General features: G+C 38.8%; 1 protein-coding gene across 4 annotated transcripts; it reads right to left on the reverse strand.

Annotated features, from left to right (window-relative positions):
- Window positions 1–2,289: 2,289 nt before the first annotated feature.
- On the reverse strand, window positions 2,290–88,634 carry GALNT1 (polypeptide N-acetylgalactosaminyltransferase 1). Of its 4 annotated transcripts, none has more exons than XM_033061616.2 (13): window positions 88,527–88,634; window positions 63,289–63,456; window positions 45,297–45,525; window positions 38,539–38,707; window positions 25,156–25,322; window positions 19,237–19,444; window positions 17,546–17,716; window positions 15,996–16,113; window positions 14,855–15,035; window positions 7,695–7,834; window positions 6,599–6,697; window positions 5,678–5,812; window positions 2,290–3,908 (listed from the first exon to the last, which is right to left on the reverse strand). In XM_033061616.2, the coding sequence occupies exons 3-13, from the start codon at window positions 45,433–45,435 to the stop codon at window positions 3,762–3,764; spliced, it is 1,674 nt and encodes a 557-aa protein (XP_032917507.1). In that variant the 5' UTR covers window positions 45,436–45,525; window positions 63,289–63,456; window positions 88,527–88,634; the 3' UTR covers window positions 2,290–3,761. The 4 variants fall into 4 exon arrangements, with proteins under 4 accessions (XP_032917507.1, XP_032917498.1, XP_032917477.1 ...); XM_033061607.2 differs by having other exon boundaries at window positions 38,539–38,713; window positions 63,289–63,451; window positions 88,527–88,631; XM_033061586.2 differs by having other exon boundaries at window positions 38,539–38,713; window positions 88,527–88,631.
- Between the last annotated feature and the right edge of the window lie 15,574 nt (window positions 88,635–104,208).

The following is a 104,208-nucleotide window of genomic DNA, read 5'->3' on the forward strand; positions in this document are numbered from 1 at the left end:
GAACTGCAAGCAAGAATTAAAAAGGATCATCTTAATTTTGTTTCTAACTTGTAACACAGATTCTCTCTTTTGCTTACAGTACATGTCTCCGATGAGAACCATTGCTATGATAAAATTAAATGTGACTGCCAAGCCCCTTTGAATGGAACTACAATAAAAATAATGCTACTAAAATACAACTTAATACTGATAAAACAAACTGGGAATTTGAGACAACAGCCATAGTCATATGTACACACAGATAACTTTTGTGACTTTCAGTATCTGAAGAGACTCAAGATGACCTAATTAGAACTGGCACAGGCACAGTTAGTTATCTAAAGTTTGTATCATAATGTGCAATTTACTTCAACTCAGTTAAAAGCCACTGGTGTTTCTCAATAAATGTCTTCAGACAGGCAAATGAAACGAGATGGAGAACAGAACACTGCCTTCAGAGCATGCATAGAAAATTTATGTTAAATACACTGAGCACAGGACAGACAAAGAACAAGAGAGCTTACCCATTCTCTTCAAAATATAGCTACTGATTTTTTTTCACTACCATGCAACTATTTGCAATCAAGGTCAAATAAGACAGCACTAGTCTTTTTTTTCTCCCCCCTCCTACATCTGATCTGAACAGCAATCAATGCTGAGGAAAGTGGGATTTTTACTGGAAACTATTCATACATCCCATAACAGGTGTGTTACACAATAAGGAAAAGGCAAAGTTATGGCTTTTTTCAGAAGGGATTAAACAAAAATACATACAGAGCTTCTTAAAATTCTATCTGAAGACTCAAGTACAAGAAGACAGACTAGATGCAAAGGAATTATGTCTGTAACTGATAGAGCCAACTCAAAGCTAGTATTCAGAAGCACTATGCCTGTAAGTGCAGGACCACTGCTGGGTGACTGCAGCTGAGCAGAGTTCTAAGGAAGATCACTTGCAGCAGGGAGCTCTGGTAACCTGAGCTTCTGTGGCAAGAGAAGTTCTAAGATATCTCTGGGAAGCTGAGTGTGGGAAGCTGCCCTGTGGCTATGTTTGAAAAGCGCTTGATACGACAGAATATTTGAAATACACATGGGTGCAGGGAATTTTTGCAGAAGTCCAGTGCTGTCCACCAACACAGCACAGCTGCTGGGCACGTGCCATGGAGACATGGACAGGCTAAGCACAGCCTACTGCCCCTAAGCAGCTCCAGTTATCCACCATGGGACTGGCTGGGATGAGGGGTTTGGAGCCAAACACTTCAGGGCTGCAGCCACTCTTGGGTCTGCTGCTTCCCCTCCACATACTCAGCGGGTAAGAACTGGCAACATATAGGCTGGAAATCTAATTGCTCCTTCAGCTTGCTGACAACTTGATACGTGCATTTTAAGTTGTGCAATTATTTGTACTGCAGTTCTATGTGACCAACATGTAAAGTGACTTGTTGAACTAAGAGGGGTAGAATCACAGAAACACTGAGGCCTGCCTACAAGTTTACTTACCTCCCAAGCCATGGCACTTCAGTTTTGTTAGCAGGATATCACAACAAGGATCATAAGAGTTGCAAATACAAAGTGAAAATGTGTTTTGTGTGTTCAGTGATTTGCTGTGTGCATATGAAATCTGAAACAAATTAAGAAATTTTTAAAACTTACAGGACTTAACTCTGCATTTCTGATGCCCCTGTTTCTCATTCCATGAGCTTAGCTTACCCAACTCTGATTTAGAGCCTCTTTGCTGGAAATGTTTTGAAAAGGATGTTTTGTGTTTGGGAAATTGTTTCTGAAGTAGAAGATAGCACATTCTTAGGCACCACCACCACACACAAGCCCTAAAAATTTCAAGTTGGCTAAGATTAAAAAAAAAAAAAAAAAAAAGACACTGTCACCTACCTTGTCCGCTTCACTGACCATAAGAAAGGAATATGTCTTTTCACATTTCTCACATAACCATTAAGATGGACTTTCTCTTTTTTTTTTATTTTTTTTTTTTTAAGTCATCTTGGCACTTCAATCTATTTCTCATAAATTACTTTCATAAATCCACTTCAATCTCATAAGATTTGCAGGGCATACAAAGGGGTTAATAAAACATAGTTAGGTATTTGGTTGTTTATTTAATATTAAACCCATGTTGTGTCATCCTATGTATTTTTAAAGTAGCCATGTAATAGTACAATTTGTTAACCTTTCCCCTGCTTTCTGTATGGAAACTCTTGTGTACTGCTGCAGAAATAACGGAGATAACACTGACAACAGCAGCTTGGGATAGTAAGTCTAAAATGGCCTTAAGAGCCAAATATAATTTCACACAACTTTTGCATGAGTCTAGGTTTAATTTGCTTTACAGGACAGTTGGCCAAACAATGACATTTATCATAAAAATATCCTCTCCATTAAGCAAATCTCATTTTTCTTTCCAAAAGAAAATTCAATGTATACTCTGAGCATTCAGTGGCTCATTTTCAAAATCAGCCCACACAGATTTTTCTTAACAAAACAAAGCAATCCAGTTAAAAAATGCAGACCAATGTAATGACATAGTCATATTGCTTTTGGCTATGTTTACTTTAAAAACCATGCCAATTTCACTATTTTTCTTTAGGTTTTATTAGAAAAAAGCAGCAGATCAACATTACAATTCAGAATCTAATCTAAATATGCACTTGACAATGAAGCACATCTGAATATGAAGTGAAAAAGGATTCCAGAAAACCTCCAGTTTTGCCAATCTTCTTCTACCCAAATCATGTATCATTTCTTCTGGCTTTCTGATGACTGAAATCAAACAAGGAACAAAAGATTTATTGCTATGAAAACAAAATTGTAGTACAGTAGTACAAGTCTTGGGCGCTAAAGCATACTGAAGTTAACTTAATTCAGAGTGTACTTAAATCTTTTGTTTGGCCATGAAAGTCCATTAGCTGACTAAATTGAAATGGCAGGTCTGGAAAAAAAAAGTTAGACAGCATGTTAACCTCCAGTTTTCAGACAGCAATGAAAAGATACAATTCCAACAGCCAAGAAATTAAAAGAAAAGTGGATCTGACATTCAAGAGCTCAGTTTATTCTTACGCTCATTTTGTTTGCGCCCAAAATAACTTTAGACTCACCAGGAAAAAAAAAGTATTTATGGACTATCACACAATTGAAAAAGAGAAACAATTGCCTTTTGACTTGGTTATTTTCCCCCACTGAGGTATAAAATCTACATATAAATTTGATACTTCACTATAACAAATTGTACTTTTCATAGTTCTGATTTAGTTTCATTAAACCCTGTTTACTTTTTGCTTTTAAACCACAGAATTCTTATGTCATGATACTGAATCTGGTTTCCAGCTCTCTCATTTATTTGTGGATCTATATGTAGTAGTCTGGTTACCACTGCTAACCAGGAAAAAAAGAATTCTTGAAACTTTCTTCATTACAACAGCACTTTCAGCAAAGGTTACTGATGTGCAAGCAAACTAAAACGATATGTAGCTCTTCAGAGAGACTATTTCATTGATTATGTTTCCACTGTCCAAAGGTTCTCTAAATTATTTGCTGGAAGAAACTCTTTCAATCTTGTAAACATCAGTGGGCACAGTTTCACTGCTTTGTGTGGTAGTTTCACATCCTTGTACAGGAAGGCTGGTTCACAGATACTGAGAAGCTGCAGGAGTTCTAACAGCTGAGGAGCTGTGGATTCTGCCGAGCAGAAGTTTCTTCTGTTGCTACTTAACAGCGTAGCCAAAGTATCAGCCGAGGTAGCCCAGTCAATGTTTGCTTTTCTTTAGAACCTCTCAGAATATTTCTGGAAGGGTGACGTTGCGGAGCAGCCACTGCTGGGAGCGGCTGCCAGTGCAGTCTCTGATGCTGAGTACCTGGCTGTCTTCTTCAGTGGCTTTGTCCAGGCACTGGTTACTGTTCACATGCAACAGGGTTAATTTCTTGAAGACAAAAGAAAAAGAAATTAGCTTTATAAAAATCACCAGGCATAAGGCAACAAAAAAATTTCTAGTTGGCATCAAAACTTTTCCATAGGTAAGTAGGAGTTAGAGAAGACCCTGTGGTTACTGACTGCAGATCTCAATCCTAAAAAACACTTAAATATGACACTGTAGACACTAAAAGCAGTGCTTTATGAACAACAAAACAGTCTTAACTTGTAAATTATGTTCTTTGTCAAGCAATATCCACCATTCTTTAAGTAGGGCTATACAGCTAGGGATCCATGAAGAGTTAGAAATTGCAGGTTACAGGTAAGATATAACTAATGACTGAAGTTGTATAATAGTAGCTTTTATCAGATCAGAATGAACACATTGAATATGTTCTCAAAAGTACTTTTTTTCCCTCAGTTGGGAACACAATAGTCACCTTACACAATGTTCTTTCAGCATTTTTTGGGCTCTTTTTAAAAAGTATGTTCTTTTACAAAAAGTATGTGCAACTTTTGCGATACCTACTTAACTCATTTTTGCAAGCTTTTGGTAAACCACTATCTACACCTCAGCACTATCCTCATGGAGAAGAGATCCTCAGAAGCTGCATTTCCTGCCACTGTACTACAGATACTCCTCAGTGCACCAACCTGCCTATGGTACCACACGCATTACTACCCACATTTCTTCTCTCATGCAGCACATCCAGCACACTGGAATGATGGAAAAGTCATGGCCTTATGTGCACAAGCAGCAAAGGGTAATAAAAAAAAATCTAATTCAAAAACCTGAGCATGTCAATCTGCACTCATAGTGGTGCTGAAGAATGAAGGAGGGAGTTGAACAGAGACAGAAAGGAAAAAAAAACACTGGGAAAAAAAAAAGTCATTCAACTATGTGGGCAGGAGTTCTGTCTTCCACATTAACTGCCATCCTAACCACAGAATCATCATTCACACATATTGCTCATGGTCTAAAAGGCTGCAGGCTTTGTTAACCCTTCAGACACTGAAGTCTACAGCAAGTGTATTCAGTCAGAAATAACCCCCACTTTGCTTTTTAATTAGTGGAATTACTTTTTAGTAGCTAAATATCTTAAAGTCCTTTTTAAAAATAAGTCATTGTAAGTACTGGCAAGATTCTTCATCCACAAATTGTAGTTCTTGACTGCATTACTCAATGACGAAATAATTTCTAGAGCTTGCAAATCAAATTAACGATTAATTGATCAGTTGACAATGATTTCTAGATCTGGTAGTTCAACATATGAACTTCAAAGTAAATTTGAACATTACGTAACAGAGCATGATTTAAATAAAGGTGTTTTAAGCATTTATACCTTAGACATACCATGATTAGAAATGTAAAGTCATCTCTGTAAGTTTGCAATGCTCATTTTTTAATTAGAGAAGTATTTCCTTTTAACTTTGTGCAAGCCAAGACACCAAGTGCTAAATTTGTCACCACATCATTACTCTTATCTTTTAGTGGTCCAATAGATACCTGGAATACTTCTCCATTTTTGTTCTAACACAACACTACACTGTCAGACAATATTTCTCCAGAGGGTGCCAAAGCACAAGCAAAAGCTCCCCCAAAACTCACCAGGTAATGACATCAACGTAGTGAATTAGTAACAGAGGGAACACAACCCTGACTTTGTTTCCTGATCTGTCTGTCCAATAGTGGTCCCACACTGGAATACGTTGTTCTGCAGGCTCGTGTAAAAGCCAAAGTTGCCTCATTTTGGAGTCAAAAGACATTAGAAGACTTACCACTGGATCATATTCCCAAAGCTGGTTTCCTTTTAGATGGTGGCACTTGAGCATTGTTACTGGGCCGTTAAGTTTGGATACATCTAAACACAAATCATCTGTTCGAATTTCTTTGTTGGCAGTATATGAGAAAACCTACACAGAAAAAGAATAAGAGGAACTGAAAAAGAACTGCTTCCAAAAGATTCATGAAGTGAAGGGAAAGGGGAACATTTGTGCATTACTTAATTTATTCCCACAATTTTTTAATTATTTTGCTTTCTGTTCCTTTCATAATAGTGAGGCATGAAAAGATTTTTAATTTTTAAATTTTTTTTTTTGGGGGTGGGGAGGAACAAATATAAACACAATCACAAGCTGTTCAGTAAAAACAGACTTTTTTTGAATTTAAGATTGCTTGCTGTGAAGGAATAGGAGAATCCCCAAACACAGGTAATCTCTGTTTATGTGAATTCATCAAGAATTATTAAGAAAGTAGAATTAAAAAAAAAGATGAAAATTAAATCCCACAACTGATAACCAGAAAAAGATATATTAAAAATGTATTTCAGGCACAGGTATGTTTGGTTTTGGGATTTTTTTAAAGTAATGATGCCAATCAGAGGAGTTCTAACCAGAATGCATTTCCAAAGAACCTACTGGAGATAAAGACTAGCTCCGAGCAATATTTTCCTCCCATGATTTTGTTTTTGACTTTAAAATTTATCTAAAATGTATTGCAATCAGGCCTGAAAAACATACAAGGAGAAACCACCACCAAATCTTCTCTTGCATTTCCCTCTTACAGGCACTTTCTTTAATGAGGGTTTCCTAAGTCTGTTTTGAAGATAACTACTGAAAACATCCAAGAATTGTCCCAATGAATAGCAGTGTCTCAAACAGCTCAACAAATTAAGAAAATTCCTTTTTATAAATTATCACCTGATTGCCCCCCATTCCATGGCAGTTAAAGATTCCAACTTTCTCATTTTCTTTTCTTGCCATGTTATCCAGACATTGGTTAGTCTCCACATTTCTTATCTAGGAGGGAAAAAGAGCACATCACCAAAGGCTGATATTTTTAGAAGTGAATTGGGTCCATATCAAATCACTGTGGCACCAGTCCTCTCCATTCACCAGAGCTTATGTGAAATAAATGACCCATATTAGCAATAAGACACCACTGCCCAAGACTCAAACTCTCAAGTAACGTTCACACTAACAGGTTACAGAACCATGTTTGTTTCTTTGCTTTCTTTGGGGGATCTTTCTACCTTGGGGACACTTTTTGCTCAAAGACTCAGTAACAACAGAATGGACACAATGGAATGTGGACCAAAACGTTCAAATGTATTAATCCCTATATCACAATACAGTAAACAGGTGTGACTACAAAGTCTTTTGATAGTCATGAAGAAGCACACTCTGCTATAAGTGTTTCTTTTAAAATCTACAGTACAAAATCACTCTACAGAAAACTTGATATTTAGTTCAACATGACTTGTAGAGGAGAGGGTGCCTACTTATTTAGGACAGCATCATCTGTACTATTTCTACAGTTAAAAAGGTTAAAGAAAAAAAGAGAAATGCCCAGCAAGGCTTAGGGGTCACTAGAATTTGCTGTTCATGGGTGAGGGTTCTGGGGGTAAAGTCCAGAACAGCTTCTAGGCAAAGACCTTTCTTGACCTAGTATAGCTTTCATGCAAAACTTCACTTGTACTCTGTAGAGAGCATTATACAGAAAGTTATGCACAACTACATTGCTGAAGGAATATTTCTAAAGCCATTTATATGACATTTTGTACTGTAGTAGAAAAAAGGAGAACATTTAAATTACAGTTGTTCACAAGTTGTTACAAAGTTCATTTGTCTGCCCCACTGAGAAGCCAGATTTGTCGTTCTACGTGCGACAGAAACAAAGGTGCAAGATACTTGAACTTTTCTGAAGACAATTTGCTTGCACTACTCAGTTCAAAACACAACTTACTGCACAATGTACTTTACATAGGGAAGACGAATATAAAAGACAAAATCTTACCTCTCCCAGAGAAAAGTAATGGCGTGGAATTTGGGAATCAGGATAAACATTTTCCAGGTACCAGGAGAAAGGCTTGCACTGGAGCTTGCGCCTTAGCCCAAGTCGTGATGATATGTCCCCATAATCAACTTTAGTAACTCCTGAAAAAAAACGAAGTTGCATTCAACGGCTGCCAATAAATAACATTTAATTCCACTTCATAAGAAAATCCATCAGTATAATTTACTACTTCCATGAAAGGCTTTCTCTTCAAAAAGTCACCTCTCTACAAAGAGGTTTTTGCTTAATATAGCCTTGAGTTGTTTAAACTCAGAACATGTCTGTCGTGACTTCTTTTTCCACAACAGACAGAATCACTACACCTGGTCTGTGCATGACAATTTCTTACCTGCAGTTTGTGGAACAATTTGAATGTAGTTTCTTACTAAGCTAATAGAGGAGAAAGGCTGAACCTTTTTAGTCACTGATGCCATTCTATCCCCAGTGGTAACTGGAGTGCCTATCTATGCAGCATAACACAGCAGTCTCCTTCTGTGGAGCAAGCAGAATTCCAATTTAATTTATTTCTGTAAGCCAGGTACCACCCGCTGGACTCTTCATCATCTATCTAACTGCACAAAGAAGCACGCAGAAAGCAGCCTTCATACAGAGCACTAAAACTTAAATAATTCAGCATTTGTTCAATATAACCACAGCATTCACAGGAAGTATGTTCACCATTATGACTGTTATAATTTTTTCATGGTAGTTTGCTTGCCTTTTTATTCCTTTGCTCCTCATTTATCAAAGTGCTACTTCTTCTTGTATCTTTCCACTCCTTTATGGTTGCTTTAATTCCTTCTGGAAATTAATTTGTGCAAGTCCCATCTGCAGATGGGTTGAGGATGGTGTGCATGAACAATAGATATTTTTGCTTCACCAGAATTCAGCATTATTGTAATTAATATTCCAGTAACAATAATAATAATTAATGATAGTAGGATAATTTCTACTTTTCAAGCATCATGTCTTTTTTCTATTTCCCACACCACACTCCATATCACACAGGTCAAATGCAGTACACTACCAAAAAAACCAAAAAATAAATTAAAAAAAAAAAACCTGCTCCAGCAATTTAAATTCCCCTAACAGACTACACATATGGCTCAGCTGGCCACCACACCACAGATCTCCAGCTGCACACATTTTTCAGAAATCTCTCCACTTGGAGGACTGCGAGTTACCTCTAAAAATTCTTGACCTTGGAAAGAGTTTGAGGCATGTCTGAGCTGGCATACTGTGTCATTAAAAGGACTTGCCAGCAGATGGTGTCTTTCTACTCAATTGAGACAGATAATTGGCTCAAACTTTAGCTAACTGTCTGTAAATGCCAATGAAAAATACATTTTCAATATTCCAGAAACAAAAAAAATGTTAGCCAGGTTCTTAGACTTTTTTTTTTTTAATTAAGGACTTTATTTTAATAAGTATATTGGAAAGCTATACTGGTAAGAGAATGAAAGCAAAGGAAATCTTGTTTGTATAGAATCCCAGAAAACTTCTGTCTGGGCTTTCAAGTCGCAAAAGAAGTCCCAGAACCAAGAAATACAAGACAAATTAAAAAAAAAACAACAAAAACAACACAGCCACAGAATGCTGCTCCATCTTCATGAAAGCAAATATTTGCTCTACAAGAAAAGTAACATTCTCTCAACAGCTAATGCAAGAACAGAAAGGTTCTAACCACTGCTAAGTACTAGATTCTTCATTTTTCAGTGATGAGAAAGCAGCTGATGAATGAAACAGTTATCATGCCACTCTTGCAGTAACCTTACAACACTCAAAACATACTCGGGTTGCTACACTGACCTCCCAAAAACAGCACTGTTAAGGCTTCATCACATCACTGAATGGCAATAAGAATTAAATTCACATCCATTAATAATTAAATGTAAAATGAGACTTAATAGCATACAAGCAAGCAGTTTCTTAAAATAGTTTTAAATGTCACCACACATGCAAAAAAAAAGTGCCAGCTGATTTTTCTCTGTTTTGTTGTACTCCATTAAAGCATTTTTATTCAGAAAGGTTTTTTAAAAATCCCCTCCAAAGTCAGGTCTGCACCAAACCATACACAAATACTACAGTCAGCAGCAGGTTAGCAGATGGACAGAAGAGCAGAACAGGTAGAGTTGCCTTAGGGGTGTCCTCTAGTAAGGCTGAATTATTCTGTTTCCAAGACTTCTGATACCTTACCAATATTACTCTAAACCAGCTTGAGTATTTCTACCCAGTGCACTGCCAGTTACTTATGGGGAATTTCTTTTGAGGAAGAAAGAACAGAAGAAAATAAGGAAAACTGCAGCAAAGTATAAAACATCCCAAAAATTAAGTATGGGTTTAAATCATTATTTCTTCCGTAGACCAGTAAAATTTATAGGTACACCTACAACAGTGACATATAAGCTTCTAGGGGTTTTGGACATTCTTTTCTAAATGGTTAATTAAAGGCAAAACAAAAACCAAACTGCAAAACATAAATTAGATCAGATTTCCTCCGAGGAGACAATCATGCCAGATTCCAAAGGTATGTGCATCGTGAGGAAGACAGTCATGTCGACTTGCTTTTTCAAACCTTCAGTCCATTAAAAAATAAAGAATAGGAAAGAATCATATAACCACAGAATGGGTTGGGTTCTAAGGTACTTCAGGATCATCTCATTCCAACCCCTCTGCCATGGGCAGGGACAGCTTTCTCTATACCAGGCTGCTCAAGATACATCTAACCTGACCTTGAACATTCTCAGGGATGGAGCATCTGCATCACAGAAATCAGAAATGGTATTTAAGAAATCTTGCTACTGTTGTCTTTATTTGACCAAAATTATATTTTTCCTAAACCTCCCTGCCCCCAACCCTAATTACATTTAAAAGCTTTGGCTTCCCTGGTGATTATATTTGTCACTCAGCTTGCTGTTAGCTGTGAGACAATCACATACTTTTTCCCCACACACATACTTAGACATACTCAAAATATAAATATTAGTAATGCAAAAAACATCTACTTCAAATCAGAGCCACACCAGCACCAGCCATGTTGCAACAGCTGTGCCATTCCCAGAACTTCCAGAGCTGAAGATTTCCTTTCCCAAGTTGAGTTTGTGGCAATAGATTTATGCTAAGCACCTTTGAAAAAAAATTTCATGTTGTTATCATCCTGATTATAAATTGCTCAGTCATTTTAAAAAGCAAAGTATGAAAACTATTTCATCTAAATCTAGTCTTCTGATAAAAATAATATTACTTATTTTTACTTACTATTATGAAACTCTATAAGCAATAATAATTTAAAACCAATTTGAATAGCTACATTCGTTGCATTCCCAATTAATGCTAATAGGGACTAGTAGCTGAACACAAAACCACGTGGAAACATTTAATATGGACTTTGGACACAGGCTTAGCTACACTGCAAGATATGGACTCAGTTCCTCCTCTGTCCTCCCTATCAATCATATATAATGCTTTCCATTTCCAGTCTTTACATACTGAACCTTGACCTACTGTGCCTGGCTAGAGACCAAGGCATGCAGTGATTATAAACGAGGTCTATGGATCCAGTTTTAGGATAACACTCCCCTGTCTCTGTCTAGATGACTCCTGCGTAGGTAATTCCACAGCGCTGTCTTTTCAGACTTTCTGCCTGCCCATTTAGTTTCTGGGTACATCCCAAAATATATCTCAGTATACGCCCTTTAGGACAAAGCTGACCAGCCTAATGCTTTGCAGCAGCTGCTGCCAAAGGGGCAGCTTTCCCTTGTTCACCTTCAGATTCCTGCTGTACCTCCTGTGCTGACACAGATTCTAACTTAACCCCCAAGAGAAACGACCCTGGCAAATCCAGCTAGTCAGAGAAGCAGCATGAAGGATCCTGCAGATGAAGGATCAGCAAGTGAGGGGAGGTGAAGCCCTTTGCTTGTCATACCAAAACACCTGCCATGAAAAGCAGGGCACTCCCCTCACAGCAAGCTGTGAGACAGGCATCACCATCTCATGAAGCCTCCTCATCTTGGACAACAGAGTCCTAATCTTTTAGCCTGGAGAAAGTGATGAATGACCAGCACTAGGAATAAGGAAGTGACAGAGTCCACAGAAAGAATGTCTCGAGCCAGGAAACAGATTATTCACATGTTGGATTTGTTTTCTGACAGCCAAAGAGAAAATGGTTTGGGAAACAGGGCCCTGATGTAACACATGACTGCAAGGAAAGATACCAGCTAATGAGAAATGCCTGCAGCCAGCTCCTGTACTGCTGGGGAGAAGGGCTGCTGCCTGCAAAGAGACAGGTTTTATTCTGGCTGAGCAGCTGCAACAAGTTCCTGCCCAACCTCCACCTGTACCTAGCCACTCCTAAGTGGAGGGATGGCTTTTAAAATTCACACAAGCTTAAAACACACAAGTAGCAGTTTCTGCTGGGCTATACTTATAAAAGAAGGAAAGGATTACAGGCTTACTTTCCAAGAGGGCAGCTTTTCATTTAACTACATTACATCAATAGTAAAAAGTCTCTTGAGTTCCTATCATTCAAGCAGCAAGACTTTTTTTCCCAGACAACACAGATTACATGAAGTGAGAAAGCTATCTGAGAATTTTAGATTTGCTTTCTTGGATGAATCCCTCTGTTTTTCAGTATCCTAGGGGAACAAAAAAGAAAATATAAAGGAGGAAAAAAGTGTCTTGTTTGTTAGGCTCAGTGACAGTTGTCAGTATATTATCTCCTTCAAAATCCAATTTTTTACATCCATATCAACTAGTGAGAAAAATCCTGGGTGCACAGAGGATTGCTTGTTTTCCTTATTCATCTGCACCCAAGGCTTGCAAACCAGCATCAGCCTCAGAATCCTCACCTCGCTCCTTGTGACACTGTCACAGTAATACTGAAAGTACACATTTGTACTAACAAACAGTTTCACAGGCTGCACTCTGTACTCTGCCTGAGGATTATTACACCAGCATTCTGTAAGAACTATACATTTGGATTTTTATATTGGAAGGATACGTGGAAAAGCTAAGCGAGCCAAGCTAGCAGAGATTCACTGAGTTCCTTAACAACCAACGTCCACAAGAGATTTTCTGAAACCTGTACTGATGCTATTTATTGTCAATGGGCAAAATCACAGTCTGCAACACTCAGCTAAGATTGGAGATAGCAGAATTACAAGAATAAGGTGTTTGTGAATTTCCCAAAACAGTAATCCTTGTTAGTTAATATCTACTGGCTCTCACAACTTAGGTGGATTCGGGAGGGTGAGAGTTATGAGTGGCTCTGAGCAGGTTTGTGTGTTCATTCTCTGAACAACAGGTTTTCATCAGAGCTAAAGAATGACCCACAGTACTGGGCATTCTCCTCATAGCCCCAGGCAAAATCAATTTCAGAATAACCCAACTCATTCAGATACAATATTCCCCTATTCTTGAGCCACTTGAAAATTCTGGCATCGAACTTCAGTGCGCAGTCAGTACAGTCATGGGGACACAAACGAGAGCGTGTGACAGGCGGCAGGTGCAGATGCTCCACGAGCAGCTTGGCTAGAGCACAAACCTATCCAACAATCACTCGGGCATTACCATACAAATTATGCAGACATGCATCTTTTGAAAGGAAAGGAAAGAAGAGACAGAGCAGTTACAGATGATTTCTTGACTTAATTCCACCATTTCAGAATTTTTACTGTCTTTGGAGGATGCATGCATATTCTACAATACTGCAGTCCTATCAAAAAACCCCAATCCTACCAAATTCAAAGAGTTTAAGTCCTTTGTAGCTTACGCCTACTGCACAAAATGGAAGGAAAATAGAGGTAACATATAAAGTAGCAGAGCCTTATCATGGCTTATCAGTAATTTACATTTTAAAACGCATTTGGTTATTTTTTATAATTATGTCTTCCTGCAACTTTGTACATTTTAAAATCCAGCTTGACATGGATAAATAAGAGTCATCTTTACCAAAAAAGACTGCACCTATTTATATACAACTTTTCTGAATATTTATACATCTTCATGTTTGAATTCATAATGCTGCATTAATCACACAACAATGCAAAATTACAATAACAATAAGCTGTTAGCTCCTGATTTAATCTGAAAAGCTTTGAATAGTACCAAGACTTCTTTAAAGTAGAAGTCTTACACAGTCTCATTTGAGTAAAACTTTCTTTTAAGACAAAACCACCATAAATCTGCACTGTCAGTTGCTCTCACAAGCATCTGTAAAACCCATAATCTAAATTTGATACTGTTCAGACTCATACTACATTGTATTACAGCTTTTAAACGTCAATAGTAATGTAGGTTTAATAAGCAGGTCATAAGGAAATACTAGTTTTAAAGAAATTTCTTTGGAAAAACAGATGTGGCATATAAAACCCCCACTTAGTACATGAAGTCTAATGTCTCAAGTATTTAGAAAGGTTGGCTGTTGCTACCTGTAATATCTTTGCCTTTTTATATAACAGTAAAATAACCTGTACTTGAAAGTGATATTTCAATATTTCCCAGGCTTCCTTTCTTCTCCTATTTTTTTCAGAAAATCTGAGTTCATGGGAAATTTTCTCTCATATATTACATCATCTTGTTTTGCCAACATTCACATAACGAAACATAATAAATATCTTCCCAGTCAATTATATTGGCAACTTTCCCCTATACTCTAGATAGTGAAGTACAAATTCTATCAAGACAGAATATATTAACTTCTTTGCCACTCTACTTCTGCATTTCACTTCAATAATTTCTGATGTATTCAACATGAAATGCTTACAACATGAAACCAGACCCCAAAATTCAGCACATTACAATACGACTTTGGATGGCTAATTTTCAGTACTACAGCTGAGCTCTTTGATGTTCCACTGAGCTTCAATTCTACTGCACAGGAAGCTCATTCATAAACCATGCTCTTGTTAAGAAGCAAGCAAACAAAAACCCCTTCAGGGCACATCTCTGGCTAACAAAATTATTTTTCAATTAAGACCTTACTTTTTGTACACCTTTAAAAGAGTTCTGTCTTAACAAACTTCAAAGCAATAACATTTTTATATAAATACTCACGTCATTTCCCAGTAGTAGCAACATTTTAATTCTTAATAAGTATTTCTCATAACCAAAGATCTGCTCACCTGGGGAAATAATGTAGAAAAAGTTTTTGAATTCATCCATCCAGACTTCTGCGAGCCGCCTGTTATTTTTGTTGATTATCTGCCCTGTACCTCCTGGGAAAGTGTACGGTGTTGCTTTTCTGAACACATGCCCAACATGTGAACAAGTTACAATTTCCAAAGTGCCACCACACTGCCAGATCTGGAAGCAATAGAACAATTATTGCATAGTTACAAGCTGCTAAAAAAAGTTCCAAGACAATAATCATTTGCTTCAGTTCAAGGTGGGGAAACAACATTAGCTGAGGCCTAGAACAAATGCATACTGCATGGAAGAGAACTGCACGTTTTTTCCTGCTAAACAGCTAAAGATGCTCACAAGCCCAAGCAAGGCAGCATATGAAAGTATTTCAGCTCCTGGAGCAATACCACATCAGCCAGAGATTACTTTAAAGAACGGAGCAAGCTGACCACAAAGGAAGGAAAAGGCTTGCATGAATCACAGGAACTAACAGGTGTCTAAAATAGTCCATTATAAAACAGAACCACCATGTAAAGAACCCATACACTTCCCAAGTCTCTGAAAATACTTTCAGTTTTATCTTAGACCTTGAAAAATGGAAGAATCAGAAAGCTGAAGTACTTCAGAAGAATCCCCACCTACATACTTTTTGCTAATAAGTAGTAAAAATGAAAGGAAATGGTGCTATTCGGTAGGAACAAAAATGAGAACACTGGTTAGGTCCACAACCAAATGAGCACAGGAAATCATGAAGTTAGTAAAGAGCAAGAGCGGGTTTGTAACAGAGGTGCTCACATTCCACTGGCACATTAAACGTTGCACTGGTGACATCACCTATATCTGATGCTTCCTCCACAGCTTTTCTACCTGAATTTCTTTCAACACACAAACACTTATTTTCAGAATAACCATCCTGATCTTTAAATCACAAAGCTCTATCAACAGTTCATCATTCACTTTTTATTGACAGACACAGTCTTTGTGTATCTCTGCTGGAGGAACTTAACAAGGAAAGGAAGTGCCAGCTGCAACAGAAGAGGACACTGGTGCAGGTGGTAGATCTGTGTTTTACAGGACTCCAGATGCACTGTCCTGATTAATAAATTAATGGTTAATAAAGCACTGTAGATTTTTACCTACCCTGAAGGAAATTTCTAAGTTTTCTCCACCCCAAATATCCATTCCAGCATCATATGTTCCAATTTCCTGAAAGTAATCTCTGTCTATTGAAAAAAGGCCTCCTGCCATTGTAGGTGTCCTGGGGGGAGGGGAAAAAAAAATCACATCAGTCACTATAAACACATACTTAGATACATTTCACACTTACACTGACAAAATAGCTGTTTATTTCCCAAGTTCCTAACACATTCCTTCTCAGTAAGCTTCCCTTCAAACTCTGTTACTGTTGGTGTACTTGCTAGCTCAAATTTTTCCAGAGATGGAATTAGGTAGTTAGCAGTTCTCCTTATTTTCTCACTTCAAAGTGTTGTCTGGGTAGAGTAACAGTCCCTAGAAAGCTGCTGTCATTCCTGAGAAAGACTTCTGCCTCCAATGCTGGTAACTCATAAAAAAGAAACTAGTTCCACACAGAAAAATTATACTTCAGGCTACTGTTCTTGAAACAGTTTTGGGAAGTCATTAAGCAGCCTGCTTGCTTTCACTTTTATTGCTTCATACAAGAAAATTGTACAGTCAGGGTTACATCTAGATTTTCCTTACAGATTCTTTATTGGTACGAAAAAATAAAACTTGGCTAGTAGTTTCTCAGAGCTTTAGAAACATCTCCCGTTGAACATTCCAACTTTTTTAGACAAGTATGCAATAAGTAAATTACATGTTAGGCCAATGACATAACTTTGTAGTTCAATTATTTACACTTTTAGAATACATGATTTTATACCACTAGCTGTTTTCTTGAAATGTTTAGGGTTTTTTCTGAAAGACACATAAAATGCAACCTAGGTCACAAGCTAACTAAAAACTTATATATCTTTTCCCCCACTAAAAGGAAACAGGGGGAAGAGAGGATTACCATTACCCATATCCTGAGAAGACCTGTTAATTTCTTGAACTAAAGACAAACAAAAACCAGCAAAGGCCAGATTCTGAGCTTTACTGTAAGTAAACAACGCCCAGTTTTCAGAAAAGTAAGGACAGAAAATGTACGTTTGCAATTGTTAAAAGGTAGACATTACACACAAGCTATCTTCCCCATTACCCTTCCCATAAACCTACGTGACATCCAACCATAAATTCATCTCCCTTCCCCCTTTTTAAGACTTAAAGTTTGCATATAAATGCACATAGACAAACATATATGTACATGTATATACCAAAAATGAATGCATATTTATGAAATACAGTTTAATTTGTTATAATAAAAGATAAAAATAAGGTTCAATTAAAAAATAAGAAAAAGCTTTGTTAAAAACTTGTGCATGGTTGTAAGTGCTATCTGAAAATTAGTAATTCTGCAGTAATTAACATAGAACTGAAAAATATTTCCAAAGTGACAAAGTGATTGATTCTTTTATTGTTGCCAAAAGTTACCAACAACCAATCCATTGAAAAACTTTTATGTTGGTCCTTCGACCAGACAAAAAATATGCTACTAAGGACTTACTTTCAAGTTTATCATAAAAAGCAAGTATCAGACAAAGATTGCAACCAATTTAATAATTTCTGATTACCTAACAGGGAGGGTTCGGTCTCCTTTCCGTCGATCCATCTCTCTCTGAGGAACAGGGTACCAGCGAAAATTCAGCTTCCAGTTGAATCCACCATAGGTCATGTCAGAACCTGCCATGTATTCGAAGGTGTCATCACTGATTACATCAATGATGGGACACACTACTGTCCTCCTATAAAAAGAAAAGAGCAAAATTATTAAATTTTAAGTTAATAAAATATATTAATCAAAAGGATAAAAAAGATGTTTTGTTTTTTATTTTTTTTAATATTGTTTTTATCACATACAGTTGAAATTTTTGTAATACCATCTCTTAACAACATTATTCAATAATTTATTAACAGGACACATACTAAAATTCTGTCTTCCTAATTGTAAATCTGATACAATTTTAGCAATGTCAGATCTTTTTTCAAATCATATTTGCATTATTACCAGTAATAAATATTCATCCCTTTGCAGACAGAAATAACTATCCCAACTTTATCATTGCTACATAGTGAGTAGCTAGAAAATAAGAGGTTCTTGTTTCCAGTTGAATGGTCAAAGTAACTTGCAGGTTTTCAAATTAAAACTTGGATATTAACCCTGAATAAGTGTTTTTATACATCCTCGGGACTAAGAGGTGATAGGTAATTGTTAACAATGTACAACTTCTGCATCACAGTTGAGACAAAGTGGCCTCCTTGTCCACTGTCCTGTCATTATCAATACATATATTCACAGAAACCAATTCTAATCATCTTAAAGATGCTTAAGTAACCATGCTCAAAGTAGGCTTCCTCTCATGGGAAGCTCTGTAAAAAGATTCAGAGATTGCTTGCAACTTAATTCAGAGGATTTAAACCAGGTATTTGCACAAATTGTAACAATGTATGTATTGTAGTCTCAAAAACCCCTATTAACGATAACAAAATTTACTTTGTCTTTGCACAGTGCTGAACAAAGTTTCTTCATTAAATTGCAGCTTATTCATCATGCAACACTATATTTTGTAACATCAAATTTTAAGCATGATTTTTATCTGTAACAATAAAAAACCTAGCGATCTCTGACACCATATTTTATTCTATTTAATATGTTGTCTACTAACAGACTAGTGCACAACTGTAGCTCCTGTTCAGATGTATGAATATTTTATAAAGCAGACAATTCTCTCAGTTTCATACCTAATACAATTTCCATCGCATATAAAAGTGTAGGTCAGCATGATTCCAGTAATTATTCTAACTTTAGAAAATACATCCCAGAAGACCAAGACACAGCCCAGATTTCCGTAATCAAAACCATTATGTAATAAAGAAATCACAATGAGAGCCTGAACACAGTTCTTGTTCACAACGCTGGTGCTACATCAGATCAGGGTTTGACTTTTTTCCCAAGAATATCTTTCCAAAGTCATGAAGGAATAGGCCAAGCTGCAGACTGAAGGCCTCAACTTTCCCTAATTCCTCAGTTTAATTCATTGCGCCTGTTATTTAACACATTATTCCATTCATCCCAATATAGACTTCACTTGAAACAGAGTTTTACTTTTAAAAGTTTAACTAAATCAGCCTTTTATCCTTACACCAATGAGAATTTATTCAGCTCTTCAGAAAGTAGATATTTGCTTGTAGGCTATCTTGTAATACTTGGAAAATTTCTTAATAACTGAAAAAACCCAGCCTGGGAGAATAGATGGATAATTACCTGTCAGCTTTGATCCTTGCCAGCAGAGGTTCGAGCCAGCCTACTGTACATTCACAATGAGCATCCAAGAAGGTGATGACCTGGCCTTTAGAAGCTGCAGCCCCCTTTAATCTTGCTCTAATCAATCCAGAACGCTGTTCCATTCGAATGACATGAACAGGTACTTTTAATTTTTTCACATAACTCTCCAGTGGTCTTTTCAAGAAGTCTGTAAAGGATGATCAAAACAATCAAAACTTTAAGCTACACAGTTCAGCTTTTTTTTTTTTTTTTTTTTTTAAATGAAGAGACTTGAATTAAGACTCCTCTCCCCTGCTCTTGTCTATCCTTTTTCTACTTTCTCAGCTAGTTTCCTCTACACTTCACAATACTCCTTTCCACATCTCCCAACTGTTTCCCTGAATAGCACAGAAAGTTCTTCCTCCTCTTTATTTCTTCATTATGGAAAACACAAAAGGGAAGAGAGGGTAGTATGCTTACCCTAAACTCAGATGGGATTCACAAGTTTTTGCGGCAGAGAAGATTTGATACTTATTTTCAAAAACATGCATAAGTTCTCTTGAACATTACACTTCTCTACCAAGGAAATACAGAAATGGTTTGACTTGCTGAATATAATGAATTGCCTCCTACAGTAATGCAACTTCCAGATAATTTCTTTGTGAGAAGTTTAAAACACAATCGAACTGATTTTTTAATTGTACTTTCTCTAGGGTTTTCTGGCTAATATTTTCTTTATTAGATTATCACTATAACTCCTAAAAATATATAATAAACTATACATAAATGAGAATCTATAACACCAACAAATCTCAACATAGCATGAATTATGAAGAAAAAGGTATTCAAAATACAACAGTCAATTACCATACACCAGAAACTCAAAATTATTTGTACTGCAAAGAGCTATTGGGTTGGGATGATTGATGCCAAAGGAAGAACAAAGATGTGAGAAACAATGCAATGGACAGTCATAGAAACAGACTTCTGCAATAACTCACAGTCTCTAAATGTGTAAAAAAGGCCAAATAGTCTTATTGCACAGCTACAGAATATTAGATTGTACACTCCAAGCACATGGGAGTTCAAAGTTGTACTACAACAGTGCATGGTCTGTAGTAGGATTTCACATAAGGTAGAAAGTAACTCATACAAAAATACAAAAATAAGTGTGACACTGGAGGGGTGGTGGGGAAAGCTTGGCATGAACTTTTAGTGACTCTTTTGTAAACCTCAAGAGGCAGGGATGACCTGAAGGTGTTTACCATTCCTTACCACTTCTCCAGATGAATGAGTTCTAATTGCCTTCTCAATTTTTCTGTGCACCGTTGGGCTGCCACTAAAACCCACAGAAATAAGTTGACATATCTTGAAAGCTAAACTGTGCTGCAAGTACATAAGAGTTTGATACATCTAAATACTTATCTCCAGAGAAACTCAAAGTTAATTCTTGTTTTGCATATGAACAGAGACTCAAATTAATACATGTTTCTTGGTACTAGCCAAGTGTACACGTCTGAACATTGCAAGGCTTTTGGGGTTGAGCACAGAGATCATGACTGAGTCATGAGTAGCAAATATAGTCTAATCTCTTTACAGCGTAGCTTTTCAAAACCACTAATTTAAAAGAACTAGCATAATGGCAATGTTTATAGTTTTAATGTATACATGATACACAGAGAGAGAGAGTGCAGCATTTCTCTCTATGCTCACCATCTGACGAGCAAGTCACACAAATTAACATGTTTCTCTGCACATTTCAGGTGGAGTACTGATAAGCTTTTAAAGTAGCTCTATCCACTTTAAATTTAAATGAATGAATATAGTATGTGACATTGGTTCTTGAATGTAGTTGCATTAACAGAATGGTGAAATTCTGGCAGGGGGAAGAGAGAAAGATTGTAATAATACAACTGCAAGTAGTCAAGAATTTACAAACTTACATTACAGAAAGTCATGCTCAATATATTGTATATGAAAATCTTGAGTCCTACCTACATTTTCTCAGTAAAGTACTTAAAATTTCAATTTATCAAGTACTTTAATTTTTTTTTTCTCTGAGAAAGAATCAGAGATGTGTGCGGTGTTTTCACTACAGAGGGAAAAAGGTTAAGAACAGTCCATCTCCCGTGTTTAACCATGTCCATAAGAACACTGTTATGAACTATCACCTTGTTCAAAACTTCAGAAGGGACTATTCCCAGAAACAAAACATCATGACAGACCTCCAGTAACTGTGTCCTTAAAATACCACTAGAGCTTCAGCATAACATGCAGAAAAGATAAAGTTTGATATCTCATCCCTATAAAAGCATAGTAAATAATTCAGGCATCAAGATTTCTGAAGTTACTTTCTTACCAGCAGTTAGGGTAAAATGCTCAAATCTAAGCAGTTATTTTTCCCTCCAGAACACACTCTCTAAGAGCAATACACATCCCTTACAAATTGCTTCTTTTGTTCAAGTAGCAGGAATCTAGCTTTTTTTCATTAGTCATGCATCCAGAAACTAGTAATTGTTTCTTATAAGGTAAGGCTTGATTTTTTTGCCTTGAAGAAAAAAAACAAATACTTGAATAATATTTTAATGAATGTAATACATTTTGGCCTACAAGAAGCATCAGGATAAAGCCATGGAGATAATTTTTTTATATAAACCTACTGGTCATACTAAACACTATATCGAACACTGAGATGAGAAGTTTTATGCATTAGAGAGTCAACTGCTTATAAGTGACCCAGGATTAGAGTTGACTAATTTTTCACCATTGCTTCATATACTTCCAACAGAGTGAGGTTTGATAATATTAAAAAAACCCAAAAATCTCCACGGTACTTCTAATTTGGAACAATAAGAATTCATGTTGTTTCATAGGTATAACTCTTTGTGGAGGATATTCTTTTCAAGCCTTTTCTCTGTCAAAAGGGTGCATAGTTTTACCTAGGACTGAGCATCTTCTGTGGAAGTAGCAGAACTAAGGAAGCCAAATGAGGAAATACATTCAGTTCAAGTCAACTAAGTGCATTAGTTGAAAAATACCTTGCAAATTCTATTACCAAGTCACACTGATATGAATATGAGTGAAAAATTAGGTTTCAAAACTTTCTTCTTACAATTAAACTACAATAAAATACAGGTTTATCATTTCAATAAGCATGCAAACATTTTTTTTTAAGAAGCATGAATATTTTTGTAAGTATTGTTGGCAGGATTTAGTTGCAGTCACATTGCTTTGACCTGTATCTCTGTAGCTAAATTCTGTGGATGTGGTCTATCCTGATGCAATCTGCCCATCACACTTGGCTATTGGGTGCTGACCTAATCTGAGGTACCAGCTAATTATGACTTCAGTTAACTGTTTTGAACTAGTTGCCAAAGATCAATACTTAAAAAGTAAAGTTGCACTGCTGATCAGTAACTAGAGAATGATGATACAGATCTGCCTTGTTTCTCTCCAATGCTTTTCTTTTGGGTGTAAATAAAAGCATGCTATTATGCAAATTCATTCTTCTGAGACTCTGATGTTAGAATTCAATATACAATACTCAGGCTGAACATTGTCCTTTCTGGAAAAGCATGCTGTTTTAATTCAACACAAACGGAATGCTTAAGTAGCAAACACAAACCCTTCACATCTTCAGGCATCATATCCTTCTGTTTTGTTTAATGTAAAAGCATGCTTGATGGAACCATAACAAGTTCTTGGAAAACAGAACAAAAAATCCCCTCTCAGTAATTGCTGAAAAGAACAACAAATAAAAGATGCCTAAGTGATCTGAAATGAAGATCACAGGCTTCAAAAAGGAATACTGGAACAGGTTCAGTAACACCACCAAAGAAAGTATGAAATGCTCTATCTTTCAGCCTGGAATTAAGTTAATTTGTTTTTATTACCAAGCCCAGAAACAGAAAATTTATCTAGAGAAAGCCACATGCTTTTAAGTGGACTATAATTCTATGATTCATAGTGAGAACAACTTATTGCTACATTGAAATTGATTTTTTTCTAAAACAGAAATTGAAGAGGCAAAACATAAGTAATATGATGTCTAAATATTCTAATATTAGCTTGTTCTTTATTTCTAGGTCATACTGAAAGCTGACTGGTCACAAATAATAATTAGCATAGATTTGAATTAGTGCCAAGAACTGTTTTGATAAATAAAATGTAGATTTTTCTTTTTTTTTACATAAAAGTGAAAAAACAGCAACAAATCAAGGAGTATAATTACAAATTACACACAAGTGCAAAAAGCAAAAATTTGATAGCCTGCCATTGTAAAGGAGAAGTTAATCATGCCTCTCATTTAATCTGAAGCATGTTTCTGTGGCACTTTGCATAGGCATCTCTCCTCTGCTGCTGGAATGTAATTGTATTTAATGCTTCTGTTCTTTCTTCCAAATTGTACTGGAATTAGCTGAAGCACTTAGAGTTAGCTAAGAAAAGAAAAGCAAACCAAGTGAGCGTGGCCCAGAGAGGAAAGGAGTAGAGACAAGTGCAAACACAACCCTAGTGAGGGAAGCAGAGCGGTGAGAGCGCAGTTGGCTGATGGGATCTGTCCTTAGCTGTGATCCACACCCACCCAGCGTGGGACAGGCCAGGCATCGTGCACAGACACATAACCTGAAGGAGCAACTCAGTGTGTCTGCTACCACCCTAGTGCTGGAGCAAAAATCCACTTCTAATGCTCTTCAGCTACAAAAGCTCCTGCTAACATGGTGGGTTCCTAACTGTCCTAAAAGCTCCCGTTAGCCACTGTAACCAGTCTATCATGGGGCTACTTAGGGCAAATCCAGCACCTCTCTTCATACATGCAGATCTTGGGCAGATCCTGTCATCTGGACAACAGTCAAACATCTTACTCTGAAGCTGGAATTACCATTGGCAACAAAACATGAATTTCACATCACTGGAATGAGAAGCAACAGGCTGAGATATCAGCATGCTGTGAAACCCTTCTATGTCTGACATATGGGAATTCCTTCTGATACAGGCAATAGCCTTCAACTGGTGACTGTCAAGACTTCTTCTGTAGTGGTCTACTAGCCATTGGTTCTAGTAAAAAACTTTCAAAATAGAAATAGAAGGGAAAAAAAGGTGGATCAATATAAAAACATAGACATGTTTTATTTAGTAAACCTCTACTACCCACTCACCTCCATTCGCCAACGCAAGGAAAAAACCACTTCATAACCCATAACAACAAGAAATATTAAGGAAAGAACAAGCCCAATATAAACTATTAGCTAAATTAAATGTTAAGTATTATATAGAATAATATAATATTTTATATTATATATTTTCATTATATTATTTTATTAATAGACTACAATTTAAAAATACTATGAAGATTAGAATCTAATATTATTATATATTTACAAAAACATTCAGCTTCAAATTCAGCTAATTACACATGGCAAGTTTCACTCTGTAGTGTGGAGTTTTCATCTGGAGCACTATTTATCAAGAAATGGAACATCTAGCAGCACAGAAACTGAATTTTAACTTCCCATGAACTGAATAATCAAAATTGATCCCTCTGAACACCAAGCCAAACAGTGGCAGTGATAGTAAATTTAAATGTGTGCAACAGAGTTGCCTTTGTTATTATTTACCAGGTGATTCAAGTATAAAACACCCTCAAGCTGTATGAATGTGCTAAAATGCTAAATGCAAAACACTAAAACTGTAATAGAATAAACCCTCTAGCAAACACAAAGTCCACGCTGCCAACAGAAAAGTAACCGGACAGATGAAGCCCCACCAGCTTTCCATACAGAATGATCCCTCTGTATTTCCAAATGGGCATTGCTCCCTCTGCCTTTCCCTGCCCCGGCTGCTGTGTTTGCTCAACAGCCCACATCAGGTCATTTTCTGAAATACAAAGAGCAGCAAGCTCAGCACGGACACTCTCCTCACCTCTCTCGCTGGCGTCGTCGACGAGGACGATCTCCTCCAGCATGTGCCGCGGGGAGCGGTTGATGACGCTGTGCACCGTCCGCAGCAGCGTGCTCCAGGCCTCGTTGTGGAACACGATGACAACGCTCGTCGTGGGAAGGTTGTCTGCGTACACCTTCGTCTTGCACCTACAAACCAAATCAAAGCAAAGGTTTGTAAAGGTCAAGCTTTCAGTTAGAGCTGCAAGGCTGAGCTTTCTCTTGAGTACCGCCTCTAACATCCCCGATACATCAATTGTATGCAGAGTGTGACAAAGGACTGCACAGTGCACATTTTATCCATGCTCAAAGTGCTATAAACTTCATCAAATTACAAGAGAATTATACTCACTTTTCAAAGTCAGCATGGAAAACCATAAGTTTTATGATAGCTCTCCTAACAGCATATATAGGGCATTTATGCAAACTATGACATACGGTTCAAGTAACCCCACATGCAGCCAAAATTTTTACATTCTGCAATGCTATTTTAAAACAAATTACATTTTCATTATCTTCTATAAAAATCAATACACCATACACAAAGTACTGATCACAAGTCTGAAAAAAATCCAATTCTGCTCTAAAACACAACCACACAAATGTAAGTGTTCTCTGCATAGATTTACCCCTCCTGCACATTTAAAAATGACACAGTTACTTATGTAAGATTTGATGTTATTAATCCTTTAAGAATCAAAATTAAAGCCATATATGCAGATCTAACAAAAAGAAAACACAGAGGTGGAAAAAGAAATGTATTCAACAGAACTCCATTCCAAGAAAAAAGCTTTTATTAGATCCCAAATTGTTGAGTCAGTTCACTGTACTGTAACCTGATCTAAATGTTACAAAAACACATTAACAAGTATTCATGACTATCATTCTAATAGCAGCACTGTCCAAAAGCTTGAGAAGCACAGAGTGCATATCCTCTATCCTAAATATACAAAAGTAGTGCTTAAGGAACAGCCTGCCAATACAACAGGATCACAGTGTCAGCATCCAACACCATGCCAAACAGTTACACCAGGAATGTCAGCCAGAATTAGGCTCCCAACATCAATATTTTATTTGCTGGATAAACTCGTTTAGCCAAAGCTCTTCTCAGAACAGCTCTCACAGTAAACCAGCATTTCAGCCCTGAGGTGGGGACAAAAGCTCAGCATGCACAGACATCTCAGAAAAGATCAGTAAGTCCAGGTGCAAATGAAGAAATACGTAGAAGGGCTTCTGTGAAATAATTTCTGAGAATTGAAGCAGTTGGATCAGGCACTATCTGCCTTCAATGTTTTACCTACTTATTATACAAATATACCTAATTTTAATTATTCATCACACTGAACTGAACATTATAAAATCTTTATGGAAAGCTTGTTCTCCCTATGTTATCCTGATTTATTTCACATGTAAAAAACGTTGCAAAGTATGCCAACTGAAAAAGCTAGTTCTTTGTATTCCTTGAAAAATAAAATAGTTTTTCACAAAAACACTATGAATTTCAGATGAAAAATTCAATCATAAGCCAAATAATTTTATTCCCATGTTTGCCACTTGTTCAGTCTACTTTGCTACTTAAAACCCAAAATGTTTTATTCCTTCTGCTGCACTGCTCCCTAGACCAGAAAATAAGTCTCTGATTGTAGACCCTGAGCTACAATAGTAATACAAATCCTCACCAATTGCTCCTCTACTTTTTGGAAGAATATTTGTAAAAAAAGTTGAGAGAAGCCAGTTCTCTATGAAAAGCAGTAACAATGTGCCATTCACCAGGAATATCATGCTGGGATAGCCACAGGATCTACCATTGTAGTATGAAATCTCTCATCTTCAGCCTTGCCTTTTATCATGGTTTTACAGAAGATTTTATTTTACTAAGCTCAAATCAATGAACTGGTATAAACGTCAGCCAAGTGATCAGCGACTACAATGTTTATACAACATTACACTGTTAGAAGTATAAATATATCAAAACATTTGAGATCTGTTGTTGAGGGGGAATTTACAGCACTAACAGAAGAAGGCTTACAGGAATATTTGGGGACCCCCCCTCCTCACTGCAAGGCATTCCTCCTGCTCTGTCCTGCAGAAGGTGAATCTCCACCTTGCCATAATGGAACGTGGCTATTCTCACCCCCAGAGATCAGCCTTTCCTGGGGTAGCAGTTTAGGAGTGACCCTCCACTGGCACTTGGCTGCTGGCTGGGTTTAACCCATGGCACTTGTTTAATAACACGTAAAAGGCTGCCAGGTGTAACACAGGGGTGGTTTCATAAAAAAACTGGCTTGGCATTTTTGAATGCTATTCTTAATAAAGTGCTTGGTATGAAATTATTCTGGAAAGATTAACTGATGCAGGCAAGACAAATGAAAGGGTTGAAAGTATGAGACCTGGTTTTTAATATTCCTTTTACCTGCCCTTCTACACATATCTTGTAGCTATATCTGTACAAATTGCTATGAATACATACAAATAAAACCTCCTGTTTTTAATTTTGAAAACACTGGTAACTCCTTCCCCTCCAGGAATATAATGCTGCAGAACATAAGACAAATAGAACGCTTGATGCCCATGATTAGACATTAGCCTTCTAAAGAAACCTCATGTTTTATTCTATTAACAAACATTTAAATTAAGAATTCTTTTTGTCTTTCATTTAAAAACAAATTACCCCAGAAAGGAGTACTATAGAATTTAAAATAAAGCACTAGCTTCAACCAAGTTATGCAACATTAGAAGCAGAATAAAGCCATGAGGGGTATGACACACAGACTATGAATTAAGGACAATTTGAATTTTAATGAGCTACTAATACATTATGTTCCTTTTGTTGGATCATGCCTCAAACAGTTTTAAAATTGAGTGCATAACATTAGGAAGGCATACCATCTCCAGTAATTTAATGAAGACTCCAAACAGCAGCTGAGAACGTCTACTCCTCATACAATGAATGCATCATTCTTTCCTTAATCTACAGCATTCACTATGCAAACTCTCAGCTAATGCAACTCAATATATTATTTAGCCCGTGAGAACTCCCCAAAAACATCATATATTTTAAATACAAACAGAGACTTCTGTCCTATTACCGAAAGACACAGAAAAAGCATAGGCCAGACTGTTAAAATACAATCAGAGTGATGATGTTTGTCTTCCCAACTCGCCTTAAAGGTGATGGAGCCCTGCTTTCCTGGAGATGGCTGACACCTGCCTGCCCATTAATTCCTTGTGTGCATGGCTTTTGCTTTCCTGATTAAACTGAATATCTCAACCCATAAGTTTTTTCCCCCTCTACCCTTGTGACTATCTCCCCCAGCTCACTGTGGGGACAGTGAGCAAGTGGTTGCATGGGGTTAGTTGCTGGCAGGGGTCAAACCACAATAGAAATAAAGTGGAAAATATACATAAAGTAGAAAATTACATAGGACATGGAATTTAAAGTATCTAATACTTTTAATATCCCATCAAAATCAGATGTGAGAAAAAATAACTAAGTTTAGCACCTAGGTTTTTTTAAGCTGTTTTACAATCATGGTTATAAAGCCATGACTCTGCTCTGACCTTTGTAAGATGCTCTCACTTTCTCTTCACAGAATTTAATCTTTTTGCAATCTTGCATCATATATTAGTAATATTGAATACTGCATTCTGGTCTGGGGCCTTCAACACACGAAGGACATGCACCTGTTGGAGCAAGTCCAGAAGAAAGCCACAAAGATTATCTGAGGGCACCTCTCCTGTGCAGACAGGCTGAGAGAGCTGGGGTGTTCAGCCTGGAGAAATCTTATAGCACCTTCCAGGACCTAAAGGGAGTATAAATGATCTGGAGAGGGACTTTTTACAAGGGTCTGTAATGACAGGACAAGGGAGACTGCCTTTAAGGATTCAAATGGCTAAAATAGGGTCAGTTTAGACTAGATAATTAGGAATAAATCCTTTACTGTAAGGGTGATGAGATACTGGAACAGGTTGCCCAGGTTGTGGATGACCCTGGAAGCGTTCACAGCCAGCCTGGATGGGACTTTCAGTAGCCTGAAGTGAGAGAAGAAAGTGTCCCTGTCCACAGCAGTGGGGTTGGAACTAGATGATTTTTAAGGTTCCTTCCAACCCAAACTGTACCATCCCATGATTCTCTGATTCTGTGATGCTATGAGAATAGCTTGGCCCAGTTCATTACAACTACACAGTTAGTCCATATCTCCTCAAGAACACAGGGCAGTGTTAGAAGCCAGAATACTTTATAACTTGAAATCAAGTTTAATGGACAAAAAGCAAAGAAAGGTGGGCAGATCCTAATATTTATCTGTCACACTGCTAAAGAAGAACAATGACAGCAAAATAAATACATGTTGTTGTCCCTCACACTCTGTAGCCAGAATTCAAAGTTTCAAATCCATTACAAAAGCTTTTTAAATGAAAGGTTAAAAGCTTCTATGAATTTTGTTTTGCGTGTCCATTATTTGTGACTCTTTGTGAAGGTATAAGTTGAATCTTACATAGAAGCTCTGCAGGTTTTACTCAGGGAGATGCTCAGAAAAAAAAATCCTGAGAGAATTTTATTCAATGTATAAACACTTGAAAACTACCTGATGCTACTTCAAATGCATCTGAAGAGCCTCTGAATAAACTGTTTTCCTACATTCTCTTTCAGACCAGAGTACAAATAGTCCACAGGAGACATTACAAAAATAACCAGAAGAGACAACAACTAAGGCAATTATGTCCAAATAAAATTAAGCCATTAAATCTCAGAGTTTAATTGTTGCTTCCACATGAACTTGCAGGCAAAGAAGACAACTATTCATTTTGCACTTTCTACAACATCACAACCATACACTCTCAATCCTTCTCCACATCTGACAGAACTGGAAGCCTCTCTTCTCTCACACCAGTGAGGGAGTAAGGGAACAAATGTACTTTGCCCCTGCAAGGGCAGAAGAAATCTACCACATGATCCTACAAGATGCTTCAATGGAATTCATCAGAAGGTGAAATTATTCTAATACCTATCTGATCTCCTCAGTGTCCAACTCATGGATAAAAAAGCTACCGACTCTAGTGACAGCCAGGCATGCAGAGACTCCAGAAACTTAGGACATCCCCTGTGCTGTCCTCATGCTGCCTCTCTCAGTTTACTGTTAGGTCTTTGACAAATATTCCAAATATTACATTAGAAAGACTCTGCAACTGTGCAGCCATCTTATTATAGAACAGCACTTGACATTTTATCAATATTATAAAATTGCATTCATGGATCAATTTACTTAGAAATTATTTCTGATACCCAAGATTGAGTGCTACGTGTGTAATGTTGGCAAATCTTGAAAGACATATATTTACAATGTTAGTAGTGATCTCTGCACACCCTTCAAAGGCATGCTAAATCATTTGTGAAAGTAAAAAACAAGGATTTACTATTTGGATAACTCTTAAATACCTTTTCATAGGCTAAAAAAATCACACCCCAAACAAAGCTACAAGCAAGGAAGAGGTCTTGTAGGAATGCAGTTATACACTACCATAATGCTTATGAGATACAATGAGGAAAATCTCATTCACTGAGGCAAAACATGAAATAAATTTTAGGTCATTTTCTAGAAAGACGAAGCCATAATTATAATCTGCATTAGAAATAAATGCTAAATTTCTAAAGTAATACAGGGCAGACTTCTACCTTTTCTGATGCTGCCAACATGTTATTCTCCACAGAGGAGAAGTAGGAGAACAAGACACACATTGAAACTTTTTTTTAATATGGATTGTGCAAAACAAGGCCACTGATACTTATCTAATCATGAAAATTAAAAGTCAGATACTACTTGAGCCATGATTTGCTCCACTTGTTTCCAGTTTTATTCCCATATTCCACCAGCCTTTCAAAGGAACAAGTCATGAGCAATAATTTACAATGGCTCAAAAACATTAACAACAGTAAAACATGTATGCAATCCTTGTTTTCTAGCCCAGTGCACACAGCCCAGAGCACTCTGATAAAGGACAGAGATGGAGCACAAGTGTCTCCTGTGCACTGAGCAGCTCAGTTGGGAAATCCCAGTGGAGCTCAGATTGGTGCTTGTATGTGCAGTATGATAACACAGTGCCAATGCATTTTTGAAAGCTGAACTAGCAACAGATCGAGACAGGAAGGGAAGCACGTTTAGTCATCTTACAAATTTAGTACAATCTTTTATCTTGCTTACTACAAACAACAGTTATAAATAAAAACTGCAGTTATAAATAAACTGCATCTCAGGACTTAAATTTGACAATGACACATAGGAGTAATCCAAGTCTTGCTGAAAATCAGGTTAGAGCTGAAGTATTGAGGAAATACTACACAGCACAGCCTCTGTAATAAATTTGTTTAATATTACTGATGCAGTACAAACACACACATTTCAGTATTAAAATATATTGAGAGTCTCTGGAAAGTAGCATCACTATCCTTTGACTTGAAAATATACATTTATTTTCCTTTGAGGTTACAAAAGTTAATTCCAGATCGATAGAAAACAAAATCAGAAAATCTGAACTCCCCTCATGAAGCCTCAGGTTTAATTACTGGTGCCTGATGAATATCACTGCTGTGCTATAAAATGTCAGTATTCCATTGCTTACCTGTTCATATGTCTTAAGTTATAGCCTGCAATAAAGTTAATGTTACAGAGCTGAGGCACAGCTATGCCCAGCAAAAACCTCCTCTCTATTTAAATCACAGGTGAAAACAAGTTTTGAAATAAGGCTCCGAGAGCCACCCTGAAGCTGCTGAGACTGACCTACATTTCCATCAAGGGAAAACGCCCTGTAGCAGGGTGTCAGAGAAAATGTCAAAACACTGCATCAAGAACCACCAGGACTCAAGTCATGTGGTGTTTTTCTGGTAAACACAGACTTAGTCTTTCCTGGATCACAGAATCACAGAATATGCTGAGTTGGAAGGGACCCACAAAGATCATTGAGTATAAGCAGCACCCCCATAATATCATTTAAGAAGGGGTGCTAACGAATCTGCTTGTTACATAAATTTTAAGAACATACCAAGCTCCTAAATTGAAGACAATCAAGCTCGATAAAGATCTGATTTTCATATAGAAGCAATACAGCTAAAAAGACTAACAGCAATTCTGAGATATATGGGTTCACTAGCTACTGTAACATGCCAAATCACATTTCACTACTCAGATTTTGCATACAGCCACAACTTTAACTTGCAACTGAACAAAAAGAAAGCACTGCAGATAAGGTTGCAACAAAACTTCACACTACCCTGAATCTGCTTCTTCCAATCAAATCAGAACAATTCATTTTAGGAAGAGGCCTTCTTTTCTGTAATTCATATCACAGCTTCAATTATTCTTTCTGAACAGGTGTCCTGGATGCAGGCAAATCCCTTATCCTTATTTAAACATTTCAATGCAGCCTGCTTAATATCTGCCTTCAATAGTATTACATAATTTACCTGACATCAAGAGTATGAAATTTTCCTTTCTTCTGATCTCAAAGATTTGGATATAAGAAAGGTCGCATTATCTCATGAGTCAAGTAGAAATCTTCTTAAACCCTGAAAACAAAATCCAAAATGGTTCTTAAAACCATTGTGGTTACAAAATTCAAGCAGAACTTCACAGAAATAATAGTAGCTGCAATTGACTATTTTCCTTATCCTGAAAGCAATCAGAGAAAAGCATCTCTTGACAGAAGCAAAGCCAATTCTGTCCTCAGAGACTGAAATTGAACTTTAAGATCTCTAGACCAATTATCTTCCATACCTGACCTAACAATCTGAATAAATTTCAGGATATGGCAGCTCATCCAAAATGGATGAGCACGAATAAGAAGAATGCAACTAAGAATGAGATTGCCAAGTGTTTGTGCACATATACATCTGGGTGTATATATATATACGTGTGGGTGTGTGTGTAGTGTAACCTCCATCCCCACAAGAAAACAGTTTACAGAAAGTAAGCCGATTTTTAATGCTCTTTTTTTCCCCTCTAAGCTTTCTCTAGGGAAAAAGTTTATAGGGAATTTATTTCAGCTAACTCACTAAATCAATGCGAATGAGAACAATTCCAAACATTGATCCTACAAGGGGCCAGTAACAAGCTATAGGCACCACAAAAGCCAGATGAAAATACATTCCTGCTTGAAAGAACAGTAAAGTCTTTAATACCTCACATGCTTTCAGACTTCCACGACATTGCTGAAAGTTACATTGCTGGTGATGAGGTCAGCAGATTTTCTTTACAGATGTGAGTTAATTAACAGCCTGGATTTCTATTGTGAGACAAAAGCTCCTGAGTATTCCACCACTTATGTTGACGACTTTGCCCTTTTTTTATTGTTTTTACATTACTATGACCTGAGCTAAATGAATACCCAAAGTTCACAAAATATATCACAATTTATGGAGATATTTAAGAACCTATGGCCTCATGGGGATTTTAATGCTCAGGTTCTCTAAGAAAGCTTTTCTCCCCACCACATTCCACATTATCCAGCGTGATTGTGGGCTGCTGCCAAAAGCAATAAACTCACCTTTCCTCACTGCAGTTTTGCCCCATCCCCTTCTTTCCACCAGATCTGGTAGTCATAAGGATGCTGTGCATGTTGCTTCAGTTTGATGAATCAACAAATCAACAAACTATACTCTTTTGTGTCCATCCAGGCCACATAATCATCAGATTAGTATCAATAGAAGTGATAAGAAAACTTCTTTCATCTGCAGTCCATATTTATACCAAATTATATGTAGCGTAAAATTACCCCTTAGCTATTCTCCTGAATTAAAATAGCTAAGTAGAGAACACACCTTGACAAGCCACATACAGAAGCAAATACCTTGAGTCTTTTAAAAAACCCATTGAAATATCACACTTGAGTTCTAAGAGCATGCTCTTGCATGTGTGCCTTCATTTGTTCTACTATGAATAGTTCTACTCAAGCTATTTTCCTCACATTGAGATTGTGTTGATTTTATGGATGTGTTATATTTTGATTCAACTATAATATCCTAAAGCATAGAGCAAATAAATTTGCTTTGAGAAGCAAAAAATCCAAATTCCAGTGTATTGTCATGTGCATGTCATACTTAAAATCAACATTACATTTTTTAAGCACAGATATGAAAACCATATTGTGGTAATTGAAAAACATTATATTGTATCATCTAATTAACAGTGCCTAAATCTAAATTCTGCTGTTTCTAACCAAAGACATGACAATCAGTCAGAATTACTATTTTACTAGATTTACTCAGAAAGAAGATCAGTAAAATTGCCATAAACTCCACAACATACATGTAACTTAGAAGAATGGCTTTGAATCTGGTATATTGTCTACTTCCTCCCAGTTGTTGAAGTAAGCTTAGCAGCAGGAACTCAGCAGCGTACTTTGATCCAGGAAAAAAACCTTCAATAATAACAATCTGATATTATTAATGAAGATCTCAGAGATATACACCTTTCTTTTTTACATGAAGTGGTTGAAGTTGCAATTTGTATGGATTTAAACAGAATTGACTCAAAATATGTATGGTCATTTGGCTAAAAACTCTGACTACCCCTTAACATTATTTATAGCACTCAAAATGCTAGCACACCTACCTTCCTGAGTACAGACAGATTGAGAAAATTATCATTAAAAGACCACAGACACTATGCAGAACTAACTAAGGTATAATAAAATGCCCAATACCTTTAATTCTGGTAAAATTGTACCAACTGGAAAAAAGGAAAAGGAAGATCTTTTATGCCAAATTGTATAGAACCTGTAAGCCTTGGAGAGCCTTGGAGAAAGTGTTGCTGAGGGATCAGCAAGGAGTGTGGATGCTCCTGCCTGTTGCAGGTCTGCTTCATCTTTCCAAGAAATCCCAACCTGCTAGCACTGCATCTCCAGCTCCAGTGGTGACCAGAGCCTACATCAACACAAAATCTTTTTTTTTGCAGCTATGCCTTCATTGTTTGAAGACTTGATTGCTTGTGTCTGAAAAAACAGAGTTTTTTAAGCAGCCCTTTCCAAGTGAAAAAAAACAAATCTCAGAATTTGGTTTAAATTCTCACAACAGAAAACAAATGTCTACTTAAAAGTTTAATATATTCCACAAATTGTTAACTAATGAGTTCAGGCTGGAAAGCTCAGTCTTAGAACACAATACTCATTCTTCATTTTGCAAAGCAGTTTCTGAAGTCACCTCCAACAGTACTGAAAGCCAAACTAAGTCATACTACATGTGCAAATTTCCTGCTTTCAAACTCCTACTTTCTAGCCTGAACAGCAATCTAAGGCACACAGGCACATCTGAACATGTACTTTACTCACTGGTACCTATTTTATTCATTGCCTCCCTCATCTTCAGCAAAATCAAGGCAAGACTCTAGTGTTCCTGATCATCCATCTTTTACTCTTTGCTGTCATGTCAAGCCCACAGCTGCATATTTTCCTGGCAACTGTGAATCAACTCCCACTTTGATGATTGATTCACAGGCTAGAATAAGACATGCTTGCAAGAATAATTCTATTAACAACTTAAAACCAATCTGGTATGCACAGCTACTTCTTCCCCTGCAACCGCTTTCCTCCAGAGGTTGTGGCTTGTAGCTTTGTCCACTATATCAGTTTGTTACACTAATGTGTCCCAGTCCATATTCAGGGAAGTATCCAGGCTAAAAAATTTATTCTGGTTTAGCTCTTTCTGTTGAGCAAATCATTCTCAGCTGGGATAAAGAGAAGTAGAGCAACATTCCTGGTTACAGACACAAAGTGACCAGCAATTCAGCACATGTCAGTGACTTTATAGGTGTCTGTGTGCACTGGTAATTTTGTGCCAAATAATAAAAATTTTAAAAAACTGTAAATACAACTGGGGCACACTTGGCAGAACAGAGATGCCAGCTTCTGTAGATGTCTTGTACTGAGGAGTTCCCTTAGCTGGAGAAGTGCCCAGAAGTTATTAAAGATGATCACATTTTTCTTCTTCTAGTAAGGAAACTAAATTTCTTGGCCAAAACAGAAACAGGATTCCCGGAGTGGATCATCTGCAGAGATTAACCTGTGAGCACTCCAGGACCAGCATACTTGTCTTTGCACAGGTGATTGAGGTTTGGCAGAACTAGAAATTAATTGAACAATAAAGCAGTCTACTTCAAAAACTGCTCTCCAGCTGACGCGTCATGCCATTCCCATTAAATAAATGTGGCAAATTGGTCCTGGCACTCTTAATTCCACCAGCTTTCTGATGATTAACTGTTAGGCAAAACCTCTGCAGGCTGCTGCACTTCAGAAAAACTGACATGCTGGTGAATTAGAGGACTTGAAATAATCACTTCTTCCCGCCACACCACATTAAAGGAAGCAACCCACAAAACTTGTGAAGAAAATAATTACATGGTTGAACAGCTAAGCGTGCCTTTGAACATATCCTGCTTTTTCAAAACCTTGATTGAAAGTGCTACTGGCAGCTGTGCTGTAGACACATAAATGTGGTAAGGAATGATTAAAAATTGCCCATTCTCCTTTCTCCACAAACTATTTCCATATTACCAGGGACATAGATAGAACAAGTTATAACAGAAGTAATTCCACTAATGCAGCCCAGAGTGTTTCTGATTTTGGAGTATTTTGACTAATCAGATAAATAGTTTCATCAGACACACACAACACCAGAGTATATTTATAGTGTTCACAACTTTGAAAGTGGTTACAGTGTTCTGGAAGAGTAATACTGATCCGCACAGAGAGATTAAGATATCCTTGAATTGTAAACACAGTATTGTTCTCAAATTTGCCAGAGAAATGTTAACATAGTCCATGACTTCTTAATTAGCATGACCTTATAAAGTACACATTGAAAAGATGACAAGCTGAAGAGATTTTTGGAAAGCTTTTTTTTTCCTCTCAAAAACTATTGAAAATAGATACACACATAAATGTTAAAATTTTGGCAGGAATTCACAAGAACAGAAAATCCAACTCTGTCCTGAGACTATACTTAAATTTTATACTAAGATTTCACTTTCACACACAGTATAGTATAATATATATATTTCCAGACAAAATGGAAAAGAGAAGCAAATGCAGCATTACAAAACTTATAGCACATGTCTGACTGTGGAGCATAGCCAAATGGGAAAGACAAATTCTTGTTTAGCTAAACTGGATTTTGAAACTGCAATTTCAATTGCCTGCAAACTTGAGTGATGCGTAGGTAATAATTTTTAATAGTTTATACCAATTTCTTTTTCCATTTTTGTGTAATTCAAAGTCTAGATCTCACAAAGATTACAATTAAGTCAATATTTTAGATCCTCAAATGTATGCTTTTATATTTGAAAATCGATTAAAAACCTACATTATTTCAATCTTGTGAAATCATATTTTGAAAAATATGCCTCCATTACTAAAAACACCAGCAACGCATCGAGAACATCAGCACTACCAGGAACTCGCAGAATCACTTTCATCACAACAGATAAAGGCACCTACAAACCAGTTCTTTATCACTCATTAAAAATGAAAAGCAGCAAGAGCTTCATCTCACTCTGTTAATATTATCTTCTGAGGTAGAAGATGAAAACAAATTCATCTAGGAGTAGGTCTTGTATGTAAAGCAGCAAAGCAGAGCTTCTAAAGAAATGGGGTTTCTATAGCATATGATTCTTGCAAGAGAATGTAGATAATGTGGGAAATTTTGTTTCATAAGTTTTATTCAACCTGAATGTCCCTTTCATAAAGATGAAGGGTTGAGGAGGGGGAGTCATCAGCTATCCTGTCAGAGTAGTCCCAGGAGTGCAAAGCAATCTTATTTTTTGTTAAAACAAGGTTGCAATTTTCTTTTTAATTACTTATGACTCAAATAACTCTGAAAGGATCAATATTCTAGAGGCAAGATCAAAAACAAACCAGATGGATATTAGAAAACATTATAATCCAATCTAAATGAAGCTTTGCACATTTCATTAGGTAAGAAAATTTTTGAAGCATTTCTCTCATCACCCAAGCTCTTTTATTTTATATAATGCAGAATTTTAGTCTGCCTCATTACAAGCAGGGCATGAGACTTTTAAACAAGTGATTTTTTCCTGACATGCCAACGCTTAACTTTCCTTCAACCAAATTTATTTCTATTCCCTGAACAGACTTCATACTTGTAATCAGATTCAAAGTTAAATAACACTGAAGAAAACTGGTTTCTGCTGGTCCATCTTATTTTACAAATAAGTATCTTATATACAGGAAATTCTCCAACTGTTTGCTTGAACAGTAATATCCTAGAGACCTGTACTGTTGTTTTGGATTAGTCCAAAACATTCTTCGCACATTGTTCATTTAAAGAGAGTACATTTTTAATAGAATGCAAAGTACTTACCCTTCTAACCTGACATCAGGTAAAGATCTGTTGAGTGCAATCAATTCACTTGCCATTAAATTAAATTGATTTATTTTAAACATTTCTTTCATTTTCTCTTGCTCCTCTTTTGGAATGACCACAGGCTTCCCCATCTCTCCAGGTCCTTCATGCGGTTTTTGTATGGGTTCTGGAACTTAGAAAAAATAAAATGTTACTAATTCCTTTTAAACTTGTTTTTTTTTTTTTTTTTCGCTTATACATTAATTTACATTGTAGGAGTGCTCACATTTAGAACAGTCCTAAACCCACCAAGTTTTGAAAGTGAAAACCAATTTTCACATTTGAGTTTAACAGAAATAGTTAAGTGCTTTTCTTACACACCACAATACACATAAAAAACCAATAAGGACTTATTTCTATCCATCATTACATCATAACTGACTTTTTGGAGTTCCTGTAATGGAAAGTTATTGAATTATAATGGAAAATTGACTTATTTAAGGTTTTCAACCAAAAATGCAAAAAAATTCAGAACAGGTTCTAAAAAGCTACACTTCTCTTTGCAAGTACCATTCACTTTACTCCCGAACAGAAATTTTAAAATACTGAATTTTGAGGTCTATTACTGCTTTACAAATTCAACAAAAGTTTTAATTTTAAAAAATAGTAATTTAAGATCTCAATAGACGAACAGAAAGTATATTAAAAAAAGACACCAAATCCCTGAGAAACAGGCCTAGCTTCAAATTATCTTTAATTTGCATCTAGGATAGCAGAGTGTAATTAAACCTTAGGCAGAAAATAAACAGACATGTAAAGAATAAATTTTTTTTTTTTAAAAAAAAAAAAAGGTCTGAGTCTTCCATCCTTGCTGAAACACTAGGACTTACATACATATTACTAATAAATGAAGCTTTTTGCTGGTCTACATTGAGTGTTGGCTGGTAACAAGCACAACATGCTCCTTGAGAAACTTTCATTTCCAAGTACCTGAAGCGATTGTATTAGTTGCATTCACGCAGGAGTATTTAGCTGAGAAAATTCTCACATCACAAGGGTGCTTTCTTTTTACCAAACTCTCCTTGATTTCCAGTTGAGCAATAAAACCTCAGAAGTAGCCAGCCAGCCACTCATCCACTGAAAATGGATGGAGTAAGTGTGTTCAAGCAAATCCTGAGCAGATGTGCCGAGGCGCTCGTTTCAGTCAAGCAGTTTGCTTTACATCTTTGCCTCTTCACAAGGTATGGTTGCAACCTGCACCAAAATCTGCTGACTTGCAATTGCATAACCTTTTAAACTAGAATTTGTGCCTTCTGGGGGGTAATTAACTTAAAATTATGGTATACAATAAAGTAATTATTTGGGCTTGGTGTTATTATGTGAGCTATCACAACAATTTTTCTTAAGTGTATAACAACGAGTACATAGGTTCACTTAGACAGAAAACGATTAAGCAGTGGGTGTCCACATACCTAAATCAATTTTAAAAACCCTATCTGAATATAGTTGTATGCAGTATGTAGCTCAGAGTTCTGAAGAGTGAATGTCTTATTCTACCAAATTACCTATTTAGAAGAGAAAAATAATTTCCTGTTTCATTTACACTTGCAGTTCTTTCTTAACTTTCACTAAGCCACTTAAACTGAATAATCAGCCAAAACCTCATGTCTCACATTTGCAGATCTTCCTGCTAAGATTAGAGTTTAGCACATGATTGTCTTGGATACCAGTGCATATACCACAAATTCATCAGATGAATTTTTAAATTTCATTAATAAATACACACTGCTTTATTACACATTTTACCTCAGTACCCCATTCTCCTCACAGAAAAATCCAGCAATAACTAACTAGATCCAGATATTTTGTGCAACTCACTAAATGCAGAGTCGAGCTGGGCACAGGCAGGGCAATGACTTTTCAAGAAAAGTTAACCATCTTCTCTCAAGTTTCTGAGAACTGTCTTCTCTTTGGTTTTTTTTATGGTTATCTGTTTCCCCACAAAAGCATGTAGTTCTCACATAAACTCAAATCAACAACGTTCCCCCAAAATGACTAACAAGTGCATTGTTAAGAATTCAAACCACAGTGCTCTTTTGTCAGTTAAATTAAAAAAAAAATTTCCTTTGAAGGACTATATGTATTGATGGCATTGTTCTAACAAACAGAAACTTAATTTATAGCTACAGGTCTCATAACTAAATGAATGACTGAATCACCGCCTGATTAAATAAAAATCTAGTAATGCATTTCCAGATATTTCTGATTTGTATTGGTAAACCATCAGTTTCAAAGAAGGCTTGATCTCTTCCAGATCTTCATTAAAAAATCAGGAACCCTTTACACGTCTGTAGACTACAAATTTCTTTTTACCAGGCAATATGCCTGATGAAAAGCAGACACTTCAAAATCCAAGACCATCTAAAGCAGGAAAAAGGGGTGGATTTTTCTGGTGAGATGTCTTTAATGTAAACTGACCAATGCAAAGTCCAGTCACCTTTGGAGGCATCACCATAAATACAAGAAAGCCGCTTGGATGGGTTAAAGTTCAGAGCAGTTCTGCTTCCTTATACACACACCTCCACCTTAATAGAACAAGATTCATTTATGAGAAATAGTTCACATTTTCAATAATTAAATCTTGAAATTGCTCATTTTTCTTCTCAGGATTCTTTCATGAAGATGATATTTTTTCAGAACCAAGTCACAATTCAGAGCTTCCATCTTTACCAAAGCTCAAAATTCAGAATGCAAGGTCTTGACTCGCAATTGATAAAAATGGCTGGTCCTAGTTTGTCATTGCTCCAGGAAAAAGAGTGTAAATAGCAAGGAGCTGAGATTACATGACTCTTGCAATTCAACAGTATTAATTCTGAAAGATTCCCCAGGGCCCAGGGCTTCTAATCACTACACGAGGGGAATGCACCTCAAGGTAGGAAAAAAAAGGGGGAAAGAGGATGAATCTGAAAGTTTATTTAGAAACCACATCAAGTGCCAAAGCTGGAAGTTCTTTTGTAATCAGATCTTTAAAAAGTCTATAACTGGGGGTAAAGAATTACTCATTTCATCTTCATTTAAGTCAAGACCTCAGAGATGACATACAGAGTTCTTACAGAAACAAGACAGAGCTACACACACAAAAAAAATCCTTATTACTTAATTACTAAAACCACAATACTACCTAGGCATGTTTTGTTTACAAGAATGATCCCTAATTGAACCCTCTCTAAGTCTGAAACTTATTTACATTTATTAAGTAAGCTCTGTTCCAGGCTGTGAAATCTAAATTGTAATGCCTATCCCCATATGAAAACAATAATGCCCAAGTAACTATCCTATGAATTTTAGATTTGGAAAAAAATACTACATAACAGGGATGATGCTTACTAAGGTAAAGTGATTTTCTTTCCAATTCATAGCAACATTTAAACTTACAGCAACAGCCTTCCATAGACAACAAATAACTGCTCTTTGTGAATTTTACTGAGTAATAATTACAAAAAGGGAGCCACCACCCAGATGATGTGGCAATAGGGAGAACATAAGTGGCATTTCGGATAAGGGGTGTGCACCATCCACGTCAGAGTAGGTAAGGCAACGTCAGAGCTGAGCACTGGGACAGAGCTTCCCCCAGTTTTCTTCCAACTCCTCTGGGGTGGTCATGTCAGGGAGAAGAAAGAGCATCAATATCAGTCAGCACAGGCTCCCCCACAGCTGATGGGCTGTTGCTGCAAGCAGCACTGTCGGGTGTCCTGATTGCCCAGATTACCCCGTGCAGCTTCTGCCATGGTGGAGGGGCTGGGCAAAAGCTGAAGTCCACAGCCAAGCCATCCCACACAACTACAGTCATTAGGTTCCAACTATCCCTCCCCTCCGGTATAATCTTAGTTACTCAGTCTTGTACTTGCCAGGCCCCTTTTCCCAAGGCATCTCCATCTCAGCTGTCTTCCTGCCCAGCGAGTGGTCTGCCCCTTTTCTACCTCACCTTTTGTCCCCTCAACTCCACACTTGTGTCATTTGAACTCCCATCCCTCAAACTCTGTCACAGCAGAAACCAAGGGTTTATCTCACTCATCTTACAGTTCCCCATAACCACCTACACTGAGTTCTCCACAGTTGCACATTCCTTTACTATTCCTTATTTTGAGAAATTTTTAAAATATTACAGAAGTATAACTAAAATCCAGTATTAAACACATAACCTGAAGCTCCTGATTTATGATGGTAGTGTCATATGACATCAATGACAAGGATAAAAATTTTTCCCAAAGGAAATTTTGGCTATGGCTCTTGCTTAATTCCATAAAAAGAAAATCCTTCAATTTTCTGCATTAAAGACCTAAGGAAAACATCCTTCTAACTTCATGAAAGTCCAAACTGTCCAAAGTTGTTGTCAAAATCCTTTGCTCCCACTGAAATAGCTAAAGACTGATTTTTCCAATTAGACAAGCAAACCTAAAATAAACATAAAATCTTCAGTAAAACTTGCTCCTTTGTTGAGTAAGTTCATTAAATGCCATGGAATTTTTCCATGAATTGCAAAGAGAAGTTATATACCAGAGTGACATGGACAAGAGGTTATTAAATTCAGAACACTAGCATAATTTATGCTGAATCAAGAAAACTAATTCAATTATGGAAATTAAAAGCAGAGAAAAAAACAGATTTTGATAAAAGCTTCACAGACAAAATAGCCTCAATGTCATCTGAGAAGAGTTCAGGCCCTCTGAGCAGGAGTTAATCCACTACAGATTGCAAGTCGGTAAACAACTGGAACAAGTAAAAATGTCTATGATCAGGCATGCAGCTTGGTTAAAAGGAAATGTCACAGGGTCAACCAAGGTTTCTAGCAGACATGTTCCTGCACATACCTTACTACAAATCAGCTGTTTAAAACAAACAAACAAACAAACAAGAAAATGTAGTATAGACAAAGTTTAGTTTGCATGGTTTTTCATTTGATTGTTTACCAGCCAACTGTAAGATATTAAAAATATATCAAGAATTTTACAACACACACAGGTTTGGATAAAGGTCAGAATGAAGACTCTATTCAACTAAGTAAAACTAGTGTTGCACAGAGAAATTCATAATACTAATCTGTCAAAACTGAAGACTTTCCCTCACCTGAAGGATCCCCCAAATGACTTCATGTGTAAACTCATCTGAAATTTCAACATTATCAATACATCACACTAAGCTGATAGATATTGACTTCACCTGCTATTTGCTGGCATAAGTTATCGGCTTTATAGGGAGCCAGAAAGTGGATCTATTCCTACATAACAACACATCAGTCATTGTCTTACTAGATAAGAATTTCCAAACTTTTCGAGGAAAAAAAAAAGGACAAAAAAAGACTGAGTTCCTTTAGAAGACATACTTTCCACATGAGCCTGATTAATTTTCTTGCCATTTTCCTTTCTGCTTACTGAACAAGAAACCCAAAAAATGCAATGCAAGCAACAGAAAATTTAAGTTAATTCTGCAAAATTCAGGTGGATTAGAACCCCTGTAAAATGTTCATATGCAGTTGTGAAAACAGCAGCCCAGAGGTGCTGAGCACAGAAATTCTACATTCTATACAGTGCTCTCTGCGGAGATTTATTGGCTTGTTTTCATCACAGGGAAAGAAAACAAGTAAACCAAATCTGACATTTCCTAAACATCTCCCCAGTGTTATTTTGTAACAGAGCAACATTATTCTTAAAATACTTCTGAAAATTTCCCAGGAAAGTCAAGGTTCATACCAGATGCCAACAGGTGAAAAAGTTTTTTGTGATGGAAAGCAATAACCTTGAGCGCAATTAACTGATTGGACTTCACAATTATCATCACTGAATAGGTGTCCAATATCAGCAGTGAAACAGACACAGCCTTTTCAGTGGGAGAGACACCAAACTACAAAATTAGATGTTTCACAAACAAACTGGAGGTGGCAGCTGCCCGCAGTTCTAAATGCATATGCTGAGACATTGCAGGGATGAGAAATCTCCCTGCACCAATCCTTTCTCCCACGTGACCAACCATGCTGACTTCCCAAAAATAAAGTTGGCAACATCAATAGTAGTGCTGTCAAAAAACTCAAAACAAAACAACCCCACACTCAGCTCATCTAATTGGTATTCAAAAACTAAGATGGCAATAACAAAACTGAAAGCTTATCTGAAAACCTTTAGAATTGAATAATACAGCACTCACTTAAAAGTTATGTACACATGTGCTCCTATTTGTCACTTTTACATCCAAGTTCATTCTATTATCATAAACATTTTCATTACAATATTTACTGTGTCTTATTGCTATAGCCTTTGTCCACATTTTGGGTTAGGTGTGTTGTGGGGCAGGGGATGCTTCTCAGTTTGGTTGGTTGAAGCCTTTTTTTGCAGGGGCAGGCAGACAAGTGAGCTTGGTTTTTGGTTTGGCTTGTTTTACTAGCAGGCCTAATGAAGTTAGGCTTCCTCACTCATGGAAATTTAAAAAATGCTTTAGACTGCATTAACATGGCTTACATTTCTTCACTTCTTGTTGCACAGGTTTTTATGGTTATTTCATACACATTAGTGCTTAAAATTCCTCATCTTAAGTGTTTTAAGTCTGCAACATACATCTCAGGCAACCTGGCTATTCCCTAGTTATTCAAAGAAACACAGAACATTCTATGACACCTAAATGCTGAAACAATGCTACATTGTTGAGAAAAAAACCTCAAATCTTTTAAAAGAACGAAATTTTAAAGGAGCATAATTTAAAGAAGACTCAAGCAGAAAACTTACCATCTCCAGCTGGCAGGCCTCGTTCCTTTTTCTCATCACATTTATTGCATTCACTGAAGTACAGCAACAGAAACATATCCAGAAGGACCCAAACCAAAGAGGTGGCAAGGACCACCTTGCAATATGCAAATTTTTTCATGGCACTTTAAGTCAAATACAAAAATAAAAAAGTATAAATAAAAATATCAACACGCTTTTTTAATCCAGTTTGAGAGACCACGTTCTATAGCTGGAAAAAAAAAAAAAAAAGAAAAAGAAGTCACAAAATTTACCTTAGGACAGATGCTATAAGCAGAAATCTTAACTCCATTTAAAAGTAACAAATTAGTTACATTATGATGTATGCAAGAAAATGAATGCCCTATGCCTTTCAGCGAGATAAGGGAATGGGGTCAATTATAGCAGACTATTCTAGTCCTGAATCACCTGAAACATTAAAATGACTGACCAAAACAGACTCCTCTGCTGAGCCACTGGAAAAGAAGGTAGGAACGTCTAATGACATTAGAAGAAAGTCTCAGGATCCTCTGGAAACCAGGACAGTCTAAATGAATGAAAACCAGGAACATATTGGGAAATAGGATATCAGTCTCTACGCTGTGAATCCCATGGCTAATACTTCTCATGCTTCTCCCATGTAGCACACACTGACATTCTGGGTCCATCACTAGGAATGCTGGCCTACAAAGGCCAGGATTTTACACAGGGTCTAATGGCATATTACACATTCATCACAAAGACAAAGGCTTGACTTTCAGCAAACAAAAAATAAACACCCTTTTGGTAAAATTAAACAGTAGGCAAGGTCAACAAAGTACCCATAAGCCACCATGACAATTTACTAGGTATTCAAAGCTTAAGCTGGCAATTCTGACATTTAAACTGCCTTTACTGGCTTAATGTTTTACTACAGAGCAAACCTTTATACATTTTTCAATGTGTATACATTACAATTTTAGAATGCCAACCTTTGAAATTCTCTTTTGCCCTACTGAAATTACAGATTTTGTTACAAAGACTGCATATTTTCACGACTGGTAGGACAGAATCAAGAACAGCTTTGAGCTTCTTCAAACTAGAAAATATGGAGGGGTTTAATTTTTAATTATTTTTTAACCACCACTGACATATTTCAAGTCAATACTCCTGAAATGTTTACCAGTGGTAACACCTTACCTGTTAAAACCAGAATTGTAGACACTCTTCACATAGAAAATGAAGGGAATACAATAAGGAGACTTCAAAGACATGTTAGGATTTTAAAAATTACATACACTAAGTTTTTCTTGCATACTTTCAGTGCAAACTGAGGAATTTATTGAAAGGAGAAGTTTAATCACAAGTCTTTGTGCTGGTTTGGACTGAGGTAATTTCCTTCACTAGAACCATTGGAGGCCGTGTTTTGGACTTGTACTGGAAACAGCGCTGATAAATCAGGGATGTTTTTGTCACTGCTGATCAGTGCTTACACACAGTTGAGGCTTTTTCTACTCTTCACCCCACCCCACCAGTGAGAAGGCACAGCAGGGACAGATGATCTCAACTGCCTCAAAAAATATTCCCTACCATATGGAATCATATAAAGCTTAACATATAAAGCTGGGGCAAGAAAAAAGGAGGGGATGTGGAGTGCTGGCTTTTGTCTTCCCAAGCAATAGTTGCATGTGATGGAGACCTGCTTTCCTGGGGATGGCTGAACATCTGCTTGTACATGGGAAATGGTGAATGAACTCCTAGTTTTGTTTTACTTGTTTGTGCAGTTTTTGCTTGAACTCATTTTTCATTTTTATTCCTCCCATTCTCTCCTCCATCCCTTTTGGGTGGTGGGGAGTGAGTGAGTGGCTGCTGCACGGGATTTGGATGCCAGCTGGGGTTAAAGCACATCAGCTGTGACTATGCAAAAACCTCATTAAAAGCCTGCATCACTAAGACTGCACTTCCTTTAGTATTTCATTGCTACAATTTGACCCCTGCCTCCCACAACCCTTCTTAAGGGAAAATAGCATGGCATCCCTTTTCTAAATACAGTTTATTTTTTCTTATTGATAGCAGACACATTCTAACTCCCTGCACCCCTTTACACTGAAGTCACATAGGTTTGGATGGTACAGCAACATAGGAGCCTGTGGCCTTCCACTTGCACAAAGCTAGAAGGGTGTACAACTCTCTGCTTCCTGCACAGGTGCACATCGAATGCCAAGAATGAATTTTGTTTGGGATCCCAACTTGCATCTCTATAGTTTTGGTGTACAGGGATGACTGTAACAAATTGGGAACTGCAGAAGTATCTGCAACTAACAACTTGATCATAAAGTAACAGATTAAATTACCACAGTGAAACATTAAGTGACATACATTATTAAAAAAATCCCAGGAGTTGTTTGGTTGGGGTTATTTTTGGTTGATTTTTGTTGGTCTTTTTTTTTAAGTAGATGGGAGGACTCTGGATCTTGAGAGTTGTGCTATGAAGTTCTGTAAAACCATCAGCAGCAGTTAAAGAAAAATAAATCTGTTACAGACTACTAGGTAGAAAACAGAAACCAAACCACCCCTATTCCATTACACAGTATCTGCTTTCTCATCTTGAGTGCTGTGTGAACATCCAGTCTTGTCGCTTCAAAAAGGATATAGAAGGATTAGAAGGAACAAGTGAGAAGTGCAAAAGAATGAATACAACAAAGAACAGCTTCATTATAAAATGAAAGCAGCATTTCTCCTGGCTGGAAACGATGTAACCTAAATCAAGTGGCAGGTCTATAAAATCAAAAGCTGTATGGAGATGGTAAATAGAGATTGACTGTTGCCTTTTACTCCTTCTTCTTGTATTGGCAGAAATCAAGCAAATTTAGCAGCAAAAGGTTAAAACCCAGAAAAGGAACATATTCTCTACAGCAAGTACTCCTCCAGGGGAGCTGCCTGCCACCACCCCTGCCAGTGCTGCAAGTCTCTTCATCAGCTATTAAATACCAAGTCCTCGCCCCTACTTTGGGCAGTCCCTGACTGAAATTCAAGTCACTGCATTCCAGGAGAGTACAGCAAGGAAGTATCACTCCTGTTTCCCCTATTCTCTGCCCTAGATATGCATATCAACCACTGGCAGAAACAAATACTGTATACAGACAAAATTTGTCTGGCATAGTGCATGACTGCCCTTAAACTCTTCATACAATAGGTTTCTTTTGGTCCAAACTGGGACACCATAGAAATTATTTGGCAAAGAATCAAGTCACACTTTCAACACCCTGCTTGTACTTGAAGAACACAAATGCTAATAAAATACGTGTTTTGAAAACTCTAGCAATTCTTTTAATTCACACTTCTTGAAGTTCAGACTTGTGAGACATTAGGCTGTAAAACAGTGTAAACCACACAGGAGCACAGTGCTTTGGGGTGCTCAAATTAGCAAGACACCAAGAGAACCATAATCTAGACCTGCTGTCCATAAAAATACCAGCTAAATCAAGTTCTTTAGAATGTGTAGCCTGGAAGTACATCTGCCTCTAACAAAAGAAAATTCCTTTTTCAGTTCAGTGAAATGTCAAAAAGACACTTTGTGAACTCTTTTAATCCTTTGAGGGTTTAGGAAAGTGATGAAAAGACAGTGATGTGAAAGTTCAACACACACTTTTTTCCATCGATAAGGCCCTTCCCTGTACCTTTAGATGAAGGCTTTCATTCCCTTGGGCAGCCTACCATCTCAAGAATTACACTGCATTTTTATCACTGCATTTATGACAGCACTTCTTCTCTCTGCTTTCCCAGTGCAGCAGTGAAGCAGAGGAGCTCAGAAACTCTGATGAAGCAACTGCTCTTAGCATACCAGAGCCTTGACCCAGAGCTCTGGGAAGAGGACTCTGCCATCCAGTCTTGGGATGTGTGCTTGGTTCCCCTCTCTGCTGCTGGAGAGATGGTGGTGGCCTCAACCATGGGAGGAATGCTCTGCCTGAGTGCTGCTTCCTCAGTGGAAGCAGCTATGAAGCAAAGTGAGCAAGGACAAACAGCAGGTGGATGCATCTCCACTGAGACCTTGAAGTGCCACCAGTCTGAGCCCCATGATGCAAAAATAGAAGACACAGCTAAACATTGCACTCAAAGGATAAGTGGATGGAGACTCCCAAGATGGAGAAAGACAAATCCAGGAAATTAGCAAGGAAAGCCTGCAGATGTGCCCTTCCAGAACAATGATACTGTCTGGGATGCTACTGAAATACTGATGGAAGCACCTGAGCTAAATTTCCTGAGCATGCGAGGATTTTCTTGATTTTCTCAGATAATCTAGGAGTACAAGTCGGAACAAAGCAAAAGCAGCAACAAGAACAGCACCTTAAAGATAGAAAAAAAAGAAAAAAAAATAGGCTGAGAAAAATGAAGATTCAGTGCTCAGCACAGCAAAGGCTAAGATACTCAGTGCCTTTTTCACCTCCTTTGTTATTGGAGCCTAGTGGCAGAGTCTGCAAGAGTGAAACTTCAGGACACACAGATTGGGTCAGGGATCTCTGAAACCACTTGGACATATGCAACTCCAAGGCACCAGAAAGGCGGCATCTGAGGGTGTTGAAGGAACAGGCTGATCTTACTGCAGGGCCATTCTCTGTCATCTGTGAAAGGTCTGAAATGGTGATCCAGAGTTTCCCAATCCTCAAGATTAAGAAAAAAGCTATCCTCTTTTTATCCTCCAGAATCTGGAGAACCATATGCTAAATTAGTCTCACTTCAATCCTTGCAGAGATTATGTAAGAAATCTTACATACAAACACACAAAACCCCAAACCAAACCAAAAAACAAACAAAATAAAGAAAACTCAACCAGATCACCACAACACAAAAAAGGGAACAGTACAGAGACACCAAAGCCATACCATAGTCGAATAATTTGGCAGTTCACTTCAAGGAGAGCATTGGTTTGGTGAACAAGGGAAGAGTAGTGAATGGTATTTGCATTAACTTCAACAGGGACTGTGACAGTCTTCCAGAGCACTTTTTCAGAACTTAATGAGATTTAATCTAAAGAAGTAGGCTACCAGGGGGCTGGATTCTAGCTGGACCACCAGGCTTTGTAGGTTCTGACCAGTCATACAAAGTCCAGCTGACAATCACTGGTGGCAGTTGTCTGAGGACAAAACTGGAGCTGATACTTGTTAGTATCTTTACTGAGAAGCTGAAGGATAAGACTGAAAGCATGCTCAGCAAGGTTGTTGGTGACACCCAGGGGGGCTGGAGCCTGCAGACAATACCCTGGAACAACATACAGGAATGGATCTGGGTAGCCAGTTCAAGGGAGACCCAAAAGCTAGAAAAACAGGCAGGTTAAAACCTCAAAAATTCAGTAAGCAAAAAGTACAAATTCCTGTTCTTAAAGGCCAGGTTGGATGAGGCCCTGAGCAACTTGATCAAGCTGGTGGCATCCCTGCCTGTAGCAGGGGCTCAGAACTAGAATATGACCTTTGAAATTCATTCCAACCCAAGCAATTTTATGATTCTACTCTTATTGTCTGTATAGGCTGGGTACCACCATGCTAGGAAGCTGCCCTGCTGGAAGAAACCTTTGGAGCCTGAGAACAAATTCAAAATGAATCAGTAATGTGTTCTTATCAGAAAGAAAGTCAACTGCATCTATAAACCAGCCTAGCAACTACAGAAATAAACCTCCAAATGCAGAGGCCTAATAATTGCATTTACCTACAGAGAAATGCAATAGAATTGAAGATTTTTGCAAAACCAAGTATTTTTCATCCCTTCAAAATACTGGATTCTAGATTTCAAAACCCTCATACTGTGGAAGAAATAGGAATATTGAAAACACCTTGGAAATGGTAGGAACAAAGGCTGTACTTTATCAACAATAAAGTGAAAAGAGGAAAAATGGGTACATTCAAGTCTTGTTACTTCTGAAGGTCAAGTGAATTTTTCTTCCCTGTGACAAAATCAGTGATACATTTGACACCATAGGAAAAGGTCATCTTTAAAATTACTGCTCATATAAAGAGCATTGTTTCACTTAACAACCTCTTTTACAAACACAGTTGGCATGGAAAAGAAAACTTGCTCTTTTTCAATACAGGATACAAATACTCAGTCATTTTCATCTTTGGATCAACTTTATCTCTGTTTATACCAGTGATCAGTCTTCAATATGACTTTGTAGCAGACTTGACAAAGGACTTCATTGCCATTATTCAGTTAAATCAGGATTCTACACTGGGTGCAGCACGTAACCAGACAAAGCTGATGTAAAGTTTGTTTTCCAGAATTTCAGTTATGAATAAACAGAAGCTGGCACAAAATAAGGGCTCGTCAAAATCCTGACATAACATTTGTTATGTTTAAACTATTAATATAAATTTAAACCAAATGGAAAATTGTTAATTGAACAGCATCTAAGGAAAGATTGATGGCTTACAAAAACTGAATTTTCAGCTTCTTAGTCTACTTAGAAACGAGGGAGAAAAACTGGTGTATTGTAAGGTAACATAAAAGGCATGTGTACAGATTTTTGAGTAAACTTCTAAAAAACGGAGCCAATGCAAATTGTTGTCAGCATTGTCTACAAGACTGTATATCTGAACAATTAATGAGTCCAATCCCATTGGTTACATCTATATTTGAAATTAGAAGTGATGTCAACACTACAGTCAGGTTTCAGAACTACTTTTTCTACTGGGCTAATGTGTTTTGTTTTATTTTTCTTTTTTACTTGCCCATGCTCTAAATTGGTTCTAGTACTTGTTTGCAGAGAGCTCATTATCATCAGAACATCAGTAAACAGGTCAGTTTGAGGATAAACAAAGCACTACCTTTCAATGCCATGAAAAGCAAGTGATAAAAAGCCATTTAAATTAGGTCAGCCATCATCTGTGGAAAACAGGTTATTCTTCATCTTTTTCCAAGTACACAAAGTAAATTTCAACAGGCAAAAATAATACTAAAGAGTTTGAGGATGCCAGTACTCTTCTTCGCAGAAGTTAATATAAGAGAAGAATACTTCATGGAGTTATGCTCATTTAATGGATTTTGAAAGGTTTTAGTATTCATCTGCTCAGTACAATTCAGCAGGTAAGTTCTGAGGAGGTGATGAGAGAAAGCAGATCATACTAGTCTGAACAGTATGAAAACAATTCATTAAAAGCAAGCCTGAACTTCAGAAAAATCTGAGAAATGTAGGTCAGTAAAATAAATTTCTATTCTTCTCACTCTGTGTAGGAAGACTACACTTTTAACGCAAAAGCAACTTTCAAATTCCTAACTCAGTTTTTTAATTGACCATTTGAAGAAAGACTTCAATTATGTTTCTTAAGACATAAAATAATTTTATTTATTTATTATTAAATAAATTATTATTTATTTAAATTATTATTTATTTATTTTTAAATTATTTTAAAATTATTTCATAAAGCACTAAAATTATGTTTCTTGGAATAAAGGGTGAATAACAAGAAGTAGCTGGCTACAGTTGAAAACAAAGGATGAACTTCATACACAGAGGCAGAACTCTATTGCTTCATACCTCCTTTCCTACAAATTAATAGAATGCATCATTATGCTTACAAAAGTAAAAGCTCTTGTGAGATTAAAATCTTTCATCACATAGCAAAACAATACCAAAAATGGAACAACAGTTTTGCACTCCAACCACAATTCTGTCAAACTGTTTACAGCTGTGTTTACAGCTATTTGACTGTGTACCTGAACCTCTGATTCTCTCTATTTGCAATCACAGAATCATAGAATACGTCAGGTTGGAAGGTACCTTCTCACCCAAGTAGTCTTTACTTAACTTTTATGATTAGTTCTAAATATTTCTGCATAGTAAGGAAATAGCATTTCTGAATTGAAAAAAAAAATGGTTTTAAAAAGTTTAGCTTTTAAAACAAATTATTTAGTTAATGCAAAAAAGTTAATTGAATATACAATGCTATTTTGGTACCTATAGTTTTCAGAAACAACTATAGTCACTGAACTTCTGAAAATAATTTATAATTTCGCAAATCAGTGCTTAATGATTTCTCAAATGAGTTTGTAAATATACCAAATTCCCTCAATACAGCATTTTTGAGACTGGAACAAAAGATTATTCACACAATTGCTCAAATGAAAGCCTTTGAAATCACTTAATTTACACTTTTTCTAAGCCATAGTCAAACCTCTTTAGTTTGACTTTAAGAAAACCCTGTCTTGCTTGCAGGAAACAACTGCAGTGGCCAAGGTTTCAAAAGACCAGATGAACAATATTTTAATCAAATAATAGAAGTTCAAACCAATCCAACGCACAGATTTTGGATTACATTCTTTTTTCACAGCAATTTTTGCTATGCAAGAAAAGGTATCAATTGATCCAGGAGGGAAATGAAATATTCCCTATCAGAATATCACTATAAATATTGAAAGAGCTCAAGAGGATAGCTAAAATTTGGAAATTAAGAACACAATAAAAGTACAAAGCCTACTGCTGTCATATAATCAGCTGAGATTCACTAGATGTCTATTCCATGACTTTGAAGTAGATTTCAAATGTCTGAGGCAACAACTTCATTTCTCTGTTGTTCTACAGGTTGAATAAAAATTATCTAAAAGCAGACATCTCATTCAAGGATTCTTCCCACATTCCCATTCCCTCAACTACTCTAAAATTTAAAATATACTTCCATTATGTCCAGTGAGAAATCAGACCATATTACTTAATATTGCCAATCCGATAACAAAAAAACAACTAGAAATCTTTTTACAGAACTGCTTCAAATATTTGGATTACACCATTAGCCCAGGTTAACTGCAACTTTCATAAGAAAATGAATGCACAGATACATAACACCCTGAAGCAAAGAGAAGCAGGTGTCTGCATGGGCATTAAGTTACTGGCTGTTACAGTCCTGGCAAGTAAGTTCAAATCACTACCATTCAAATCTTTTACCTCTTAGACTGAACAGCAGAATTGCCTCTTGTGACAGGTGCAGAATAGACAATCCTTTTTGGAAAGCAGACTTATAAACCAAAAGACAGTTATTTCTTTTCCTGAAACAACTGCAGTCTTAAATTGGGTTACTGACACCTCAGATGCTGACACAGAGCAAACATTCCTCTTCCAAGCCATAGCTACTAAGCATGCACACTCTGGGAGGGCTAGGAGGGTGCTTGACTAAGAGAAACAGTCAGCTTGAGAATACAGGCAGTATTTTCATCACTGAGTATCAGAGGCAGAATGAAGACAATGAGCAATTCATGAGTGAAAAGCTTTTGTTGTTAACAGCAGCAAGAGGTGATTTAAACACTGAGCTCATAAACCCTTGACATGCAATAATTAATGGCTGAAGATGCATCAGTAAGACCTATTTGAGCCTTCTGCTACCCTTCACAGCAGCCTAGAAGCCTGAAGTGGACTAGAACCACTGGAATAGTTTTTCTTTTTGGAAGATTCACAGATGGTGACCCAGCACTTAGCTTTTTCAGCACAGCAACACTCTTGCCGATCAGCATCCCAGAGCTATAAACTGACTCCAGTCTTTAATAACTCCCTGAAGAGCTGTGTTAGCTGGTCTTTCAACCCCAACACTACAGGACTTTTAGAGAAAAATTGAGGTCACATCAACACAGGCGTTCTAGGTGAGGACCTCCATTTCCTCAAGAAAAACAATTTGTCATGCGAGGTACAGACTGTGCAAGTTTACCATTACTCAGAAGTAACAGCTTAAAACGAAGTAATTTGAAGCTCCCTATTGGATCTAAACAGTCTTTTAGGAAATTAAAAGATGAACTATCCAAAATCTATAATGCAGTGGAGTAGTGTCACAGTAGCAGAGATCAGGCTATTAGTACACTATTAGCTGTCTGCAAGGGAAAGCTGTAAACACCTCCACATGTCCTCCACGTTTTAGGTACTCAGTCTTATGACAGGATGCAACACAGCATGAAGGCTTCTAGCCAAAAGCAGCATCACGTGGCCTTACAAGGCATAGGTTGCCTAAGAAACAAAGCATGCAAGCAGGCAAGAATTTCTAATAATCAAGAATTCATACATTTCCAAAATTTATTTTAAATAACTTGGCAAGTGATGTAAGTAGTAAGATGAGCTGTAAGTAGAATAGGTTACCTGACAGGACTTCTTCTAAAGTTAAAATTCAATCTGAAAAAAATGTCATAGTGTGAGAAAGTGTCTTTAAGAAATAATATGCACTAGATTAGATTATGTGGAAGTAAAACTACAGTAAGCTGTTTCATATTCTCAATACTCATATTTTCCATCTTCCCTTACAATGTTTCTGCATGGTTCAGAAAATCAAATTGACTTCCAAAATGTTTTAAAAGTTCTACATTGAATGTCTAAGAGCAAACTCTGAATTTACCAGGTGAGACTGAACTAAAATGGATAGTATCCTTATCAATAGGTCACTCTTCAAACGAATGTGTCAAATAACAGAATTTTCTGCAGATTATACTCTCTTCAGTCTGCACATGTCAACACTCAAAAATGTCAGGTAGAATTTCCTTTTGAAGTATTTCGAGGAAATAAGCAAAAGGGTTTCAAATTTACTTCCTATTCTGCTATTAATTTAGAAGAGAAGAAAACTAGAAACTCAGGCGTCAGTATGAAAGAATTACAGTAATTTCACGACTATAAGGCGGACCCTTTTGACTAAAATTTTGATCGAAACCAGGAAGTGCGTCTATAATCCGGTGCGCCTTATATATGGACAAAGTTCAGAAATTTGCCAACCCGGAAGTGCGAGCTGCGAGCCAAGCCGTGCCAGCTGCGAGAGCTGCGTCAGCCGGCGCCGGGGACGAGCAGGAGTGCCAGGGCCTACACACAGGGAGGGTGCCTGGGGCTGTGTTTAAAGGCTATGCCAATCTGTGAAAAATGTTTGCAAATTGAGCACCTGCCAGTAAACCCCACAATAGTGAGACTCCATTACTAATTTGTTACTTTGTTGCACACGGATCCCCACTGCAAAAAAAAAGGTGAGCCTTATACACCGGTGCGTCTTATATATGGACAAAGTTCGGCAACTTGCCAACCTGGACGCGCGCCTTATAATCCGGTGTGCCTTATAGTAGTGAAATTACTGTACAAAGTTCAAGGAGAAATCTTTCACTACTTGAAGGTCAGGTGAGTTCACCATCACTAGTTAAAAAACTGGCTACATATTTTTCACAGACAAAAACCTATGCAGGCTTTGAACAACCAAGTGACTAAATCTCATATAAGACATCCTTGACACCTTCCTTGTAGGTTGTAAGAAATTATTTTTTTCAAGTAAAGTCTCAAATGTTCAAAAATATGAAATCTCCATAAAGATTCTGATTATTTTTTATGTATGTATCAAAGTCACAAGCTAGAGTGGAATAAAATTGTTCATTAATTCTTCAAACACTTTTAAAGATGGCAGAAAATTGCACAGGCAAATAGCCATCATTAAAGATGAATCACTAATGGGCAATAATTTGATTTAAAGAAAAGCAGAGTCAGCTAACTAGAGGAAAAAAGTATTATATAAGAGACTTCTGGAAACATTGGGTAAATTGCAGTCAATAGATTCAATCAGCCTTATGTAAGTGCAAGAAACATCTAATTCTGAAAACTTTCTAGTGTAGGTTAAAAATCCAGCAGGGAAAATTGAAGAAATACCAAATGACTTTGAGGAACATTCTTTCTCTGCCTTCAGTATATGTAGAAAATATTCAAAATAGTGTTTTAGAAGAAAAGCTTTGAAAAAAAGCACAGGTAAAGAAAAATTCATCATACATGCTGGGGCTATAAGGTATTTATCACAGAGAAGCTGGTTGAATTCTGCCTAGAGTAACAGCAGAACTTGACAAAAAAAATCAAATACAGGCAGATATCAAGTTAAAAACTGCTGCAAGGATAACACATGTGACTACTGTGAAGACCTGAAGAATTGGGATATATAATTTGAAAACATACTGGTGACAACCACCTAACACACGGTGTGTTCTACTACAGCAGGTAAATGAAGAATGGCAAAGAATTCAAACAAGTTAACAAGTCTTACTCCCCATTCCTTTAAAAGTGGCACTGCAGATAGTTTAAAATAAAAATCAAAAAGTACCACACCTCATCATGTCTAGGGAAACACCCAAATTCTAATCAAAATAAGTCAGCAGTTTTGCAGGGCTAAACAGTTTTGGCAATACAGAGAAAACATCAGATCTCCAACCACAAAAGTCTAGCAACAACAAAAAAACCCCAAAACCCAAAAACAAAACAAAAAAATCAGAACATATGCGTATTTCTCTTTCTCTAGAAAGAAAAGATCAGATAGAGATTAAAAAAAAGAAAAGCTAGCATTGTCATATTTTGGGATACATGAAATCTTTGCAATGTTTCTCCCAAAAACTTGTGCTCCTTTGATTTATATCTGTAGGCAAATAAAACGTCTACCCAGAGAGGAAAAAAGGCTGCGTTTATAGAGAAAGGCCATACAGTTCTTAAGCATACATTCCCGGATGAGCCTGTTCTCACATCACAAAGCTGTGTGCTCAGCAGGTAACTTCTGCTGCTAACAACTGTTTTGTACTTAATTAACGCACACAGTATTGCACTAAAGAGAAAATTCTTCACATCCATCCTTCCCTTTCCCCCTTAGACTTGTTTTAGATGCAGTTTTTCTTAATTCTGTCTTTTCAGAGATCACTGGCAACACAAATTTGAGAAATACCACACTAATAAGTCCTTTATTTCAGTTGTTAATCCATGCAAATGTACACACAGTATAAAAAGAACAACCATGAGATATTTTTCAACCACGAGATTCAAATTTTTCCATGTAAAGTTCATTTCTGAAGTAGGCAATATCCATATTTTGGGTTCTACACTAATGAGGTGAACAAGAAGAAAAGAACTCTTAGATAAAAGGCTAAAAAGACAGAATAATAAATGCAGTGTTCTGGAAGTCCTTTAGAATTTGATAACATTTTCAAGACTGGACAAGGCAAGAAGAAACCGATAGGGAGAAGTTGCTAGAACAGTTTGCAAGCAGATATAACAATGGCTCTTCTTCAGGACTAGAGTCCTGGATCTTTGCCCATGTGGCACCTTGGTATTCAGCACTGGTACTGATATCTCCACAGGAACCAAGTCTAAACTCTAGAATTCAGTCTTCAGGTGAGCTATAGAGGTTTGTATGCTGGCCTGTGATGCCTGACATCACAAGAGAATTCACAGAGATGTCAGTACTGCCCATTTTGAACAAAGGCTTGTTAAGGGTTGGTTTCACACTGATATATTCTCCCTTTCCTTTTCAGGGCCTTTTCCCCTTTGCTATTCAAGCAAACAAACTATCCCTTAATCTGACAGGAAGGCGAGTTATGACCAATTCAGGTCCCTGCAAGCAGATGCCCCTCCCTACCCCATTGCTCCTACCTCTGCATCTCCTAGTTTGCTACCATACCAATCAAATATAAGATAACAGTAATTTCATGATTATAAGCCGCATGATTTTGACTAAAATTTTGGTCCGAACCCAAAGTGCAGCTTATAATCAGGTGAGGCTTATATACAGACAAAGAACGAAAAGTTGCTGTTTTATTTTGGAGGACAGGTGTCTGCTGAGAAAGGCAGGAGCTTCTCTTTGAAATGGAGAATGTAAACCCCCTCCCTCCAAATTATTAGAATTTTGAAATCAAGAGGCTTTCATGCAAAAATACGGGAATTAGGAATAACAGTTCTTTAGTAGGGAAATTAAAATAGAAATACAGTACTACAAAGAAACAAACTCCAAACCCTGACAAAGTCAGAGTACAACCTGGCACCCCATCAGGCAGGGCGTTGGTAGCAGTCCCATTAAATGGTGGCTGCATCCTCCTGCAGTGACAGATGTGATTCAGTTGGAGCAGTGCTCCTGTAGAAGGTGCAGTTTCCCTCTGGAGGTCCAGTGGTGATGTGGAGAAATCCGGTTTTCTTCTGGAGTCCAGTGGAGAAAGGGGCTCCCTTAGTATCCCAAAACTTCTGTTTTTATCTTGGTAAGAAATGTTGGGCTCTTTCCCCTGGCTGGAGCAACTTTCAATGGGATGCAGTAATTTTATCAGTCCCACAGTGGGACTCAATGGGCCATTAGCAGAAAATGACTCGCTGGAGGAAGGATGGGTTGTGAAAAGATAAAGAACAATGCCCTGCCTGGTTTCAATGGATGGCCCATTAGCAGATTATCTGCTGTGGAGATAAGGATCACTACCCCCACCCTGAACAGATGGTGATAGAATAGATACCTTTTATCACACTCTGTATTGTAACGTGCGGCTTATAATCAGGTGCGGCTTATGTGTGGACAAAGAATGAAAAGTTGCTGACACCCGGAAGTGAGGCTTATACTCAGTGCGGCTTATAATCATGAAATTACTGTAATGTAGAGACAGGACAGAAAACTCTCTGCTACCGCTGGACTCAAGACTGTAGAAGAAGAGGAGGAGAAAGCGGCAGAAGAACTCACCTAAGAAATATAAAGCAGTCTATATGATTCAAAAAGCCTGGGGCACACAGTATCTGCCCATCCATTAAACATGTTTCTGTAATTGTAAAAGTAGAAAAATAAGGTCCAAACCACAGAGATCTTAATTGATCATGTACGTAACTTCTTCCCATACTTCATTGAAAAATATAAAAATTTACTTTCAAGTTCATATTTGGTCAAAAGCAGCACTAGGGAAAGGATAAATTGAGTTCTACAGAAACAAAACTCTTACTATGTTAACAGCCTCAAGTTTCTGCACTTTTTTTAAAAAAAAAGAATGAACTGACCACGCTTTGAGTAGATTTATGGGAAAAATGCTAGAAAAACAAAAATCAATAAAACTTTAGATAATTTTCACTTAGACCATGGAAATTATTTAAACAAGGTCATTTTGAAAAGAAAATGTGACATTCTGTAATAAATGCTTTTCAAATGTTGTTGAATTTTATTTCTTAAACATTTCTTAGAAATAAAAATGGCAGATTCACTCAGACATTAATTTCAAGACTATACTCTTAAAGCTACTGATTCCAAAACATGCTTTTCATCTGACCTAACTTGTAAATTTTCATCCTAGTTTGAGAAATTTAAATAAAATAGTCATATCAAGATATAGAAAATGTATCAGTAATGTAAAAAAAAAAAACCAGATACAATTTAGATTTTTTGATTTGTTGTGCTGTACAGCAGTCCAGGGAAATCTGAAGAGTGGGATATGCAATCTGAGGCAGAAAGATTATTTTGTGGAAGAGTTCACTTGTTTCCCCAGTCACATTTAAGTGTGATGAATAACAATTTTCTGCATAGTTGCATAGGGAAAACAATCAGCAGAACATTCACTATGGCATGTATGCATCAGACTTCAGTGAATTGCTTAAATTTCTTCAATACTTTGGTACTTTTTACTCTGCTTTCTGCCCGCCCCACCTCCCCCCCACCCCAAAACTGTCAGGCACTTCATGAAAAAACAGCTAGTGCATTTAATTTGACATCAAATGATTTTTGAAGATATAAAACTTGAGCCTTTTTATAAATCAAGATTAATTCCTGACTAGAAGCCAAGAGACAAACAGGTCACCATAAAAAACGTCAATCTGTCAGAAATCATTAAAGAAAGGAATATGATGGAACTGTTTTGGAAATTCTACTATATATTAATTGAAAATCACAGAATTTGAGAAATAAAATCACTGTTAGCATTTAAATTAAATCAGAGATCAGATATTTTTAATACACCTTCTAAAATTCTGTGCTCCAAGACATTTAAAACTACTCTTCAATACCTTTTCTGAAAGATTTTCATCTTCTCTGAAAGCTCTAGAATCTTTACAAGAGAGAGTAGACATGCCTTAGAAGCCAGACCATGGTTCAAGATTTATCAGCACACTATTACCGTGTAAGTAGCTGCTACTCCAACATGCCAGCCTTCTGCTCTGCCAGCAAATATCTACACAGCAATGAAGAAACTTAATGTCAGAGAACTGACATAACTGAAAAACAATCAAGAACAATTGTGTTCTGCCACATCAGTCTCTCAGTGCAGACACAGACCAATCAGGTATTCTCCCCAAAAGAAGTTATTTCTACTCAAGTCTGTGATCTCATTAAAGTCAACATTAGTCAGCAACCACAGAAGAAGTGATTGGGCTACCATGAAAAAAATCAGACAAGATACCACTTGAGTGACCAAAAGAGTAAAAAATTTGCTCTACTTTTTTTTTTACCCTAGATTTTTTTTCTTAGCAGCCTCTATTGCTGCAGAATATTAGGAGCAATTTTGGATATACTTTTTCCTCTCCCCTATACTGATACTTCTTCCAATTATGCCTTTGAAGGACTGAATTTAAGATACACATTAGATCTTTTGAAGTTGACTGGAAAAGGTCCCACTCAAACATCAAAAACACTTTTCCCATTTTACCATGCTGAACCTGAACTTCAGAATTGGACCCAAAGAATCCTTCAGAACTCAGTCTGTGAAAACCAATCTGTGAAAACTGCTAATAGGTCTCAGGAAAGAAAAAAAAAAACAGGATGAAAAATTAGCACAAAAGGTCAATACCAATGATTCCAAGTGCAGGACACCATTTAACACAATAAATACAACTGCACTGGTTAAACTTTTCTGCCAAAGGAAACGGACCTGTCACACCACATCTTTGCCTGTCCATCCCATTAAACTTTGCTTCTCCATCTTGCTTCAATCAAGCTTTAAAAAAGCATAGGAGATACACATACAGCGGAGGCTACAAGAATACTCATTTGTTAAACACTTCACTGCACAGCCAATGACTGCACAGTGGTAGTTTAATAAATCATCTTTTTATGTCTGACAAGGATGCTATAAGGGTACTGTGTTTGTTGTAGAAACACAGAAAATAAAACTCAGGCTTTCTTCGGTCATTTGGATGGAAAGTTGATCTGAATTCCCGTTCACTGGATTAAATAGCTCTTATCAAGATATACTGAGAGGGTAAAGGTGAATTTAGGAAAACTAATAATGAGGTCCTTAATCCCCTTGGATACTATGCTTCCCAATACTCAGAAAGAACCAGAGTAACAGTTTAATTAGGTCTGCACTAATATCTAAAGGAATTCTTATGGATACTTGTTTAATAGCTGCAGACAACTGAACTGGTCCAACAAACAGCTGAAGGAACAATAAAATATGGAATATGCATGTGGATTATTGACCCTGGCTAGATTCCAGGTGCCCACCAAAGTCACGGTCCCATCCCTCCTCAGCTGGACAAGGGTTAGGTTAGGACAAGAGAAAGAAAATATAACAAAGGGTTTGTGGGTCAAGATAAGGGCAGGGAGAAATCTCCCACCATCACAGGTGAAACAGACTCAAGATGGGGAAACCAGGTTCAGATTATTACCAATCAAATCAGAGTAGGATGAGAAATAAAACTAAATCTTTAAAAAACATTCCTCCCACCTTCCCAGGCTCAACTTTGCTCCCAGTTTTCTCAACCTTCTCCTCCCTCTAGCATCACAGGGGAACAGGGAATGAAGGTTACACTCACTTCATCGCATCCTGGCTCTGCCCCTCCTTCCTCTACAGAGGGAGGATTACTCACACTTTTCCCCTGCTCCCACAGGAAGCAGCCCTTGACAAACTTCTCCAACCTGAGTCCTTCCCAGGAGCTGCAGTTCTTCATGAACTGCTCCAGCATGGGTCTCTTCCATGGAGTGCAGTCCTTCAGGAACACACTGTTCCAGTATGGGTTTCCTATACAGCACCCCAGAGACTCTACCACTAAGTGATGGGCTCGGCTTGACCAGGGGCAGCTCCCTCTGGGAGATGGTTGGCATTGGTTCCATTGGACACAGGCGAAGTTTCTAGCAGCTTCTCAGAGAAGACACTTCTCAAAGTAAATCACTAGCAAAACCTTGCCACACAAACCCAGTGCAATCCAGTGACAAAGCACACATGCAGTCATTAAGCGCTCCCTTTGCTCTGAAACACGCCCAAAGCAGACAGACCTGACCAAAACATCAAAAATTCCTGGAACATATTTTGAACTCACCTCCTCTGCAGGTTTACAGCCATGTGGATGGTCCACTAGCACTGGTGGCCAAATCCCAACACATTTCTGTAGTGCACCTGTGGCAGGAACCAACAGACTGGCCTAGGCCATTCCGACACACACGGAGAAGCAAAAGAGGTATTCCACCAGCAAGGTCTTAAGGCTGTCCTAAAGGAAAAACAGAAATTCAGATAAGTCCCTAGCTCAGTTCTGGCAGAGCTTGAGGTGGAAGGGGAGGAAAGTTTCCCATTTAAAATTTCAAAATTTAAAATCCCATGCAAGGGAGAAGGAGTCAAAGACTGTTTCTAAAAAGAGGCAGTGAACTGTGCTTGTGAGGAAAACAACATATGCAGGGAAGAGCGGAGAGGTGGAACAAGTCATCAACATTTTTTAGCCTTCCAGATGATATGATTTAAGTGGGAGGACTGCCTGTCCTCCCAAATAAGCTGTTATCTATTTTTGAGTTCTATATATGTCGTCCTCTATCCAATCATGAATACTTAGCACAACAAACTATGAATTGTTCTCAAAAAGGCAAGAAAACAGCCTCCTCAAAAAACAGCACACATTCACATGAGCAGTTCCCCAGATGATCACTCTTTTGGACTAAATCTTCCTATACATATTCTAGTTTATAGACGTAGGGGTTTTTACATTCTTTCATCTCTCACCCACAAGTTAAACATTAGCATTTATAATGACAGCTTTTGCAAAAAAAGGTGTTATTACAGTAACAGACTTGACGCTAAGAAGCAACGTTTTTTCACTTCTAGGAAAAAAGTGACACCCGAAAAATGATGCCTGAGCCTTTCCAAGTCTTATTTGTTAAAACTTTAGCAATACTGAATGAATTCCTTCAAATCTCTGCCTTTGCCCAGTCAATAGAGCAATGTCTGAAGGAAATTCTAAGCAGTTGAAAAGTAAAGAATGTGTCTTAACATTCAAGGCAGATTTGCTCAAATTTTAGTGCAATTGAAATTTGTCTACACTTAGGTAATATTTGCCATATATATTCAAGTTTGTATCTTGCACTTGCCCTATTCTATCTACTAAGTTACTCAAGTTCCTTGCTATGCTGTTTAAACTGTTATCACTATATATCTGTACAGATGAAAAACTTTGTACAAGGGAGAAAAAAAAAATGTTGATACCATGGTAACATAACATCACAGTATGGTTGGCAGTGATAGAAAAGGTGTTTATTAATTATTACCCCAATACTGAAGTGGGTAAAATAAGTCTATTACTTGGCAGTTTCCCCTTTTTTGCATACCAAAGTGGAAGGGGAAAATGTCTTGGCTTAAAGTCTGATTATTAGTAGAAACTGGCTAAAGATCTCAAAATTTTTACCAAATCTGAAAAAATAGGGAGGTTTCAAAGTCTAGAAAATATGATCCAAGATGTATCCAACAGGAAACCTACATAAATCATATTTGTTTCTTTTCTAAACATGCCAATATAAAAGATTATGACAATTCTGAAGAGACACAACCTCCTTTATCAAAGCAAATCAGCTGTTGCCTTCAAGAGGTCAAAAAGATTTCCATGATATATCTGACTAGGCTCTACACACTGCACTGTAACATCCGATACAAACACAAAAAAAGAGATATGAGTGTTGCTTATGTTAAATTAACCTTTTGTGTAGCATTTTCTTCACTAAAACTCAGGTGCCTTACAGAGGTGGGTGGACAACACTATCCATTTTTACCAGTGGGGATACAGGTCCGTTACTGGCCAAGTGGCTGGCAAGTCTGGGAGCAAATTTTCTTCTATCTGCACTGAAGTTTAAACTTAAGTATCTCTTTCTACGACTGTCTGGTTAGATGAAGAGCCCTACTGTAGTGATTATGCTAATTTATATATTTCTTCAAAGAATCCTAAGATTCAGGCTCTTTGTTCAGTGCTGTCCAGATACTGACTGGAAATAGTCCTTATAAAACACAAAACCAAAAGCCAAACAGTGAGAGGAGGACACACAGGGAATGGCCCAGGTTGCCATTAGTAAGCAAGGCACAGCTACCAAGGGTAGATGTTCACTTATTTGTAGTGAGCTTCCACACACTTAAAAGCTTATGATTTCCCTTGATCTCTTCTTTGGGTTACAAAAATGCCAATTCAATCATTCCTTCTGCACATAGCACCTTTCTAAATCATCAGTCGTTACACTCCTGAGGCAAATTAAGTGTGCCTATATCTTTCTTGAAGTACAATGGCCAAAACAGACACAGTACTTGAATTTCACAATATAGAACAAAGCAAAGGTTCAACTCCACATCCTCCAGATTATACCACCAATTAGTCATGCCAATACATGCACACAATTCTTCTTTGTCAATCATACTGCAGTGTTGGCTCTCATTTTATAATCCATGGTGAGGAATGGGGTGGCAGGAGGAACTTAACAGATGTCCTTAATTTTATTTTGACCTAAATGTAAAGTATTCCACTTACTGCTCTAAATCAAATCCTATTCTCCCAGGCCACTTTTCCAACATTTAAGATTTTCCTGAATTGCCACCCCACCTTTGTGTAACTGCATTTATTCCCAAACACATCTTGTCTTTAGATTTCATACCCATATGCTAATTAGCCAGTATGAGCAAGAATAGTAAACTGAAATAATTATACAAAATCCCATACAATATGCTTTCCTTGCTGAATAAGAACTACTGGAAAAACCTCTGGCTACTGTTAACCTAATGAGTTTACACACATCCCAAAATAGCATTTTTATCTAGGCCATATTTCCTTAGCTTGCTCTGTAACAGTATCACACGTGTCTTTCTCCAGTCCACAAGCTTCCTGTTATAGAGGATATTACATTGCCTTGATTATGCATTTCTGATCTTCACAGAATCATAGGATGGTTTGGATTGGAAGGAACCTTAAAGACCACCCAGTTCCAAACCCCCACACAGGCAGGGACACCTTCCACCAGAGCAGGCTGCTCAAAGCCCCATCCAAACTGGCCTTGAGTACTTTCAGGCTATCCATAACATCTCTGGGCAACTTGTTCTTGTGCCTGACCACTACAGCAAAGTTTATTTTTATATCTAATCTGTATCTACCCTCTTTCAGTTTAAAGGCATTATCCATTGTCCTGTAATTATCTGTCCTTGTAAAAATTCCCTCCCCAGCTCTCTTTTAGCTCCCTTTAGGTACTGGAAGGTCTAAGGTCTCCCCAGAGCCCTCTCTTCTCCAGGGAGAACAGCCCCAAATCCCTCAGCCTGTCTGCACAGAAGTGCTCCGGCCCTCTGACCATCTTGGTGTCCCTCCTCTGGACTCCTCCAGCAGGTGCACATGTTTTCTCTGCTGGAGGCCCAGAGCTGGACACTGCACTGCAGGTGGGGTCTCACCAGAGCAGAGCAGGGGGGAGACTGCCCCACCCCCTTGCCCTGCTGCCCACGCGGTTTTGGAAGCAGCCCAGGGCATGGTCATCCTTCTGGGCTCTGAGTGTGCATTTCTGGGGCATACTGAGCTTCTCATCCATCAACAAAACCACTCCCCACACAACCTGCATTTGTATCCCAGGCCAATTCCCCACCCCCTCACCTTCTGCTTATATACTGGGCATGATGTTTTGTGGTATGGAATATCACTCTGGCCATTTTGGGTTAGCTGAACTGGCCATGCTCCCTCTCAGCTTTTTGCCCACCCCCTCACCATCAAGAGTGTGAGGCACTAAAAGTTCCTTGCCTTGGAGTAAGTCCTACTTAGTAGTCCTACTTACAACTAAAACAGCAACAGTTAAAACAAATTGTAGCCAGTCAGTCTAATACGCAGACCAGATTCACAGCCACAATGTTTGCAGAGTGCAAAATATAACTGTCTCATATTTAAGCAAGTGGCTATACTGAATAGTATCAATATTTACATTCCTATTATGCAGAGAACTTCCTGCTGACACATTTAGTGTTAAAAACAGAAACAATCACGCAGAGCTATCTATGCCCAATGAAATAGCTATCCCTACTCGTCACACCCCACTTACCATTTTCACCTCTTCCTAAATATAACACACATTGACTGTATGATTTTTTAGACATGTATTACCTTTCTAGTCTGTGCAATTTCTTTTGTATTCGGTGAAACACCTCCGCACACACACAAAATCATGCATGTGCCATAAAATATGGAGCCAAGTCCATTGCATCAACTGTTTTTCCTACCAGCTCAATACAGTGGTATGACCCTGTACAAGGTCAGAAAAACCTCAGAGCAAGAGACTAAACAGAAAAGCATTAAATTATTAGGGTGCCATTAAACTCTGAAGAAAACAGATTTGTAAAACTGAGAAAACCACATCATCTTCCTGTTATTCTTGAAGTGACCAAAAATACATAAAAAACCCCAGAGTGTACAACAAAACAACCACAGTTTTGTTCCATAAGTCTCCATGGTTTTATCTGATACAGAAAGACGGCAAGGGAAAAAAAAATCTTCTGAGTAAATCTTTCTTAATGGTAAAATCCAAAGATTTTTTTTTCCTGCATGCAACTTGTCAAGGAAAAAAAAAGATTCATAGGCATCATTTATTTTAGAATCAGCAAAACCATACAGACAAGTATTATGTTTAAGAGCTGTTAAGTACACACTGCTATCATATTATCTCCCCAAAACTTAGGAAAAGACTGTCAAGGTAACAGTTGCTTTGATCAGACTGACATCTAAAGAGTATGTCATTACTATCCTTGGCCTTCACTAGCAGGTTGTTCACCAACCAAGAATGATTCTGGTACACTCAGCCTTGGAAACAATGCAGCAGCACCTTCCTCTCACAGCCCTCCTGCTGCCAGTGGGGACAGGGACTCAAAGCAATACAAGCAGTGTGTGAAAGGGACCAAGAGGGATTGAACCCACAGAGGTATTTTGCAGTAAATATGATTTTTGGAAGTCAACTGTAAAAGACTACTGAAAAGCTCATTTTCATGTTGCTTGAGAGTACTACACTGCTGGAAAGGATCAGAAAAAAAAAAATACAAGATAGTCTACTACTCTCATCAGTGAAGTATATACTGTCAAATACAGAATCATTACTAAATTGCTTTGGACTGTAAGAAAAAACTTTTCTATAATTCAAACTACCTACACAGGATTGTTTAACCAACCAAAAGAGAAAGAAAAAAAAAAAGGAAAAAAAAAGAAAAAAGACAAAACCCAAAATTATTTACAAATCAGGAGAAGCACTGCAGGTTTGCGAAGACAGAAATCTTTCTTAACTATCATGATTCAAAAACATTAGAGTAAGGCAATCAGCAAAACCAGTTTATTTTGATAGCATTAACTTACATCAGCTTTAAGTAGGAGCACAGAGCATCAATCCAGGCATGCTTGCCTCCAGTGGGACTATCAACAAAGAGTTGTGTGTTGACTGCTGAGAGCTGGCAGACACCCTCTGCACCTTCTCTTCAGCCACCAGGAAACACTACCCTCATTGTTTCACAAGTATGCAAAGCAACCAGCACTGGTGTGCATGGAGGATGTGAGCCACAGTGAAAAATGCATTCGACACCTCTCAGCTCCTTCCACTAACAAAACATTCACTATGAAGAAATCCAGAAGTCAAAAAAAAATTAATGTTTGTGTCAACTAAAGTATTTCGTTTGCATTGTTTGTTTATAAAGAGTGGGTAATGTAGTTTTCCACTAATGTTTCCAGTGTAATAGGCTATGAAAACAAAGACTGAGCTATACTTTGCTCTAAAAACTCCACCTTCCTCACCAATTTCAACTCCAGCCTTGTCCTCTCACCTCTTGCTGGGAAGAGCTCAGGTGAGACCAGCAGCAGAGGCACATCCTCAGCACCATAGACAACATATTTCCTGTGTAAAGAGCACCGACTTTGGACCTCACCAGAAACTCTTTGCCACAAGTCACACGACGCTCAGGAGACATCAGACGGTTATCACCTACTCTAACAGATCAAGCCACCTTGCTCCAAACACACGAGCATGGCAGCAGCCTTAGACCAAGCAGCAGCAGCCAGGCAGAAGCATCAGCTCCTCCAGGGTACAAACCAGCAGTAACCCCAGCTCCCCATAGGTGTGTGCATCTGCATAGCCAAATACTCAATGTGAATTTCTTCACTTAGTTTTTATAAATGTGGCTCCCTTTCCATTTTCAGAATACTGCTCTTTGCTAGAAAAATTGATATTCACACTGGCAAACGTATTAATGAGGGTCTCTTCAGCTGAGAAATATGGTGCTTTAACATTTTCTAGTCATCCCTAACTCATGAGAAAAGACTAAATGTTTCCAGACCTACTGAGTAAAAACATCCTATTTAATAATGAATGCAAAATAGCTAAATACATAACTACATTAAAATCAATGGCAGTTGCCCTCATAAATTTTACATTCTGTAAAATTGCATGCCCTATGATCAATGCTCTTTTCAACAGCATGCAGAGGGCTTCAGGAGAGCTGCCTGATTTATTCTAGGTTTAATTTTGAAATTAATAATCTGTAACCTCTCTGATCTGATGCAAAACACCCAGATAGTAACAAAACTTGCAGGTGTGGATGGCACGAGAAAACAGATTTTAAGGAAAAAAAAATGTATGAGTTATTCCCATACCCATTTTATTCCTTTCCACTGATAATTACTAATGGAACTACAGAGCGAAATAACTACAATATTTCCCATTACCTCAGAGATGATCAGAGGGATGCAAAGTCAGAGACATTCAAATACATTGTTTTAATGGTGCTTAAAAAACCACAACCTCTGCCTTCCATTGGCCAAGAGATCAGTTTGCAAGTGTTAACAACTGCGGGACAAAAAAGTCACAGCAACTCTATCGTATATGCAGAGAAAGAGAACTACAGAATTGTTCTACTTCTAATCAAAGGCTTAGATTTTTGGAGTTCACACACACAGAGTGTTATAGCAGGAATTATAGCACATTACTTACAGTGAGAAAAGTGGGAGGGGGAGGTAACTAAGCAAGATCCAAAGACTTGCCATTCACAAGAGGCAGTACTTGAAATAAATCAACCAGTAACTTTGCAAAAGCAAATGTCACATTTACACAATGCTTCTCAACATTTACAAAGGGCATCAATGATATTAATATTTTCTCACAAAGATAATAAACCAAGTGCTAAGTGGTAGAAAATTCCCAAAGTAAAACCACTGCTCCACAACATCTAATTACGTCTCTTTGGACACTGAGAAATCATTTCTTGCAGCACACTGGCTTGAGACAGGCCACATCTATTCAGCTCTATAGCTTCATCGCTAAATAAATATAAACATAAATACTAGATTCCTAAATTAAATCATCTGTGGCTTATATAGAGCTAAAAAAGGCTGTTTATGTATTTACCAACTTAGGAACCAAATGAAACTATAAAAAACCCCTCATAAATCTAACAGGAAGAAGTAGTTTCTTGCGCTATGTAATTAGCACTTGTTAATCAAAGAGGAAAATGAGAAAATTGTATTCTTGTCCACAAGCTTTTATTAAGTCTTATATTATCACACATTGCAATATTAGCCACCAGCAGAGACAGTTGTTTAAGAGGTGAGCAAGCGTATCATAACTCCAAAGTCCAAAATAACACATTGTTTATTAGGAGGACTTTAACTCAGGGAACAGTTAAGTTTACAAAAGTTCACAAAAGCAAGCCTCCAAAAAAAGTTACTCTAGGGCACAGAAGTAATACAGACAACCTCCCCTAGGAAAAAGAAAAAAATAAAGTCTGGTCTAGGGACTCAGTCCTTTGAAAATATTAATGCTCTATTTTAAAACAAAATTTTGTGGTGAGGGAAATAAATAGTGAAGAGGGAATGGTTTTCTGCCTTCTGCCAGATTTAAAGCTTTTCAGTAAGACTGTCTGACAGTGTCAACAGGAGAAAACATACCCAAACCAACAAACTGCTTGACTGAGCATATGTCTTCATGCACAAATACTAACCCTCCCACAGAAATTCTAGTTTCGGATATATGCATCTGCCTCCAGGCAAAGCTCTGCTGCTTGCAACAGTATCTGAAATTTGGCTGAGCTGACAAATGACTATCATTTCTCACTTGCAAGAGTAGCAAGATCACTTTAAACAACGACAGCAACAAAATATTCCTCTCTTCTTAGAAAAATAAAGCAGGCAAACTTTTTCTGGCTTCAGGTGAGATAATGGTCCCTAATTCAGGAAGTTTTGTTTACCATGGAGGAACACAGGAAACATTACGTGATCAAGTTCCCAAAACAATGGATTCAGTTAGTAATACAGATCCCAATTTTTTTCTTGTCCTTTTTTTGTAAAGTCAGTAGTTACTTTCAGGTAGTCGAAACAGCATCCTGAGAGCCATTAACACTGTCAAAACAAGGATGAGGAAACTGCGACAATAACCCAATGAATTAGGTTTTCTAAAAAAAGCACTGCTGTTTTAATGCAGCCTTTGGCAATGCAGCAATCCAGCCCACAGTTTCCCAAATCATGCTGCAAACCTTCAGGTTTCTTCCTAGAAATATCCCATTTCATTTGATTTACTAATTGCTGAGTCAGTCAGCTGTTTGCAGCATCTTTCTTTTTACAAGCACAAACCCAAAAGATACTTCAGCATGCTGCAAACAAGGTATGCAGTTTGCATATATATCATGCTTAAAACAAGTGGGGGGAAGGAAAAAAAAAAAAAGAAAAAAGGAAAAGCTGAAAATCAGCACTGCACGTCAAGGACTGCATAATAACACCCCTAGTCCCTAAGCATTTTCTCTATCCCCACACTCCTTCCTGACAATGTCACAGTCGAGTACAGATTAGAGCTAATTCAGCACAGAAATATACTGCAATCGAGAAATTTTTGCAATCTATTTCACAATACTTGCCTAAGGAAGGGAAAGAATGCCCAGGAAAAGACTTCACTTCAGCAGCAGGGGCAGACATATGAAGCTAAGAACCTAATTTTTAAATTTTGAGAGTTGCCACTGTTCTTATGCTAAATCTCAATATGCCTACTATGTGGTAATTATATCTTCTATTTTCTCCAATTCTGTATTGTTTTTCAGTTATTCTATATCAGTTTTCCACCTCATTTTTACCAGCTCTTTAGCAGCTGGGCCACAAACATTGTTAATTACATCATAACATCATGAGGAAAGGATTATTAATCTGATATTTGGCAGAATGCTTCAGGGAATTAGAAACTTTCATTACTGGAAATCTCCATCAGTTATTCAGATATGAATTTGGCCATTTAGCATTTTCAACAACTGGAACGACATGAGTTGCTTCCCTAAACACCTGACTGATTCAGGGTTGAGGAATAATTCTTGCTTGAATATTCCAGAAAGAGATTAAACAGGAATCTTCTACATAGAGGCTTATTCTAGGGTACAGTAATTTCACGACTGTAAGGCACACCCTTTTGACTAAAATTTTCCCTTGAACCTGGAAGTGCGCCTTATAGTCCGGTGCGCCTTATCTGATGGACAAAGTTGCGAAATTTGCCAAACCGGAAGTGTGAGCTGTGAGCCTTGGGGGGAGCCAAAAGTGCTACGGCAGCCGGCTGGAGGCGGGCCCAGGGGCCCATGGTTGCCGGGTGAATGTGGGTCAGGCACCCCCCTCCCGGGTCCAGGCAGTCCCGGGGGCCCATGGCAGCCGGGTCCAGGGGGGCCCGGTGGCTCGCGGCACCGCCCCTGCTGGGTACAGGCAGGCCCGGGAGCCAATGACTGCCAATTGAGGCGGGGCCTTGGCCAGCAAACGCGCGGGGGGAGCTGGGGGTGGAGCCTCGCTGCAAAAAAAAAGTGCACCCTATAGACCGGTGCGCCTTATGGTCGTGAAATTACTGTACATCAAAAGCTAGGTAGCCATATGAAAACAAGCAGTTTAAGTTTCTAATCAGCCCTAAAAACAAAATTACTTCAGCTAAAACAGTGCAACAAATAGGCTAGGAAGGGAAAGTCAGAATACTGAGAACTGTGGATATGAAAATCGGAAATTGTTATTTTATAAGTGAGTCTGCTATGCTTAAGAACATTTCAGCAAGCATCAAAATGAAAGAAGGTACCTTTTAAAAATATAATTAAATGAAAAGCAATAAAAAAATACTCTGCTACTTTTCTTCAGTCAACACCAACTTATTTTTATTCCCTTAAGACACAAGGGGAAAAAAGTTTGGAAGCACTATAGTGTCTTAAAACACTTTTCCCAAGATGTTTAACTTGCCATGCAGCAAAAGAAGCAGGGAGCTCTCAACACTTCTGCCAACCTCACGACAGACTAAAACAAAGCCTCCCAACTCATTCAGCTCTCAACTCGACTATTTGACAAAGTTATATGCTTTGCAAATGACTCCTCAACATTGGCTCATGTAGAAAGTATCAACTAACTTTTTTGTATAGGTTAGGAAACGTACTATGCTATGTAACAACACAAATTCAACTCGTCACTAGTAGGTAAACTAGAAAAAGCAGTGCCTGCTCGAACAGCATTTCTAAAACATTCCTCTGCAACTGAAAACCTCAGGCTTGCAAATTCCTCCCTGTGAGGCTCCCACCCAAGCACAAGACCATCCATTTGTCAAAATACCTGAGCTGGGTTTCCATGATAATAAATGAACATTTAGCTTCAAAATACTTTGATATAAAATTAGGAAGAATCCACTAATATGTAGTAGTTCAAGTGCTTTATCAGCTTCAAAAGAATAGCAAATGCTGAGAGTGGGCATTTGCTTTGCAAGCTGAAATGTTCTGCAGACCAAGAATGCTCAAACCAGTGATTTGTCAGCATTGCTCTTAGATTTGTAGCAAAAAGTGTTGCACACTTCCAGAAAGCAAGTTCTAAATAAACTCTAAATAAAGATATGATGACTTAAATACAATTCTTTCAGCAAAAGCCTTATCAACCTTTGATATTAATGGGAAAATTACATACGGAATGGAAAATAAAATTTGATTTTCCGAACCATAATGACATTCTGCTTATTCATCAAGAATGAATATGGCAAAATGTGTGCAAAAGACTTAGAGTTCAGTGTTATCTTCAGCACATGAATGTAAAAGAAAATTACAAGTATTTAAAGAACATGTATGTCTAACTTCTTATGCATGGTCCATGGTTTGGAATGCCATGCAACTTTTTGCTCAAGAGACATCATGTCTTATCCAAATATATATACTGCTTTTCCCACCTCCCCAAAAAAATTATTCCAACCCAAGTACTATATTGGTGTGCCCAATGCCGTAAATGAGAACAGGGAATGTGCCTGTTCTTATACTTCACTGGGGCATATAAACCCATCTTGCAAAGATCCCACGGGTATTTTCCAGGAAACTAAATCCTGTGACAAGAGTAAATTTTGCCCTTGTCAGAGTCAAAGGGCTAGGAACGAAGGTGGTCAAACTGATTTTTTCGTATGTGAAATTGGCTAGACATGCAAACCATGCTAGTCAAAACTTTTACCTGTCAATAGGTAAATTGTCCCCAGGCCACACTTCCACATTCCCTTCACAGTTCTGGATTTGCCATTTCTTTTTTAACTAATTATCTTGCTATACCTCTGTAACATCACTATTTGACAAAAGAAAGAGTGAAATATTATTTAGCCTTTGAAATATTTTGTTGTCTTCTAGAGCAACACATTTTATTCTGTCTTATAACTCTTCTGTTCCCTTTTTCTACAGGTTTTATGTTGCCCAGTACCTGTCTGCCTCTATTTTGAGCCCCTGATGAACACCTGCCTAATTCTGACACAATGCAAACTACTTTTATCTGCTAAAAGATGCTTGGTAGCAACACTTATGCCATCCAATCCCAATTCTCCTCAATCTCAAATATTTGCTCTTTGAGGCAATCTACTTCTGCAATATTTTTCCACAAAGCAATGTCTCATTGTCAGATTTTGGAATTATTTTTTTTTAAGCAGAGGCCTAGCCTTTAACTATTTACAAGGTATATACTAACCGAAATGATTCCAAGCTGAGGAGACGACAGTACAGTTTTTCAATATCATGACCCAGTGATTTACTTATAATGTTTTGAAAACTATGTCAGTGACTCATGAACATCACCAGAACGACAGGAAATCTGAGTGTAGCAGGATGTTTTATATTATGTGCAATTTGGATTTTTTTTGCTAACATGTAATGTAATCCCTGTTAGAAAGGCCAAGATAAATATAATTCAGATATCATTACCAAGAGAAAAAAAATAGTTACAATGCACTTTAAGGCAACCTACACTTTTTCTTAGGATATAGTAATTTCAAGGTTTGAAGTAACCAACTCCTCTCCTGATTACACTGGTTTGTGCCAAGAAAGTTATTACATACTACATGTACAAAAACCATATAATTCAGGTAAAAACTGAAAAGTATAGGTGACAGTAATGTGAAAAATATGTCCATCATTACACTAAAATTTCACTTTAGTAACAGTCAAGTCTTTACAATCATATCAGCTACTAGCATTCATTCAGAAATTCAAGAATACTGTTTATATTACTCGCAATATGGTAAGTCGTAATAGTTGCTGTGACACTATTTCTACAGAGTAGGAAACATGTCAACTAAATAAACAAGTTCACAACTAAATATCCAACAATTAGCTGAATTTGAAAGCTCCTTTATTCAATTTTTGAACTTCAGAAAGTTGTTTTATTCATGTCCTCATGTGACTCTCCTGTGTAATGTCACAGTTTGGAAAGAAAACTCAGTTTTCCCAGTAAGAATAAGTTACCCAGTTTAATTTTAGTGCAGGAAATATTAGCATCAAGGCAGTAAATTAAAATTCTTTCCTTCCTTTTCCTCATGCAACTCAGAAAGTAAATAACCTAGGTTATCACTCTCCTTTATTACATCAGCTTACACACTTTACATGTATGACCAATACCTTAATCTTCTCATGCAGTCTATAGTCTGCTCTTCTGTGCTCCTCTTCCAATAGTGGAGCAAGAGATGTCATACTTACAAAATAGTCACTTTTTCAGGTAATTGTCTCTTCTACAAGCAGCTTTCAACTATTCCCATTATGAATAAAAGATATGAAAATAACCCTTTCCATAAATTCAGACCAAACAGTTCCTCAGCAAATTGTGAAAACTTTGTTTCAGGGAGAAGAAACATGATCAACCATTCATTAATGTAAGCAGAATGGTTTAACTTTTACCACTATGCTCTTCTAGTAAATTACCCTGTAGCAGCAGCTGGACACTTTTTTCATAATTTAAAAGGACCAGCTGCAATACCAGCCACAGCACACTGAAGGGGAAAAAAAAGATAGAATGTTGATGCTTAGAAATAAATCATGGTCTATCTGCAAACAGATCTTGTTAAAGCAATTTATCCTGCCTTTATGGAAAGCACAACTTTTGGGTTTATCTTCCACAGACAACAATAACCTCAGGACCTTGCTGCTGCTGCCCCATACAAGCTCTCCTTTATTCTTCCACCTCCAAAATGTCAAGTCTCTTCACAATACTATGGCATCTTCCCTATGTCTCTTAATTACCAAATCATCAAGGGCTTTCAGATGCTAGGGTTTGTTCCAAGGTTCAGGTACTCCATCTGGCCAGTCAAAAGCAAGGCTTACTGCTGAACTGGCAGGCTAGAAAACAACAGGTTTTGTTGTGTTGCCTTTCTTCAATTTTCTCCAAAATTGTGTCAATTTAATATTTTGGGGATTTTTGCTCATCAACTATTACTAAAAGCCATCTACAAATTGGAGCAGGAAGATGGTGGGGGCAGAGGGTAAGAATGAGGGAGGGTTGAGGGTAAACAGAGCAGGAGATCAAACTGTCTCAAAAAGGAAACTCTTCCTCTCCATTCAAAATTATTTTTGTTGCCTGGTTGAGACAATCTTCAAGTAGAAACACTATTAGCTTTTATAAAAAGGACTGCCACATGCCAATGTCACCACATTTGACATAGGATCAGAAACCAGACAGACTGTGGGCAGGGAACAGAACCCCAGACAGTGGTGGTACACCCAGGGAAATGCCCCTCCCATCACTTAATTCTGGACATTTAATCCATACATATGCAGGCAAAGCCAAAAGTTTTCAAGTTTTGTGTGTCCACTTTTTGTGTATTAAAGTTTTGTCCTTAACTTTCCTCTCTCTCAAAAGAGCAACGTAAAAAATAATAATAATAAAAAAATTTATACATCTTCATCTTAAGCTTTCTTTTTGAAGCTGAACAGAAAATAGCTTTTCCTCCATAAACTTTCATTCACAGTGGATACAAAGATTTTCAGACAAATACAGTTTTAACACAGAAGTGTCTTAAAATTTCCCTAGTCTGCACACAGTTGACTTCATAAGCTTGGAGGCTTTTCATTTATGTTCCTCCATAAACATTCAAGTTTTTATAAATATTTTTGGCTTTTTAGCCCTCCATCTGAAACAAATCCCTTCTGGAAAAAGAAGATAATTCTTCAATAAGTATCCACAAGACTGGTTAAACTTCTTTGGTTCTGGCCACCGCCAGAAGAGCTGAACTCCTTTCCTCAAAACCCAAGACTTGGATATGGAAATTTTAAACACAGTGTTTGTCAGTTAGGCCATTATGATGATTTACTCTTCAATAAGCCTGACCACAACTAGACTTTAATCTATTTTAAATACACCAGTCTTCACTTTGGTCTTAAAGCCTGTCTCTTTTCCTTAACATATCCTAATCTACCTTTTATGTAACAGTTGGATAAATGATTAAAACCTAAAGAAACTCATTAAGTTTTTCAAACTACATTGAAATATCTCTAGTAAATTAAATTATGTCAATAACTCACATGCAAAGGAAAATACAAGACCTTACATCTTTTCTGGATACTCTCCAAGCACCAGCACAGTAAAATGAACATTCTCAGTTAGCTGACTTTGAGGTAATTTTTTTTTTTTTTTTTTTTAATTCAAATACTTGAGTTACACTAAAAGTGATGATTTTCTGGAAAACACTTTCAGACAGCCAGATCTTTAAAACATGTGAAACCATGTATCAAAACCCCCAAATTACTAGCAATTTCTATTATTTTTTACTTCCTTTGGATACATTTCTCTACTCTCATTCTTGAATCATTACCACATTCTTCAGAATAAAATTAATGATTATACCCAACCACTCATCACATATCCAGACAAATGGAAGAAATGGAGAAATCACAAATCGTGGAAGCTTAAAGTGGTGTGCTACAGCAATAATTGATATAAGTTGTTTTAAACTAACAATTAGCCAGCATTTCACAAGTGACAGATGAAGAAGCAAACAGTCTCTTAGAAATTCCTCTTGTGTTTTCGCCATAGAAATATACCATACAGCTCATCCCTGCTGATGGAAGTGGTAGTGAATCATAATTCCATTAGCCTCTGCAGTAAAAGATGGATTGGCTGTAAGAAAGTTGGTGTCAAATATTTTTACAGCCGTGGAGTTGAAAATTTAGCTACAAAGATTGCAAGATCAGACATCTGATTTGGAAACAAGTGCATGGTATTTAACTCTTCTGCACAGAAATGGTCATAAAGGAAATCTGTTCACCTTAAAAGTCATTCCATTGTGGATTCCTTGATTAAAAATTCTCATGATCCAAACTAGCAGATAAGTGCGAACTAGTGACCGCAACTCACTGTTATTCAACTTCTGCAAATAACATGAGGTATACTATAAAAAAAAAAATCAAATAAAAGGCATTGTTTTCCTGGCAGAAGGCAAGATGTTTTATGAAGTTTTCCATACAGAGGAAAATGTGGTTTAAAAAGGAGTCCTTAAATGCCTCTCAAATATACATAACACTTGCAAAATATAGAGAAACCATTGTTTCAAGCTCTTAGAAGCTCCTACTGTGTTTGGGAAAGCACAATTTGGGGGAAAGAATGAATAGTCATAATAGTCTAAAACTGCATAAGAAAGCTTTGATATGATCCAAAGCAAGAAAATTACATATTGTTGTACTTTCATGAATCAGATCCCAGCAGAGATTTGGTCAATTGGTTTCTTGCACACAGCAGATTTCAAGCATTAACTGCTTGCAGAAGAGTGATTAGTTTTCCTGGACATGGAAAGACAGAATAAAAGATGTGATTTGACAGCTCTGCAAGATCCAAATGCAACTAAATGAAAGAAACACGAGGAAGAAAGGAAAGAAAATAAATAATGTCTAGTAACAAGAGGGTTGGTTTAATGGTTTTTATAGGGTTTCTTTTTTTAAAGATTTAACAAATTCAATACCCAAGATTACTTTGTTTCCTGTGGGCATTGGTTACCATAATTTTTTAAAAATTAACTACTGCAGGTATAAAGATTTTATGATTTAGATCTGCAGCACAAAATTAGATATAGAAACTGGCTAGTTCACTGGAAGGAAAAAAAGTTTTGTGCTGAGTCTGCATACATAATGTATCAATCGCTCTAAAATGTTTTAACCAGCTCTGGTTGCTCACTAGACTCCTAGAATTCTTCATGGTGTTTAAACACTCTTTTTCATTTGATGACATGCCACGGTAGCAGAATGATGATAATAATGTTATGAAACAGCATTTAAATTTGTAATATCAAAAAAAAAGACTGTACCACATGCCTTTCAAATATCCAAGTTAAGATTTTCTTCAGATGCCTGATGTACCACATTTAAGTACCTTCCAACTGCACTTTTACAAGCATTGATGGATTGCTTAATATTTTCTGCAGGAGTCTGTTAGTGTTACTGGACAGTCATGGTACCAATGCTTTTCTCTTCTTTAACATTTTGTACAACCAAGTAGTATTTTAACTACCAAAACACAACTTTAGACTTGATAAAATATTAATGCAGCTCCCAGCAATTCAATGAATCTGTTCACAGTCAAACATCAAATACATATTTTAGAGCACACAAAACCTATAATGAACAGTATTTTTTCTAAAGTATACTGAGAATAATTTTAAGCTCTCATCACATCAGTTGTTTTGAAGACTAGATTATCAGTCATTTACTTCTGGAACTCTGTGTAGACTAAGCTGTCCTTAAGGATGAGGTTTGTCTATACGATTTTAAATCATTTTCTTCTAATGATCATAAAACCTGTGGTACCATACGTAAAACCAATTTGATACTGAAAAAAACCAAAAAACCTAACTCAAATGTTTTTGATGAGTATGCTATCTAACACAGCAGCAGCTGCCCCACTCTGTTCTGTTTTAGCAGGGAACTTGACAAAGAACAAAGAATTCCTGAGCATCTTTCGTGTCACACTGTGCTCCCTGTCCACTTCAGTGCCCAATTAAACCACGGTAGAAGCTGCAGGAAAAGGACCACTGAGCAGCTTGGAGCTGCTGTCTCACAGCTATCTCAGACCACATTTCCAAAATGCTACCAGGCTGTTCTTCTAAGAGGACAGATAAGTAGATTAAAGCAAAGTCTGAAGCAAATGTATGTTTAATTTACTGGACCTTCCCATCGTATCTGCAACCCTGCTTATGCACACACAGCTCTAGAGCAAGGAGCAAGTCCCAGTAAGAACCAAAAGGCCTTTCAAAGATTCTAAGAAGGTACAAAGAGTATATTTTTGACCTGCATTACTGTTCATGGAGGTGGTACTGTGCTTTCCTACTCCCTAAAGTTATTGTACAACTTTGTATTTTTCATGCCTTTTCTGAATCTTTCAGTTCACAAAAATAAACCTCAAAATCAAATATTTAGAAACATCATCCTGAAAAAGTTCTTCAACTTCATAACCATTCTTTGCAGACAGAGGGCCTTAAGAGATGAGTTTCTTTTTTCTTGAAATATATATTTCAAATAAATGTATTTATATCATAGCACCTCTGCTGCATGCTAGGAAGTTTAATATTTGTTGTATGATGTGTACAGCTCCACACTATCTTGAGAATTTGAAAATAAAACAAGTTTACTAAACTATTACTAAATTAAGTATCTAGCTTTCTGAAACTTCAGCATGTCCTGAAGAAGAAATTGCAAGATTATATTGGAAAAGGTGTGAACAAAGCTGCACACCGCTAACAGGGGTGGGGGTTTTCTTTACTATTCTAAGTAGAGTTGTTATTCAAATATCTCTTTGGGGAAGGGTTGTTCTGGTGTGCTATCTTCAATCATTTTTCAAAGATAAAGATAGCAGATATTTGGTTCATCCACATGACACTATAGACAGTAGCCTTTAAAACCACAAAGCAAAAAAATAAGTTATGTGAAAATGCATACTTACTGTCTTTATGGCAAACTCACAAACTGGACATCCAAATTAATATTCCAATCAGGAGAAACAGAAATAATACCCAACAGAAGTATTGTCTGGAAACAATAGTAAAAGCTGGGGTTTGCACCTAAAATTAGGTTTCAGCTTCTGTGTTTGAAAAGTATATCAATCCCAATTACCCTGAGTACATAACGAACTGAAAATTAAATAAATCCATTAGTTTAATTTTAACATAAATGAGTCCTTAAAGATACTTTAAAAGTGCTCCATCAGTGAATGTTCTCAATTGAATGTATTTAACGCAGAAACATAATGAACAGGATATGCACATAAGAGCCTGGGTTGTTCTTAATGCTAAATTATTCATAGTGGTAATCAAACTGATGAATGTCACTGAGTGAAAAGACAACTCTGATCAATCTTATTTTTTCACCCACAACTAATATGTATTTGGGTCATCAGAAGATTTGGAAGTCTATTGTACATATGGTTTGTATTCTCTCTTTTTTTAAAAAAAGTAACACCTAGCAAAGTTAAGAGCTGACCTCATGATATTACATCTACTTGTTACCCACTTTGGGTTGGGCTGAGAGGCAGCTTTATGCTTGACCTTAGTCCTTGCTCACCCTGGCCATGGTAGTTAAACTTATTTTTGAACACTGTCGTGGAAACATCTGGTCAAGGGAAGGGATTGTCCTGCTCTTGGGCAGCCTCACCTTGAATACTCTGTGCAGTTTTGGGCACCACAAAGAAAGACATTAAACTATTAGAGGATGTCTAAAGGAGGACAACAAAGAGGGTGAAGGGTTTTGAGGGGAAGGCAAGTGAAGAGTGGCTGAGGTCACTTGTCTGTTCAGCCTGGAGGAGACTGAGAGTAGACATCATGTGAGGGGTAGAGAAAAGGCAGGCACTGATCTCTGCTCTGTGGTGACAGTGACAGGACCTGAGAGAGTGGCCTGATGTTCTGTCTGGGGAGGTCTGGGCTGGACATGAGGAAAAGGTTCTTCACACAGAGAGTGGTCAGGCAGTGGAAGTGCCTGGGCTCCCCAGGAGTGGTCAACCAGCCTGATCAGGTTCTAGAAGTGTTTCAACAATGCTCTCAGGTACATGGGTGTGACTTAGGGATGGTCCTGTGCAGGGGCAGGAGTGGGACTCAAAGATCATTGCAGGTCCTTTCCAAATCAGCATGTTTTGTAATTCAGACCAATACTAAATACCTCTTTGTCTTTATAGACATCCATGGTCATTTGATCAATTTTTCTTTCTGTTTTTCATCAGCTTCACCATTCAGGTATGTAATAAGAACTTTTAAACCTCTCTATATATACCAACAATTGATTCCAACCTGTTACCAGTATTCCCATCCCCTGGTTTGTTCCTCACAGACATCTGAAAACCAATTTAAAAACTCAAAACAGGCAAACAAAATCTTAAAAAAAAAAAAAAAAAACAACAAGAAAGTCAAAAGCCCAACACCAAAATTTGTTTCCTTCTCCCTGGAAGTTTCCTTCTCCCTGGAAGATTCCTGGCATTATCACCTTCCCTTTAATTGTCAGCATAATTCTGGTTATCATTCACAATTTGCACTAAAGCACTGCTAGCATACCGAGTGCAGGTTTAAAGGGCATGAAAAAGAGATAACAATGACCTGTGGCTATGGAAAAATAAACAGATTGGGATTCAAGTTCTTCAGGTTCTGTTGGCCTTTGTCATGCGGTGCCTGTAAAATCAGACCAGTATTTCTGCCTCCTGTCAAACTCCTTATTGAGAGATATGTACGAGCTCTGTTATTTTCATCATTCCTGTGGCTGACAGGAAGCACCAGCTAAAACTCTGGGGTCTATTCTAACACACTGTAAAAATAAAAAGTCAAAGAACATGACATACCCTCTCACTTGCCTATAACAAGTTTTCACAAGCAACTTAGATGCTGAATATCACTCTGACTCAATTGTTCCACATAACCAGGATGACAAATTTTGTTGTATGACTTCATTTACACACAGGAACTCTGTTACAGGAAGATATATTGGAACTCAATATGAAAATAGTACTGCGTCCCATTACAAAGAAATACGATATGTACAAGAAACACTAAGAGTTCCTCTACACTAAGAAAACCCATTAAAAATATAATTCCTAGAGATTCTACCACTTGCACAGTTTAACCAATATTGGTACTAGTGAAATTAAAAAAAAATTCAAAAAATTTCCAATATTAGACCGGTTTGCCCTTCACAGGACAAAGTCTTATAAAGCAAGTGGAACAAAAGAGCAGTTCACACATTCTGCCTCCAAAGGATGCTAATGTTCTTTCAACTAGACAGCAAAACACTGAACTGGTTTATCTTTAGGATAAGTTTTCTAAAAGAGTAAAGTTTCTGAAAGTTGATACCAGCATGGCACAAGAAAAGAAAAAGAAAAAAAAAAAGTATGAAAACATTTCACTCCTTAACTAAGGATGCATTTCACAGCAGCTTTATATCAGCTGGTCCCAGAGACTGAATGTCCACAGCAGCAAACTACTGCTGCTGCTTTATACTGTTCTTCTCTAGCAGTACCGTCTCACAGGAGAACAAACACAAATATCTTGAGGACCATCAGATTATACAGAACAGCAACACAACACAAGCAGTGCTCAAATTCCTACCTGTATACCTCTCTTAAATGGTTGTCTGACAGTAGAGAAGAAACTCAGGAGTTGAAACTATCAATGAGAGTTGCTGTGGTCATTAAACACTGATTCCAACAAAAAGGCACCATTACAAAGCTCTTACTCTTGAGGATAACTTAAATTCCAAAGAAATTAAACTCCACTCCAATATAAAAATTAAACACTTTGGGGAAAAGAAAGAAACCTGTTTTGAAGTCAATTCATTAAAAAAATGTTATGGTAGGGTTTTTTAATAATCAGAAATAAAGCTCTGGATCACAAGAACAAGGTTGGTAAAAGATATCAAAAGACAGTTTAGGAAGACCAACTTGCCAAGGGTACCTTTTCTCAACTAACCAAATCTCCAAGCACATTTGCTTTCAGTGGCGATTGAGGTTATGACTTAAACACACCTTTTCCAAGCTGTTTAGTTCCATTGGTCAAAGACAGGAAGAACCAAAATCACTTTTCCTATAAAGGAATGACAAACCATCACTCAGTAGTGTGCATAGTCTAGGGCTTATGAATTCAAGCTAATTCTCTTTTGTGGCTTATAAAAAGACCTTTATGTGAACCCAATGGTAAGAATGTCCCCATGAGTTGGGAATCACTACAACAGCACGTGTATGAGATAATTTATGCAGTGCTCAAAGTCACAAGCTTCCCATTTAGCTGAAAGTAAATGCCCCTAAAGAACCTTCATATTTCATACTGCAAAACTGTATTTAAGTAATCAAAAAGTGAATAATAGAGCAGTTAGCAAGCTCTTTAATACATTAGCTAAAAGTATATCAATTCCATTGATTTTTACAATGGGCTGATTTCACATAATGGATTAAGCTCTCTAGAAAGACTGTAAAGGGGAAAAATGTTTTGCCAGAATTAGTAGAAGATGGTGTCAAAGTGCTTTTATGACAAGCATGCAGTTAAAACATTTTATTTGGGGATGCTAAATTTAGAGTACTTCCGTCAGGAATAGACCTGATGCTAACAGTTGAGTACAAGACACGATTTCAACACTGCAGATGCATTTTCAAGGTTCCAGTTATATTTTCCTGTAAGTATTTTATTACTAGGTAAGAAACAGAAAGTTTCAACTAGGAATATGTAATCAAACTTAAACACAGTAAAAGGTTAACAGCAGGATGCTGCAAGGATCCATAAAGCTAGCAACATTTAAAGGCCCTAGTAAGTGAACTGAAAAAAAAGTAGAAAAATTAACAGTTATATAGGTTACTAAAGTATGTAAGCCCAAAAATGTAACCAACTGGAAGCTAATCAACCATGATGGACAAACAATACACTTGCACATAAAAGTCAATGTTAATAAATGCAGAAGAAGTGCCACTGAAAGTTAAATAATTACTAGTATGGTCAGCAACCTTCTAAAGTAAGTAGGCCTAGTACAAACAAGAGGATTATAAGCATCCCTGTGGAACTCAGGGAAGATCTCTGCTCAATATGAGAACATTGCAGCTGATAATTAAAAATAACAAGATTCAAAAGCAGCAGTGGCAAGCACTAGCAAAACTGCCTTCATACAAAACTAGTGCTTCTTTCTTAATGACCTGAAAAAGGCTGCTGTAGCACTAGATTAGGTAAAGAATGAGAAATCCAACAAAAAGGTTCAGAAGACAAAGCATGAATAACACAGTTATAAGAAGACTAAGTGTAAATGGAAGGGAAATAATTTATACCTCAAAAATTAAGATTAAGGCTGCTCAATGAAAGAGGAAAGTATACAGGCCAGAGATACACTTTTTTGATAAAATACATAATTGAATATTCACTTAAATCTAGTGCATCTTTATTATAAATAATCTGTCAATATTCAAAGGAGGACAGAAAAAATTGACTGGGATGAAGAACATCCTATGCAATGATGCAAGCCTACTTCTATTAAGTATTGGTGCAAGACACATACCATAACAGAAATATCCAACATTTGCCTCCTTTAACACTTGTTATAACTCTCATAAGATATTCGTCCAGTTGAACTCCAGATAAATTCCAGCGCCACAATTTCAATACTAAAATCAGCATGTTGACCTTTCAAAGGAGGCGGGGCACCAGAACTCCCTACTTCCAAGCAAACTTTAAAAATCAAAGAGCAACAGTGATATACAAATGATGCACTCTAACTTTGACTGAAGGACAGCACCACATACTTTCATATTTTGGTTATAATTTGAGATATAAAAGAACTCCAAAATTCTTAATTAAGTGATTGGTTAAGTACAAAACAGTACCATTTTAAACAGCACCACTACAACTACTAAAATGTTCTTTGATGCACTTTACACACAAAAAGAATTTTATTTGAATTTGTAGGCTATTTCTTTTCTTTATAAGAAGTAACAGCTCCTGATCCAGGTCAGCTTGAATCTAGAGATGGTCCCTGCACTTCCATGAGAAGACATCTAAAGACACAGGCTGGGGAAGACTGCAGAGCCAAAGACCACACCATTTTGGTCTTGTGAATCAAACTTTTGTGCTACGTGGACATTCTGACACCATGTGCCCTAAAATGGAAAAAAAAAATCACTAGAAATATAAAATGTAAAATCTGTCAAGAATCTCTCATCTCTTGAACAAAACATGATGCAAGTTGCATTCAAAAAGATTTAAGTATTTGGAAGTACTTTATTTTTAGAAGAGTGTCCCTGGAGCTACTTTTTGTTCTCAGACCAAAGACAAAGATTACACTCCTTTTGTGATAGAATAAAGAAAAATATTTAACAAGTTCACAGCTAACATACAGGTTATCAACACATAAGCAACAATGAAAGGACAGCAGGATACTATTTCCCTAAAGTAGCAATTTGGTATTGAAATTTATTCTAAATTACCTCCATTCTTTTTCTGTATAGCTTATTCCTGAACTTATTGGAATAAAAAAAAAATTCACTTTGAGATAATGAGGGGGAAGAATAAATCTCGGTATAAAAGTGAAACAGTACCACCTCACCAGTAGGCTAAGTAATGACTGTCACATGGTGTTTTCAAAGCATTTTCATGACTTTCCTTAGTGTCTTTGAATTGCCCTATTCCTATAAGAATTAGGTATACTCATTCATGCAGCTTACAATTCTGAACAGACATCATCCTGTAATAGTCCATGTCCTTATCACCTTGATCTCAAGGGTGACTTGTGTGTAGTGTCCTTGCCCGGTAACATTTGTATCATTTTTCTGAGGATGACCATGCTGCCACAATTTCCTTACCAACAATAATTGTCTCAGGTTTACATTCCTGTTTCACAGGTAAGCCTGAGAAAATTAAGCAAACAAATTCAAAGTGCTAGCAATACCACTTAAAAAAAGGCCAGCATCACAGGAGGACACAGACACGATTCCAAGTCACAGAAAATGATGAAGCTGGCACTAGAAAGTGAAGTGTTTTCTTCAAGATAAAGTATTTCTTTGTATTTACAAGAAAAACGAGTTCTGTGGTGTTCCAAGCGCCCAGGGTAGCATGATCTTCAATATCTTTGCAAAGGAATGAATTTGAGAGCAGCAATGTATAATAATACATGGTTAGTTACATAGTTTTGGTTTGCACAGCTGTTGGCTATGTTCATTTACAGTTCATGTAGTGCCAACATCATTTATATAAACAGGAGAGGCTGCTTCACTCCTGTTCATCGCCATAAAAGTTATTTCTCTCAGCAGCTGCTGCACAAAAAACAGTTTCTATTTCAGTATCTCACGCTGTAAGTTCACGAAGTGGCAGGTTCCAGAATCTACTAAAAACAAGTGGGACCTAAAGAAACTTGCCCATGCTTAATAAATATAAGAGGGGCGGAGGAAGAGGGGGCAGAAGACACGCACTTCTGCTTTCCTAGGGTGGAAGGAGGTAGTAACCCTCTGTTAACACGGCCAAAGTCACATGAAAACCAAGTTCCATTAGGCAACCAACTAGAATGAGAGCTTCCCCGACTCTCTTCAGCTTTATGAATTAAAATACAATAAAATAAGGCTAATCCGGAGTCCAGCAGATAAGATAAACTCTAAAATATTAGTCACATGTTACGTAATAAACACCAACTGTACGAACTCGATGTGACAGCGGGGAAGAGGTAGAGCCGACGATGTTGCCCGGGTACTCCCCCCCTGCACACACATACGCACACACAGCCACGCTGCCGGGGGCTGCAGACACACAGCAGCTCCCGACCCCTGGAAGGAGCAACAGGACCTCCCCAGCCCCACGACCCTCTCCCCGGCAGGAGCACCCCGGGGAGCCACCGGAAGGCAGCCGCAGGCTGTGTGTGCCCGGCCCCCGCACCGGGGTCACCCCGCTCGGAGGAGGCGGCGGCCGGCCGAGGCGGTGGCTCTCCCGCAGGCGGCCGGAGAGAGGAGAAGCCCGGCGCAGCCTGAACTTGGCGCTTCCCTTCCCCCGAGCCCCAGCGCGGCCGGGAGCGGGGCGGGGGGAAGCGGAACCCGGAGCCCACACTCACCTCGGCCCTCCTCTCTCCGTCGCTGCCGGGCGGACGTCGGGGCGAGGCGAGGGGCTCCGCCAGCCCCGCCGCTGCCGCGCCTGTCACCGGGCGCCCGAGCAGAAGAGTCCCGCAGGGTAAATCCTCCGGGCGGCGGCGGGGACGGGGACGAGCCGCGCTCCGCCCGCTCGTCGCGGCGGCCGCTGCCTCGCACCAAGTTGAGGCGCCGCCGCTGCCGCTGCGCTGCCGGGCTGCCGCTACAGCCACGGGGAGCGGCGCCTCTGCTCGCCGCCTCGCTCCGCGGCCGGGGGAGCAGCGCTGCACCGCCGCCGCCTGGGCCCCCTCTTCCTGCGGCTGCCGGGAGCCGCGCTCCGGGCGCAGCGGCGCGGTCACACGGAGCCCCGCGGAGGAGCCGCCGCCGCCTCCCTCGGCACCTCGGAGCCCGCAGCTGCAGCCCCCCGGCGGCGCCCGCTCCGCATGCCCCGCGCTCCGCCGCTCCCGCTGCTGCCGCCGGCGGCGGCGCCCCCGCCCGCTCTCCCGCGCACCACCGCTGCCGCCCGAGCCCCGCTCAACGCCGCGTCTCCATCGCCGGCGGCAGCGGCGGCGCGGAGAGGCGGGATCAGGGAAGGGGCGGCGACCGCCCCGCGCGGCCCCGCTCCGCCCCGCCGCTGCCCCGGATGTGCGGGGGTCGCCGCGGCGGGGATGGCGGTCCCCGGGGCGGGGGGCGCTGGCGCGGGCGGGAAGCGCCGCCCGCCTCGGTGCAGCAAAGCCGGCAGGCGCCGGTGCCCTCGGTGCCCGCCTGCCCCGGGCGAGGGCGGGTGCTGGCTCTGGCGTGTTCTAGCGCAACACGTATCGACCCGGGGGTCCCCGGCTGCGGGTGGCGGCTCTCTATGGCGTGCAGCCTTTGTAGCCGCTGGGCAGGTGTGCTGTTTGCCTGTATCCCCCCTGCTGCGCTGGCACCTGCTGCCCCCGCGCTTAACCTGTGCTTTAGAAGTAGGTCTGGTCGGTGAGGACGAGGGGGGACCGCGTGGCACGGGCTCGTCCTTCCTTATGCCTTGTGATGGGGGTCAGCAGCAGCTCCCAGCTCCTTGCTGGGCCGCGGGTGGCTTTGGCATAGCTGGTGAGCCGTCAACGCGGTGCCCCAGCAGCGATGTTGGGACGCATAGCTAAAACAAATGTTGCGTTGGATCATTAGGCTGCAACAAGCCTCTTCTTAGCAGTGGCCTCTGGGCAAGGAAGCATCAAAATGTTACATATGTGCCCTACGACCACGTTTGTGTTCTAAGATTATTCCACACAACTAGAAAATTACTTCACGCACACACATACCAAGATATATTCTGACACTTGAATTCTGTGAAGTGTTTTATCTTCTCCCTAGTCCTAAAATCAGCTTTTTAAAGTTTATAGATCAAAGTTTGTATGTCCCCTTTAGAAAGTCTAACTCACAAAGTTTCACTGAAGAAAACGTTGGGTTTCCTTGAGGAGTGAATCTTGTTCTGAAATGATGTATAACTTTAAAGAGGCATTTGTTTACAGAATCCAAAAACCATGCTGTGCTCATTATAAACATTTTTTAACAAGTTTTTTGGCAGAAACCCTATATTCAGAATAGAACTTCAACAGGGAAAGGAAAAAAAAAAGTGTGCAGACAAAGTTAGGTGAATGCTGAACACGTCACACTGACATCTCATAAGGTTTTGGGGAATTTTGCTGGTGCTTCCATTTATTTCTCACTTTAAAGACCTTTTAGTTCAGTCACTGACTGGTTCTAGCCCTTTATCCACAACACAGTTGAAGTTGCCCTACGGTGTTTTTATTTTATTTAACCCTAAGAGTTATTTTTTTACTTTCTTTGCAACATCTATACGTGCTACTTGCTCTTGCTGGCCTCCAAAGTAACTTAGACCTTTTTAGAGGCACATTCATTTGGGGTGCTTTTTCTTCAGACAAAACCAGTGAGTTCAGAATCCTCATGTACACACATCTACAGTAATTTCACGACTATAAGGCGCACCCTTTTGACTAAAATCTTCCCCAAACCCGGAAGTGCACCTTATAGTCCGGTGCGCCTTATCTGATGTACAAAGTTCAGAAATTTGCCTACCCAGAAGTGAGAGCTGCGAGCCGTGGGAGGAGCCAGCAGTGCCATGGCTGCCAGGTGGAGGCGGGGCGGAGCAGCGGCGGGCACGCCCCGGCCCCGTGGAAGGGGCACGGAGGGGTGGCGGCCATAGCCCGGCCCCGGAGAGGCAGCACGGAGCAGCGGTGGCCATGCCCCGGCCCCACCAGATATAGGCGGGCCTGGGGGCCTGAGGTACCGCCCCTGCCAGGTGGAGGCAGGTCCGGGGGCCAATGGCTGCCGGGTTGAGGCGGGGCCTCAGCCAGTAACCGCACGGGGGGAGCTGGGGGCGGAGCCTCGCTGCAAAGAAAAAAGTGCGCCTTATCTGATCTACAAAGTTGCGAATTTTGCCGACTCCCGGGGGGTGCGCCTTATAGTCCGCTGCGCCTTATGGTCGTGAAATTACTGTATTGAGGATGAGTACTTAGTTTGCAAGGCAGCATGCAGGACACTCTGTTTCTCCATATATTTTGACGATTTTTTTGAAGCTATTTCAGGCCCAGCCTCTTTAAAGAGTAGAGTGCAGGCAGCAGAAAGGTGGTTGTGCTTGAAGTCCATCGGCCTTTTCTCCCCTCACTGGGGGAGAGTCAAAAGTGCAGAATGGATTCCTGAGAAGACCAAGGTGCACTGAGGATTAGACTAAAAGAGGATTTGACTAATATTGACTGAAATAGTTTGAATTTAGGAAAAAAAATAAAAGAAAAAAAAAAAAGGAAAAAAGGAAAATGCCTAAAGGTATAGTCAGGTGACAGAGTAAACATTCCTGTGAAAATACCAAGGTTGCCAATGCATAAACAGTAGGACAAGGAGGCATTCTTTGTCCAGTGGAGGGCTCTCACATATGTTCACCTTCCATGAGCTGAATAGGATTGATTGTGTGCTTAAACAATTTAAATGTTTGAGCTTTGCTGTATTGCTCAGCTGATACATCCACCAGGAAGTGTGTGCACTGTGACAGGTAGCTTCCCTGTGAGAGGTAATGCACACAGGAGCTGTCAAGCTGCTTTCATTTAGCATTTATAGGCTGGGCTCTAAATAAGTGTGTGCTTATACACAGACAGACAATACAAGAAGTATCAGGCTTTCCTATTAAAAAAAAAAAGTGTGTTTTAAATTTACACTTTTTTTTTTCTTAATGATCAGTTTTATGCAAGCAGATGTGTTGTATTATGATTGATCCAACTTAACTCGTTCTGTTGTGATTGATAACACCATAGGATGTATCCCAAGTTCCTCTAGTGGAATTTCTTTATGACACCTCAATTATCTATTCTATTGCGTTGCAGCCAAATCCAGGAAGCTTACTTAGCAAAAACACTATTAATTTCATGAAAAGAAAAAGTCAATGTGAGGTGTCTAGATACAGCCAGAGACATTTTAAGAAGTGACATGAATTCGCTAAACTCTGTAAATAAAAAGATGTAATTTTGGAGTAAGTGAACATTCAAAAATGTAGTCTATAATTTATGGGCTAGAGTTATGGCATTCGTGTTTAGAGAATTTTACTCAGATTCAGGTTTACAGATTGCAGAGCACTACTAAGTCAACTTTATAAAATTACCATTGGAGGGATCTTTTACATCATGTACATCATTAAGACACGAGAACAAATAAATACTTTTTAAAAATCTTTGTGATGGTAGTCAATGCTGGCCTTTTGATTTCATGAGACTCTCAAATTCCTCTAATATACATACTGCAGAATCAGGTGGAGGGAAGCAAGAAAAAACTTTGAGTATTTTTCTTACTTTGGTTATATGTTTGCCCAAGCTGCGCCACTCCTCTGATGTGCCCAGAACCCCACAAAATACCAGATCTAAGGAAAATAGCAGAGGAGCCCCTGTGTGTAATTTGTACTACACCAGGTACTAACAGGCACAGTTCCTGCACAGGTCTCCAACCTTTATCTGCAGCCCACCTACAGCTGCATGGGGGTGACTTGACCATGACAAATGCCAAAGCTGACAGACAAGGAAGTTCAGGCTACCTACAAGGTAAATGGAAGCATCAGTGACCAGACTCCACCGGCAAGGCACAGATAACTATAATTCACATCAGCAGCATGACTTAGTGTCCTGAGGACAACAGCCAGGAGTAGCCTTGCCAAAGAATCCTCAGAGAACTGGGATTAAAATACTCCCTAGCTGAAGGAGGTTACAGTGCCAGGGTTTTTCTGCATCAGAGGCAGCATCCCATTTGAACTGAATGCAAATAGGCAGTACCTTAATGAGGTCATTTTGCACTCATTCAGTATTTAGATGGTGCTTAGAAACCTTAGAAATAAAAAGTATACTTATATGCCAGATACAGTTCGCTTTGTCAAAAGGAAAGAATATGTAAACAGTGTCTTAACATCAAATTTGGGGAAGAGTTTGTCTCACCAGAGCTAATCACCATTGAGGAAATTGACATTTATTTTTGAGGTTGTTACAAAGGGTGTCATAAACTAACTTCATTACAGCAAAAGTTGAACTGTATTTGCATTATTTCCATCGTATCGTCTTTGCTGTATAAGCTGTCTGAAATAGCTGTTCTTGGAAGGTCTCCAACAAAGCATTCTCTTTGGGGCTACTAACTGCAAATAAGATTAAAGTTTAATATGTCTGGTAATCAGTTTTCTTTTAAAGAGTGCAATCTGATTTCTTATGGTCAGTTGGGATCCCACACATCCTCATCTGCTCTGTTTTTCAACTTGCTACTTTCAATAACCCAAAAAAGACAATTTGCCAACAGATGTCCTTTCACCACTTTTCCTGAAATGGAGCACCATCTGAGAGGCAGTCATACACAGCTTCTACTCCAGAATCCCTGGCTTCTGTCTTCTAAATGTAACCTATTGGTTTTTGCTTTTTTTTTTTTCCCTTGAGCCTGAGCGAGAACAAAGTGCTTTATGCCCTCCATTTGTCCCCATGACATGCAGTGAATAAAGGTGGGTAAATCTCCTTTGCTCAAAACCAAACCACAGGAGGAGCTAATCTCTGTACTCCTCACTCAGATAGCTGATTTCCTCTAAAAGAACTTTGGTTGTACTGAGTGAATTTTTCTTGATATCGATTAAAACATCCTTTGGAGCAAATGGCAAAAAGAGGAGCATCACAAGAATTTGTCTTTCATGAACCCGGTCCTACCTCCCAGCTGCGTTTGATCTCACTCAACTTCTAAGGATGGAAGGAGGGAGAAGCTGGGATCTGTGCTGACACCCAGAGGGAGGGTAAGAACAGTCTCATCTCCCAAGGTGAGGAGTGCAAAGATGCCTGCACTTTCACTTTCCAGGAATTCTCCCTGAGCCCATGAGTGCACAGCCCTTGTCTGCTTTGCTCCTTTGCTGGGAAGGACTAGAGAGAGAACAGGCCTCTCACAGAATTCCTTTCCCTATATTGGACTGGAACTAGGATACTGTCCTGTAGCTGAGGAGAAAATTAAGGACAGAAAAACAGCTAGACTGGACCTGCAAAACTGGACTAAGCCTAGCCCTAAAGATATCATGTGGGTTTGACAGCCTAATAATTATTAAATCATTTGGCATCATGTGCAAGCAGCATAGCAGCCACAGGGCGCTCCTGACATCTTTGTGGCCATACTGCATCATGGAAGGGTCAGGAGTTGCAGGAGACCATGAATCATTAAGGAAAGCTTTTGGTAGAAGAGCATGCTGGTGGTGAGTTTTGTAATTTTTTTTTTTTTTCAATATTCCCAAAACTCATCTTGATTAATACTATACCTTTCCTATTGGGCCTACTGGAGGAAATCACCAGATGATAACATCTTCAGACTGTTAGTTCCTCATTGGGGGATAGTTTCTCACATCCCAGTACTGATTTTTTTTTTTTTCCACTCTCTTATTGAATGAGTTCCCCACAGAGGTTGGAGTCTTCCTTTTTGGAGATATTCAAGAACTATCTGGGCACAATCCCATGCAGTGTGCTCTAGGATGACCTTACTTGAGGTGGGAAGTTGAACCTGACGACTCACTGTGATCCCTTTCAAGCAAACCCATTCTGTGGTGAAAATGAGCTTTCAATCAACATCAGAGCATATTGGTATATTCATCAGTTTGGTCCAAGAGGATTTAAACCAAGTTAGCAAAGGGAGGAGGTTGCTTCTAGATATAAACATCTCAAAGAATGTAAATACCAGTTTTCAAAACATTGTTAAAAGGTTCTGGCAGGTATGAAAGTGCTTCCATTTCCATCTACATTAAACCTGGAACATATTCATCACTCTTACACAGCCTGTTGTTATTCCGTATGTGATAATTTGTTTTGATACTTATTTTTAAGTTCTGTAACAGGAAAAAAAGGTGAGTCCTGTGTTTCTAGGACATTTCAGTCACAGTCATGTTTCAATATATTACAAAACACTTAATCCACAGCTAAAAAATGTGCTGTTCAAAAGACAAATAACTATTAGATTTCATTCAAATATACATGCGACCAAAAGGACTGAAGATTTATCACAAACAGCTTCAGACTTTACAAAGTGGTCCCATTCTGGAAGAAATATGAATGTGCTTTCTCCCAAGAAAAATAGAGGCAGCCTGAGGGCAACATAAAGGTGTAGTAAACTTCTAAAAGATGAAGTCTCTATTTTATTTTTTACCACAATAACTTTATGTTATGGATAAACAGAGACAAGATATAATTTTATGCAGCCATTTGAAAGTTCATAAGCCTGACTAAAGCAACTTTTCAGGAGCAGCCTTAAAAAACAACAGTAAAACTAGCAACTAATATGGTTGCCTGATACACTGTCTAGTCTAGAGGATAGTAAGGTCTGTCTAACACCACCAGCTCTCCCTGTAGATCGGTTCCCAGTGTTCCTATTTCAGCAGGATGTTTTTGTCACTGACTTAATCAGTGATTAAAGTGAGAGCAGATACTAAATGTTTTCACATAAAACCCTGTCACAGATTTCTCACCCAAATGCTTCCATCTATCTTTCACTGTTTACAATTGCTGTTCCCACAATGGGTCAGCAGTATAATTTTTTGCCAAAAATGAAACAAGGCAATTTTGTAGGGACTGCTCGAGGCCACTTGGAAACCAATTGCTTGAAGGAGAAGGTACCTTCTGAAAAGGGACTGTAAAAGTGGCACCCCAGGCTTCTTTGTACCTTGATGGCTCCTTTAATAAATAGGCTCTGTTTCTCACATACAGAAGAGCAAAGGAGAGGAAATGGGCTTCCTACAGACAGGTCTGCAAGGCGAACTTACTGTGTGCTTCACACATCATAGATTAAGCAGAATAAAAAGGCTGAATTCATCAGTATAGAGATACACTGCATCACATCATTAAATTATGCCTTCAGTGACAACTGAATAGTCCATTTGCCTTCAGCAGCTTTCTAGTGAAGGCAATGATTGGAACTTAATAAACAGTTGTGTTAGAAAAACACCATTTGTTATATATATGGCTTGTTAAGCACAAGAAGCAGAAGAAAGCAGGAACATTTTAATTTTCTTTTTTTTTTTCCTTTTTTTTTTTTTTTTTTTTTTTTTTGTTACAAGCATCAGAAGAAAATTACTGGCAGATAAAGGAACTGGACTGATGTGATAAAAATACACTACTTACCACTCGCTTTTCAGGTAGAAGAAGCCCTTAAGATGCATAAGTTTTCCATTAGTCTGGTATTCCTAAAGTGTGCACTGACTAGGATTCCAACATGTTATTTTCAGTAAAGCACTCCACCCCTAATCTAGATTCCAGTTTGACTTCTCAATTGGGGTTTTAAAATGATTAATACCCACAGCAATTCAATTATTTCATTACATTTGCCATTTACCTAAATGGCATTGCAAATGAGCTACACCTGCACCAATGGATGGTTTTGAACAGACCAAAGGTGTGTCTAACTTTGTATCCTCTCTGACATCTCTCAAAATTAGTACCCTGGAAAAGATTACAAAGGCCACTACAAACACATGGTGACACCTCCTCAGATTCCAGCTGAACTTGGGTTTCCTTTCTCTTTTCAATACAAAGGTGATTTGCAGTTCACTTGTTTTCTACAACTTGTAGGAGTCTGCAGAGGCAATGACCCTGAAGAGAATCCTTAGCTAGGTCTAATTGAAATCAACTGACAATATGCAATTGCTGCAGGTGAGCTTTGTAGACAAGCAAGCTGCTGGCAAAAGCAAAAGACAAAAAACACCTGTATGTCTTAATTCAGTTTCTCCATTATGATCATTCCTAGACCATGGGATATCACATACCTTCCCCAGGGGCTTGATTTCTGGAAACAGTGGATGATATCTATGTGGATCAAATAATTTATCCAAAGTATAAAGCTATTTCCCTGTATAACCACGAAACAACTCATCACTCAGATTTCTTTGTTAACAATGCCCAAGAATTAGGAAGATGTCTAAATTTTTACCACTACATTCTTCTTATTAAATCCTTCTACCCCACAATATCAATGTATAAGCAAGCATAAAATATTTGGCTCAGGACATGTTTAAGTGATAAGGGTATTCTAACATGTTTCCTTCTGTCTTACTGTGTAGTAATGATCTTTGATCTTAGTACATTTACTGCCTCCCTTCCAGGCTTGCACTGCTTTTAGACAAGGTGGATGAAAATCCCTCCACCTGGAGCTATTTTGGTGCTTACTGCCCAATTCGTAAATCCTATACAGGAACAGAGTGCACTGTGGCTGAGCACAAGCCCAGGATGGAGGGATTAGAGAAAAAAAAAAAATCCAGCACCTCAAGGCAGTACTTGGCAGCTGCTGTTGCAGGCCTAGAGCTACAGCAGCTGCCACAGCCAAAGCAGCATTGCTTGGCACAGACAAAGTAAGGAAGGTTTGCCTGATGTGCTCCTTCCCACCTCGTGGCTTGCCTGCATTTTTTAACTCATCCTTGACATGATGAAAATAGTTCTGCCTGGAGAGTAATCTTGTGGATCCAAGAGAAAGACTAAGTTTTCATCTCTATTACACAGTACAGCCAGAGAAACCTCCCCTTTATCCCCCCAGCTAAATATGACACTAAATTAAAAATAAACCACATTATTTTCAGAAATTATTAAATAGCTATAGATCATACTTAAAAACGATATATCAGAAATCCTAGCAGAGGTGGACAGTAAGAAAGATCTTTTCCTCAAATGTAACAAACACGGAGGCTGTGCAAGCAATGAGCTATACTTTTAGGAAATTATGAGAAAAAGATTGAGTATATAGTCTAGAACCAACAGAGCAGCACTAATGTATTTAATTCTATCTGAATCTATTTTCATACCTTTCTTTTCCTCCAGTCTTTTCCAGAAAAAGGCTTAACTCTCCAGAGTGCCATTTCTGAGACAGCTTCCCATAATACAAGAGGGAAAAGCCCATGAGCTTTCCAGTATAAGTGAGCAGATGTGTGTAAGTACAGCTCAGTAAGTAGGTATTTCCAGAGAGCTTAGATAAAGTGCTTAATACAATGCCCAAATACCACAAGTCCCAGTAGGATAGTGAAACTTGCTATGGAAAAGAGACAATGGAAGAAAGTCAAAGACAGTGCAGGAATATGACCTTTCCTTTTTGAATCGTTTCAAAAATTACCTTTGTGAGAACCTGTCAGTCTGATGCAGTCAATAGAACAATGCAGCATGGGCTATGATCATGGAAGGTAAAATAGTACCTGCTGAGGGTTATTAACTGCATTCTAGTTGTCCTGTACTAGTTCTGGGGCTAATCATCAGAGTCAGGAGTAAGCACAATATTATAATTTCTGAAGTACGGTTTTAAAGTTGTACCTTTGCATCTAAACAAAGTCTAGCTTTTTGCTACTCATCTGAATGTACACAAGATCTGAGTTTTATTAAGTATTGGGAGCATTGGCACTCTTAGTGCAGGCTCTAGGTGAGTAAACATTCACATCCCCCATGCTTTTACTGAGGTTCTCTCAGCTTCTGCAGATGCAACTGCCTTAGTCCCATTCCTTCTAGACAGACAGCCACACTTGCACCAAGGCTAGGAGACATCACACTGAATCCTAACTACACTGCTTGTGACCCTGTAATGCAGGGTGCAACCCTGTGATCTCCCTCCCTGCTTCTCAGGAGGCAAACTGGGGTCTCGCCTCAGGCTGCAAAGCAAGTCAGTGGCACAGTGCCAGAAGGACTCAACATCTCACCCTGCCTCCCATTGCTGGGCTACATTATTAAGTTATGTGTCTATTTTGCTACATGCATCTCACTTTTCATTACAATGTATCACTATGTAGCAGAGTTTTAACAATAAAACTTACATTATGCTTTTAAGTATCCTTCTTTGGATAAAGAGAAAAACATTTTCTTCTAAAATACACTCCCATTTTGCAATGAGTTAAATCTGTAGCTGAAAGACTATTTGTGGTCTGCGTAGTTATTCTTTCAGGGTATGACATCACCCTCAGCACATGCATAGCCCAGAACATGTAAATTATTCTTCCTGAAAATTCCTTTCATTACTCTCAGATTGTTAAACATCATCCAGTGGCAAATTTGTAACTTATGTCTCTCATCTGAAATTGCCTTGCAGGCTTATTTCTTTTGTTAACTCACTGGGGTCTCTTACTTTTTGTGTCTACAACAGAACTAAGGATGCAAATATTTTAGGATTGAAAGAATAAATTATTCTAGCCTATTTGCCATTTTATAAACCTGAATTTATTTACTTCTTAAAAATTACTTTCTTATTACAAACAATACTCTTTCACATAGTTACACTGTGGTATCCTCTGGTAATTACCTCAGATGCAAAATACAATTTTCTACTTTGATGTAGGACTCCAGCTCATCTGCAGCCAACTTCTGCTGATGGCCACTCTCACTGACTTTGCAAAGGAGTGACCTTTTGAAGTTAACACTATTTTGTTCAATCAGTATCACTTCTCCAACTAGCTGAACATTATCAGGATGATCTGAGGCCTCTGAAAGCAAAAGGTTTAATCAGAGCTCCTCATTCAGTCTTTGGAAGTATTCTTCAGATAGACAATACAGGCTTAAAATTGATTTCTTGCAGGACCTGTGAGTGGCTGCTGCAGAGAATAAGGAGATGGCACAGATAGGAGTCCTACGATAAAAATCACTTTAACCTGAAGAACACTGGAATTCCCAAAAGCTGAATTGTGGTGAAAGCAATTACCTGCAAACATAGGCAATGTTTTGATATTTTTGCTATTGCCTTTTCTTCATGGCTTTTGGAGCTGTTTTTTTCATAGTTCCAGCAGTAAAACCAGCACCTGCAGCTTGCTACTATCAGCTAAGCATGTGGCCAGTATTACCCTTTTGTTATAGTGGATCAGGCCCTTAATCTGAACAGTACTGTCTGTAACAATTCGAAAAACTCCAGGGCATTCTCCTGTATATGGCACACTTATTTGCTTCCATGTAAAACATGCTTTTTAGGCACAAGTGCTGTGCTGCTTCTAATATCCAAACAGTGATGAACTCCTGATCACATATTCAAATGGAACAGGAAATATTTCCAATTCTAAATTTCTTTCACCTATACTGTCAGTCAACCAGAGCTTCTATTTTTATTAAATGGGCAGATATGCCTTCCCTCATGTAAAAGTAACCTGTTCTAATGGAAGGTGTCTCTGCCTATGGCACAAGGGTTGGAACTAGCTGATCTTTAAGGTTCCTTTCAACCCAAACTAGCCTGTGACTCTTTTTTTGCTTGGGCTCTCAGTTGATCATCATGCTATCAAACAACACACCCTGATCTTCTGAATAGTGCCTTTATTAGGATTGTTGATCTAGAGACACTTGCCTATTCAAATTCAAACAAATTTTTGGACATACACAGACATTGAGGTAAAGAATGGAAATGGACATAACTTATTATTATTCTATTTGAAAACAAGTTTTCCTGCTGTTCTAGACAGATGGAGGGGAAAAATATAGTACTTAATGAGGTGGGACATATTGTACTTCTTGACAGCACTGCTGAGCCAGAATATAATTTTTTAACATGAAAACCAATGCAGTAAATAATGCGCCTTTCAAATACAGATTTAAAGTAAAACTAATACACAAACCAACTCATCTCACTTAATTTTCTCCTAACATAATGGTTTTATTGCCTACATTTATATTTATTACTGCTCCCTCTTCCTCCCATTTCCTACCCTACTATTTTTTCTCAAAGGAGAAGATAGCAGATGCTAGCAGAGTAATCCTAAAGACAAAGAAAGAAACCTAAGAAACCATGTGCAATTTCCGATTAATTCTTTCAAAGCATGGTCCTAAAGGAATATGGTCATGCACTGCAGCCTCATAACCGAGGTCTGGTCATTGTGGGACATAGTTTTACACTGCTAGAATAGAAACGCTGCTCTAACTGTATGAAAAAGCCTACCAAGTTTATAAACTTGCAAAGTTTTAGAAATTCTCTGCCGACAAGGTTTAATTATCCCCTGCTCTGAAAGCAAAGATTGAAAGCATCTGGGAAGAAAAAAAAAAGGAAAAGAAAAAAAAAGGTGTCAATTATCTAGAACAAGCTTGTGCTTTACATACAGCTTATTAATAAATATATGGCCAGACCACAGCAATTCTGCTGAGCCAACCCAGCCTGCAGAAAACTTATTTTATGCATATGATTTAGGAAGCATGAAGAAAAGAAGGCTGATTCAGGGCCTATGCAGCGACTTGGAAGAATGTTGCTAGCTGGAATGGAACTCAAAGGACTCTGATGGGTAAAAGAAGATATCTTTGGCTGCCAGTGTCAAGAGTTAACAAAAGCTGTGATCTTCTACACTTACTCCCAGCTGCAGAGAAGCCAAAGTTACAGTAATTTCACGAATACAAGCCGCACCAATTTGACCAAAATTTTGGTGGAAACCCGGAAGTGCGGCCAATATTCCGGGGCGGCTAATACATTAACAAAATTCTAAAAGCTGCCAACACGGAAGTGAGAGCCCGCGGCAGCCCCAAGCCAAGCTGGAGCCCGGCCGGCCCCGGCAGAGGTGGGAAAGCCTGGCAGAGGCGGGGCCAGCAGTGTGGGGGCGGGCGGCTGAGCCTGAGCCAGCAGGGCGGGGCAGGGGGGCGGCAGAGCCTGAGCCAGCAGGGCGGGGGAGCCCGGGAGAACTGGGGCTAGCAGTGCAGGGGAGCATGGCAGAAGCAGGAAGGCCGACAGGTGGGGCTGCCTGGCAGCAGGGGAAGCCCAGCAGAATCGGGGCCAGCAGCGTGGGGGAGCCCGGCGGTGCGGGGGCCTGCTGTGCCGGCCAGGGCGAGGAAATGCGGCGGTGGTGCAGACGGGAGGGGGCGGCCGGCGAGCCTGGCGGCGGCGGCGGCAGCCCGCCGGCAGGGCTAGGGAACGCAGCGCGGCGCGGCCGGCGAGCCGGGCGGCGGCGGCGGCAGCCCGCCGGCAGGGCTAGCGAACGCGGCAGCGGAGCGGTGCTGACAGGAGAGGGGGGCCAGCGAGCCCGGCGGCGGCGGCAGCACCACCCGGCCAGCCCCGCCGAGCCGTGGCGCTGAGCTGGGCTACCCGGCCCCGTCGGCAACCATGAGCGGGCCGAGCCTTCCTGGCCCCGCCCCGAGCCAGTAAAGCCCGCTATGCCGCGATCCTGTTACTAATTGGCCAATTTGTGAAAGCTGCGCACGGATTCTCGCGACGAACGAAAGTGCGGCTAATATTCGGGGTGCGGCTTATCTATTGACAAAGACAGCAACATTGTCGAGGCACCGGGGGTGCGGCTTATAATCCGTGCGGCTTGTATTCGTGAAACTACTGTACCTTGACTATCAATGTTCATCAGTAGGCTGGAATCTTATCATCCAAGGTCTATAATCCTTCCTCTCTCAAAAGCCACAAAGATGGCAAAATGAGATGACTCCTGGAGCAGCGCTCGAAAACACAGTTTTTGAAATTTCAGAAGGCCAACTCAGATTTTTAAATGGGATTTTGGAATAACTCTAACTTAATTGTTGTGGTTTGCTTCAGAGTTTTTGTGCCTATGTGTTTCAATTAACATTTTCAAGCCAAAACCTAAAAGCACTTTGCTGTAAGTAACCACAGAAGCTAATGTAAAAGCTAATGGAGACTGTTCTTACCATTGAATAAGGCACAAAGCAAAATAAGAGACCCAAAGAATTTACCATCTAAGGGCTCATTAAATTCAGTGGGACTACTTCCAAGATTAAATGAACACTTCTGGGCTGAGTATTTGTGAGATCAGTTTCATATTGCAGACGCAAGATACAAAACTTCCCCTTGAGACTGGGAGAATAATTATGAATAACAGGAGGCATGTACTCACTTACTGTACTCCACAGCAAGCTTTAATGATAACAGGAGAGCTCTCCGTTGTCTTCTTATACATACTCATACCTCTGCATCTGTGTATATATAGATGTTTTATCGTTTTTTTAAGTACAGTAATTTCACGAATACAAGCCGCACTGAGTATAAGCCCCATCGCCAGGTGTTGGCAAACATTTCGTTCTTTGTCCATAAATAAGCCGCACCTGAGTATAAGCCGCTCTGTCGTTCCCAGCGAGGACCCGCGTGCAACAAATTTGCCAAATAGTAACAGAATCATGGCAGGGCAGGGTTTAGTGGCTCGGCTCAGGCCATGAGGGCTCGGGGCTGCCGACACGGCTGGGTGGCCCAGCTTGGTGCTGCCATTCAGTGGCAGGGGGGGCACAGAGCCCGCCGGCACCTGCGGCGGGGGTGGGAGGCGGGGATGGAGCCTGCCTGCTCCTGCGGCAGCAGCACGCGGGGATGGGAGCCCCCTGGGCCGCGGGGCCAGCAGGAGGGAGCTGCCCCGCCTTCCCCACCCCCTGTGCTGCCTGCACAGAGCAGCTCCACCCGCCGCGCAACAGAGTAACCAGTTTGTAACAACCGCATAAATGCCGGGTTTTACTGGCAGGTGCTCGACTTTGCAGTTTGCATCGACTCGGTTTGCACTCCTGGGGTTGAAAATGCCAGAAAATTATTCACATATTGGCCGCTCCTGAGTATAAGCCGCATTTCTGGTGTGGGAGCAAAATTTTGGTCAAAACTGTGCGGCTTGTATTCGTGAAATTACTGTATATAATTGTGTCTTGGTATGTGACTTCCAATCCCATAGTCTCTCTCTATATACAGTAATTTCACGAATACAAGCCGCACCAATTTGACCAAAATTTTGGTGGAAACCCGGAGGTGCGGCTAATATTCCGGGGCGGCTAATCTATTAACAAAATTCTAAAAGCTGCCAACACGGAAGTGAGAGCCCGCGGCAGCCCCAAGCCAAGCTGGAGCCCGGCCGGCCCCGGCAGAGGTGGGAAAGCCTGGCAGAGGCGGGGCCAGCAGTGTCGGGGGCGGGCGGCAGAGCCTGAGCCAGCAGGGCGGGGGAGCCCGGGAGAACTGGGGCTAGCAGTGCAGGGGAGCATGGCAGAAGCAGGAAGGCCGGCGGGTGGGGCTGCCTGGCAGCGGGGGAAGCCCAGCATAATCAGGGCCAGCAGCGTGGGGGAGCCCGGCGGTGCGGGGGCCTGCAGTGCCAGCCAGGGCGAGGAAACGCGGCGGCGGTGCAGACGGGAGGGGGCGGCCGGCGAGCCTGGTGGCGGCGGCGGCAGCCCTGCCGGCGGGGTGAGCGAAAGCGCCGCCGCGAGCCGCGAACTGCGAGCCGCG

Source organism: Catharus ustulatus, chromosome 1, assembly GCF_009819885.2.
Source record: "Catharus ustulatus isolate bCatUst1 chromosome 1, bCatUst1.pri.v2, whole genome shotgun sequence".
NCBI lineage: Eukaryota > Metazoa > Chordata > Aves > Passeriformes > Turdidae > Catharus > Catharus ustulatus.

What these genes read in the sequence shown, in the direction of transcription:
- GALNT1 (XM_033061607.2), bottom strand. Translation starts at nt 45,435, where the DNA reads ATGAAAAAATTTGCATATTGCAAGGTGGTCCTTGCCACCTCTTTGGTT. An exon ending in CCTGATGTCAGGTTAGAAGG is followed by an intron (nt 25,323 to 38,538) that starts GTAAGTACTTTG and finishes TTTGGTTTGTAG; the next exon opens with GTGCAAGACGAAGGTGTACG. An exon ending in GACCGAACCCTCCCTGTTAG is followed by an intron (nt 16,114 to 17,545) that starts GTAATCAGAAAT and finishes CCCTCCCCCCAG; the next exon opens with GACACCTACAATGGCAGGAG.